This window comes from Melanaphis sacchari, unplaced genomic scaffold (genome assembly GCF_002803265.2).
Source record: "Melanaphis sacchari strain LSU unplaced genomic scaffold, SCAv2.0 Contig36_pilon_pilon, whole genome shotgun sequence".
In the NCBI taxonomy this organism is placed as follows: Eukaryota; Metazoa; Arthropoda; class Insecta; order Hemiptera; family Aphididae; genus Melanaphis; species Melanaphis sacchari.
Window position 1 is genome coordinate 115,442 of NW_020271232.1, and position 135,211 is coordinate 250,652.

The following is a 135,211-nucleotide window of genomic DNA, read 5'->3' on the forward strand; positions in this document are numbered from 1 at the left end:
AACGATGGTAATCAGTCACATTTATGTAGCACATTTCATAAAAAAAATATATAAATATTACATACACATTATGTGAGCTTAAGCATAATAATAATATTATTATAACTGTTATTTAATTTTAGAGTTATTGACATCAATGCGCAGGGTTTAATGAAAAAACAAATTAACTTTGCAGCACACTTCGTATATACATAATATTATATTTATGGATAATATTTACAGCAAAATGTTATATTCATTAAATGTTTTCCGATAGATACATGCTTTGGCTACTATTTATACTTCAAGTCACACGCATGTCTATCATTCCAAATGAACTAGATGTATAAAATTATATTTAGGATAATCTCCGAAGAGTATTCTCCTTAGCTCATATTATATTTTGCTTTACCATCGAACGAATTGTATTCATAGGCTATAAGTTATAATAATAATAATAATAATAATAATAATAATAATAATAATAATAATAAAAATAATAGTAATAGTAATATACGTAAAGTAATAAAAAAATACTGCACATTTATCAAAAAATAAATAACACAAGATGCGCATAAAACGCACAAATATTATTTGTGTACATGGTAAAAACACGTAAATATTAAAACTACATAATATGTATTATATAATAATAATAATAATAATAATAATAATAGTAATATTAATATGATGCATACAAAATTCGAATGGAAGACCGAAACATATTATAGTTATTATAAATTCTTCACTTGTTACACGATCAAAATATTCTCAAATCACAGATATTCTTAGCGTTTATATAAAAACAACAAAACATAAAAAAGAAAAACTTAGAAATGTAAAAATACAATCAAAGACCAATGTTTCCATCGGCGAGTATATCTACATAATATTACATCATAATAATGATGAAACTAATATTATAATGTACACACATAATGACGCGGAATAATAATAAAATAAACGAAGACATATATTATACGTCTGAAGAATAAAATAATTGATTTATGTAATCATAAAAAATAAATGAATATTAGTTTTAATTTTTGCTCCCTAATTCCAACGACGGTCGCAAAGTTAGGCAACCTTCGACCCAAAAGTTTGGCCTGTCCAACATCCTTTGCCATAAGGCGGTTTCTTTTTCGTTGGAATCCATCCATTCGACGGGTTTACCATCACACATACCTGAAAACATTTTTTTTTTAATTTGCATAAAAAAAACAATTGGTCAGTATTTTCGTATTTATAAGTATAGCATAAGAGCTATTTCTTTATAGATTTATTAACCAAACCTAAATTCGTTTTACGTTTCACCAATATTTCATATTGCACATTTAGGGGTTAGTGCATACAATATTACTATATAATATAAAGAAATAATAATTTGGAACATTTTAAAGTATTTGAGGACACCAAGAAAACGTATAGATTAGAATACATGATTGGTATTATCACGTTATTACAAGTTATAATTAAAAATTGTTTTGCGTGAACTAGCATCACTCATATCAAAATATGGAATGATTAAATTGTTATTTCATAAATTTTATAACAAAATATGGAATGCTACAAATAAATTCATGGTTACCATGATTATAAATTCGCACAAGGAGTGATAAGGTCATACGAATTGAAAAAATGGTACATTATTTGTTGCACGAGATACATATATGATATTATAAAATATAATTGAGATATGTATGAATGCATTGAACTGATTTTTTATAAATATAAATAAATATGGTATTATTTTAATTTCTGCATAGAAACCTTCATATAGCAGAACTAACAAATAAAAATGTTATAGGTAACTTTATGAGAATTTACATTCACACAAAAAAAAACAACCGATCACATAATTTCTAAGTTAATTAACGCGTAAATATACAAATTAATTGAGCATTTTGAAGAAAATAATACGAGTTGATAATGAAATTATTTCATATTTCCTTAGCTATATCACTAATATTATTTTTTTTAAATACTTTATCTGAATTTTAACACTAAATGTTCTTAAATAAATAAAAACATATTTTACTATTAATTTATCATTTTGTTGTTATTTTTTCTTAAAGCAAGTTGAAGAAAATATATAGGGATATAATACATTTTCTTGGAACCTCTACATTAAATAAATATAATACAAACTAAATCTTAAAAATCATTTTACTCTACGATACTGTCTTTAAACTTTCAAATCTAATAAAAAAAAGCATTTGATCCTTTATGAATGTGAACACTACAAAGTGGCATGTTTAGCTCGCCTATATAGGGTTTTTAGAACTCCGTAGTACGTGACGTCTTCTTCAATCGATAATTATTATTGTCCATTACGTTTTCAACGTGTCATCGTCGTTGACACGCCTACACTGGTCGAACAGGTGAATATTACTGTTATCATTATTATGGCGTATACGTTCTATTATATTGTGAATTGTGATATTGTGGCTAGAAAACACCGATGATAATAACAATAATTATTGCCATCATAACGGAGTAAGAGAGAGAGAGAGAGAGAGAGAAAGAGATTATACGTCTTAAAACCCGTTCTACGCTTCTACGTGATTACAACAGTCAACTCTCAAGATATCATTAACATTACAGAATAAAAGTTCGTTGTTAAAATTGGTTGTCGGGTTGGATTGATGATTGTTATGGCATATCTTTCCTACCAATGATGGTTTGTCATAAACTAGCAACATATTCCGATGTGGTTTTTATCAACTATATTTATTAATATAATAATATTATCATCGTGACTATTTTAAATTGTATGAAATTTTTTCTAAAAAAATTAGTGATTTGTTAATTAAAAAATCAATTACCAGAGCCCAATGATAGACGGACACCTCCCAAAAATTCATTGCTGCCTAGCCGGTCGTGGTCCCAAACCGTCAGTTCCAGACTCCGCTCAGCTAATTCGTCTGGAGAAACATCTCGGTACGTTAAGGTTTGGTTCCAGCTTGGGTTGCACGTCTTTCGGACCACATTCGTCTTTTGCTTAGAACTGCGACCCTTATCGGGTAATAAATAACTGGAAAAGAGAGTAAATTAGTACAAATGATAAAGACTAAAACTATATACATGAAGGGTGCATATTTTACTATTGTAATTTAATAATAACACTAATCGTATCATTTCGACGGTGGCATTTAAAAAATTATAATATCAATCATAATTATCACCTTTTACAAAATGGATCGGATGAGCCGTTAGACTTAATCGCTTGAAGGTTCTTTGCATCTTTTACTAGCAGAAGAAATGTGCCCTTGGCGCGTTTTTTTGAATTCGGATCGGGTGGTATACACTTCAGGCCGACGATAATTTCACCTTTGTTACTGACACACATATCATCTAAAGGTTCTATCTGTAACATATAAAATCGCAGTTATAAGATACCGGTCTTTATTGGTTATATACATGGTATATTATACCATGGTTATATATTTTAATAAAATAATGCTCACTCGTTCCTGAAGTGGGTAGAGCTTAGGCGACGGATCATCAAATATTTTGTTCTCTAGAGGAAGTTGGACTTCGCCTAAGAAGTTATTGCGTCCAAACATGTCTGAGTGCCAAACGCTTAACCATAATGTTCTGCTGTTGAGCTCTTCCAAGGATAGACTGTATTTGAGTACCTCATCAAAAATCGGGTTCATCGTGTGTTTTTTCACTCGAGTCTTTCTTTTTCCAGCTTTGGACTTATCGGGTAATAGGTACACTTTTACATAACTAACAAGAAAAAAACGATACATACAACGGTTATTGATTGTATTTTCGAGGTTAAACTATTTTTTTAAATAAATTTAATGAAAACTAACTTAGAATTTAAGAAAAATATTTCATTAACTGTAAGTAATAATGAGCTTGAATTTTTAGCATAAAATAAAAGTCAATAATTAGGAAAAAATCTAAATTTATCATATGAGCATAATTATATAATGTTCAATAACGACTTATTTTGATAGTATTCGTTAAAAGAATCAAATAAATATTAAAATTAAAGCTATTGTAACCAAATATTTACTTAAAAGTAAAATTATAATTATTATAATTATTTTTAATATTTCAAGCAATTTCAAGGTAAATTTCATGGTAAAAATGTCACTAGTTTACAAGGCGTAAGAAATTTTTCTGTGAAGAAAAATGTTGTATTTTAACCACCCTTTATATAAAAATAAAATTTAAACAATAAAAACGCTGTCTATAGTATCTCATGAATTACAGAAGAAACGTTATGATATGATCATCGTACTTACGGGTCAGATCTGTTTCTTTTAGGATCAGCAGCTGCTAAGTCGCGACAATATTTGATGTTAATCTCGAACTGTGCAGCTTTATAATTGTATTGAAGACCAAACTCCACCTCACCTCTGATAGGTACCGAGCCGTACCTGCCCTCTCCGGCACCAGAGTACACGGATGCCATAGAATCGCTTCTAGCCTAGGAATAAATAAAAACGATTGTTTAAATAATAATGGACTTTGGACATTCAATTATATGATAAATAACATTGATGTCTAAATTTGTTTTCGAAACTGCAGCACTATACATGTGACCAAGTCTTTGAATACATACGAAATGAAATTGATTTACTTTCGGAAGATTTGAATAAAGTACTAAATTCACAATTGCCTAAACTAAATATCTCCTTTGAAAGTAAGATTAGGATGTTATCATAAAATCGTTCGTGGACCGATGAAGACGTACAAGAACCAATTCTATAGGCCAGATAAATTTGTCGTGACAGTGTGACAGTGACAGACAATAATTTGAAGTAATAATTACTTCAGTTTACACACACACACATACATTTGGTGACGTGAATTATTATATACTAGACGTTACTTTAGATTCATTGATCGTTGTATATGACATTTTTTTTGTTATATTTTAGGACGTACAAAATGCGTTTACTGTACGAATGCTTTACTATCTTCATCCCAGTTAAAAATAAATCAGGAAATTTGTTTAGTAATACTTGGAAGTACTCAAACCCACAATAATACTATAAAGGTACCCGTTTTTAAAGTATAATCGCGTAATGACTATATTATAAATGCCCTGGAATCAGCTGACTCGTTAATACGCGCCACTTTCATTAACGGGGTTTAAACGGGCGAGAGTTAATAAAATTATAATATATATATATATATAAATATACATACATATATACATAAATACAGCCTAAATGTTTATTATTATTATTTATTAGACGGTATCTCCGAGTTTACCGAGAGAATTAAAGAACCACGATAAAGAAAAATGGGACAGAGGTGGTGGCGGTAGTTATAGTAAAATAAACGGTGGCGCAGCTACGCGATTAAATTAAATATACGACCGCAGATTTCGGGTTCTGGCCACAACACACGAGGCGTTGTATTATTTTTCAAATACATTAAACGTCTAGTATAACAATCTCGCGAAAGCGAGGAAAATAATAATTTAATAATTTGAAACATTTTGCGGTGAAAACTACTAGCGGTGATATACGGGATGAGTTTCTTAGCTGTAGCAATAAACTCACAATCATATAATAATGAAATGTATAAAAGTTTAAGTTTAGAGTGTATACCTGTATATATATACATAGTATGTATGTAAACAAAAAATGAATCCGTATACCGTTTATCAAACGGCGAAATAGGAGATGGAAAACCTTGAAAGTTGTGTTGATTTCGTTTCACGAGGAGAAAAATAATAAAAGCCTTCGAATAAACTCAAGTTGCGTTGAACGCATAAATTAACATAAAAAAAAAAATTAATAGTCTTGCTGAAAAATTCTGTGTAAAATAAAACAAACGATGAAAACACGTAATCGTATATATTTCGAGGGAAAATCAAAAGTGAAGATAGAATACCATGGTGTTCTATCGTATCAACTGATAATTTGTATTGTTTAAAATTCACGTGTTGTTTGGTAAAAGTATAGTGAAAGAAATAAAAACAGCAAGGGCGTGTGAAGCGCGCGTATACCCACTGAAAACGTATAATTTTACTCAGTATAGGCAAGAATGCAGTTTGTTGGTTTGGATTAAATTTACAAATAAGATAATTATAACTGTGACCCAATGTAAATGCTTTGTTTTTAATATAATAGTTTTAAGTTTGCGTTTGATAATATTTATAATTAAGCAAATTATTATATAGTAAAATTAAAAAATAACACAAGTGTAGTTATAATGTTTATACATTTATAATTAATAAATACTTAATGGATAAGTTGACTTTGATATAATTACTAATTGTGTGTCTTTTTCCCTACAGTTTTCTTGAAAACTGATTGTTCTTTTATTTAATCTGTGTTAAATTTCTAATCTCTCCAAAAATCTTTATAGTTGGATATTTAAAAATAAAACATATCATATGAAACAAATTAATGGATCTCAATTTCCTAGATCCGTGATTTAGAATTTAAAGTATTGCTATTACGATGTTCTATTTGTTAACGTATATAGATTATAAAGGCTAATTCGCATTAAAAATAACTCGCTGCGAATAACTCACACCAACCGCAAAAGTTTATGGACTTTTCTAATGAGAAAAAATTTTAACACCGAGAGCTCCGTCCAAATAGCGCGGATTAACGTAAAACGCATTCATAATGATAAATACGATCTAAAGAATTTTCGAATGCGAAAAATCTTATTTTATTCTACATTATAAGTACAAGCTTTAGTAAGTATAGTTGACGCAACCACGAACCACTCACACAAATAGCCCAAAACGATGATTGATTCCCACCTTCTTATTTAATTTACACACATGTATTAAATCAATAAAGCCATAGCAATAAATTAACGAATCTTGCTAGGGAAAAATCCTAAGTTCTTTTTTACCACGGTTAATAATTTGGTATAATCATCCAATCAATTCATTCATAATACAATATATAACATTGAAGAAATACTTTTAAAAAGTATTAAGAATAGTAATATATTTAAATATTTGTGTAATGTATTTTAAATACTTTTAAGTTTAAAAATAGTAATAATAATAATAATAAGTACTGTTGTACAATTTTTTTACCAAGTCTCTTACGTGCCTATACGGTTTACAATGATTGTGAACATTTTTAGTCTAAAGGATAATTTATTCATTATAATGGAAATAATGAACAATGAACATATAATTATATATAGTTATATATATATATATATATATATATATATATATATATATATATATATATATATATACATATATATGAGCATATAATACTATATGTTAAATAATTTTTCATTGCATTTTATAAGCATTTAAAGATATTTTGTTTATCTTAAGGGGGTTACAAAGGTATATTTTTAAAGAGTTCATTTTAAATAATATAAATAGGGCATGATTAATTGGTAATACTTGTATTAGATAACAAAATATTTATATATCATCAAACACTTTAAATGATAATAATTTTAAAAAGGATTTTATACTCGAAAAAGTATTTAAATACTTTACAATTCTAATAACTGTATATAAGTATAATATAATAAACACTTTAATGGTGATACGATGCACTAGAGTTGTAAAAAATACATACAGTAAGTAGTAATAATATACGATTTTAATGTGTACATAATACATATACAGTTCATAATTTAATTTCAGTGCTCTTAAACCTTTATTTAAAAAAAAAAAAAAAAAAAACTTACTACTCCCAGCGAAGAGCTACTTCTGTGCGACAACTTTTCCATCTCGTCTTCAGGTTTTGAACAAAACGCTGAATTAGTTAAAAGTTCCGAACCACTGATACCACTACATGCTATTGTCGTCCTGCAGTCGTTGTCGTTACCCGTAGCACCTGCATATAGAAATGAAAACAATGTTAATACTATTCTTATAGCTCCGTCTTCTTTGAGATATTATTGCGCAGAAGTATTTTGTTCACCCTGAAAGCCGCTAAACGTTTAATACTTTTAAGTTATAACCGCCATTTAAAGCCATTTTACGAGTAATAGTCACACTACTTTGTTTAATGATTATTCATTGTTGGTACTGATATTACTGCGGGTTTCAATCATAATTTTTAAAAATGTTTATCATATACCTATCTTATGCTACATACAAACATTACAAACACATTACATTAACAACACAAGTTAAGAAAATAAATTTCTGTTTCTATAATAAAAAATACTATATAATTTATGTATAGACCTTAGTATGAAAAATACAATTGATTTATTTCAATAACCTACATAATAGTATTGATTCATAATACATCACCACAATAATTGTATACGTTCAATATTATAAAACAGTGTCGGTTTTCGTTCATTTTATTATGGTTGACGGTCATGTTGAGAAATAGTTTACAATGAGAAACGTAATACATTTTATATCACAATAATTATATTTAATGTTTACATAGATATCCTGTGCCATTAAAACGTTGCTTTTTTATAATATGATTAAAATTGAAAAGCTACTAATGGAATAAATTTAATATGATAATTGCTAAAAATTCTTCGGTATGATAGCTGTAATTTGATTATAAAACTGTTCTAACCATATATTAATACGGAGTTAAAAAGTTTAAGGAAAGTATTTGAGATGACATAATATTATTATCGCGTACAAAATTGAAATCTATATTGCTAGCACTCTACCGGAGAAATACACGATTCGTAAAGTAAGCATCGTAATGGTATACTAACATTGCAGGATGGGGTTTTTTCGATCACAAAATAGGCAATATATTTTTCGAGAATTATTAAAATATTTCAACTTTTAATCACATATTGTTTTACATTTTTTAATAAATCTAATAGTTTAGTAAGATTACTTAAATACAAATTCAAACCTAATAAGCTTGCCTGATTTACGACAAGATAAATAATCACCCTATATAATAGTATAATACGCACGTCATTAAATATACTTCATTATACACCTATTATACATGTACGATGTACGATTCTGTTTTATTGCGAAACATACATTACCGTTACGAATAATACGAGTATATGCACACCAATATAATCATTAATATCATGTTGTTAGTGGTTACAATAATCAACGGGTTGGAACTCGGAGCGTTTCACCTCTTTTAATTAGCATTATGTGATGTCTATTAACTAATTAACTAATGCATCAATAAACATTGAACAGCATAACACACATAGCGTATGTATGTGTGTGTGTATTGTATACGTCATATTCATTCATCGTTTTTCTAATTTTGTTCAGCAGGTGAACTTATATAACGAACAACGACTGAATAATTGTAATGCCGAACTCCAATTTGGTAATTTCCACACGCACGTCACAAGTAGTTTTAGTTATTTATTTTTTATTTTCCAGGTGTTCTATTATTGTTTGCATGATTGATTCTTTTTAAGAACCCCTAAAAATAGTAGAAATTTATTTTTTACGTATTTTCAATTTTTCCAATATTTATTTTACAAGTAGATAAGTTTTAAATTAACAAAAGAAACTTAAAAAATTTAATTCGAACAAAATATGTATTATATTCGTTACAGGTATAGTATACCTGGTATACCTATTAAGTAAAGGTAATCGATGTACGGTTTTCTTCGATATTGTAGGCTCATTATTATATTATATCGTATTACATTAAACAAATCAGGTAATTAAATAATATTAAAATATAAAATAAGAACGATTATGACCATCTTATAAATATGTCAAGTTATGCGTATGTGTATAACATGAAGAAGCGCGAAAATAATTACGGTACCTAGCAGCAAATTATCACGTCTTCTCGTACAAAGCATCTTTTGAGTGTAAGGAAATACAGAGAAATCAAGGGCGATTGTAAACTCTCCTGGGTCTACTCCAGTACTACCTGACGGAAACGTGTAAACTCTCCCGGATTTATTCCTGTACTACCTAACGGAAACATGTAAACTCTCCCGGGTCTAGTAAAAATCATAAAATAAATTTAATATACATTTAAGTTGCGTTTAAAAATAGTCAATCATATATAATAATAACAATATAAATTAATGTCTTTAACTGCTATAAATATGATATTATAGTCAAAATACAATAAAAAATAAAATTTCAAAAAATCCAATATACATTTAAGTTTCTTTTAAAAATAGTCAATAATAATAATAATAATAATATAAGTTACAAATACAAAATATACGTAAAAATGTTAAAATCATTGTTTTTGATAATAAGAACATACAGATAATTCGTAGTGTAGCAATAACATTTCAAACAATTCGGGAGAGCTTACATACTTCCTACAGGTAACTATAAAGTTGACCCGGGAGAGTTTACACATTTACTACAGGTAAACATAATATTAACCCGGGAGAGTTTACAATAAAATCGGGAGAGTTTATCACCGCCCGAAATCAAATAGCTGATAAAAGTTTTCAAACGTTACATTATTTTACATGAAATGAGCATCGTATACTTTTAATGTTTATAATGCATATACAATTATAAACCGTGGCAACAGATAACAATAGGTACACAAAAATAGTTGAAGTCAAGCGAATTTTATTATTCCAAGTAAAATTTTAGTTGGTAGCTACATTATTGGACGACGATCAAAAGTGTACAATTCCCAGAAATAGTTTAAATAAAAAATAAATAATGACTTTCGCAGCAAATTATGTTTGTCATTATATGATACAAATTATATATATAAGTTAATGTTTCCATTCGGTAAAACTGAAAAAAGTATCTGAAGTAGGACACTGTGCCGTTCGACGAAATAACAAGAATTATTAAATAAATACCGATATTTTACTAGAATTATGATTAATAATACAATTATTGTAGGTTTAAGTACATATAATATACCTGATAATATTATATTCATTCTCTGCAACGAAACAACAGTACACATCCGTGCAAAGAAAAGGCGGCAGGTACGTAGGTATTACCATTGAGTATATATAGTATCTACATATATACTATATATTATACTCAATGGTATTACGTATGTTAATAAGTAATAACTGCTATAGTTCTAATTATTTAAATAATCGTCTAATATTCTTGATTTAAAAATGTTTGAGAACAAACATGTATAAATCGGACGATATTATATCATAACGTACAATATTTCACTACCGCGTCGACCTTCGATTTGATATTGAACACTACCATGGTCCGTACATATCGAACAATACAGATTTGAACTTGGTTTTTTGTAAGTATAATCCGTAAGAAAAAAAATCCGTAGCAAATCGAGTTTTCATTATATTTTATTGAATAAGTAGTTTTAACAACGAGAAGCCAATAACGCCATACGTATATATTATGACTATGGGTTTTATTCTGAGGTATTCTGAGGACGGATTAGGTACCTATTGAATGACGTCTAGCGAAATTTCTGTTACGCCGCACGATTTACTCGCACTACACTCGCGTTGACGTATTCGTTCTTCGTATATCATATTTGTGCAAATTCTTCAAGAAAACACGTTTAAAAATACTGAAAAAACGTGGCAGATTACTGTTTCTAACGGTTTTTACTGCTGATAAATCAAATATCGTTATATTATTATTTCATATATGATATACAATATACATATTATAGACGATAGTAATGTAAACCAAAATATAATTTACTTAGCAATTTTTTCTTTGTAAATATTGACTTTTGTGCCGTGATAAATAAATTGTTTATTGGTGACATTTTCGCAATCGAAGAAAACAGAAGTATCAATTTATTTTAACATCGTTTTTTTTTTAAACGCTCGAAACGCGCGTTCGGGCAAATTTCTCGATACCCATCATCCATATACATACATACACATCATATTATTCACTGTGCGCGTAATGACCATCGCCGTATATCAGACGACACGATTTTTTTTCATTGTCCCCATTGACTATAATATCCGCTCAGCAGCTGCTTTTTGCAGTGCGCATGGTCGTTTGTCGAATAAGTGCGAGAAAGTATAATTCCAGTATTTATAGTAAGTACGTACCTGAGAGTAAACTATAAAACGACAAGATCACATCATTAGTTAATTCATTTTATATCTATCACCACAATTATTTTGACGTATAGTGTATTTTTATATTATAATTTATAATATGTTTTGTTGTTTTAGATATTCGAGTTTATTAACAAAGTAAAATACAATCATAATTATTTGTGATGTTTTTTCGAAGATTTTTATTCGATATTTTAATAATAAAATAAGTATTTTGAAGTTGTTATTTTATATTAAATTAAACTAATTAAAGACCACGAATAACGTTTTATTTAAATTTGATAATAAATAAATTAACTTAAATACATTTTAAACAACAAAATTGTATTGAACATTCAAAACGTAAATTGAATATATTAGGTGTGTGTAGAACCGTAAGAACGGAGACAACGAATTACGAATGCATCATGTGAAACTCACCGCATCACTTATAAGATTTTAGTGATAAACACGTCTAACCAAAATTCAGAGTTAGATTTATTTAGTGTTTGGTGGTAAGGTATTATATCTGGAAACATAATAATAACAATAATATACATATGGGGTATTAAAGTAAATACAAAAAAGAGTAAATGAAAAAACGAATATGTCAATTGCGCTATAAATATCGCAAGTAGAAAAAAAATATTAAGAAATTCAAAAAGGTTATCATCAATTGAGCCAGAAATTTCAGATTTATTACAAATAAAAATCACAATTTATTTTATATAATATTTTCGAAATTTATTCTAATGTTTGATTTTATTTGAGTCTTAATAAGATGGAATTCTCAACAAGTTATTTTATAGTTTTTGATAATGACTTTTATAACGTTATAACTGATTACTGTAAACAGATTACGATTTATAACAATTTAGAAATTTTACACTTAAAAATTTCTATTTTTTTATTTATAATTAAAATAAAGTATCTAAAAATATTTTAACAAATATTTACGCTATAACAGCGATTCTTAACTTTTTGTAGATCACAGACCCCTGATCAAAGATTTTTTTAGAAATGACGGATGCTATGTCAATTTTTTTTCGAATACCTTTCTTTTACTATACTTCACGTATTGACGTATGTTATGTGTTAAGACTGCTGCGGACCCCCGACATGAGTATCACGGACTCCTCTAGGGAGCCGTGAACTACAGATTGAGAACCGCTGTGTTATATTTTCTTGGCACAATAGATGTATTTCTGATAAATCCACTGGCATAAAATATATATTTATTACAAGTAGTTTAGAAAAATCGACGCAATTGAAGAACACCAGAAAAAACTAAACAGTAAAAACAAATAATTAATGTCGAGATAACAACAGGGAAGTGATAATATCATAAAATAAAATAAAACATATTCAATTAACAAAGCGATATTTTGTTTATTGAATAAGAATATTATATATGTTTTTAACGTTTTCGTGAGATTTAATTACAAACAAGTATAATTTAAAAGTGAATCATGTTTACCAAAAATGTTATTATAATTTACTAAAGAACTATATCATTCAATCAAATTTTACAAAATTGATAGTTACCAATGAAGAATAATTAATTACATTTTTGTAAACTCTTGATAGCTGAATCTCGGATTTATTTAAACTTTAAAACACTAGATATCAGTGGCATCAGGTAATATAATTTGAAATCTTTAATTACTAAATAAGTTATCATAATATGTTATTGTATGAGGTAACATATGCATTGGTATTATTGGTATTATACATTATAATTTGATATATCAAAATATTTTTAAAACTAAACAGATCGTCAGGTAGCTGGATGTAGGTACGAGATATATGCATGTACTGCAATAAGAATAATATTAAAAAGCAACCATAGGACACTTTAAAAATTCTCGAGGGGTCGGGTTGTTTTTTTAAAAGTTCACAATAATTCATTATTTAATAACTATGTTCATTATAGTATTTAACAGTGCACACAAATATATACAGGCGTTAAAAAAGTTTGTAAACAACCATTAATCTAATTGGAAGTGATAAACGATAAAATTATATTATAATTAATGAGGTTATTAAATATTTTACATAATAAATTCCTATATAATAGTGTTATCTATTATTGCTCTATGTATGTATTAAAAGTAATTAAGAGTTTTTAAACTTTTTGAACACCTGATATATGGTTTGGAATCAATGAAAAACCGCGTTTGTTATTAATTATTATATTGTCATAGTATATAGATAATCTATAGTCTATATTATATAGAAATATAACTTATATATATAAATAGATTGGCCACGAAGTATTTTTGTCATTTCCGGAAATAACGACTTAGCCTACTTTGGAAAAATTTCAATGAAAGTTCACCAAATTTTAATGAAAACCTACTTAATAATTTTTATGAACCATCATTAATAAAACAAAATTAAAACTATTGTTTGGAAAATTAAGTAAGTATACATTGAAACATTTTTTTATAATACATTATTTTTATAATAATAAGAACATAAAAGAGATATAACAATGAATATTTTTATTTAACAATTCTTAATTATTTTTATTTTTGAAATTGATACTTTGCTTTTTAATTAGCGAATTATTTTATAATATCTTTAAATGATAATGAAACAAGAGGACTTGTCCTAATTGTTAAAATTGCTTAATTTCGAACAAGATGGTTCACGATAACAGAAACAACATGGGAATTGTTGAATTAAATTTAAACATTAATTCATTCATTCATAAATAGTACGTATACCTAACACGGTTGACATCCAGTATCTTGGTTTAGCGGTCTACATAGTCTACTTTAATATTTTATTATTATCAAAAACTGTTTTTTTATACAATGCATAAAAGACTTGAGGATTATTTAAAAAGAATTATCAGTCTATAAATTATAATGAATCAAAATAAATATATACATTATTATACAGTTATTTTTTGCAAATATAAAATAAGGAATTTTCTGCCCTCTGCATTTTGCTGCCCTAGGGTAGCTGGCTACTCTGCCTGTTGAGAAATTTTACTTTTTATTATTATAAAAAAAATAATTTTGTTTTGTTTAGTTAGCTCAGTGTTTTATTAATATGCATTCTCGTATGTGATTGCATTAATAATATCATAGTTGAAATAGTATTGCTTTTTTATAGATCTATGAATACTTGCATGTATGTTAGGTTTGTTTAAATTATTCGAGTGTTTGAATTTTTAATGCCATCTATAAATTTATACTAAATTAATAAAAACGAATAATATAATTTATAATATATTTTTAAATCACCTTACACAAATATTATTGTCCATTCAATTTTTAGTGAAGTACGCATACATCGCACAGAATAATTTGTATATTTTTCATAAATCGTTTTACTACGATTTGGAAACTCTTTCATTTTGAGGTGAAAAATGTCCGTCTTTCACTCGGGATATACCAGTATACCAAGTACCAACGTGTATATTATGTATATAAAGTGAAACAATATCACGAATATCCGTGACGTATAGCCATGTAGAATATAGATACTATTGTAGGTATACACATAGTCGTGGCGGAAATATGTGTGCAAAGTAAAAGTTGTTATTTGTGACGTTAAGACGCGGGATATTTTCTAAACGATGATAATCACAATAATACGCATTTTGTACAGGGTGTCTTGTTGAGATTGTTCCACTTCGATAATTTTTACCAAAATTAATATTAATGAAATCGGATTACCATATTATAGTCTATAGGAAACTAGTAACTACCAATATCTTAATAATTTCTACGACGTTTATAACATATATTATAATAGCACATACATGGAAAATATTTTTGACTTATTAAAATAAAATAATTAAAATATTTGTTGTATTTGCGTCTCATTGCGGGAACATCAAACACGAGTAAATGTAGGCAAGCGAATATAATATAATTATGAGGACTACTATCATGCTAACACGGTGCACATAAATTGCATATATACGTTATATAGAGTATTTCTAGTACTGTATAGTTTATGTGTATTATTCCTATACGAGTTATCGACCATAAACTTATGTCTATCATATAATATCCAATAAAAAATTCTATAGGTATGTAGTATGTACGTTGTATGGTTTACCACGTTTTACGTTCAAATAATTCAGTCTTAGCTATTTTCAAAATAAAGAGTACGACGGGTCTCCGTACAAATACAACTGATTTCTTCTGACTAAAGTTAAATTGATAATAAAAAATAAATTCAATCAAGTTTATATGTTCCGAAGGAATATACATATAACGATCAACAAGGAAAACCTTTACAACCAATTTTGTTCGACAAGTCTGCGGCATATCTTTCGACACAGCTAAGTAAAAATTCATTATTGCAAAGTTAATTCATATAATTATATACCGCACATTCAATAGGAAGTTTTAATCGCAGTTGTCTAATTCTACGTAGTACTTTAATTTACTATTTTTAAATAATATTATACAGTTAATGAGGCTAGAAATAAAATTATGCTTTTCTATTAAGTTGAATTGAATATGAATTGAAGTAATAATTTATAGAAAAGGTCAAAATTGATTTTTTTTTATATAATTGTTAAATAATATATTTTGCTAAGGTTAAAAATTCTAGAATTAAAAGGTTCTTCATTCAATACTCATCACTCATCTTGTCAATACTTTCAATAGATACTCCTCGTAGTTTATAATATTTATAAAATAACAGATTATTTTATTCAATAAGTGAAAAGTTATACATATATTATTTTTCTACTATCAACATCGAAATGTTTATAAAATAGTGACGATGTAACGCTTTGTGGAGAAACGGAATATGTAATTAAGTCAATGAATATAATTATTGATAAATAGGCTAGTTAAAGCAGTTTTACGCGTAGTAAAAAAAGTGAGATTATTAAACAATGTAGATGATGTATGAACTTTCTGAAATAATTAGTGATCTTCATTGCTGCTAAGTACATATAACATGAATATTAATTACCGGCTGTGTTATTTCTATGGGAGATTTTTAATATTATATCTAAATTCTAAATAGTATTTATCATTCAACACGTGTAATTGTTATTATTATATACAGTGTGTTTTTTACGAATATGATCTAAAGAAAAAATGTGTTACGATATACTTGTAACAGTCGTAACATACCACGAATAAATAGCATAATATATTACGTATATTGCGTTACACATGTGCGATCGTATGCATCGCGAATTTAACATATTTTTTGTTTTAAATGCAAATACAGTGATCAGCTGTGTAACGATATATAATACCTACGTTCGACCAATGAACATTATACAATAGACGGTCGTTTTTGAAATGTTATCGCCGAAACGATGAAGCATATTATATTATAAGACAATACAAATACCGATTGCAAGATCAAAAGAAAGTGAAATCATGCGCTAGTGTGCAGATTTTTATAAAATAACGTTGTCTTCGACAGAAGAAATTCTGGGAGGGACGAGAGATTGTCGGTGTAGGTATATTTTAAGGTTGTCTATAAAATAAATTTGTACTCCGCGTCCACATCATAATATGTACGGTTTCAAACCTATCATATTATTTAATTAACTTGTCATTTTAACACGTTCGATTTAATGTGCAATAACTTATAAAATTTAGTATTAAAAATATTTTTTGAGAAGAACAAAATTTATTCTGGAAAAACTGTTATTTTTCATTTAAAAAATAGTTCTTTCTAAGTAAACGGTTTCAGTTCCTGTACGTCAATACTGCGTATTAAAGATAGAATATTGACCAAAATCCGCTTTACAACGAGATCGTTTTTTTAATTTATCGTCATCAATTTTAAGATTAATAGATAGGTATAAGATAAATAGTACCGTAATTACACGTCTGTAGTCTAGAAGAAATATTCTTAACAATCCAATAGGAGGAAAAAGGTCTCAGCATGTACAGTAGGTAAGTATGATACTATAAAATTCGAATGCATAATATATTATTGTATTATGTGTAGTTATATTTAATACGTATCGTTGGCAGATGATTTATTCATTCCCGAGGACACTGATTGAGCAAACATCTTATAGTTTAATCGTGGTATTCAAAAAAGACCTTGGTGACGACGACCCTATTCGGTCGGTGGGGAATTTTCAATGTCGCACGGTGGTCATCAAGGCATTATCTATATCTACCAACCCACCACTAGTATTATCAAACTATACTGGACACCCGTTAAAGACACACACACACACATACACACACGATTAGTCGATGATGTGGGTTACAAGGTCGTCGGCCTCCACACGCGGTACTCGGTGAAACTGAAAACGTTCTGCTGTATATTATATGCGGGTATATTGCGGCTTTCACTGCACCGTGCATAAATATAATAAAATATTTAACTTGTGGTCGCCAAGATTTGCAGCCGCCTAAGAACACGGCGGCGGTGGATTTAAACGACGATTCGATAAGTCGGATTGTGCACATCCGTTTCGTTAATGTTATATCGTCCGTATAGACATAATATGGCCGTTTGATTTTTACCACGTTACACTCACACGATTTCCAGTTCATCTACACCGCAACTTTAAGTACACGTAACCGATCAAGAGAAAATTATCGATATAATTCGAGACTCTTTTTTTAAGTTAAAGACTATTACATGACGGATTTGGCGAAATTTATTGAAATGTGTCTTCTGTGACACGAATGAATATTATGTAGATTGTATAAAAATTTCAGAAATTATAAATCGTTTTCCTGGTTTGTGTTTTCAACATCCCAACATAACGGATACATTCTAGTGATAGACAATATGGAGAAATTTATATTTTTAACTTTAATCAGCGTAAAAACAATAAGCCATTTAAAAACGGTTGTGTATGTGAAGCGCTTTTAACTACGTGTGCTACATTGTCAAATTCTAATAAATACACGTATTTTGTTTGGCTGAAGAAATGGCACAGACAATGATTACTAATTTTCATATATCTTGGTGATTTTATAGATAATATTTATCTTTTAAAAATGAATCAAGTTATTATAATTTCCAAGTTATGAAACTTACGGAATAAAGCAAAGAGATCGAAATCAGTTATAAAATAGCAAATTATTTGTACACCGATTGTTAAGCTTTTGATAAAAAAAAAAAATGTTATAATATAAACCGTTTATCTGCTTATAGATTTAAACGTGTACTATGTTGTATATTTTGTATTCACGAGGACTATGAAAGCTATAAAAATTTCAATCTCACAGATGTATGACAGTTTGAATGTGGTGATAGTGAATTATTATAAATGTATTAAACACAAGTATAGCTACTAATTATTTTCTATTAAACTGTGTTTTTTACAACAAATATTGTTATGAATACATGACAAAAAATCATTGAATATTTAAGCGATTATATTTAAAATAGTTTTTAAATAATATCTACATAAAATATGAACTACTTATAATCATTGATAATTATTTTCGAAGAATATCATAATATATAAACAATATACTCAAAGTATTTAACATACATATATTATAATGAATAAATTAAAAATGTTATTTGCATTTATTTGTTATTAATACTTTTTCTTTATTGTTAATCAAAGAAATCTCCATTCATACATATAAAATTTTACGACTCCAACCGGAAAAAGAATAGTAATTATAAATACATAAAAACAACAAGTACTTGTATGAAAATAAAATAATATAGTTAATGTCTTTTTTATGAAATACAGTCATCTACGTTATTATGTGTGTATATTTATTATTTACCTTTGTAATATAATGATACATTTATGAATAATTCAAAAGCATTGTTTTCTTAATACTTTTTTTTTTTAAATTAAGCTATTTAATTAATAACTCTGCAATTAAAAATATTATCTTGTGCGGTTTTACTAAAAGACAAAGAATTAATAAACATTTAGTGACTAGGTAATTTACCTGTATAATTTTTTTTAATTTAAGATTTTAGGTAAAAGGATAAAAATCAGTTAAGGTAAACAACAAAGTATAAGTTATTGGAAAATTATATTATAGTTTCATACGCTTAAGTAAATGCAATTTCCTATTTAGAGTTTTTGATAATGATATAGTTAACCGTATTAATCTGAAGCTGTTAAACCACTTATAAGTTATAACTGGGGTTTGGAAGTTGTAGGGACTAAAAAAGGCAAAATATGCACAAAAAAATTATAAAATATGCATTAAAAATTATGTTAAATATATAAATTAATAAAGTAATAATATACATAAAAACTATTTATAATTAAAAAGAAATTTATAACTGGTTTTTAATAAAATTAAAAATAGTTTTTCAATAATTTTGAAATTACGATAAATACTTTTATTGAAAATGTTGAGTTTTATATTCAGTATTAATTAAAATATACAGGTTAAAAAAGAAAAAAATCAATTTTTTTTTTAGAAAAATATGAAATATGCATAATATGCGTATAAAATCAATGAAATATGCACTTTTTTTAGCTAAAATTGACAAAATATGCAAAATATGCATTTTTAATTTTCAATGTTTTAACTCTCTATTGTACTGTTTAGATTTCTAGTTTGGTCTGCTATAAATTGAGAGCATACAGAACAAAATGCAATTTCTACAACTTTCGAGCTCTAATTATAACCATATAATACGAACTTAAGTACAATAACTGATCATTGAAATTACGCACTATGGTGTTTCAAACATGAAATGCATAATCGAGTATATTATTATAAAAAAATTTTAAAGTCGAAAATGATGCGTAACTGTAAATGTTTGCTGTATAAAGGCAAAATATACCCGAATAAGTGTATAACTAACAATGTTCCACAATGAAGCAAAATAGTTATTACCCAATTTACGAACAAGAAAAAACATTTTATTATCTAAGGTAAATGGCAATTTTTAATATTAAATATGTAAATTAATACATATTTAATTAATGTACAGACGGTAAAAGTAAAAAAAATATATAATAAAAATGAAAACTCTATAATAATATCAAATAAAGATCATTCTACATTTCTATGTGTATTTGTCAACACTCAATTGATTTTCTTAAATAGCACATACACAAAATATAATATTAGTTTTAACTTTAGAAAAAACCGATTTTACTAAAATAACATAAGAAATATGAAAATGAGAATACATAAAGAAATCCTTCCAGTCGGTTGTCCATTACCTTTTACTTAATTTGTGTGACTTTCGATTGTACTTATATAGTTATATATGTAAATATTCGGTAAATATCCAGCGAAATTAGAAGTGCCAGAGGAAGAAGGCGCGTGCATTTACCGTTATCGAGTACTATCAGTGTCCATTAGCGGTCAATTGTGTATATAATACGTAATATAACAGGTATAATGATGATGCATTATGCATGTAGATCATTTTCTGGCAATGATTTTTGGACCAACTGCAGTTCTGTTTAGAGTGTATATACATTCAATACCTAGATAGTTCTAAATTTGACAATATAAATAGCGTGCGCGTGATGTCTGTCTATCTGCAGCAGTATAATACTATAATATACTATTATATACGTTCATTGTATACACGGTAACGTAACCGTGTAATTATAATTACTCTAGTTCCGGAGTGCATATATCGCCGTTCTGTGTGACGTCTACCTAATATATAGTGCTCGCGTGGTACATAGTTATTCGGATATCGATATTGTCGTCGACAACTTACATATATATATATATAGCTATAGAGGTGTAAAAAAAAGAGTATAAGTTCAGCACTAATGGAAATGTGGTTATAAATTGCAATTCGCATGGCGTTCACAACTATCTGACAGAATGAAAACCGACGTCTTATATGAATTCAAAATAATCCGAGTTTTACTTGTTTATTGTTTAAAGCCTAAAAGTTTCAAAAACAGTTTTCCTTCTTTATTACTTGAGGTACCGTATATTTATCAACGTAAGAAATAGTTATGTGACCATTGATCATGCGAGAACCGATATTATTTGCACTATTAGACTTTAACAGGGTACCTATGTCCTATACAATCTGCCAAATTCTCAAAACGTTCGAATGAGGACTGTTTTTTATTCACCACGCACCACCCATAATCTCTATATTAATTCAAACTTCATATTCATATGCTATTAGCGATTTGTAAATACATAAAAGACAGGCCCGAAACTCGACGATCTAAATAACGAGTTGTAACACTTCAAATCGGCCAAGTTTCTTATCTCTCGTTGGACCAATGACTTTACTTGGCGGTTATTCGCTTTTTGTTTACATATTACATATGCTACATGTAATAAATGTATCATAGGGTATTTTTGTCCAACGCACTCGCCTACATGTCTCATGATCATGTGTTTTTATACGATAGTATGTTTTACATAATTGTTATCAGGCAGTCAACCTTACACAACGATGCTATAGTTATACACTTATGTATATCATTATCTGGACATAGAAAAAAATAAATCGCTCAAATACCAGCAGCCAAACGTTTACGCGCGCATACGTCTTCTCTTACGGTTTTAATACTGTGTAGAATTTAATATATTATTACGAACGCGGCGACGGTAGTACATTTAACGTGAATGACGAAAATATAATATTAAAATAATATCCAGCTCGAATGAACAAATTTCACTGTATATAATATGTTTACGGATAGAACGTGAATCACTACATACATCCTGGTAATATCCTTTCTAATCGCATGTATTTTCATTGTACCTATACCAGCAGTAGTTGTGTTATAATATAATTACAATCTTTTAATCCCGGATTAATATTAACACAATATACGAAATCAGTGAAAGGGAAACGTGTATTTTAATATTGTATATTCTGGATAAATTTAGGTCATTGGTTGCCCGTTTGATAATAATTTTTCTTATATATTACTATTTTACGTATAAAGTAATTATGTATGAAACAATTCCGAATTGTATACCTACACAGTTAATATAATTTATAATATAATAATTGTTGTTTTAAAACGACAATATTGTTTATGTACTATTATGATTGCAAGAACCAATTATTTTAAATTATGATAGTTGATATTATAATACTATTTTCGATGCATATACGCAAAAATGTAATTTAGTTGCATCTAATGGGTCGCATCATTCATACAACCATGAGCTGGACAGACTTTGTTGTAATAATATGTAGTCGCCATTTGAATGGGCAATCAAACTATAAATACGTATTTTATTGAAGGATTACGGGGAACAAAAATATTGGACAATTTCAAAACATTTCCCGTCGAATGATTCTCATGTTGTGTTAGATGGCGTTAAAATATGAAGGTATATTACGCACACTAGAATAACTAGTCGTATGGTAATACGAATGTATACATGTGGGACGATTTGTTCATGGTTATTATTAAGTTATCATTTTCACGGACGGATACATTTTTGAGTTTTTTCTTAATTTTTTTTTTTTAAGCAAGATTAATAGGTAGCACCCAGTAAATTAATTGGTAGTAAACATTCAACCACATTGTAATATAATATATTAATCACAAAGAATTCGTTGGATATCAATTAATGCGAGGGGTAAATGGGAAGAAATAAGTTATTATCGTCATACAACTTGTATACACGCATACATACTCGTATCTTACTCGTGTCTCACTAGCTGTTTAGTATCACAGATAACGATTATCTAATTTGTCGTCGGAAAGGTAAGATGATATTATTATATTGTTTGTCGTAGTTATTATAAATTTATAATTGCATCAAATTATCATCGGCCACATGATTGCTGGATAATTTTCTCATACAACAAATAATAGTAATAAAAAAAATAAAATAATTTTACGATATTATTGACGTATAATTAATTGTGTGTACGAATTTTATAAATTGTGCGAATTTTTTTGGTATAAAAAGATATCCGTGAAAATATCATATTTGCTACGATATAGATACTTCAAGAGTTTGATTCAAACTGTAGGTATACTCTGGAAAAATACAGTATATCAGTTATTAATACAGAACAACTGAGTAAATAGTTTAGTTACCTATCATCTGTACACCTCTATAATGGATTTGCTTAAACTATTTATGCAATAAAAAGAGTATTGGCAGATACTATAGAAATCGCAAACATATTCACTTAAAATTTAATTAACAATATCTTACTAACACGATAGCGGGTTCGTCATTTCCGTCATAATACATGCATGGTTTGAAAAAATATACGATTAACAAGACCTTGAAGAACGCACACATGTTAGATAGTTTCGCTAAAATTGTTATATTCTTGATTGAAATACGCACAAATGTATGCGGTCGATGATATAATATTTGAAGTTAATATATGTACGTGACGAGTATATAATAATTAAACAATCGTTTAAGTTGTTGTAGACAAGAAACAACACACTATCGATAATAATAAGAAGATTAATTAATGAATATAATATACACTTTAACGTAGTACCAAATTATTATATCAATGTTTCTGTCAACACAACATTCAAGAGACTATCATCAAGCGTAAAAAATAAATTATATACAATTTTATCTGCTGCAGTAGTTAACATGAACTGAAGACTAGAGATTATGTATGTCGTCGAATTATGTGCATACATCATATACTAAAATATGGTTAGGATTTGTTTCGTTTGCATAAAGCAACGCGAAATCGAAAGTCTAAAAAAACGCCTACATAGATATGTAAAACATATTTTCATAGAAATAGTATATAATTTATTATGTATACAGTTTAGTAGTGTAATCCTCTTACAATTTACAGCGATTCTTTTATTTTTTTCTTTCATTAACAGAAAACTATTCGTAAACAAAACTTCTTATAATTATAATTGTACGACGTACGTTGTTTGTTTTTTTTTCAAGTCACTGACTATGCGTATTGTATTTTAACGTCACAGTTATAAGTTGCCGAGACATAATCAAGTGATAAATTATGAAAGTGACATGGTGTCTTAAACTATTCAGTCTCATGTAGTTCAATATTGTTCACATTGAAAATCAATAGAGATAGTTAATCATATAATAGCCTACTGGGTTTTACACTCTGCTATAACACCCATTAATTACATTATTTTCCATTTGAACTATAATGCTATAATATAATACTATGCATTTTAAATTTATTTATTGCTTACAAGTGATTTTTGTTGAGATTTATTCATTCAAAATTGAAATATTTAAGTTAAATTTTTATACTTTTTTCTTCAGCACTTGTTAATATATTTGAGTGTTATGCAGTAAATGTATGCAAAAAAAAATCGCGTGAAATCCCACTAAATACTGTGATCAAGGGCGCTAAAACAGTGCTTAAGGGTGTTATAGTGTGAAAACGATTTGTCTTTGTGTTGTCGAATGACTAAGTAAATATTAAGGCGTCGTAAATGTATATAGATATTAGATATACATAACAAATAACATATATATTATTTGTAATGAATAGTAAAGTAAAAACGGAACAAAGAGAAATTTTCGAATATATGTATAATACACAAAAGTTAGATATAAACAATAAATAGACAAGTCAAAGACAAGTTTTATATATATATATTATTTTAATTTAAAATTACTTGTCGTTGACCACAAATATCTATGTGTGAGGTACTACAATAAACACGTGACACTCAGGAAAACATTAATTCGTAACATTTTAATTACGAGCGTTAAGTTTTTAATTAATTAAACGATAGACGATGACTGCGAAATATGATTTGCGTGTTAATGTGTTATGATCGAATATTATTAGATGTGAATATTATTATGTTTTAATTGTATATGTTGCTGAATTAGAAAAGACAAAAATAAATAAACTCATACATTAATTGTTAATCAATTTACTTTCATCAAATGAAAGTGTTGACATTAAACTTGTTTGTTCAACAATATAATATGCAACAACGATTATACTCAATAAATGCCCACTCATAATATGTTTACCATTAAACAGATTTTGATTAGAGAAAAATAAGTGCAATCTCTTAAATATCAGGCTATGTTTGATTATATTGCGAAATTTCGTGTTCTTTAGTATTAACCCAATTCTGTGAAACGTAGGTACAATAATGCCTTGAATAATACATAATATATTACATATTAAAAAAAATTGCATGCAATTGAGATTAAATATATAATAAATATGAATATCTATAGGTAAAAATGCGAATAACTGTTTTGTTAGATTATATTTTTTACTATATTTCATATTGATACGGTACTTTATTATGTACATGCATTTATATAAGCTTCAATCAATTATTTTTATTATTATAGCTAATATTTTACAACGCTTAAGAGTTATTTGAATTTTGAAACATTATTTAATATTATTTATGGACCTTAATTATAGAATAATTTCATATAGGTACTTATAATTAATGTAATTGTGTGTTTATGCAATTAAAAAATAACAACATTTTTTTAAACCGATATATGTTTTACGAATTATTTTATCATTGAAAGAGTGTATAAAATGCGAACCAACAAAAAATAGTAATTAAACATAATACACACATAACTATAGAAATTAGAAAAATCAATTAAAAAGTCATGAGTATTAGTATATGTTAAGTATTACAGTAGATATTAATCACGGATAATATATATTTTTTTTAAAGTAGGTTTTTTTATAAAACACTCATTGATAGTTTTTAATATCACTCGTGTTCGCATATATTAACATAGACTTTTATATAAGACCCTTTGTATTTTTCATTATTTTTTTTTTGTTAGATTACTTATATGAGACATGTACATTATTAATGGATTTTCATTAAGTAATAGGTTAAAATGTATATGTACCTACGTATATAAGTCAAACGGGGTAGATATAATGCTATATATATTAATAAGGGAAGCTTAACGAAGAAATAATAATAAAAATGATGTCATAACAAAATAAACAACAAAAAAAGGGCATGCATATAATAGTATAAAAAGGCAGTACTTGCGCATGAGTGTATTTACACCTGGTGTGTACACACACTCACATGCAACTGTTGACTTATTGCTCGTACACAAAACGCTCACTAGCACCTGGCAATATCATCAGCGACTCAGCAACGTAATATGTTTACGGTGTCATTGGTGTTTGAAACATTTGATGGGTAAAAAACAAAACCATCAATAACATAAATCAACAAAGTTCTACTGCAGATAATACGATATAATATAGAGCGAATCTATATAAGTGTGAATACGCGGGTCCTATCAATATGGGTATATAAGTCGTAGTAATCCAATGGACAAGTTAAACGTGCTTTTACAATAAATTACCTGTGTCTTCTTACAAAGAGAATCGATACTGAACAAACAAGTTACTTTATAGGTATAAAAACAGATAATTTATTGTAACCTATTGTTAACAATATTATTTCGTATGGCGTAATAATATTCGACGAAAACATGATTAAAAATAGTGATGTCTCATAAATCGAAATCGGAGTAGCCACCATGAATAAAATGAACATTTAATGGAATACACGTAATGTATTTTTTATAAATAAATTCGTACTTGAAATACGTTATAAAAAAATTCCTAGTTGTATATTAAGTAGTAGAATTTTAAATAATACTAGAAACTAGGTACTTAGTATAAAGTATCGATATTTGTAGCTAATTTTCAGTTTCTTAGACATGATTTCGTAGATATTAATACTTCTCGTAAATAGTATACTTAACAATATTAAAATAATGCATTTTTGTGTAAAAAATCTATTGCAATGTTTTCAACACAGTTCTGAAAATAACGAACGTAGTAATTTTACTCTTCTAGAGATTTAAATAAAAAGCTATATAGTCGATAAGATTAGTGTTTTATATTTAATAGATTTTTATATAGGTTCATTAAATAATAAAATATAGATTATTTACGTTATTGTTCGATAGAAGAAAAGAATTGATTGTAATATATTTAATTTTATGAAAGGTGAACCAAAATATTTAACTGAGTTTTAAAATTCACATGTATGTAATGAATAATGATATTTTAACAATAATCGCAAGTTGCATCATCCTCTTCATTATTATTAAACTTTGCATACCATAAAAATGAATGCGTACCTAGGTAATAGATGTCTACTTGGTTTATAAAAATAAATAAACAGAATTAAAAATCAACGGTTTACGTGAGGTTTAATCACATATTGATAGTAGGCATATTGTGTAGAGGTTATATTTTAACCGTTATAATAATATCAATTTGTTAACATAAAATAGGTTTTATTTTCAAATAGTGTCTAGCATAGACCTAAATAGACAATTTACAATGTTGCCCGTTCATGACTAAATTAAAGCGTAAGGGAGCAGATGGATATTTTTAAATAAACGAAATGAATATGTATATATATATAAATAATTTCTATATTTCCATCAAGAATAATGGTATGCAGATAACAAGTAAACATTTGGTTTATGTCACTTAGAAATATACGCCCCACGCCAAGACTATCCCTTCACGTAGGATGATAATACGGTGTTCTACTATACTAAAGACCTTGATCCAGAGTAAATATAAATTAAGTTTTTAAAATGGTGCTTAGAGGAAGAAGTAGCAACAAAAATTAATGCGTTAAATACTAATAGAAAGTAGAAATAATGGTTGTCGTGTTGTAAGTCATAAATTTGAAAATTGTGTTGAAAAATAGTATACATGAAATAATCAAATTATATTTAAGAGAGATATATTTATTGTTTGACATTGATCATACATAATTGAGTCACTTAATTCACCATTCTACAATAAATGTATAGATAATCCTTTGTACTAATACTTTTTATTCAATTGACTTGCATTTTATTTATAATGCTTAATCTTTATAATTTATTTTTTAAGTTTAAAATTTTCCTATACTCAAAATAAATAATATTTAGCAGACTTGTGCTAGTTACATATTAATTAAATTAATATTTAAAAGTTGAAGTCAAATATAATTATAGTATTATTTAAATTAATAATTCATGGTTTGGTAAACTATGTATAGTAAATTATAATTATTATTTATCATGAGATTTTAGTAGTTGATATTATTTTTTCTATAGAATTTAAATTGTGATTAATATTATTTTGACATACGAATATAGAGTATTATATTATTATCACCTAAAAAGTAATTCTATGATGTAATACCTATCACGCATAACATATTAGTTATTTATTTTGCGTACAATTTACTTTTCAATAACGGACAAAGGGTCCTTTTGCACAAAACCTGGCGACTGTTGTCGTTATATCATTACGATTTTTCGTGAAAGCTAGACCGAGATGGCAAATGTAACATGCTATCGAGCATTTAGTACTGTAATTAATTGACCGTTGTACGCCATTACCAGAAGCCCGAATTCATCATCCATAATGCACATACCTGCACTTGCTTCGTTCGCAATATTGAATTAACGCAATAGTACTATAAATACCTACGACTATTGTGTACCTACTGAACTCTCGAGACGATTGTCTAAGCTTTACTTACCGGTCAGCGGCGATTGGAAATTATAGTTGGTTGATGATGACGAAGATGGGGATGGAGACGATGACACAGATTGCTGTTGTCCTGGATGCTGTGCGGTTCTCCTGCGGTTGTATTCCCTGCGTGGCGGCGAAGCCACATTTTTATATCCAGGTGGTCTGTACCTGGCTGACTTTACGTTGAACTGGTGTACACTGTGCGCTTTGTATATTCCAGTTAGCGGACTCGGAGATGGCGTGGGTGCAGCGGCAGCAGTAGTAGGCAGCCTGGGTAGTGAGTTTGTGTTCGAGGACGACGTGATGGCCTGCTGTTGAAGACTTCTGGGTAATGTGGTCGACTTAGGACCAGTGGCTACTACACCGTCGTCGCTATCTCCACCTGAATCACCACTATCGGGTACGCTGCTCCGTCTTCTTCCGTTCCTCCAGATTCGATCCTCGACGCTACCACCGATGCTACCACAGGATCGCACACGGTCCAACTGTTCTCGGCTACTGTTGGCACTCTTTATTAATAAGTCACCAGCGGACCGTCTTTTAGCCGCAAGTGTCATGCAACTCTCGCCACTTGATGTTAACCGGGTTCGTGAGTCCGACATCATAAGCGTTGACTCGAAACTGCCTCGCCAACTGAACCTTTCATTGTCACTGGCTTCTTGCCGAGCTTCTTCCAACAGCGGATCGTGTGACTTGGACCTAGGCAGTGGACTATTAAACTGTTCGTCATCGCCCTCATCCTCCTCCTCCGTGGTAGTGGAAATGATCGATGTTTTGTGGTGATGATGAGATCGTCTTTGATATCTGGACGCTCGTGGAGTACCAGGGTTTTCAGAAACCGCATGCATCAGCGCCACGAGCCTGCTCCCAATGTGTTGCATCACTTTAGTAACGAGTGGCGGTGAATTCCTGGACACCGACGAATCGGAACTGGGCACTTCAATCTTTCGCAACGAGGCCATGAGTTTCTGGTAGACGAACGCAGTGTCCCGGTTTTCATCTTGTAGTCTAGACCCAGTCTCCAAATCAGAACTTGTATAGTCCGATGAATCGTAAGAATCGCTCCACGTGTCCTCGCTGCTTAAATATTCAACGATTTCTTTTACTTGTTCGTCTCTAATTCCCGGCACAGTTTTCATCAGTCTGGTCAATTCGGACTCGAATTTTACCAATTGAGGCGGCTTGCTCTTTTCTCCTGGCACTTCTGGTTTTGGTTGATTTGCCAACATGGTCTTGAAAAACGCTCTCATTTTAGACATCATTAAATTTGTTTCTTCGTCCGAACTCCAATAATTAAAGCTATCGGTTCTAGTTAGACCATCTGTGGCATTTGATTTTTGATCGTTTTCCGTCATCGGAACTGTTACTTTTTCTTCTGGCGCATCAGCACTATCTGGATTTTTATCTAGCGTGTCGTCACCAATAATGATACTTTCTGAGTTTTCTTCAGTTTCCAATGCTTCTAATGGCGGAGCAGTTACAACCGATCTCTTCTTCTTCTTGCCTCTTTTAACAGTATCGAATTGACCATCACTTTTTTCAAACGATACAGATTCGTCGTTTGAATCTGAACTTGTGGAGGAATCTTCATAGTCCAATTGTATCTCTACTTGTTGTTCAGATTCTGTAAGATTATCTAGTGATGAATGTTGACGTCCAGTTCCTCTAGCTCTGACCAATCTCTTTCTCCGTTGTTCAGGACTGTGTTCTGGACTATCACTACCAACACTACCATCCGAGTCTGGTCGATCGAAGCCCATAAACTCGCTTAAGAAATATCGTTCCAGTCTAGATCCAGCCATTTCAGATACTACTGGTTGTGGTTCGATGCTGTCCAAAGACTCGAAGCCTTCACTTATGATAGAACTTGTTTCAGAAAACGCGTCAGTGTTTCTACTAGCATCTTGATCTTTATCGCAGAGACCGAAAAAAAAATATTTTTCTAGTTCTGTTTGATTATTCCGGTCAGATTCCACTTCGCTTTCTTCGCAGCTTTCCTCCACGATGGTGTGCAATGTAAAGTCTAATGCTGATCTTCTGAACTCAGGTTCTTCCTCAAATGACATCTCTTCGCCTTCGGAAGATTCAATTTTGAAATCGTCCCTATCCAAATCTTCCACCCAAGAATCATCATCGGCCAAACCTTCTTCCAGTGCTATGACAGCTGACAACGTGTCACCACCAGTTACAACCTTTACTTCACTATCATCAGCCGGTTCGGACGTGTCCAGAGTAAGTTTGAACCCTTCGTCTTGGATAACCGAAGGCATTATTTTCGTCGTATCACTGGTTACCACGTTCACGGTTGGCTTGTCATCCCGTGTAATCATTATTAGACTAGTAAACTTGCCACTCAAACCAGCAGCGGCTGAAGACTCATCGACGGATATCTGCTCCATGGACTCAGTACCGGAAAACTCATCAGAGGCGCTGCTGTTTCCAGCGGCAGACTTAACCGCCGCAGCGGCCACCGAATCCAAAATACTAGACAGTTTCACGTTGCACCCATCATCTTCATCGTCGTCGTCCGGACTGTCGTTGACGTCGTACGACATGGCGACGTTCTGCGCGTCCGAATCGTCCGAATCGTCGGATGGTGACGGAGACGAAGACGACGAATAATATCCGACCTCACCATCGCGGTCTTCATCGCCGCACGATGCTACTGGCGAAGACGACGATTTTGCATCGAGGGTCGACGCATGGGTCGCGTACATTGTGAGTACGGCCCCACCACCTTCGTCGATGGCGGCCGCGGGGGGTTCCGGCATTTTCGCGACGACACTACCGGCGCCCCTTTTGTCGATCACATTTTTCACCTCTGCATCATTTATGGCATCCCGTTCACGGAAATATTCTGTTAAAACATTTGCGAACGCGGTAGTGAGTGTGTATTGCGCACGCTCCGGCGGTATCACAATCGGCACTGGCACGAACACGGGGAACGGTAACACGACCGGAACGAACGTAGTCGTAGTTGCTGCGCGCGCGTCGGTCTCGCTCGGTTTACTGCCACCACTACTGCCGTCGCTACAGCCGGTTAACTGGTCGCCGTTACCGGTACCTACGCCACCTGCCGACTGTCGTTGCTGATGTTGTTGTGTTTGTTCCGACGGTCTTGTCTGGTCGTTATCGTCGTCCAGGCCGGCCATAAAATAATCCCAGTCACAATCGTCATCAGCCGATAGGCTCGATGACGTTTGTCGACCACAGCCACCATCGTCTGACGACCAGTCAGCCCCATTCAGAAAGACCAGCCGATAGTCATCTTTGGTTCGACTACCGCCGAGGATATCTTCGTGTAAGAAAGGGTCCCGGCGGAGAAAACGTCGACTTCGAGGTGGTGTTACTCCTGTAAAATAAAATTACCATATTTTATTACTCAGCGATAGTCTAAATCGAACATCCAAAAATACATTATTTTTAAACCATATTAGGATTAAATTTTTACTAGTCATTTTTTATAGTACAGATAATATATTTTTATCATACGCACAAATACATTTTATATGCATTATAAATAATATATAAATTCAAAATTACTCTGTGACATAGAAGAGTAATAATATTATACGATATAGAAATATTTATTTTGGTTTGTTATCAATAAATAGCATAAAATAAAATACATTAATAACCATAGTTAAGTAAGTTAGTTAATATGAATAAAATTAAATAAAATTAATGTTTTACTTGTTTCATATTATCTAATATCAGGTAAATAAATATAAAACTTCATGACGTATTCTACAAAGCTAAATTTTTAACATACAATTTTGAATTAATTTCACAAACGAATTTTACATAAGAAAATTATTGAAGCATAATACTATAATAAATTACACGTTATTATTATTCGTTACGTTGTTTAACTAATTACATCATCATTGTTCATATAATCATAACTCGTGTTGTAAAAAATGTTTTTTGTTTTTAAAACAAAAATAATAGTTTATTTTATAATTATTTCGAAAAGGATAATTACTTTTAAAAAATGATCGATGAATTTATGAGAAAGACTTGCATTTTAATTATATTTAAGTTAATTCTGTAAAAATAAACGTGATAAAATGACTTTTGGTTTTAAGTATAAAAACTCGTAAAACGTGAAATGATGAAAGAAATCATAGGGTGAAATTGTTACGTTTCGAATGCCTCGCGGCTGATGTTTAGCCAAAAAAGTAACATAAAATAGCTAATCGTTTAAGATTAAAAATGTATACGTTAGCCTTTACAAAATTAAAAAATATTCGATACAATTCCGATTAGAATTCAGATTCATAACGGAAAATTAATTTAAATACAAAATAATAAAATGTAAAGTGCATATTGGAATCTATGATACGTGGTTTATTGTTAAAGAAAGTTTACTATGCATTTTTTCGATTCATTGAATAATTAAAATTAAAATTTAAGAATTATTGTTTTTACAACTTAAACATAAATAAACACAAAATGTATAATTATATAATAATGGTTACTATAAAAATATTAAAACGGTACAAGTAGGTATACGAGTTGTAATTTAATCAAGAAACCATACATATATATAATTATAATCAGTTTTTAAGATCACATGAATTTGTATAAACATTAATTATCTAAAAGTGAAAAATTGTTTAAAAATGTATTTAATAGGTCATTATGGTGATTTTTAGTGTGACAGAACAAGGATAATAAATATTTTTGTCATATAGCTTTCAATAAAAAATTTACATATTTGTAAATAAGTAATATTTGCTAATCGATAAAATTCACGTCATCGTGTAAAAATAAATTGTAACACAATTATTTTTCTTTCAATATCTAGAATTAATATATCTAAAAAATGCGTGCAACTAATTAAATAAATAACTAATTTTAATTACTAAATTATGCTACTTGCATTTAATGGGTTATTAACAATTAATTTTCAGGTAACGTTGATATTGTGTATACGATACGAGGTTTAATTAACTCATTTCATCGAATAATATTTTTTTAATTATAAACCGTAAATATTATATAAATTTACATTTTTGTCAATTCGAATTCAACATTTATGTACATAATATGATAAGAAAATAAATGTTTGGTGAAAACGTCATACTATGTCGTCAAAACCGAGATTATAATTACATCCATATCTTAAAACTCAACACACTATCTACATTATGCATATTGTACTGCATCAAGGACCACACACATACGTTTTAGTTATAATTTTTAGTTGTTGTTTAGTGGAATTCTGATGAAACCGATTATTCACCGGAAATCTAAGAACAATAGACACCCTTCGGTACCATATTGTGTTCCTAATAACAGGTACCTACTAATAATGTATACCCGTTTTGAAAAACAGATGTTAAAAGCTAAATAAAAAATATATTGTTTTTTTACTTATTTAAATAATATTTGATTTTAACAGCATCTGCAGTTTTTTTTTTTTTGTAAACAATGTGTACAGAGTTGTACAGAATACAGATATCAAATTTCAAATAGGCTTTTAAATATGATATACCTGTAGTTTTATGCGACTTAATTTACATAAATGCATAATTTATTACTAGGTAATTATAATAAATAAAATAAAATCGACGGTGGTTATTACGTTAGACAAACTAATTTATTTATTGAATAACTATTACATCTATGTATTTAATGTTAATTATGTAAACCTACGCTTCAGCTCATAGTTAAAGAATCAAAAATAATAAAGGGAATAACTTAAAATTTTATTATGTTTAAGTGTCATTAAAAAAATATAGATGATCATAAATTCTAAGGAAACAATTTGTTATCATTCATAATTTAACCTATTGATTTACATCGAGTAAGATTAATTACCTTGAAATATCAATATAAAATAATAAACAAAACTTTTGAAATTAATTTTTATATTTATGTCTTTTATCAAGATCGTACTGTAACTCTTAAAATGAAAGTAACGAGTTATATGAAACCGATAAAAATAAAACGTTCATCATTCATCGACAATCGTAATGTTACAATAGCCTGTGAATAAACAATTTGGAAACTAATGTAATCCAAAAAAATTACTTCACATACACTAAAACGTAATATATTATTACTTAATGTTTATAATGATAAAAATGTTAAAAGAAAGTTTTTATAAAACCGCAATTAAAGAATATATACCTACTAAAGTAATTATAACAATTTACATAACTTCGAGTTGAGATATTATGGATAATTATATTGCATACCAAATATAAGTCAGAATATCTATTATTTTTTAAGCATACGCATGTACAAAGTAATTTGATGAATATAGAATTTTAGAACTTTATGTTTAGTCGGTAAGCGAATTTAAAGTTATTTTTTATCGCAACCACAAAGACTTTATTATTATTATTATTATTATTAGTCGATGATAATTTTAATAGTAAATTTAAGTATGTTTTTAACAATAATTTAAATCCTAGGTGAAATCATTCTGTAACTAATTACTCGTGTATATTAACTTTCTGATTTGAATGCTAAAAAAGTAATGATGAAAAGTAGTAAGAGAATGTTAATCTAGTTATTAATCACATACGTTAAGTAAAACTAAGAGTTATTTTAAAATACAAATAATATACTAAATAAGTTTCAAAATTTGAAACTGAAACCGAGAGAAAGATTATTATTTAAAAAAAAAAAAAATTCAATAAAATTGCTTGATGAGAAATTCTTTTGAAAATATTCCAAGATTCAATACGCGATGACCGATAGCAAAATATGGATCAATGTTTTATATAACATTATTTTGATAAATATAAATGTACCAGGCCATAAGAAAAAAAATGATTCTAAATTTAATGTAATATTATGCGTAGGTACGTACGTTCAACATTCATCTTAATATTATAATAAATGTACGAATACAACACAATACAAAATTATATATTTTCATGTGACATCACAGTGTCCACCGTTGATGTTAAATAATAATAAGTCCTCAGTATACACACAACAGATACAAGATACATTGCACGGAAGACTTGGCAACCCTGGGTGTGACAAATGAATGCATAACAATGGCAATAGGCCGGTAAGCACAATGAACGGATTGCCGAAAGAAGTGACTGCAAGGTTAACCACCTCATATTAACGATGGTCGAGAGCACCGTGTGGGAGAGGAATAGAAAACCTATAACGAACAGAAACATTATATATCATTTTTTCGTTATGTACGTGGTTATGCTACCTCGCGAACACACATGCGTATTTGAATACATATTGGATACACTCCAGGCGTAGTCCTCACATTTGACAAACTGAAGTTAAAATTAGTAGGTAATCATGTAATAGTTCAATTGTCTTTCCATTTAGTTTAAATTTTATCCCATAAACATATATTGTTGAATATTTGTATACATAATATTAAATAAATTGATATTGAATCATTTTTTAATATAAAATACATGTCAGTTATTGTTGATTTATCAAAAAATAATCTTTTCAAAGTTATTTAAAATAATTAATATTTATACAGTGTTATTTGATTTATGAAGTTTATTTAGCAAAATATTGTGTTTTAATTTAAAAGTTAATAGGCTTATTATTATATTATAATTATAATAAATAATTACAAGCATGCATTCATTGTAAAAATTATTTTTTAAATAAACAACATATTTTAATATATTATTAGCAAAAAGTTTATATTATTATTATTAAAATTATGCCAATAATAAACTTCTAAAAATAGTTATAAGTAATATGCTAATATTACATAAGCACCATGCAACAATTAAATAAACTCATAGATATTTAACTATATTATTTATATGATGAGGGCAATTTTTTCAATTTCATTTGATAATAATATTTTTCTGTATCATATGATAATTCAATTGTACGTTGTGCTAGGCGAATGATGATAACTTTAACATATTTTTTTTGATATTTCATAGAAGAAATTTAGTTTCAGTAAAGTTAGATTTTATTTTACATACTAATTATTAGGGTTAGGATTAATATGGAATAAAAATTGTAAGATATGTATTTGGTTTATTAAAAATATGCAAATAATAATATATGTATCAAAAATTATGAAATATGCACAAAAAAAAAAAAATCATATATTTTAAAATTAATAAAATAATATTCTTAAATATTCACTTTATTATTACACAAAATAATTACGCGGTATTTTAAATTTTCATAACTGAGCTTTTGTTAAACCTTAATATGCTCTTAAATAGGTATTTTTTAACAGCGTCAATGCATAATGTCACACGATAAAATGACCTAGTAACAAAACATACCATAAAACATGCATTTTTCGAGTTTTTATAGTCGAAATATGCAATGATATTAGTTTTATTTAAAATATGCAATAATATGCATTTTGTCCAAAATATGCAAAATAAAAACACCACTGTTTATCTCATCATGAGATGATTCGTGGACATTACTGATAAAAGTAATAATCAGAAGTTGCAAAAAAAAAAAACATGCTGTTGCACATAAATTCTAGCCTTACTAATAATAATTTATCGTTTTATTATGTTAAAGTTATGAATATTTTCTCCGATAATAACTTGGGTTTTACTTGCAAAATTAGTTATTTTTTAATTATTTTTGTTAACATTTTTAAGTAGCATATTAAATTGATTGAGAATACTCTTAAAATAATATTCGTACTGCTTTGGATTTTTATTTTTTAACACAGTTAAAATTAAGACTTTAAATCATTAAATTACATTAATAAGAATAAAATAATTATTTCAAAAACTATTTTTGTTTATTTTGGTTATTTTTATATTAAGTTGCCTATTAGTAACGCCTGAATGTGATATGTAGTTTTTAAGTTAAAAAATATTTATAGAAACCCTTTATCTAATAGAAGCATTGAATAAATATTTTAAATTTTAAAAGTTTTTATCATAAATACTGGTTAGTCCAATACTATTGATAAAGAAGAAAAATCTAGTATTACTGTGTAGGTACCTACTCTGAATCGTATGGGCAAGGAACAATTGTCTTTGAGGGGCTTAATATAGGCAACTATTGTTAATAATTGAATATATATAAAATTATTAACTTGTGGTCCTTATAATAACATCTCAGATCCTTTGTGATTTCAAGTGCTTATTTACACTTTTGTACATCAATGAAAATAACTAATTTAACATTTTGATGTGCTTTGTTTCAAGCAGCATTTTAAAATAAGCAGCAAATAAAATAGATCGATCGTAAATGCCTAACGATCAAATGAATGGTAAGAGTTGCTTCTTACCGGGTGGAATATGTTTGAGATCTTCTTGTACCCTGGTGAGAGCGGTGGCCACTTGCTTACGGCGGAAGTCTTCGGATTCGTCACCACCGGGATGGTCGACGTCGCCTGAAGTCTTCAGCGTGGAAGCACCGGCATTGACTGTTCCCGTCGACTCAGAGACAGTTTGCATGTCTATGATTTGACCACAAGTATCCACCAGATGGACGGTGTTGACTTTCACTGCAGGCTGCCGCTGCGCCGGACGATCGTCGGGATTCGTTGACCCGGCGGCGACTTTTGCGGGCCGTCCGACGCGTGTGGCCGTTCCAATGCCGCCACCGCCGCTACAGCTGCGCTGCGGCCACGGTACGCTACCCCGCGGCATACTGCTGTAAGCTCGCAGTTCGGGCGACCCTCTGACGGCCGACCACGGAGACGAGTCTGTCGACAGAAACACACATAAGACATAACGCGTTACGCACACGAGAAGAGAACTAGGAGACTAAACGAAAAATAAACGTATCGAAAAAGTGGCAATACACACGTAGGCAGGCACTCGCGCGCTGGCGGGACGGTCACCTGTAGGAGGAGACAGCGTTGATCCATTAGGATCAACGGACTTTGGTGGGCAGACTCGTTCACCAGAGTATATATATATATATATATATATATATGAATATATTTATTATTATGTATGGACGATGTAACATTATAATATATTATATGTATATATTATATTTGTGGAGAGAAGCGAAAAGAGTGTAGAAAAAAGAACGATGAGAACGAAGGAGGAGAAAAGAGGTGACGAATTTATACAATTGTTTCCAAGTTGTATATATTATGCGCCCGAGTTTCGTAACGAATGAAATATTAATATATATATATATATATATATATATATACTATATTCGTACGACAATATATGCACCACGCGCATACGTGGTGAACAATAATGAAGCAGTGTGATTTATTGCTGTCATCAACATACCTTTAAATGTCAGAGATCTGCCGAGTTTAGTTTCATTTTTTGGATATTTCATGTTTTCTGGTGTCCAAAAATCAACGATCCATTCTTTCGTTGGTTCCAATGATCTGAAATGACATTATTTTTTATTACCACACATCGATCTATATTTGGTATGATTGTACATAACACAATTATTAAGTATTATGTTATGGAAAACCAACTATGACAAAGAAAATGTTATCAATTAAATATATTTAACATTAAACCGCTTAGGTTATCATAAAAGAATCGACCGTGACTGTTTCATTTCATTGGACAATTAAATTTTGTTCTTGAGCATAATCACTTTAAAGTTTAAGTATTATTGTTGTTAGGAAGTGGAAGAAAACATTTACTTTTAATTTTTTCACACCTGTGTTGCTTGATTTTTGATTTCAGTTGAAACATTGGAAATTAAATTTTTTCCTATCAGCAGATAGTCAAGTGCTTTTATTCTGCTAAACGTGTGAAAAAGTTATGGTTGAAATCTAATTAATAAAAATATATATGAACATTGAAAATATTTCAATAGGTACATTTTGTCTAATTTATCAAAAATACTGACTGGTAAGCAGGGAATTTTCGTGTTGTTATGTGAAACATTTTAACGAAGCTTGACACCAAGAACAATTTATTATAATTTCCAAATTACTGTAAAAGCTAAAGAAGCGATGGTGCGGAGACGGTAAAAAGTCTGATATCCATATTAATGTATAGCAAATAACCCGTGATGTGATCAAATATATCTCATTTTGTAGTTTGTAGGAACTCACCTATAATACCTAATTTTTCTTAACGTGTATAGAAATCAATACGTATGTAATATTTAACGTAGAGTCTTAGAGACTCGTATGAGAACTTACTATTTCTCGATTTATCACCATGTTTTGAAATTAGAGTAGTACATTTTTAGGTGAAACAAGTGGTTCAGCAGTTTTATATCGGTATATTTATTGTTTTTATCGAAAATTGAACACATAAATAGTTAGTAGAAATATTCAAAAAGAAACTTTATTATTGTCACGACAATAATGAAATAACCTATATATTTTATTTTTTATTGTAAAATGTTTTGAGTGATGTATGAAACATTAGACAACGTATGTACATTTTATAAATATTATTGTACCTATATCTAAGTATTATTATTATTATTTTTTTTTTTTGTTAATATTTAGAATATTTAACATTAATGTTATTATACATCACGTATTGAAAAAATACAAATTTAAAAATAATATCCATATTTTACAAACACATAATTTATTACATATTACACATAGATAATCTCAAGTTAAAATAAATTACTATTACAATAATAATTTAAGCTCGTTGTTGGATAGCAGCTTTCAATTAATTCGAAAAATATGTTAATATTTTGGAAATAATTGAAAATTGTTTTTTAGAATTCACAAATCAATATATTTTTTTATTGAAAATTTAGCATATTTTACGTTATAATTAAAATGGCAATCAAATACTATCAAATGTGCACGGAAAAAAATAAAATTCATAGAAATAAACAACAACCACTAAAAATATATGTACTGCGATTCAATGTTTTTGAATATAGCGAAAAAAATTTTTAATCATGTAAGTATAAAAAAAATAAAGTTTAAAAGTATATTATGTAATAAGGTTGGGGAGTGACTATATCAGATGCGGGTGACGTGTGGCACAATTATTAATCTTAAACCCTGCTGCAAATGTTTCCTCCACCTAATACTAAAATTACTTCTTTCTCGCATGAGCCACATATACCTATGTCGTCATATCTCTACCGCCTCCACTAATGATGTTATGATAATCCAAAAATCATAATGAATTATTATCATTGTTTAACTTCACCAAGCTGTTTCATAAGGATAGCACGGAAGTAGTCCGCCTCCTACCATTTAGTATCTGATACACGTATTAGAAAAAATGTATTATTGATTATTTCATGTATACAAATCTGATTTTGACATTAACTGCCACTGGGCAGGAAAAATCATTTACTATACACGAGGTGGAATAAGATTATTTTATAATACTTTAACCGACAATGGAAATTAAACTTTCAGTATAGGCAAGACAAAAAAAATTATTATCTAATTTTATTTTTGTTAAAAAGTTTTTAATCCTTATTTTAATTTTTTTTTTTTTTTTTTTTTTAATATTTTAGACAATTTAAAAAAATAATAATATTCACTTATTTATACTATTTTCATAATGTTAGTTATTGGTACAGACTACAGACAGAGTACATTAACTAGATGTCGTAAACATATTTACTTTCGTTTACCTTGGCACATGACAAAATTATACACCTATTATTATAAACTTGTGGGCAATGATAAATTATTTAATTCAAACCTGAATATGGCTTGATTTACAATATGATTTTAAAAATACAAACAAAACAAATTCATTATAATATGTAACTAAGTTAAGTATAATCAAAATATTTATTATAAATTAATAGGTAATTTCATCAAGTTTATTGTTGTCATCATATATTTATATTTTTTTTCAAAAAATATTTATTACCTAGTACTTAAAAGTTTTAAATTCCTTGTAATCTTATTTAAAATAAAATATATTACTATTTAAATATATTAAATTTAAAAAAATTGTATATGTAATATACAAATGTACAATTTAATATTTATTTAAATTTTGAAGTAATAAAATATAAAAAACATATACTAAAACATTAAGTAAAAATAATTACGAAAAAAGTATATATTAAAAATAATTTATAAACACTAACCAAAAAACTAGTATACGTTTTTATTTGTTCTACATTTAACAAACTTTAATTCTTTTCAAATGTTAAACTAATTTAAACTGATTAGTGATTTAACTATGGACTTATTTTTATTTAAGATGACCTTTGAAGATTTTCTCGTGAAGATGCAATCAAGGTTTAATAATTAACAATTGCTTGATTTAACAAAATTAGCTTCATCAATACAAATCGTTGTTGTCAAAAGGTAGTTAGATAATAATTTTTATAATTTTATTATAAATTTACATTATTCAATAATATTTTTTTATAATGAAACTTTTAACAAATCGTTATCATGCATAAAGCAACCAAGTAAAAATAAAAAATAAAATTTTCATAAGAATTCAGTTTTAAAAATTTTAAAAATTATCACTTGACTACTTTCTGTATGATGACAACGAATATAATATAATATAATATAAATATATATATACCTATTAAAAATATATGTGATTTAAAATAGAAAAAATCAATAACACTATTTTTATCTGATCTAATAATATCAAGACCTCTTAGTGAGAATTAAAAAAATTAACATTTAAATTACTATATAATAGTTAATGAAAATTCAAAAATATTTTGATTATATGATTTCTTTATAGGTACCTATATTCGGCATTTGTAACTTACCAGTTGTATTACAAACAAAGTTTGGTATTTTTTTTTTTGTTTTTCGAGTACTTATATCATTACGTTATATTTATCGTTATGTAATACAAACGAGTAACATAAAATAGCCAAGATAGATAGTAAATTGTTCAAATATAAAAAATCAAAGTTAATTTATCCGTATACGAAAATAAACAATAATTCATTCTACGTACTCAATTTTTTCTTTATGACACCGAATACATAACCATTCGGGAGCATGTGTGGCAGTTGAATATTCCCTGCAAGACATACATATCCGTTCACGGCAAGCACGGCAATTGGCTCCTCTGTTAATTATTCGGCCCAATTCGGCACGACATCGGGCACAACAGTGCCCAGACCATAGACTGGACTCACATCGCAATACTTCTAACTCGCCGCTAGCCATACTATCGTATTGCCTAGAAAAAACAAATATTAGTGCAATCAATATTGCTTGTTTTAAACATTCAACATCACAAAAGTATTTTCTACAAGATTTAATTTATATTTGTAATTTTAGGGAAAATAACGGTGTTTCATTAAAATTTAAAAAAATAAGGGTTAATTGTGCTTTACACCATTTTTAAATTGTAAAAACTAAATGAAATTAAGCCTGGAAACATTATATATATATATATATATATATATATATATATATAGCTTTATAATAATTAAATTAAACGTACAAATGAATAATGCAAAGAATAATGTTATTTCCCATTGCTTAAGTATAAATATAATTTACACACGACGAAAATACAGTTCCATTATTTCAAACTCAACTAGTTGTTCTGTAAGAGGAAAATGTATTTCTTATGAATGATGACTTTAACTACCCATTCGTAATTGAAATTCCCTAATTATTTTCCTCTTAAGTTTGTTGTAAAAACAATATCTGTTTTTCTCGTTACTGTCACGTCCATGAAGACCGTTCCTAGTTTTCTGTCAATACTAATGCAACTTGTACAATTTAATCTTCAAATTTATAAAAAAACACTTAAGAACGTTAATACAAAGAGTTATCAAGAGCAAACCTATAGAAACTCCAGATTAAAATACAATGAAGATTACGTAATATACGTTATACTTATATGTGATATTGTTAAATGCAAAATAAAATATGCGCAAATTACTTTTACCCACCATTATCGGTTTGCTATGCGTAATTATATCTGCGTTACGTATAATGGCGGCTCAATCGTCAATTAATCGAGGTATAACAAGTGAAAATTCAACTTCACGCCAAAGAAATCTATCGCCATCTTAATTTTCATCCAAGCTAGAGGATAAAAAACAAAAAAAATATTTGTAAGTCCAAATCGGTACTCAGTTTTTGCTATACATAAGATGACTAAAATTTTAAAATGAAAGCACATTTTTAAATAAAATTCATACTCATATTCATATAATTTCTCCTAAACCACCACCAATTTATATCAAAGGCGTGAGTAATTTTCCCAGTTTTACCTCAAACTTGATTTCAATTATTAATTCCTACAGAATTTATCTAAAAAAAACCACTTCCTCATCCTTAATTATTTACACTCATTATTTTAATTATTATATACAGACTACTTATTAAATATCTAATGGAAAACAGTTACAATTTTCATTATTACCAGAAATATGTTAAACATTCATTACGGGCGGCGATTCGTAATCTCCACCCTTTTATTTTAATTGAAAATATTATTTCAGCTCTCTCTTGGAGTTGAGATATCAGGTCACCTACGTTTATAATATTAAGCGTTTTTCCAATAAATCACCTTTGCCTCTCTTTTTCACACCAAAGTAATTACCTACCAGAAAATCTACGATTTATTAAATGTGAGAAAGAACACAGATCTAACGTAAATATGCAATAGGTATGTCACCAAACTTTCCTACCACGTGTGCACTATGCCATGATAGTCATCCAGCCAAATAAAAGCTGCAACAATTGAACTCTACGAGAACGTCTCCCAAAACCAAAGATAACTTTTCTAAATCTATTTTAAATTTCAATTCTGATAAACCATCATATTATATTATGACAATGTGTTCAAGCTACTTTCTCTAACCAAAGCCGTTCTCATTTTACTTCAAATATTGAAACATTATTTAATTCTTTTATTTCCAAGTTAACAGCTATCATAAAGCACCTCCTGTGTTTTCTAACGACTTTATTAAATAAAGATCAGTTATAATTATCTATATCGTTGTACATTTTTTCTATAATATTGTTACGGTTTCATTTTAATTTGCAAGTTAACTAAACATTACATTCATAATTTTCTATTCTTATCTTAATTATCTTTATTTTATATAAAATTAATAAAAATATTAACTTATAAAACTTTATACAATTATAAATATCTAAACTGTGTTTATATACTTTAATTATTGTGAGTTCTATAATTTTATTGTTATATTATTTAATAATTGAGCTATCATAGTTTTATAGCTAAAAAAATTTATTTCTGGCAGCCTACTATCATCATTAGAATATTAGATACATCACCAATGTAATAAAAATGTACTTTGTACACTGCCTACCGATTCTGTTTCAATCTAATTTCAAAACGTATGTATGTTGTCTTTAAGCCGTTAATACAACGCGAACTCAATATTTTTTTACAAATTACTATTAGGTACTTTTTATTATGCGCTATACACGGTTTATAGTCGCTAAACGAAACGCATCTCAGAATAGTATTTCTACGAATATTTTTTTATTGATCTTTATATATAAAATTCGGCAGCAAAGGCCATTAGTTAAACTCTTAAATACTAATTACAATTTTTATAATTTTTTTTGTGAAGTTTACATTATGTTATATTATCTTAGCAGTTACAATTACAATTATATTTTGTTTATAAGGTTGGTTAGTTTTAGGAAGGTTATAATTTTTATATTTTGATCGGGGTTTGGTCCGAGGATTTCATCGAGTATTTCCGTCAAGTTGAGATTTATACGCTCCTGTTGATAAATATGACATTCTGTTATGATATGTTTGACTGTGATCTGTATATTGCAAGTTTCACAGATGGGGGGGGGTCATTGTTTGACATAAGGAACCTGTGAGTTATTCTGGTGTGTCCGATTCTTAAGCAATTTTTAGTTGTTTCGTATTTTCGATTTAATTTAGTGGTTTGACTTTTCTATAGGATTTGCCATTTTTTTATTTTAAATTGGTTTTTGTGAATTTTTGAAGTCGTTGTAAGGAAGGAGGTCTAGTGCGTTTATTTCTGTGTCAGAGGCAACAACTTTGGCGTATTTATCCGTGGTTTCATTGCCTGAATATTTTATTGTTATAAATTTATGAATCGACTTTGGGTAATCTACTGCAACGTTACTACCAATTTTATGTTTGTTAACAGATGCAACAAAATATAGTATAATAAATAATTTTATCCTTGAATTCAGGGATTTTACTTCACAGTTATGAAATTAATCGTAGGTACTACACATATTTGGGCACAGCAATAACAGTATAAATTATTATTATGAACCAACATTTCTAGACCTATGGTACTGTGAGCTTAATTTGATAAACATTTCAATGATAAATAATAAATGACATACTGATTGAAATTGTAAATTCAAATTAAGCAACTAGGTTGAATGTGTCATAAAATTGGCTTTCTAATTTATTTATACAAAATAATGGTCTACGATGTTGAGATATTTTTATATTTAACAATTTCCATCTTTCATGACTCATCATAACTATCCTATATTATTTTCTAGACCATCAATTATAATTACGCCAACAAATTATAGTTACAACTCGTTTTTTTGGTATTATATTTTTCAGAAAAAATCTAGTCCAAATGTACAATTGCACAATGTGCACATAAGATAAAATAATGCCGAGAGGTACCGATTTCTCTTGTCTCTCCCACTTCAAACAAAAGTTAAATTTTTTGGCGGTAATCTCCACGGAATTTATAAGTAGTGATACTAATTTTTACGTTATTGTAATTAATTAAACGAGATATTGTAAAATAAATAATAGTATTATCATATCTGTAAATAAAAAAGATAACATAATGTTAGTATTGTACTCGTATATACTATAAAATAAAAAATATAGACATTATGTTTACACGACTATGATTTTATACGAGTATTTGAGGGATATTTTTAATTGAAATGTATTGCGAAAGTGAATACTTTTATTTGTATAATTGCTTTAATATCATGTTTCACATGCATCAAATGAAAATTAAATTATATGTAGTTATTTAAAATAATCATACAGTGTTTATTTATTATTTATAAACATCACTTGTACTTGTCAACTCTTACAAAACATTAAAACATTAAATAACATACATAAAGTTAAGAGAATTCTTTACTATTAAGATAGCTTTAAATAATAATTCATTTTTATATACTACAATAATATTTAAGAATTAAGAACTGAAACATGATTTAATAAAATATATCAGAACATTTGATTCAAAAATCAAAAAAGTTATTCTGATAACAAATAATTTAGAAGTTAGTTTATAATTATTAAAAGTAAATTATTATCAAAAATATAATATATACAACAATAGTTTGTGACTATTAAACAATTTTGGCCAAAAAATTTCACGATTTTATTAAGATGAGTAGGTACGCTTGTTTATTCTTTATAATACAACAATCATAAATTGATAATATATATTTTATTTATTTACTACAGAATTTATCCCAATACAAATATACATAATAGACTCGTATATATTATCAATTATCATAATTAGCAAAAACATATTTGTAATCAATAGTTTAATACTAGAATTATATTAAGTAATAGTCTTTCAAAACAGAGAGTATGTAAAAGTACAAGTTTTTTTCTCGCCTATTGTAACTTTTATCAAATGAGGTCATATGAAATGTAGGTGTGAATATAAGTGAATCGATGTTAATAATTACGAATAAATTAACGAATGTCGAACGAAACATTGAAATATTAAGACAGTAGAGATGTATATAATGCATTAGTTATCAGAGATAAAAATTAACAAAACGTGTATAATATTCAATGTGTTACACTACAAAATAAATGATAGACCCAATACCTACTTTAGATTTAACAAAAATGTATGTTTATAATTATTAGGTTAATTATTGTGTAAAATAATATTTTAATTATTGTTACAGAATCATAATTTGGAAATACTGAGTTTGTATTAGTTCTTTTCATAATATAATGTACTAATCGTAAGATTATTAACTATATATAGGTACAACGGATATAAAATTAATAATTATTAAAACATGATAAATAACCTAGATTATTGGTAAAAACGTTAAATCTTGCAGTGGCAAGACATATTTTGAAAAAAAAACAACGTATTTCAGTTAATGTCAATGTTAAGTCCGCAAATGAAACGTATAAATATCAATACCATTGAATAATTGGTTATAGGTAATAAATAACAATAATTATAATCCATATTATAACAAGGTCCAGCATAACATTATTGTTATTATTATTATTATTATCTTAACTAGTGGTTGGTGTACCTACTCTCGATCGGTCTCATCACGAATGCAAGTACGTACGCATACATCAGCGAAAATATAAACAATGGATGGCGGTGGCGGCAATAGAGGAACCGGTACGGCTCATACCAGTAAACACACACACGCGCGTGCGCTCACGTACTACTTGCGTATTATATAGTCGGAGACGAAGCTACGTCGACGACGAGGAACTGAAGAAGACGAAGAGCACTAACAACAAGGGCAACGACCAATAACACACACACACACGCGCGCGCACGTACACACACATACACACACACACACGTACACGTGCGCACGCATACGACATATACATATAACTATATATATATAAGACGCTGCGAGTCTTTCAACTCACGTATATATATATGCACACATATCCGCAGTCCGTACTATTGCTACTACAACCGTCTGCACTCTGCAGTAGGTATTGATGATAATACACTATATAATATTTTATACGTATATTATATCATAAACATTGATAATACAATATTATCACGTCATATGCAATGGAATAACAGAGGCGTTTCCGTTATACTAATGATGATATAAGATTTAAGAAGTAGAGGTATCTGGTATTGTTTCTTCCGATTCAAATAGTAAGTACATCAGTCATCATTGACGTTCATACACAGAATAATAGCCATGGTGATCTGAGCATAGTAATATTTTATACTACGTATACAAAATATATACAGTCTTTTATAAATAATAGTAAAACCTTGAATGACTTATACAAACTATCATTATGACTAATAGTAATAGCACTGAACTAATTTTGCATTTCACGCGAAGTTAGCGTCAATAGTTCATACATAGATTTTCAAAATCAATTATAGCCACAAAAAACTTTCTAAAATAATTATTAGAATTACTGTAACACACGAATCATTTTAAATGGATATTAAAAACCGTATATTATATAAATATAAGTTAAAATAGTATTGAATTTATTGTTTTGTTTTATTTATTTATTTATATTTTGTGGGAGAGTACGAACTATTATTTAAGTAAATAAAATATCATTTTAACGACACTAGGTTAAATTAACCTAACTTGAAAACTTATGTTTTTATTAAGTAGCTTATAAATATACAAAACTATGAGGTATTACCATAGATCATAATATTATAGGTACTATGGATGCCGGATGGAGCCATTAGAAGCACATATTATAAGCAACTCGTCTTTCGTTGAGACGTGCTATTTGCGCATGCGTGTGTAACTTGTCGCTGAATATAATTTATTTCTATTTTATTCTAATGATTTGTTGAAAATAAAAATTATCAAACAAATTTTATGTTCTAATAGACTATTAATAAAGTTAGTGAAGATACGTCTATACTTAATTTTATTTTGAAACAATGACAATCCAAATATTAAATCAATGTGTGTTCGATAATCATCGTATTAATGAATAAAAATAATGTCTATATATGTGATATTTTGCGAAGTTAAAACTTTTAAAACTAGGGTAAAAATGTTAGAAGAACTCAATAAAACTAGTATTATTAATTAATATCAGGAGATAGCAATGTTGTTTGTTTTGGGATATTAATAAAATAAGCAATATTAATACAAGTATTTAGTGTTTTTTTGAGTAGAGTTAGTACATTATTTATAATATAAGACATAAGTCATAATATTATATAGTTAATATATATTTTTTTCCTTTTCTCTTATTTTTTAAAGTTTCATTAGATTAATAATTCAAATTGATATTTGATATGTATTAATGTATTATAACTATATTAAAAATTAGACATTATCCGCTTAAATTACAAACAAATAAAATAAATAACTATACTATATTTTTGATTTGAATATTAATAAGGTATTTTTATTAATAAATTAAATATGCAATAACGACAAATATACTTGCGCAAGCGCAGATAACGCATCTCAATGTGAGATTCGTAGCTAATTATGCTTCAAATAGTTTAAATAGCCGAGATAGGCTATGGAACCATCCATAATACTTGATTTAAAGGTATTAAATTATCAAGTTCATCTCTATATACTACAATAGCAAAACAGAATGTGCTGTCCAAATATAAATAGTAAAGGTATAGAAAAGTTTTAACAAATAATAAAATTTTACTTTTAATTTCTACTTCATTTTTGAAAATAAACTATTTATTTACTAATAATGATATATTATTGAATTATAATTATAAGCCCATGCTGTCTTTAAAGTGATAAATAATTTTAGTTTTTATTTAATAAAATATAACCGTAATTCTAGAGTATTCATAAAATTACATTTTAATGATTTTATAAGAAAAAATTAAATTTTTAACTATTGGTATTTTTCATAATTCGAACCAGATTACTTGGACAAACCTTTATTAAAAATCAGATAATTCATATCAAAATTCAATATCAGGAGTATTACGAATTATGTGAATACGCCATTTTGAAGATAGCACAAAATATTAATTCTAAAACACCCAGGGAGTATGTAAATAGCACAAAACCTGTTTTCCAATGTTCAAGTCCAAGTGCAATTTATGTAATAACAAGGGGTCATTTTAACCCAGTCAAGTGTTAATCCAGATGGCAATTAGAATTCACATAACAAAGAACTGTAAAAGAGATAGGCAAGTTGATTACTTTTGAAATGCTTAAACAATTGAAATGAGTATTTATTTAAAATCAAAATGATTGCATATCTTGATATTTTTTTTAAATATTAAACAATAATTAATTTTACGGTGTTGTTTACTGGTATAAAATAAAATATATAACCTAGATATATTCTATTCTTATGCTAGAAATATCAAACTTTACCATCATTGAACATCTACATGAAATATTTATGTATATATTATAATTTATTTTTATTTTGAGTATTTACATAAAATATTAAAGATAAACACTATGTATTTTTTTTTTTTTTTTTGGATCTCACAAATTGGTCGATATTTATAGAGCAATCAATAAATATATTTTTACTCCTTTTTCAAATTGAATTAAATAATTTACTTTGACTTATACTTATTTTTAATACATATATTAATAACTATTAAACTTTTTTTTAAACAATAGTAAAAACAAATTACAAAAATAAGTATATATGATCAAAGTGAAAACTGTAAAAATTTAGTATGAAAGTAAACTGCATAATATGGGCATGTAGATAAACATACAATTCAAATTTTTTTAAAAAAAAAAAGCATAACTAATATTTATAATTAGATTGATCGTTAAAATTTAAATAAAAGAACATAATATATTAACTATTTTCATCGTCAAAAATTAACGTACTTAAATAGTCATTTATTTTGTCTAAAACGTCCTCGAGAACGTGATTAAAAACCTCAAAAGTTGTACGCATACTTTAACCATCCGTTTTAAAGATTTAGAAAACAATTTGTTATTTACTTATGTTACTTTACTACAAGCTTTTGTTTAAAATGAAAAAAATATATTATATTATTGTAATAAACTCCCATAAGCAACCAAGTTGAAAGTTGAAACTAATGGTTGGCAGTTATTACAGAATAAAGACATAAATTGTAACTAATAACTATAATAAGTTGATATAATAGTAAATATCAAGTTGATAATAATTTCTCTAATAATTTAATATTTTCAACAATCAAAATGTAAAAATTATAAATTATCTTTTTTAATCGAAATACTCGATCATTTAATGTTTTCAAAAACTGTGAAAATAATCAAATTACATTAAAATTTAGGTACCTATATCTTATATAATAATTATTGTTATCATCAAATATTTATTGATTCCAATAACGGTATAATTTATTTTAGTCATCCACTCAGTACTCAAACTTCGTATTAGTAATATTAATTATAATAAATTATCACTTATCATACTATTTTTTTTTTTAAAGATATTCACAATCTGTTATTCTAATTTACAAAACATAAATAGTAATAAAAATATAATTTAAATTGTTTTGATTTTTGTCTTAATTGACCTTTTTTATCAGTCACCATTTCACTCACGGACCAAGTGAAATATAGAATTTAGGGTTGATTTAAATTTACCGTTTTAGATTAAATTAAATAACAACAATAAAGGAAAATTTAATTCTACTAAATTCTGCAGGTTTATTGTCTAATGTCATTTGTCAAGAATAGCGACGGAATGTAATATAAGAAAGACTGGTTTTAACGTCACTATATGACCAAGTATAACATTGATGAATGACAATAGTTGAGTAGGCAGCTATTGTATACATTATATTTTACTTAACAGTAAAAACAATAATTTTAATCAGTATCACTCACTTAACGTGGCGATATAATATTGTACAATAGTTTCTATATATTATAATAAGTTATAAAGTGTAATACACGCGGGCCTTCTTTATTTCAGCAGAAAAAAAACCATTTCGTTTCTGCTAAAATTAAAATTTTACCTGGTTTTAAACTTATTAAAAATCGATCTCATAAATTTTTTTATTTTAATAATATGTATGTATTGATGATTGTTATTTGTAGATATTTGATACGATTTATAAACATTTATCTATTATTTAAAACTCATAAAGTCATAATAATGTTCACATATCTCATTTACTGAATGTTCTTCTAAGAATAATTTTAAACCAATCGATATAAAACAAAGCAAAAGTTTCGTTTTCAAATTTTTCATTTTATAGAGGAAATATTGCAGCTAATGTAAATACATAAACATTCCCAACTTCGTTTCATCGTTTGAGAAAGTTTAGTTTATCCTTCAGATAAACATAATAATGACCCGGGGGCTGGGAGAATAAGCATTGTGAGAGTTTACTAATTTTAAGAACCGGGAAAATTTACCACCACCCTTTAAAAATTGAGCGGAAACAAATCTTTTTTCTTGTTAGGTTTCAGTAAGAGACAAATAAACAATGCATACTCGTGAACGCGCCATAATGATATTAGTGATATTACTATAATAAAACTCCTAATTATTAATCTTAACGTATAATATTACAAGTAAGTACCTAGGTACTTATAATACAAAATGCGCGCATGAACCTAAAATCGCAAATCGCTTTTAAATTACGACCTTCGTAAAAATAAAACAAAAAATACTGCATGACTATGTTATGAGTACATTTAAGAAAAAAACGAAATTCAATTTTATACCACTGTAAACATACTAACGGCAAATAATATGGTAATATATTTTGTACATTTTTTTATTATTATTCCATTCGAATTTTTGATCCAAAGGAATTCATTACCAGACCAGTTCTGAAATCGATACAATCAGTGTTATGGTGGAATAAAGTGAATAAACAACACACACACACACACACACACACCACTCTATTGTTTATAGGTATACTGTGTAGGGCATAATTATTACCGATAAACGGAAGGTGCGCGAATTACCTGCACGCCGCGACTCACCTTGGCCGTTCATGACGCAAACCAATAATACGGCGAAGGTGGCTGTGCGCAGCGTTTAAATACATTTGTATTGTAGAATTTATCCAAGCACAGTATGCAAAATGCAGTTGTATCATTATTTATTTAAACAAAAGTCTCGAATAAAACACGCAAATTCGTGTACTGATACTTTCATGATCCGCCCCATTTCCTTCGATAAATGATTAACAAATCTTGTCGTTATATCGTTATCGACATAAATGTTATAATTAATTATTTTTGATGCATTTATCGTAATATAAATCAACGACAATGAAAATCAAGTTAGCTATAAGAATAAATATTTAAAATAATAATATACGTGAAATTGTGAGAATCTCTTGCATTATACCTAGTGCTGATAATACAAATTTTCGAGTTCATTCTTCATTCCATAGATAATATCATATACATGAATAGAATGTAAACCCAACATTTTGGTTCTAATTCTAAATTACAACTGGGATAATTTTTTCCTACCCATGACACAAATAATAATTTTCTTCCATTATTGTTTAAATTAGCATTTTTTGTATAATATAACTAACGTTAAAAGTTAAAACCATGGTAATTAATTAATTATAAGTGTATCTGTACATTGCATATTAAAAACCTCAGTTCATAAAATTATAACGGTGAATAATGATTATTTTGTAATGACAACATTTCTTATCAAGATTTGCGTAATTATTATTTAATTTTAGTAAGCCGTCATTCCAAAGACATCGCTTCTTATGCGAATACTATAGTCGTATTTCGTATACCATATCACACCGTTTTATCATAAAAATTAAGATATTTATGTTCATTCTGTAGGATTATAATTTGCCTTTATCACAGCTCATGTAGCATTATCATCTTAAATCGTGGCGGATGTTATACATATATCTGCTGTGCATATCTTAACATTAACTAAGGTAGTTAAATGGTTCATACTTTAGGAAACATATACGCCATAGACCATAGTGTAATAGACATAGTGCAGAATGTGCCCTCTTACAATAGCAGTAGCGACGACGAATGAATAAAAATAAATAATAACTTACGGGGATGAAATTAAAATTGAAGAAAAATGAAAGATAACTAAAAACAACAACAAATGTTTAACGTGACTGCGATGAATGAATGAATGCGATCGGCGGCTGTCCGCGTCAAGTTGTATTCCAGTCATGCATGCACGAGGAGGAATATGGTCAGCGTTACTTACATGTTACACAATAATAAAAGTTTATATTATGCTTCATAGACTATAGTCAACATTTACCGGGATACTTAATGCTACTACTACTTCACAATACGCTATATATAATAGGAGAAACAATACAATATTAAGCAGATATAAAATTCGCGAATAGACGAGATATCGCGTGCCTTATTTGACATACGTCATGTTATATCACTATTATGTATGATAAATAATAATAATTAATAATGATTGTAATAAATGTCAAGCACATAATAAAAACGTAATTAAGCATCGTGAAACAAACGAATACATCGATGTCGGAGCTTCGGTGATATCATTCACAGCGCAATTGCGTAGTCATAGACCGAAACGAGGTACATACACAGAGGGATATTGTTCATCCCCCATTTAGAATTAAACAATATGAAAAAAATACTTAAGAATGTAATAAATATAACATACGTAATATACATTTTTTCAATACAGCCACGATCATCATTAGAGGTTTCTGTATACATCACTGTACTGGTACACAGTTCATTTCGATATATTTTATTATATTTTACAAAAAGGTTTTAGCTAGTCGTTTCATATTGAAAACAATTATTGTCTACTGACATCGTATATCTTTAGGCAGAGCACGACTAATATACTGAGTGCGAGGAGATGACGAGCGAGACTGACCACTAGCTGACTTCAGGTTTTCTAGCAGTGTTTCTCAACCTGGGGGTCACCAACTTATTAATTAGGATCGCTAACTTATGATTTAAAATTCTAATACAAAAATTTAAAAGCTCAAATAATAAAATAAAGTAATGAAAAAAATAAAATCAATAAATATAAAACACTATATTGTGTATAGTACTATTTAATAATTAATAATAATCTATGCCAGTATATAAAAAAATATATGTAAGGGATCGCTAAAAAATCAAAATTTAAAAGGGCGTCGCTACAGTAAAAAAGTTGAGAAACGCTGTTCTAGCATACGACGTGTTATAAGATAATGACCGATGCGTGATTGACGAGTGTGCGACACGAACAGAACTACGATTGTGGAGAAGACTCGACAACGATCAAGCATGATCATAAGAGAATGTTCACACTCACGGCACGTCGGCACACCATACCCAAATCAGTAACCCTCGTATTCTTTTTACATTATGTACTATATAATATTATCTGTCTTTCTATACTATCAATAAACAATATAAATTTATATGTATTAGAATGGAGTATTTTACTTAAATAGAGTAACTCTGACCTTTAGCATTAATATTACACACCAAGATCGAGTCCCTGAAATATCGTTAATATAAATATAACTTTTCCATAAGAAACAAGTCAAACGGTAGTGACCGGTGAAAAGGGGACATTAAAATTTTAATAAATAATACATTTTAAACGGAGCATGTATGTATTAATTTTATAATAATTATAGGTTTTTTTTCTTGTCTAATGACAACTTTAAGAGCAATAAAAACAACGTTTAAATATCAAGGTGATTTCAGGATGGAAATTGGATTTAGTTAGTACTTTGGTGAATATTAGTTTTAAATATTAAACAAAAATGCTATCAAAAGATTTTTGCTTAATTCTAACGTAAATCATTTCGAAAAAAATTATAATGTGTGCTTATAGAGTGACAAATTGTCGGTATTTAATAACTATGTTATTGTTTTAGAAGAAGAACAAAAAAAAAACTGTGAACAATAAACTCTGTTGATTATATTAAATTCCAAGTAACAATATATAGATGATGACTACAGTTTTCGTTACAAATGTTTGTTTTGTCGTTTTTTATGTATAAGAATACAATTCTTATTCTTTCATTGTATTAATATCATATTATACTTCGTTTGTTCTACAATATTAGCATTAGCAGAAACGAAGTAATCATTTAAAAATATATTATTATAAAAACTAATACTCATTTTGTCTTAGAATATTTAAATATTTCTGTTACGTGATAGACTAGTGTTATTTAATACCAACATTGGGTGAAATTGTTCTTTTAAATATGAATATGATAATGATTTTCTTACGAATATTGATTGTAATACATATTTTGAATACTCTCTGTAGACGTAATAGTAATAAATTTGAAATAATATTTAATTTATAACGCATTTGAATGGCAGTAAATAACATTGAAGTAACTATTCGAAATAATTGATTTTCATTTATATCTATAAGCGAATAATTAGAATTAACATTTGTAATAATATTATTTTGTTCTTAAATAAAATATTTTAGAACATAGTTACACGTCCAACATTCATATGTATTCCGAGGTATACCAATAGCCTTTATACATGTCATCCACCATAACATATATATATAAGTTAATAATATGGCAGGTCATTATTTGTTTTCTATTTTTGATCCATGGCAAATTTATAACCAAAAACCTTATGTTGTTAACATTAATATATAAGTTAATTTACCTACGTATTATAAAATATTAAGTTAAGAGTATCAACTGTGTTCGTAAGCTCACTGTGGTGGAAAACTGATGACGATGTTTAGAAACATAAATTTATGTCTAGACAGGAAGTTTAATTGATAACTATCATTACATATAATTTATTGAAATATACCTATAGCTTAGCAAGTAATAATTTCTTGGGGAATGCATTATTTACTCATATTATAATGATGTTCATAAGTATAATATTGTATATTCATGCATTAATATACATATTTTATAATATTATGTAATCATGGCTATAACCCTGCTTTTTATTTAAGAATATTATAACCAGACAATAATAGTGTTTGATGAAACAAAAAAAAAAAAAAACTATTTGAAAAACATTCATAGTTAATAGTTAAAGAAATATTCAATTATTAGTGCACTGTCTCTGTATATTTTAATCTATGATGATTAAAATATATCATTTATATATATGTATTATATCATTTTTGGCATTTAAAAATGTATTTTTATGAATAAACATCAAATAAAATAATACTATCTGTATGATAAGGTCGATTTTTGGATTGTGGATAAACGTGAATTTAAATTTGGTGAAATAAATTCAGAAAAATATTCTTTAGCATTGCAGTTATTATCATAAATAATATTGCTTACACTGAATTGCACGAGTGCGGAGTCTTGTATATTAAGCCGATAAAACCGTAACAAGATAACCAATGTCAATCCGCTTAAACCTAATAAATCTACTATATCGTATACGTTATATACGGTTCAAATAATAAATAGGTTATCGTAAATATAAATTTTAGAAGCAAAAATCCGTTATTTTCCCATCTCCCATGTATATTTATGTTCATAATCATACATAATATAAATGCATAGTATGTTTATTTAGTTTAAAATTATTTATATATTTGTATGCATATAAATATAAATATAACTTCACTTATAAATAAATAAAATACCAAGTAACACCCTATTTTTTTGTTCATAATTTATGTACAAAAATATTTTCACAGTTAATATTATTCCTATAAATAAATCCAAATCAATATACATACATCATGAACTACATACTATATTTATCATTCATTCAGTCATACTAGTTTTATGAACTTAGTCGAAATGATATTCTCGAATTGTTTTTAACGTCTTTTAATCCCTGATTATAGTTTTAATGGATTTTTGATTATTTTTCATTCAACTATTGTTACTAAAAATCTGACATGGACACTACTTTCACAAGGTTTAATTATCCAAATGAAAAAACACACCCATAATCTGATTAAACATTTTGAATTGGATATATTAAATTCGAAAAAAAAATCGTGGAAAAAACAATTTTATAACGACTATTATTAAATAATACCTACTCACTGAGTTCACTAAATGATTTTCGTAACATTCGTGAGCACTAAATTTGTTATTAATTTCAAACACAATCCTCTACCAACAACCGTTTTAAGACCTTAATAAATTATACTGTTAACAGCAGTTCTCTTCGTATTAAGGCATATATACCATAAAAATTAAAATAAATAAATAGTTTTTACAATGTTTATCCAACGGATTAATTGTTTTTAATGTTGAAATATGTTGGTATTAATATAATTCAAAATTCAAAAAATGTATAATAAATCAATTTAATTTAATGTCATATATTAGGTATGTATATATTGGTACATAAAAATGCATAGATTAATCACTGCAGTGGCACAAATGCCCTACAGGACGCTGCTCAGCATCAAATATCAATATATAAGTGATTCAAAATAAAATATACCTGTCTATAATGACGTATCAGGAATCACTATTTGATTGATATTGATTTTAGGTTATGCTTTTTTGTCCACGTTATATTTCAAAATCAAACATGTGAAGACGTGATATATGGATAAAGAACCGAATAGTTTACACTACACAATCTACATAACTATAGTAATACACGACAACTCAATGATTGCTACATAATTTATAGATATACATAAATACATAATAAACCTACAAACTACTGCACGAGTTTATATTAACTAGCAGTTCCTACAGGCTGATTGGTTTTGGCAATCGATTGTTTGGTTTCAATATTTATGTTTGTGACCCCTCTCGTCAAGATAATACATTTTAAATTTCACTTGACTCACCGCAAAAAGAAACGTAAAAACAGGTAGGGTACTTAGTACTTACACATAACACCTACAAATTGTAGGCTCCAGGGGCTAAATGCATTCAAAGAATTCAGGTCGATGAATTATAATCTGTGGCCATCGTGAAGCACTTGGGATTCCATCATTGGCAAAAGAAAACTATAAAGACGTCCAGTTGCGTCCAAGAAATTATTTCAAAATTAAATAATTATTTATTAGTTAACTTAAAGCTTGTACCTCTAAACAATATTTGCTTAGAAATTGAAGAAATATACCAAATAATTAGACTCATCACTCATCAGATACTTGTGTACGTCATATTATATTTAATACAAAATACATATGATTTCCGAATAGTCATTTCTTTAGTAAAATATCACACACTAGAAAAAATAATGAAAAATAAAATCCACATATAAAAGACATTGAAAGTGTTCAAGAAATCGTTTAGTACCTATTTTTTCTTATGATATCTGTTCCTTACTTGATCTAAACGCTATCCCTGTTGATATCCGTCTCAAAAATGTTAACCACTGATTAAAACTCCACTTTACGTGAGTCGAAATAACTTAATCAACGACTCAACACTTGTGTGGGTGGAATTCGTCTTTATGTAGCATACGTAGGAAATATAAATTACTAAGAATAGGTACACCGCGGCTGCAGTGTGTATAATGTATATTGTATTTAATATTCATACGTAATATTACCAACTTAATGTCATAAGTGATATTTCTTAACGTAATTGGAACACGTTATATATTTACATGATGCCGCAAAACGTTTTAAAATAAATAAATCCTACAACCGTTGAGAACTAGTGTAATATTATCGTCTAATATTTTAATATGGCATTGAATAAAATATTTTAAACACCGTTTTAATTAACTATAAATTAAAATATATATATAGTATATTATATTATTTTATCATAATAAATGGTATGTAATAATTTACTTACGAAATTAATTTCCCCCAAACACAATTGCAATAATCCGAGTAGGTCAAGAGTAGGCAGCAGCGGTTGCCACCAAAAATAAATAAAATAGATTTTCATTTTTATAATTTTGAGAAAATATTTATAGTCTATATTTTAAAAAACTAACAATGTTTGCCATTTTTATTCCAACAGGATTCGATAGTACAGTATCCAAAACAGACCCTCGGGTCACGTTGAATTGGATAAATGACCTATTACCTACTCGTGACTTGTACCGTCCGAACGATTACGATTTGCTTACAGAAAGAACGTTCTGTGTCCGACGGTAATATACGAATTTTTATTTTAGCTATAATAAGGACTTCAAATATCAAACATAATAAGTAACAGTATAAGTAGGTAAGTACTGTTAAAAAGTTGTTTATGCATACAGATAGTAGGAGACAGGAGTTATATTAGTGTGTATTAGAATTTGTTTTTAATTTTACAAATTGTAATTTTCATGTATATTTTATTATTTTTAATTATAAATATATATTAAATTATAATGTTTTATAATAAAAGAGAAAATATTTAGTTAAATTTCTGAAAATGAAATATTCCACATTCTATTTTGTATTATACCTACGCGTTTTATCATACTCTTACATTATCAAAAAATATAAATTAATTTAGTATGCCTATATAAATATTATAATATAATTGTGTAACTTTTTTCATAACAAAATATACATAGTATATTAAATACTTGTCTTTATTTTCAAAATATTTAAGTAGTTCGTTAATGCTTAATAATTTAGTATACATGCAATACATATATATTTTCATCAGATATATCAATGATTCGAAATTCGTTATGAAATTAAACGTTTAATTATATTTTTAATCATTTACAAAGTTTGTTACCTATCGCTAATATTTTAAACTCTGAGACATTTCAAACATTCAGTGACAGATTGTTCAAGAAAAAAAAGAATATTAATAATACCTTTGTGTTTGGATATTTGTGATTGATGATAATATTTCAATACCGTAATCAGTAGTATATAGTCTTTGATTTCAAATCTCATTGTTGTTATCTTTGTTATACTAAAATAACTTTTCTAAGCATAAAAACATTCATATATTACTATCTGAACCAACGTGTAAAAGCTTAAACATTTAAAGCGTTCATTTAATACTCTGAATAAATTCAAAATTGCAGTAAATGAATTTTAACATAATACGAGTAATGAGTACATTATATTTACGTTCATATAATAATTATATATACATCACCGGGTATTAAGTTGCAATGTTTCAAGGTTAACAAAATATATAATGTGTTTAAATAGTAAGTACAATCTATAGCAAAATGATACATATTATTATAAATTATAAAAATACAGTCAGTAGGCACGGTTTAATTCGCGTATCGTTAAAATTCTCAAAATTCAATCATTCTTGGAGAAAATTTAACTATTACTACATAGCTAACAGATTTTGGTCATGTATACATGTAGGAAAACAAGGTTTATGCAATTTCCAATCGTTATTTGTACACTGTTTCAATGAGAAAATGCCAGCCGAGGACAAAAGTGATTACGATAAACGTTAACATTGTTACTTGATGAAAAATAAATATTAATAAATACTAAATAATATATTTGTTACGTCGGTATACATCAAAAAGTAACCTAAACATACATCAATATTAATACGCGCACAATAGAATCTTTAAAGTTCTTATGCCGGAAAAAAACGTATCAACACAATAAAGTTAATCCCAATTTAAATCTAATTATTTTCATACATCGCATATTACATAACATCAAGTTTAAATTCGTTGGGTGCGACAAAATAGTTTCAACATTAGTACACCGTTTTTCTCTTACCTTTATCGGGCGAATTTTTCCAATCTCACTCCAGTTCTTCGATTCAAATTCAGTCGTTGGCTGACTGCTGCTCCCATGGAAAAGAAGAATCTTCAGTGGCCGAATTCCGGAGCGCTTTGAGTGCCGTGTTCAGGAGAACCTTTTTTTAGTTTCTTTTGTACGCGATTATTGAAATCAAAAAACCAATAAAACGATAATAAAAATAAACAAATTTAACGATAGCCACGCATTGCCGAATCGTTGTAGTAGAGTCGACTGCTTACGTTAAGATAGAATAATACGCGTTAAAGGATCGTCACATCGAACAACGAAAACTAAAAACCAGACCGACGAACCGATTGTGAGACGTTCGTCAACCTGCCGCCACCGACGACGCACGCTTACACCAATCACCACCAGTCCGCCACGGGAACCACAACTGACCGGCCCAACAACCACTACCACCACCGGGCACCGACCACCATCACTAGTCGCCACCACCACCAACACCGCGGTATTCACCTTGGCCATAACCGCTGTTATTGTCGTCGTCGAATCCCCACTATCGTAACCAGTGTTTCTAATATTTTACGTAAGTACGCGCGCGCGCACTCGGTAAGTGTTTGTGTGTGAGTACGTGTACGGTGTACTGTGTGGTGTGTAAAGTGTTTGAATCGTGTGCGACTGCACACGCCGAGCGCGTAGTGCGTACCCACGTGAGTGTTGTCGATTATTTTACTGCATGACGTGCATCGTTATCGTCGTCTTCTGAAAATTTGAAATAATAATTAATAGAAAATAAAAAGATTTTTTTATCAGGTTTATTACTCAATTTTTGCGTCCTCAAGAAAACAATAAAATTATTGGACACTGGATATTACCAGCAGTATTATTACAGGTGCAATGTGTTATGTGGGTACCTATAGCGGCTGACGTTACGTCAATTCGTTCGTTTTTGTTTTGCGCGTATAGATAGCGTGCGCGCAGTATTCTTCTCTCTCTCACGTATTCGCTTTTTCTCACTTGACCGTTTACAACAAATATAATATACTGGAAACCGGTCCACTCGGATACCTGGTACCTGGTAGGAGCGTAACTGTGCGTCAACATTGCTTAGATTATATTATACCGTGTCGATGCCTGTGTGTGTGAGTAATAATAATAATAATAATGAAAAAAATCTTTACCCACACTACCGCCAATCGAACCGACCCCACATGGCCACATTGCCATCCGTATGACAGAGCACCACCACACGTTTAATTGAAATGCCGTTTATAAAAATTATTCGAATACACGCGTTAAGATTCTGCAATGGCGACAGGCCAAAGACGCGTGTTTTGCAACCATGTTATCGTACTTACCGGGCATTTCTTTTATTTTTGTTCTCAACACCCCTGCGCACACACCTTGATACTGTTCTGGATCATTACGACCACGATTAACATTACTACCGCATAACTACTTTTATGCGTATCCCAATGTAGGCACTTTAAAAATACGATTTATCACCGCGTGTTCTCTTCTCGTGGGATGCTGTACCTATGTACACAATATTGTGTTTAACTAATATAATCCTGCTCGTGTTCGATACCTACCTATTTGATGACTGACATCAATTTTCTACAAAAAAGGAATCTTAGAGGCAGATATAATATTAAGACCGCGCGAGATTGAAAAACGAAAGTCATGACGTGAAAATTACGATTTAGCGTTATCCTGGCCACAATGGGATCATCTAACGACGTACGCACTATTGGTAAACGAAATCGTAGCGAGGGAAGTGTGATGACTAAGTGCGAAAAGGGTGCATTGCAAATCATTGTTTACTAAAAACGCTATTATTAAATGACGTCATAATATTATGTTGCCGAATCCGAATGATGTGTGCGAAAAATATATTACGTCAAAACAAAACCATTAAAACCAGCGCGCAGGTGGTGACCGGTGGGTTGCATCGATCATAAGATCTTTTGTCATAAACGTATACGATATCACGATATACCTATTCAAAACTATTACATTATTCCAATTGTCATTACTCATTACAGTTTTCTATTGTATGCAATGTTATGAACATTTTAATACATTTAAATATAGTAATACTATTTAAAAACTGTACTTATTATGACCATTATTATTTTTAATTTTATTCTTATTAAAACATGAGAATAAAATATTATTATTATTATTATTATAAATTATTCGATAAACATGTTTATATATTTTTTTTTCTTACATAACTGAGTACCTTTTATACTTATTTAATATTAATCAATACTGTAAACAATAACATTTCGATTTAAAATAGAAATTTTTTATTTTTTTTGCACTATTATGTTTGTTTTTTTTTTTTTTTTTGATGAAATTCGGCTTAAACAAAAACATTATCGTGTATTGTCGGCAGATTTTATAGCGTTATTGTTATTATTATTATTATAAATCGATTGATTTTAAGATTTATCAGCGTTAGACGGACATTTGTCATTTAGCCATATAATAATAATAATAATATTTGCTGTCATTCAAATTACACATCGGGTAAAAAATAATAATCTATTGCATTTAATATGGCATTATTATTATACATAGCGATACGATGTGTGGCGGCAATATAGGCTTGACAAGTCGTGTGATAGTCATGTCAATATTTATGGTACACAGCGTCGATGGCGGCGAGCGCGGGAGATTGATACGGCGAAAGAGGGTGGATAAAAATTGGTCATATAGGTACGGGCGCATCGCGTCTCGCGAGAGCTCTTTAGTAGTAACTCGTGCCGGGCATAGTATGTACTGCGTTGTTCCGTAAGCGCACGAGCCGGTCGTTTCGTGTTTGCGTTCGTATTATAATATTATAATTTATAAACAATACTGAAATATTAAATCGTCATGTGTGGTAATAATAATTAATAAAAGTCTAATTTACAGTATTGTTAATTGTTATAATATATTTTTTGCCTTCGTGTTTATGCGTATACAGCGAATATTCGATACAGTTATTTTTTCATTCGTCTGAAAATCGCCAACTCGTACAACAAATACAGCTGTAAGTATTTACCGGTTATTATATCAATGTCATAGTTAATATTCATAATTATTTAATTATTTTTTCGTCAGACGTTCTTCGATTACTAAGGCTAGGTATATACTTAATAGTACCTAAATCTATCAATGAACGAGATTAAATTATTCTTGTTTTTAAATTAACCGATTTTTATTAATTCGAGGAAAAATTAAAAAGAAAAAAAAAAGATAATTATATTATCATTGTTATTTGTATATTGAATCAAATCAATAATGTAATCTTTCAAAATTATATACGTTTCAATATTTTTCTCTAATCAGTACCTGTCGGCTGTCACTCTATCGTCTTAGATAAAACTCATTATGTTCTTACATATTTCTTACATATTCGAAAAATTAAACAAAGAACGACCAAATAATGAAAAATTAACTAAGTTTTATTGAATTGTAATCGATTCACGGATATACTTATTAAAAATTATTATTTAGTTCCATAGACAGATGATATTGAATAAAAATCGCATCGATATTGCTGTTAATCAACTCTAAATGCCGTTTTTCTCGTGTCCAAAACGTCCGTGGACTTTGTGATATGGGTATACATAAGGAAGAGAAACGAGGCCACGCTATATTTTCTGAATCATAAAACAAAATATATAAAACACTAAACTCATGATAAGAGTCGATGTTTGATTATATTATGCTTAATGCGCACGTGTAGAAAATAGTTTGTTAATAATATTAATTTAATAATTACATTTGTTACATTAAAAAGTAAATATTATTACAAATCAACTGTACACACAAATAGGTGATATTTTATACTATATTTCATTATACAGGATAACATGCAGATAACGATCGTCGTCAAGCAGTGTTGAGCGCTAGCCAGGAGGGACAACACTCGGGAGTCGCTATGGGGGCGGCCAGAGGGTTCCTCTTGTTTATCCGCGTCTTGGCGGGATTATGGCTTACAGCCGATTGTTCCAAGTTCACCGCCGATGAACTGCTTTGCTCGAGTTACCCGAAAAAAATATCTAATGATGTCGATTTAGACCCCTGCAAGGCCGGTAAGTAACGATGTTAAAAAAAAAAAATAAATAAATAAATAAAAGAAAAGAAATAGTTTATATTAACTTGTGTATATATGTATACGTCCCAAAGGGTCCGTGTAGATTTAGTGTATACTGTTTGGGGTGCTGCTTGACACGTTTTTCTTATAAACGCGTCTGAGGGGCAGCATTCTTTAGTCGTTTGCAGTTTTATAGTAGCTATACTATGTATAGAAGTGTAGGGAGGGGTTTTCTTGGTATCTTAAGAAAGCTCAGATTAATTCCGTTTTGATGAATTTTAGGGTAAAGTAAAAAGAAAAATAGTTGTCGAATAACATTCTTCTTTCATCTGGATAATTGACATAGTAGGTACTCGTATTTGCCGCTGGACTTTGGTCGTTAAAATACGTAATGTCGATGAACTCTATATTATAGTATGGCTTGTGTATACGATATTCCATTCAATAATATTTCGTTTGTTATAGTGATATTATTATTAATTTTATTTTTGAGTAGAAAAAAAAGTGGTGTCTTACATCCAGCGCATAAAAATGATATATTGTCATAATACAATCATAGTTTGTAAATTAAAATTAAAAATTTCAGATAGTAATATAAAGAGTTTCTTGAAGAAAAAAAAATACTAGTATTAAAATCTCGTATATGTTTGGACCATACTCACAAATCATAACTTATTATACTTTTTATATCATTATAATATTATATACCGGCTTGTTTTGTACATAAACGTTTTAATATGTATACAATATACACATGAAATATTTTCTTATTTTTTACTAAAATACCATAATACTTTATTGATACAAAATTAATTAAAATACTTTGTAGTTGAGCACATACCCATTTCTTTCTAATACCTACAAATAAATAAATAACTTTTATTTATGATCGAAAATAATAATAAATAAGCCTTTGGAGTTCATATTTTTTTCAAATACTAATTATTAACAGTTTTATTAATCCATAATCTTCAGTCATTAGAATTTGTTTTTTTTTTTACTGCATGTTTTATGTACAATTTTTTTTTAAATTCTTTAGATATTTTAAACTTTTTAAGGTACTTATTTTCATTTAAATTAAAATATTCTCAGTGTTGAATACTACATACGATGCTAACATAACAATATCATCATGGTATTTATTTGAATAATGTGTAGTATTGGTAGAGATATACATATTATTTGAATTGAAGCAAGATTTTATTTTATTTTATACATATATTTTTTTCAATTTACATTATCTGTTGTACTTCAATACAAATTATTTATACTGGAGTGTATTTATGTACTAATACTTTAATATTAACACTACACTGCACTACTGCAGACTTATAATACATCTGTACTTATTACTTTATTTGAAATACAAAAAAATTAATTATAATTTTGACAAGACGACCTTCGTTATCTAATATAAAATCCTTTGACATTAATTTTTTTTTCTTATCACTTATTTACTAAAGATGAATTAAATTTTCTACTTTTTAATAGGTACATTGAATAAACATTAATTTAAACTTTATGAAAAGTCATAGTATGTATGACATGTATGTATAGAAAATATATTTTAAAATTTAGTTCTTAATTAAGATTTGATAATATGACATTCACATAAAATATAAATTAGTTTAAATTGCTTTAATCCTAAACTAATTTAACTTGAACCTTGTAATGTGATTTGCTTGTATATAATAATAATACTAATTTATTACAGAAATATAATATGTACAAATTAAAGAGGTATAATAACTACTTCAATATTTATTCTGCAATTTAGCTAATTTTGTAAACATTCAGTGAACATCCCTAAATTAAAAATACTATTGTAAAGATAATATCATGCAAACTCTTAAATTAAATAAGTATAAGTACCAAATACCAACTTATTTTATCATATGATAAACTAAAAGATTATATAATTTTATACGTTTTTTACACATTTATTCATTATTAAGGAAAAATTAATAATATTACCAATTTTTTATGTGCCTCGAAAATGTAAAATCTATTATTCTAATTTTTTACTTTATAAAAGAATTAAAAATACCTGGCAATTTATTTATTTTTTATTTTTTGCTCAGGTAACAATTAATTATGATATATTAGAACATATATATATAGAACACTCTAACATAATATATAATATAAATAATAAAACGTAGAAAAACAATTAACTAAATTAATGATAAAATAGGTATAAATTAGTTTCATTAATAACTATATTTTATATAGTATATAATTAGCATTTAGCAAAATAAACAGTAATTAAAAAGAGTTTTACATTTGTACCAACACGTCGAGGTCATTTTATAGTTAAGGTAAACATTATATTAAATAGATAGTATTAATTACTACATTAAGAAGTTATGACATGTTCTTTGTAAAATATAGTGAAGATTGTTTTTAGTCTAGCCTTTCCTTGGGATTTGTAATATAAAAATTATATTAGTATAATATTGTACCTAATTCCTTTATTTATTCCTATTTATCATTAAATGATAGTTCTATAATATATCTCCACATTTGATGTCTATTGTGAGCAGTTACTGTAGTCTATGTACATTGTACACATAGAATATTTTTCAAACTGCTATAAAATTTCTAAATATGTATACGATAATATATAAATACGGATTACATTTAACTGTGTAAACAACATTATATACATTAAATTTGAATTACAATTGAATTGTTGAATATTGTATTCATGTAAACTTAAAAATAAGGACACGTCGTATTATAAATTATTAAAGAGTTAATTAATAACTAGTAGTTGGATTTTTATCTTAAATATTTGTTTCTAGTATATACAGTAAAATAAGATAAAGAAACGATTCGTGAAATACAAAATTTATAAAAAAAATTTTATTTTGCATAAAAAAGCATATTTTAGAGGTTAGAAATTATTTAAGAAAAAAAACAATATTTATAATTTTATAAATATTTTCCTAAGAAAATAATTAATAATTTTATTACTCATTATTTGTATGTACCATTTATGTGCCAATTAATTTTTATTGTAAACTAAATTAATTAAATAAGTTTAAACTGTTTAATTTTAATAATAATTTTTTTTTACTCATTGAATAATTAATAAATATTTTAAATTTTTAAGAACATAAATCATCATATACCTGATATTTTAAAAGAATAGATATATTTCCTATTTTTAATGTTTAAAAAAATCACGTTTAAAGGATTTTAAGACTATATAAATTCGACTTCTACTAATAACTATATTTTTAAAAATCTTAAATTGTAATATTTACATAACCTCTAAAAACTTGCTTAAAAATTAAAATATAATAAAACTCCATAGTAAAATATAGTTAATGTTTTTACTTTTAAGTTTGATCATTGGACAATTCACTCTGTTATTAAAGGTTAATACACAAAATTGAAACTGTTGAACAAAAATTTGTTATATTATACATTTATACGTTTATAAGACGTAGATAACACGCAGTTGTGGCGTCCTCTTAATATTAATTAATTTACAACACATATAACTGTTTAATGAAACGTCTAGCTAATTTTAGATATATTTTATTAAAATAGAATTGTAATTAATATCGTTTTTCATTATCAAATTTGTACTATTGCATTATTGTAAAGATATGATAATTATTACACTAATGAATAATAAATATTCATTAAAACAATAAAAAAATATTTTATATCTAATAAATTTATAATAATATTTTCTTACAACATTAACTTGGTGAATCAAATTTTTTTTTTATATACAGAACTCAACAAATATTCATGTATAAAATATTTAGTAAAAATATTTTGTGTAAACATTTTTTGATAATTCAAAATTTATACTTAAGCATTTTGAACATTAAATATTCAATTCGTTTTTATTGATTTGTAAATATTTACAATACTGTATTATATTTAAATATAATATAATTAATATTTATCAATATAAAAATACCTGTTAAATTAATTAGATTTTGTTAAAACACATATTTTGAGATAATAGCGTATTTTATCAATAATCAGCAAGTGATTTTATTTAATTTTAATTTTATAATAAATGCAAAATGTACTAAAAAAATCAGACATGCATATGGTAACTGGTTTTTATAGTACATAGCATACTTGTTTTAAGCATAAGTTTTAAGCAGGTACCATAGAATGAGGTGTGTTGTAACATGAGGGTTGAAAAAAAAAGCAATGTTAAGAATAATATAATTTTCCATTGATTTATAAATGTTTTATGATAAGCAAAAAATTATTCCTCCACAATCCTGTTGTGATGAAGGTATTTGCAGTATGATAAAATATGCCGATTACAAGTGACCAGAAAATAAATATTCCTAATTAACATGTGTGTTTAACATTAACAGTTTTTTTTTAATATTAATTTTTTTATTGGTACAACACACTTATCTGTTTATTAAAACTAAGTGGCTGTCGATATTTATATCTAATTCTATCCAGTTAAGGAGTAGTCGGTTAGCTATTTCCACTATACGAACCGGTCTTAAGAACTGGGTTGTTGAATTGATAAAATAAAGTTTTCAAAGTTACATTTTACAGATCCTAGAAACTTATGACCTGCGCTCTTAACTAACACAATAGAAACAATATTATAGCAACGTATTACAAGGTTTATTTATAAGACTAAATATCAATATAATTATACAGTACACTATCATCTGAGTAACCCTGTTCTTGAGAGTATTATTTTGAAGATCACAGATGTAGTGGAGTACGAGTTGAAACGATTGAATAAATTATGATTTATCTATAAGGTAGGTTATTATACCTATAGTAAATCAAATTAAAAATATTACTTAAAAATATATAGACTGCTGTTGTCTCTATTTCACGAACCAAACTCAACTGATTAGCTATATCTAAATGATTTATATATACTCGTACTCTACGTTCCTTGTGTTCTTCTGACCTAAGCAAAATTGCAGAGTGTAGCATAAATGACGCGTCAGTAACATAGTAACATATATATCGTTACATTGGTTAATAATTAAAAATGTCGAAAAATCGGAGTGAGTTTCAACTTCTGCTTTTAACAATTAAATTTCTTAAAAAATGATATTTTAACACGTTCAATTTCGTAGTCGACACATGTCGACAAATTAGTTTTTGATTTTAATGTCTTATAATTTTTGCCAGTAGTGTTTGATTTTATTGATGTTTTCTTCTGGTTATTTGTGATTATATTATTAATTTAATGGTGTATTTGGTTTAATTTTTTGTCAAAAATATATCTTTTTTTTACGGTATACTTACTGTGTTAGTGTGTTATACTTAGATGTGTTTATAAATAAAAGTTCGGCTACATATCTTTTTGATAATATCGGTAAAATTTGAGTAATCAATAAACATAGTTTGGTAATTTAACTCACCTGTAAGTGCCACTTGTATACATGTGCGATATTACTTATTAGTTATTACTAATTACTAATTATAATATATACGTACAAACTATTATTAAATTTTCGAATTGTACACTCCGGCTTGTTATATGCTTAATACGGTAGTCACGTTGAAATATAGCTCACAGATAAATTGGCTTAGATTTAAATTTAAATGTTTTACACCTACGCGAATATGACATACTGATTCACAGTTGACAATCCGTGACAAGCTATTGACGTATATAAATTTAAAAAAAATGTATATACAAATGCTATATTACGATTATGGTTATTATTACTCATTAGTTATTATCATTATTAGAATAAATAAATAATTCGAACATCATCATTTATGCCAATTATTTCTACCAATTAATAGTACCTACCTATATAGTTTGACATGTATCCTATTCCGTTGAAGCCTACGGCGGTAAACTTAACTTTTTTGAGGGTTGAACTTCTTCGAATTTAATGCAAATGAAAGCAAATGAAACAGACTTATTATAATTCCGCCCACCGCTTTGAGGCATCTTCCTTTGAGGATGACTTTGGTGAACGTTCATAGCGAGGGGATATATAATGCGATTTCAGTCATATTAATAGGTTTCGTTAACGAAAGTTAAGATATTTCAATCAAAATATTACACTCACTAACCGGATGAGTGAGAAAATTAGGCTTGTCTCGTGCAAATTTTCTCAAATTAACGACAAATTATATTATTTTCTCGACCCAAATATCATAGTACATTAATAGCACACGTATGCTACTGTAGAGGAATTGCTGTACCGTGTAATTACAACATACTGTAAACCACATGTATTTTTGATTTTTTTTTTTTTTGATCATACGCATTTTAAAGAGTTTTACTACGTGTAGTATAACCATAGCATATGTATATAAAATATATATATTGTTTAAATTGAGGTTATTATATTATATAGGTACTTTAATAAGTGGTTACACAGTGTATGTACTATATTGAAGATAAATATCGTTATAATTATTTCTTTTTTTTAAACTTTGTTTAACACTATAACTCATTATAAAATACGTTATTCAAAATACAGATTTGAAAGCGAAAGCCCTATTTTATCGTTATACCTACACTTATGATATTTAGACTTATGCATTTAGCGGGTGTTAATAATAATGTATTTTTAGTCAGAGCATTTGTCAGATTTGATTTGGTTTTATTTTTATAATTCCAGAACTGAGCAATATTTTAGCTATTACTTTTTACAGTAATTTATGTTGTCTTTAAAGTATTTCAAAAAAAAAAAAAAAAAAATGATCATCAAACATTCCACCCAAAACAATGTATTTAATATTTAATATAAGTTATACATTGTATAATTAGACTAAAGTTAATGATATAATGGTTAGTATGTAGTATACCTTTATATTGTATTGTATGATTACAAGAATAATCGAAAGTGCTCGTTTAATACATTCAATATAATATTAAAAACTCGTTAAGAATTGATCAAAAAATAAAATTTGAACTAATTTTTTGTTGGTTTGATTTTCTTGAAATTTAGAATAATATGTAAATAACAGAGGCTGAAACGTGTTTCTAAACTTGTTTAAAACGCGCACACTAAAATCTTCTAATCCGTATTATACTTAACGCTCACCGTACGGTTAGATTGTGTAATGTACAGACTATAAAGTAAATAATATGCAGGGTCAATTGAGTCAACACTGAACACATTGTTAGTTGTTACGCAAATCAGAGTATTTTTTTCTTTACTGATGTACCTATCGACCTACTACTACCTACATAGAATATATATAAGTTCAATAATATATAAACGATTTCTATTCAAGAATTCTATATAATACTCGTGTAGTGGTTAAGGGACGCGTTTATCTCATAAATTAACGGTATTATCTATTTTTAATCCAGGCATTAGGTAAAAGAGCACGTTCCGTTTGCAAGGTACCTACTGAAAGTCAGTAAAATAGTTTTGCGTTCGTTATAGACTACAGTGTGCAGTAATATAAATACATATATCATTCAGATTCTTGGGATAAATAAGTTATAAATCATTTCGGCTGGCTGTAGGTATAATATGAACAAACGTATATTGCATATTATAATGTATTTATATTATGTAGAAACAATATACCAATGGCAACAAAATAAAAAATATAACTATAAGGTAAAAATAATTTTCATACTGCAGAGAACGCAACAGCGCATTTATGTATATATACATATATAACTGATATTTTGTGTTATATAGAGACATATAACGATTAAGTTCCTCGAGGCGTTATATCGTTATATTAATTTTAATGGCATTTAAAATAAGCGAATACTAAACTATTAAGATTAGACTAAGAAACTATTTTATTAACATTGGGTTGGGCTTATATATACGTTAAAAATATTTTACCAGAATTTCTAGTCCGTATTATCGAAGTATTAAACAAATTCCAGATCGTAATCTGGAATTTGCTTTAAACTCTTAGTATACGCTATTACGTTGGATTATCTTAAAAATCTGAAGACACAAAATTAATGTTTTTTTAAGTGGCCATTGTTATAAAATCTTACTATTTATAATATTTCAAAATCTATGAATTATATTATGTTCGAAAAAGTGAATTACGATTACGTTTTAAATAATTATAAAATAAATATTTTATAAACTTCCAAATAATTAGTTTCAAAATCAACTAATCTAAAATTGACTGTATTTTAAAATTATAAAAATATAAATGTATAATAAGTTTAATTAATGTAGATAATCATAATGGTATATTTTTTTAACCGTTTTTGGATTCTGAGCGGAGCAATGAATGTATTCATTTTACATCGATGTATGTATTATTTTTTTGTACGTCATCAATTTTGGGGCAAGCAGAAGAAATGCTTTGATTTTAAATTTTGAAGATGGTTTCTGATAAAAAGTTGAACATTGTTGGTACTTTAGTTAATTATATATTACAGTACTTTTTTAATAATCGAGAAAAACGAAAAAATTAAGAAAAAAAAGAATTGTTTATGCAAAATGAGTTTTTGACCAAATTGTTTTATTTTTATTTTGTGATAATTCAAAAAGAAGAAACTTAAATTGTTCATCATGTGTTCTTATTACCATTTTCTATACATAATATAATTTTCAATAGACAATATGTATTGACTCTCTTTGAGCTATGTACAAATTAAATATTTTTTCTATAAGTGTCAGTAAAAAAAATTTCCACTAATCAAAAATCTTAAAAATCTAATATAAGATTCCCAATGAGTTGTTTTTATATGCATACAAAAATAATAAGTTCGATTTTAATATGCATTTAAAGAAAAAATTTCGACAAAATTCGTCAAGATCGCAAAAAATTGCAAACTATTGTAGTTGGAAATTCAAAATTTTTTTTTCTTTTAATATTAAATATTTGAAAACCCAATACAACATTTCTCATTAGTAGTTAACACTGGAACCAAAAATTTAAAAAAAATCTAAATACAAAATTCAATTTTGTAGAACTTTGGTCGAAAATCTTTAACTATACAATGATGAATAACAATGTTAATTATTTTGTTATTATACACTAATATTATTTGTGGAGATTTAAAAATTTTATGTTAATTATAAATTTTATTATAGGTACGCAATAAAATTTTTAAAATATTACTTATTCATACAATTAACATATATTAGACTGTTTACGGTAAAATTATCAATACCAATTGATTCAAAAGTAAATAACAATAATGTGATATACTAATATGGTAAAAATATATGATATTATTATAATCATTAAATATTATTGGCATAATAAATACAATATTTTCGGAAAAAAGTTAAATCTACCATAATACTAAGTGTAAAATAAATGAGCTTTATAAAAATTATAGCATGAAATATACTTAGTGATAAAGGCTGACAGTTCGTCTCCCCTCAGAATCGTTTTTTATGTATGATTTATCATTGAATTTAAATTTAACACATCCATTATAGTGACTATTTCGACACAGTATTGCAAAGCCGCGCGATAACGACTGCCCCTCTTCTTTTTTATTTGTTTTCCAACGTATCGCTAATGTTAATTTTATTACGAAATTAAAATAATTAATTAAAACTACTAATACTATAATATATGGAGGGATATTATGATACTTAAATAAATTTATGTACAGCTATAGTACAACACATTCTGAATATCCAATGAGTTCGTATTGAATTGTTTTCAATTAAATGCCAATTACCTATATAATCTCCGTAGAATAACAAAATATTCGTATACTTATTTTAGAATCGTAAAAATAATATTTCATTGTGCTCCTTTGCTGTTTTTTTAACGGTACTTTTTATTTTTAGATTACATTATTTCGCTAATTGTTTTTATTTTATAATTAACTATTTAGTATTTAAAATTCAGATCAAAAATAAAGTAACTTAGGTATCTAAGTTGTAATTTATAGATAGCCGGAATAAAATAATATATTAAAACTATCTAAAAACTATTTTTATTTTCATTTAATCATATCATTAATAAATAATTAATTTTTTTAGGTAATTTTATGGGTGATATAGCCGTACCTGATGTAGAATACACCAATAAAAAAGAAAAAGACAGACAATTATATGCAGAAAAAATTGAAAAATATAAGAAAGAAATCAACGAAGGGCTGCAAATCGAAGAAGAGGGTATAGTACAAGGGATGAGTAAGTCAATTGATGTAACGCAGATCAAGATTAGACACAAGCACAACAATAGGACAAGGAAGAATCACTTGAACAGGAGAAAAAACGACGATCATTGGGATAAAACAACAGTTGATAATTCTTTAAGCAGGTATCTATCTCAATAAGGGAATCATGCAATATTTTATACATTATGAATCATAATTTTATAAAAAAAAAATAATAAAACATCAGATAGTATGCCAAAATAATCATTAAAAAATAAAATGACAAAGTTAAAAAAAAATATAAAAAAGGAATCTGTTATTGATTCTTATAAAATATATAGTTTGTATATTCCATACTTTTTTCGCATAAAAAATTCACTAATTCAGTGCTCACCTGTAAAGTTATAGGAATTTAATATTGGTAAACCTATTTTAAATCCGTATTTGCTAAAACTATATTATATAAAAAAATTGAAGAAAGTTCAGATCTATTTACTCAAACTTTATTAAAATGTTAAAAATAAATCTACTCACTCCTTACATTTTCCTATCGTTTTCTTCTCACAAAAACTAGTAGAAATTTAATTTCTCAAATATCATTTATATCTATTACAATATAAATCGATGCCATATAAATATTTTGAGCGTTATTTCAACTAAAAAAAACCTATATTGAAGTTGCATATTTGTAAAATATTTTTAAATGCTTAAATAATTAAAGAGTTCGTTAGAAAAAGATTATTGTATGTAAAGTTGAAATATTTTGTATTTTCAAATGCAGGTAAAGTTTTAAAATTATTTATCAATGGTTTATTAAGTTTTTAATTTTTAATAAATTTATGATGTACTTTTATATAATTATGTAATTCTATTGAAATAGTAAAATTGTCCCTATTTAGTTATTTCCGCATATGTATTTATTTTAAATAATGTATTCACTACTAAAATGTGGGAAAATTCTGGATAAATGTATAACACTGATTTTTTTCATACATAATTTGTTCTCACTTTTATTAACGTACATAATGCAGTGTGAAAAATAATGAGCTCGTTCTATTATATCAATATAATAAATACGTTTATCGTGTTAAACTATAGAAACGGAGAATAAAAATTGAGTTAAATTTTTAAGTGCTAATTCGCTCTTTTAGAATATTTTTAGTTTTGTATAGTTACTAGTTAATATACAATTTGAAAATAATTGTATTAGTTTATGATATCTTCAAGAATTGATTATATAATCGTATATCAATTTGAAATTATGAATATTACGTATAAATAATTGAATACTTATCAGTGTTACTAAGAATCTAAAAACAAAAGACATACGACGTCATACATATGTGTTGTTGTTATATGAGCGATTCCTAATTATTATATCGAAAAAAAATTGTAATTCTTCATAATTTGTATTCTCTTTGTATGAACGTTAATTTGTGTCTTTAGATAATGTTTTTTAAGAAGCGTTTTATTTTATTATCTTTATCTATAATAAATTATACATTTTATAAAATATCAAATAATTTTTGAAATTTCTTGTGAATCGCGGTCCACGGGTTTCTATCATGAATTGTAATCAATATTCGACAGGAGTTGATTAAAAAAATTATAATATACTGGATTAGTGTGTACGTGAGAAATTTTCACCGACACATTTTTAACAGGGCCACAAAAAAAAAACCTTTCTCATTGGTTGCAGAGTAAAAAATTCGTGCGGTTGATTTCGAAAAATGAAATCACTATCGTTACCCAACTATCCAAACCGTGGAACACACTCGATAGCTGATAGGACAACATTATTACATATTATAGTTAATGTATTATATATAAGACGTACACAGTTGTGCAAAGACTGCAAGACGTTCATATTGCGGGTTTCAATTTTCGGTTGTCAGGTCCTCATGTCGACCAGTACGTACATTGTTTACTAGGTATACATATAATATAATAATTGGTTTGGATAAATGTCGCCATCATTGTTGCTTTGATATAATGTCATAACACAAAACGTTTTTTTTTCTTTATTAACTTTGTATTATAATTTTATACAAATTATATTTAGTTCAATTATATGTTAGACCATACCGTGTTACGTATCATGTACCTAACGTACTATTTGTATTTTTTTGATTGCACGAGAAAACGGCACATAATATAATTTATGTAATTATAATAACCAAGCTTCGGGATAAGTATCTCTAAAAATAAACACTTTTATGTATGCACTTAAAAATGTAATCAACTGGATTAAACACGTATAAATGAATAACATAATTTTTAAAACAAATGCATTTTTAGTTTGATTTTAATTTTAACTATTTTAATTATTTTTTAAGTATTTCACGTGAGTAATAAAGAAAACATCAGCATATATATTATAGTCGATTTAAAGTGAAATAATTGTTATTATTTAGATATGAATTTGATAATAGAATAGATTTTATTTTTTTTTTGTAAAAATTGGCTGTAACATAATATTCTAAAAAAAATATTTTACAAAAAACTATTTAAAAATATTAATTGAAAGTTATTATGTATACCTTAAAAAAGTAAAATGTTGTACTTAAATATTCTATACTTAAAAAATGTATTTTTGTATTCGTGTACTACTCTGCTATGTTAAACTACATACAATATAAACATGAAATTGTTATAAATATGCCTACGTTTGATGACGGATTGTGAGGTTCATGTTACATAGTTTACAAGTCACAACTTGTGAAAAAAAAATAAAAATCACAAAATTCATCTCGTTTTTGAGAGATAACTGAAAATAAAAAGTTATCATACGTGTAGTAAACTGTTGTTTTGTGTACGTGATATATACTTGGCGCTGGAATAACGACGATAACGAATAAAATAATGTATTATGTATCACGTTTTATAGTTTAAAAAAAGTGTAGGGGAAGGTTGCACTCCCTTTTGTAAAAACAAGATATTTTGTTTATTTATTTATTGATACGGGTTGAACCCAATTCAAAATATGTTAAGATTAATTGCAGCCTGCAGGTAATTATAATTCAAGTGAATGAAAATAAAAATAGCGATAATAGTAATAAATCAAAATCAATATATTTGTTATCAAATAAAGAAGATGGGTCCTAATTGATCAATTCCATCATTCTCTACAAATGATTAATTTTTTATTGACATGTATGAAAGAGGAATAAGAAAAAATTGGACTGGTGAAATTTTTGAGGGGGGACAAAAATATTGATATTGTCCAATAATACTGGAACACCTATACCCGAATTAAAAATGTTTGACGATAATACTATATTACTATCAACTCTTTTAATAGCTAAAGATTCTAATATAATGACATAAAAAATAGAAAGACATTCAATTTTTAAAATAAATGCATAGAACATGAACAATTTTAGTTGGAAACGTCCAAGCTAACATTTTGTAGTAATAGTGATAAGAACACAAATAATTCAATTGTACCAAACTATAGAACAATACGACGATTTAATAGAGGAAGATAACTTAAAATCAACTCAAATATACGCTTGACAAAACCTAAAAATTTTAAAGCTTTACAAGACATATTTTGAATGTGTCATCGGATACACAATTTATTATCAAAAATAAAACCTAACTCAACTATTTTATTCTTAGACGATATTTTATTAACCTCGTAAGTTAAGTAATAGGATTATATTATAATATTCCGAATTCTTGAATAAGTCAAAAGATGGCATTTTGAGATATTTAAAGAAATATCAATTTATCTTTCTATTTTGTGTCAGTTGATATTATAATAATAGTAATATTTCGAGTGTTCGCATACCGACATAGATTTACTCACTAGCGAAAATTTGACGTGCGGGCTTGATGTTTACCATTATTATTTATGTGCACCCGCACAGCGTGTCAGTTCCAATGCGATTTGATTAATTATAGCTGAATAGGAACGTTTGACGATGCCACGTGTATGAGTTCGTGTGTTTGTGTGAATGAATTGCCCACAAAATGTTCTTAATCCTATATTCAGGATAGTAAATACTATAATTTCGAGTATTATAATACAATGTATTATGTGTAGGCGTATGAGGTTGCAATAATATTTTTTATCAATGTCATTTACTAAGAAATAAAATACTTTAACAATTATTATAACAAATATGACTATATTTTTAAAATAATACCAATATCATTAACAATATGATTTTTTTACACGAACCTAGCAATATTAAAAAAAAATTTATAAGAAGGATTAAGAAATTAATTTTAAAAAAATACCTCGTATTTCAAGTTTTTAGAAAATAGTTAAATTAATTAATTATTCTGTACATAATATAATATAATATAGTATATAGGTATTTATAATCTATATGAATATTAATCGTATTAAACAAATCGAATGGTTTTTCGATTGGTTAAAAACTTGATGTTCCTGTATTTAGAGTATTCTTGTATTCAACATAAATATTTACTCCAACCTAAAACGAGTGGCAATTTTTTTTAATTATAAAATTTTCTCCTTATTAACCTCTTAAAATTAAATTTAAAACCATTAGGTTTGCTTTATATTTTGTGAAAATAAATACTTATATATTTGTAACGTTTTTAAGTATGAGTTTATAGTTTTAAAAATCTATCTTTGATAGATAATGATTAAAATTAAATTAAAAAATTAATTTTATTTATAGTTAACTATAGGGATATTAGTGATATTACTATAAAAATTTATCATACATTATATATTGTTTTTTTTTTTTTACGAGAACTATTCATTTCGAAATTTTAACATCAATAATTTTTTTCTAGCAACTATTTTATACGATTTATCGTTTTTTCTCCAACTTAGTTAACTAGTCGTATTATTGTTAATATTAGGTGAAATAGTAAAAAAAAGTATAAGTATCTGTACGCGATTCTTTACTCATAATATTGTGTACATATTACATAAACGCGGTTTTTAATAAATTACGAATTTAACTTCCAAATGTAAGGTTGAAACGAGTAAATTAGAATACTCGCACGCCGGAAAACGATAATATAATTATAGTATTTCAATAATTCAATCTGATAGCATTGAAATAATTTGTTTGGTTACAGGAACATTGTCCATTCGAGGAGACGTAGAGCGGCCACTGCAAGAAAAGAAAGAGTATGGGATTTCGGCGTAATACCTTACGAGATCGACAGTAGCTTTGGCGGTCCGCACAAAGCGCTGTTCAAACAAGCCATGCGACATTGGGAAAATTTCACGTGCATTAAATTCGTTGAACGCAATCCTGACGAGCACCCTAATTACATTGTGTTCACCGAAAGACCTTGTGGGTAAGACGTTTCGTGGACATTAGTAAAATATATTCTACATCTCTCAAGAAACGTATCATGTTTTTGTGTATTATTATAGTATGGTAAATTTTGAAGTCAAAAATAAACATTATCGTATTATTATAGTATCTAAAATATTCAAATTTCTGTACTGAGCCCCGCCAAAATCTTACAGATAGAAAACAAATTAAATTGAGAGCTTAGTCCCCAGAAATATCTGTATTATATTTTATTAAGGATTTTATTATTTGTGGCATTCACGACTATGATAAATATAACTATCAAATACATGACCCTATCTCCACACATAAACTCTCTAATCATTAGTATGATGAACGTACTTCATACTTAATAAACTTATTTACTAATTATATTTGTATAGTATACAAAAATATACAATTAATTATTATATATTACAATCTATACAGTAACAATATATAATAGATTAATAATGTCATAATATTAATTTTTTAAAGATATCACAGGTCCACGAATTCTTAAATTGCAATAAAATATTAAAAATATGTGAGCAGTGTGAATTATACTATGAAAGTTATTTGATGCACAATCAGAGTTTATTTCATAAACTGATTCAATAATATATATACATTTTTAAATCGATTAAATAATACAATATTAAGTTAATGATAAATACTAAAATTGCTATTCATTTATTATTAAAACGTTTATCTTATTATTATAAACAATAAATTACTGCTCTACCTATAAATATAATCGGTACAATCATATTTTTTCGTTTATCACCGACGACGCCGCCAAACTACTCTCGTAATACTTCCGCGAAAATCATATTTGATTATTGTCTAGTTACCAGAGTTTGAAAAAGGTCTGGTGTTAAGTATTTAATCAGTGTTTTGTTTTAAAAGAATAAATTAGAATATTTATATTCGGTGCATGCTACTTTCGTATTTGTAATCAGTAAGTCTGAATAAAATAGGTCTTAAGTAATAATTTATGTTCTAACATGCCTATTTAAAAATTTAGTTTGTACCCTAACTCTCAACATACAGTTATCGGTAACTATTAATATAATAATTTAACAGTATGATAATAACTGTTAGATTTCATATTTTTAAAATTCTACAATAAACACATGCAAATTATCAAAATAATTATAATATAATTGTCATTATAACATAATATATTTGAAAATGTACTGTAAAATTCGTTATACATAACTTACATAATAGTAACCTACTATATATATTTTGTTAAATATATAGAACAAATATATGTTAAGTGTCAGCATTTTAAATGTGTTTCTTTTAACTAAAACTAAAATTTAATAATAATTTCTACAACAAGTAATCATACATATAATCAAATAAAAAAAAAAAAAGAGTTCTTACAAAACCATAAAAATAGGTAAATAATTCGCTCAACTTTTTTTAAAGATACTTTAAGTTAAAAATGGATATTTAAATAAAAAAAATAATGAATTTGGTTATTTTATTGTGTTTAATTTAGTATTGACTTACAACTTATAAGTTTATAATATACGTATTGTAATTACTAATAGTTAATATTTAATAATATGATATATGAAATAATATTATAATAATGAATAATGATATATAATGTTTGCGATTTGTATTTAAAAAAAATCAGTTCGATCTACCATATAACTAATAGCAAAATAAATTATTTATAAAGCAATTTAAATTCTTAGAAATATAGGCTGATAGACAGTCTTCACTAAGAATCGTTTTTCGTATTAAATTATTTATCAGTGGATTCAAATTCAATACATCTATTACAGTAACCTACTTAATGACAAGATATACCTACCAATAACTATACAGCAGAGAGACTTCCTCGGTTTTTTTTTCAGAACTATGTTTTTTTGCACATTGCGTGAAATCGACAAATTATCACGTTTCATATTCTAGTTGAAATATTCGTAGAGAATTGAAACTATTCACTATTACATGTACTATTATTAACTATTTACAATGAAATCTTTAAAATATTTGGATTTATTTAAAAATATTTAGGTATGCTTTGAATTCATTTACGCTATTCTAATGTATAATATGTACAATATGTGCATAGGTAGGTATTTACTTAGAAATTAATATCAGAAAATAATATTTTAATTATTACTATAATATAATATTATTTTATGCGATTGGTTTTTGGTAAAAATTATTTCAATCTCCACTATTACTAATAGCAACATATATGTAGGTATAGTAAAATATCCAAAAAATAGTATACTGACAAACCTATTGAATGATGATTTGATGTACACAGCACACTTGCCAATTTTAATCATCTAGACAACTTATTATATTCTGCTTTTTATTGTTTTAATTGGTCTATTGTTATTTCGGAAGTCCCTCTCGTTATCGACATCAAAATTAGTTATTGATTACATTTATATTAAGTGTAAGACGTGAAATTACTACTTAATATACAAGGTACTTCAATTTTCTAAAATTCATAAATATCTTTCCGTAGCTAGATTTTTGAAAGCATGCATTATTTTCTTTGACGTATTTATTACTAGTTTTATACCATGGTCAATCTATTTAAGTTTAAAACAAGTTATGGTACATTTCTATATTAAAATATTTATAAGGTTTAACTACTTTTTTTTCAAAATTTAGCTGTTATATATATTTTCCTTAACATTCATTATTCAGTCATTAGTCATTAATTATTATTATCATGTAGGTGTACTTATTTATTAAATTTAATAGAAATAAAATAGAATGCATAGACTTTTTATATTTGATTGATTAAGATTTAATTATGTACTGTGGTAAAACGTAAGTTTTATTGAAGTCAGGGATGGGCAACTGACAGTCTGCATAATTTTTTATCTGGCTTGTGATACATTTTTACTTTATAATATTTTAACGTTTCTCTGTGTTTTATTTTAATACATATTTTCTTTATAAAACATAGATATTAATTCTTATCTAGCATTGAACTGTAGCTAAATTATTAAATGTCTAAATATGTATTGTTTAGAGGTATAGCTAACAAAGCTAATAGGTACTTACTTATTTTATCAGTTTAGTCGTTTCTGTAGTAGTTGTGTCACGCTAGGTTTTACTTAGTTTTATTATTTTCTTGTTTTGTAATGTTTCAAAAAATATATCCGATAAAAAGCGTAAAATCGCCAATATAAATAGAACTTATAATAGCTAGCTTATGGGAGAATGAGTATTTATTAGCATTAAGTTGATTTTGTTGAATTATCAACTGCAACTAAAAATTCTCAAATCTCATATTAAAACATGTTGTAAATATAAAAATAAATATTAAAGAATTATATATTTTAAATTTTAATGACTTTTTTTTACTTTCTATGTTCTCTGGTCCACCAGATTTTAAAGTTAAAAAAATTGGCTATCTAATAACTTTGAGTCACTTGTCCTTAATCTAAGTTATAGAAAAAATAATTAGCTAACAAAACTTGCTCAATTTTAATATTAATAATTATGATAAATAATATAACATTTGTTTTTTAAAAAACTCATTCAAATTATTAAGTAAACAATACTAAATGTTTTAACATTTGGGTTTACAAGTTAAGTACATAATATTTGGTATATACCATTTAAGCGTAATAAATATATTTATTAATTATTTAGAAACTCAACAGTAAACTTGATTAATATATCAGTATGCAACAGTAACGTACTAGTATATCGTATCATTGCTAAAGTCAGATTTTTGGGGGTCCATAGTATCTCGGCTCACCACAAAATGAGACTTTCCACACAAAGTAATATTTTTTTTTTACATTCAATTATGTAAATATAAAACACAATTCTAATATAAATTGTGATTTTCATAATTTAATAAATACCAAGTAAAATGAATGCATAAAAGTGAGAAATGAGAATACAAATAAGAATTTAAACTCGATAATTAGGAATTTATAAAATACTGGAAAAATTACTAAAGAAAGTCGGTAATTTAGTTTGGTTTTAACAAAGCTAGTTATAAATAAACACATATAACTTGTAGTTTGTACAATTTTTTATCAGTGAAATTTATTAAAAACAAATTGCGAACTTTTATGACACTAAGTCGACTATCAGGTCTTGCACTGAAAGTGACATACTATTAGATCATTAGATTTTTCTCAAGTGATTAAAAAATCAACAGCAACAAAATTTCAAAGATATTAAAATAATCTAACTATAGTTTAATACAGTTAACTATTTTTATTCAATTATATTATTTTTTTTGTATTTGTTATTTTATTATAATTTTTTTTACCATATTTTTGACTAGAATATTTTTTTTACAGTAAATTTTAATCTATTATTACGTATAATTTGAAAATAATAAAGCCGTTACTAAAGGTCTAAATATGGGATTAGTGTCTACACATTCCTAAATCCGGCACTGATCATTGTTAATATTAACTGATAGGAATTTTAGAAATTAAGTATATATTTATTGCATTTATTTTTATGTGGAAATAAAATTATTCCGTCTCGAATAGATAATTTACATGGTCTATGGTAATGATAAATACAATAATAATATTCACAGAAATACAGGAATGGCCATTATAATATAGCAATATATTATAGTATTATACGCATAATCGTGTCGTGTAGGAATCATGGCGGAGTTTCTTCTATGTCTTATATGAACATTTCAAATAACTTAAATATTTAAATAATTTCTGCTGGTGGTTATAGATCGATGATTTATGTACATATTCATTTTCCTCCCATTTTTCAGATGTTGTTCTTTCGTGGGCAAACGTGGCAATGGCCCGCAGGCGATATCTATAGGCAAAAACTGCGACAAGTTCGGCATCGTTGTACACGAACTTGGACATGTGGTCGGTTTCTGGCACGAACATACCAGGCCGGATCGTGACAATCACGTGCAGATCGTGAGAGATCACATCATAGTCGGTAAGGCGATGTGAAAATATTTCAAAATACAATAGTTTAATATTTATTTTTTCAAACATAATATTATACAGATATAGATACTAATAAAATAGGACCTGTTTGTGAATGACAAATAAGTCCTATTTTATTTGTATCTACATCATCGATTTTATACTATATTATACAAGCATTTTATTCAATAATTCATTGAGTTAGAAATGATAATGAATTTCTTTAGGTATCCTAGTAAATTATAGGTATTACTTCTTACTTATCCTTTCCACTTTGTGTTATTATACAAATGATTTGAAAAAAAAAAGTCGTTTGGTATTCTTTGAATATCCTGTTCAATCAAAATAAATATTTTAACTCTCATTTAATATTTTATTTTGAAAATAACTGCTTCCAAACGACTCAACGTGTTTGATAAAAATATAAGATATTTATTATTTTATAGTGAAAAGAAAATTGCAAATTTGTATAGTCAAAAATCTCTATTTTAATACCTAATCAGAAAAATATTATGCGAAGATTGATTTTCTTGTAGTAAACATTTATTATTGTTTTGAGAAAACATTAAAGTAATAAATTATTTCTTTGAAGTAAATATTTTCCACTTTCTCAGGAATCAATAAATTTATACTATTATATATGTATAAAGTCTTATAAGTTCCATGCTCAAATTGAAAATGTTCTAATATTATTTTTGAAAATTTCAATCTTTGAACTTCTTTTTTTAGAAAAATTAATTTATTTTATAAACAAACACATAATATAGAAACAGTTACAGTTTCAGATACTTAAAAAAATATAAAATAATCAGTTTTGTTATTTGATATATTACTTAGTAATAGCGTAATACGTACTATAGCACCACGCAGTACTCTTAGTGTGAGTGAAACATTTATTTGTTTTATCATATATTTATAACTGGAAACGAACTGAAATTTACGCGTGTTTAATATAGCCACAGAAGTCGAATAGTATATGGATATTAATGTTTTATACTCACTTATACATAACTATATACGTACAGTAATAATAATTATGAATGCGAAATTTATATCCCAGAGCTGATAAATCATCCGCCGCTGCTATTTGTGGTCTGTTGATAAATTAGATCTTTACTGAGTTATATATGTTTATTCATTCATTAATCGTCGATATCGTTAACTAAAACATTGATGACGGTCAAACGTGATTTACATAAGTATAAGTGATACCGTGTTTTTGACTTTTAGATAACCGAGACTCTCATCGTAATCTGTAATTCAAAATCATGCTATTTTTATCTACATATAGAGTCTGTATCGATGTACTTCGTATCGAAATTTATCAGATCTTATTTTTCAAGTGTTCAAAAACGTCAAGTGTTTTTTTAAATTTAATGATTTTTTAAGGTCCATATTTTTTTTTAATTAAACAGACCAATATTAATTATCTTTTGGTTGTTTTAGTTTATATTTTATAAAGTATAAAATAACGTAGATATATAATACGCTATACCCATACTTTAAAAATTAATACAAAACATTTATTATAAGTTATAACAATATTTTATATTAATAACGCCTGCAAATTCTAACTTTTTTCACTGGCTATTTTTGAATTTAAAGCGATGCTCAAAATCCTAAATCGTTTACTTTGTGAAAATTTGAGCTAATAGTATTTTCTTATCAGTCTTAGTTGTTATTAATTATCGTGATTAAATACTAATAAAATAAATAGTTTTTGTTATTTTATTATAGGGATTTATATGTGAATCAATTAAACGGGATTAATTAATTAATTTTTATTTTGATAAAAAAATGTAGGTAGTTGATTACATTCATATTTCAAACTCCTCATTTATATGTTTTTTAGGACAAGAATATAATTTCAATAAATTAACTGAAGAAGAGGTAAATTCGTTGGGTCTTCCATACGATTATGATTCCATCATGCACTACGCTAAGAACACGTTTTCAAAGGTAAATTATGAATTTTTTTTATTGTACCTATTTATTATATTAATTATTGTTAAATTTATAATCAAAAAACATTTTATTTAAATTACATATTTAGTATGGCCATATTATAATTTACTCAAATACCTATATTTTTTTCTTAAATTCTTCAAGTAATTAGTAATCTAAAGATTCTTCTGAATTGAAGGGATTGAAAGCGGTATTTTTTTTTTGTCATAGAGTATACAAGTGTATTACAGAAATTTAGTGTTACATTTCTGAAGTAACTAGTAAAGTGATAAGAGTTCTGAAAATAGGATTTGAATATGTTGTAAAATTTAACTGAAATAGAAATTTTAAATTTAAATTTTTTCTTCAAAATTATGACACATTTTTATCTTATATTTTAGATTCTAAGCGAAGCGATATTGGTTTTGAATGATGGTTGTTTTCTTTATTATTTTTTTTTAGCTAAAGAAACTTTTTTTAAAGTTAAACTCTATTTATTTGTATAATTATTTATTAAATTTGTTAAATTTAAAAAATAATATGTTATTTATAGTCATTTTTAATGTCTGACTTTTTCAATTTTTATTTGACTTCCTATGTGTGGTTATTTAAAATTTTGATGAAATTTGTCAAAAATGTTAATTATATATTATATATTTAATATGGAGCATATAATGTAGTGTACTGTTTTAACTTGAAATTGTTTATCATCATATTCAATGATTTATTAATAAATTTAAATCTTACACATCCATTACAATGACCAATTTTATTCAATGAAGATTTACAATTCGATCCTTCTTATTATACGGTATAGGTAGTAGAGCGACTTCTCAAGTTTTTTTTAATATAACTTTTTTAGGGTTTAGGGGCTCAAAATTAATTATAAGTGAGAGTTAATCTCAAACATAATTTTGAATTGATGAAGAATTCAAATCTATTTTTAGAATTCTTATCGCTTAACTAGATTAATAAGTACATGTACAATATATATATTATATTGAGAACAAAGTCAATATAAAAATTAATAACCCTACTTAAAATTTTATTAAATAAAATAAAAATGTATTTGATTTTAAAATATCTTTTAATTTATAGTTATTACTTACCACTTATTAGCTACCATCGTATAATCGTAGTAGATTAATGCTTTTAAAATAATGTTATACAAAGGATTAACACTTAATGAAATTTTTCAAAAATATAATATTAAATAAATTTACTTTTATTCAACGATATATATATAAAATATACTAAATTACTAAGCAATTATAAATTTAGCTTTATGATTAAAACAACGTTTTTTATAAAATATTAATTCCATGTTGGAATTTCGTGAATTTTAAAATATGTTCATAAGTTTAACATATATGAACAGATTTTTACTTCTATTATAATAATACAAATAATTAATTAAATTTATATGCAACCCAATGTGAAAATTATCGTTTTAGTTTTTCACCATCTAAAATGTGTATAATAAATTCAAATCTGAAACGAAAACATTGTACCTATTTGTGGAAACATGTTACTACATTATTTAATATGAATCGAAAATAATCTCATAATCAATAAATATTTATTTTGTCTATGACTCTTAAACAATGGCGTGTATTGCAGTTCTGTATGTGTAATTGAATTTTGTAATTTCAAAAGTTTTTTTAATTATAAAATTTAATTTACAGATAACTATTATACAAGTTATTATAAGCAATAAATTAAGGAACATCAAAATTTATCTTATATTTAACCTTTTTAATTATGTTTAAGAAAATTACTCGTACCTGTTATTATAATAATCATAACAATTTATAAATTATTCATCTATTTTTGCAATACTAACATTTCGAATGTATCAAATACGCGTTATTTATACAATTTTTTCTTATTGTTCAGAAGACAATGATATCGATTCTATCACATTTTTGGTTAAATTTTTTGTTCGAGTCTGTTATTATAAGTGTACCTAAAATGACTACTTAATTTACCAGAATAATATATGTTTAGAAACTTGGAACACCGTAGGTATCGACAGCAATAAGTCAATGATCTAGAATTTTAGACAAAATGCCCGTCACCGTCACCTATAAAACAATTCCCTCAACACGAAATGCGTAAACAAAAAATTCATTGCGAGTGTTGAGATCAACTAAAAGGCTAATTAAAATGGCGAGATAGTATTTATCCTATGTGTGAGAATGTATTATACACGAGGCGATGTCCTAAACTCCTAACCAACGAAAACCTTCAGACAAGATTTATTATCTAGGACATATTATATATTATATAGTGCATATTATATTGTATTTTGTATAGGTATTATTCACGAGTATAGTGATAATAGTAAGTAGGTACATTTAAGACGATTTTATTGTATTATCTCCTGAATGTTGATTGATGTGTTCTGCAATATTTGGTCTGTCGTCTCTATTTTTTTAACAATATATATTATATTTACTATATTATGACGTAGGTATGTATAATTATTATATAAAATATACGATATAACAATATCGTAATAATATCGTACCGCGACTTTGCTTGTATTGTGCATATGCCACGAAATATATAACGCAATCATATTATTATTATTATATTATCATAACTAACCGTTACGTGGTTATAATAATAGATCATCGCCGGAGGAGTACATTATAATAATATACATTGTATCCATAAAACATGCCGAATACGCGCGTTTTGCAGCTTTTTCATTGTGTTCATAATATTAATGTATAATAATGTGCAAACTATCCAGCCATCGCGATGGCGTTTTAATTGGTCATACTTAAAATCGTGTCAATTATGGACGTCGCATGTGTATAATATACCTCTACATGTTATATTTTGCATAAATACAGGTATAGGACATCCTGCTGTTACATATACCTATTAATAGTTTATACATGTTAAATAATAGCTACTATATGCGCGATACATTGAACAAAATGATTACCGATAATATTATGATATTAATCTTTTTTGTATGTTATATAATTTTATTTATATATTATTGTAATGAATATATTATAATTGTCAACGCTAGGTTTCATGCAATGATTCAATTAATTCCTATATTAATATTGATGTTATGATAAAATATTTGTACATTTTCTTTAAAAACTCTGAAATACGTGTTGCTGTTTGATTTTTTAGAATAATCGGAAATTCCTGTTACTTGTTCATCAAAACAACACTGTTTCAAACTATACATACTGTACCGATATCGATATAAAGTAATGTAGATTTTTAACTATCGGAGATAATATTTTTCTGATTATTTTTTTTTTATTATTATCTATTACAAAGTATTTAATTTATAACATTATAACATCAGATGCATTTAATTTTAACATTAATATGTTAAATAAAATATAATAAATTGTTGTCATCTTACCAATTTTCATACTTCCTTTACATGACACAAGTATTTTGACGTTTCGATTACTACTACCACTAAACATTTATATTATACTTAAAACTATTATTTTTGATTTAACAAGGTATATTATTGTATGCTGTTTATACGAAAGAGAAATGTAAAAATATGAGCCCACATAATGTTATAATAATATTATTTAAAAAGTTTAACAGTAATTCAAATATCATTATGAAAAATAATTATACAGGAATGTGGCAGCACAGAAAGTTTTAAATATACCACAAATCGTAGTCGGAGTATTTCCCCGAGGTATTGTTTGATATCATTTGATTATGGATCTACATCGGAAATCCAAGTATAACTAATAAATAACGATGGCTTAGAAGTATTGGTACATAATACAGAGTGATTTACTAAGCACGCGAGCCCTCATATTTTTCTTTCGTATTGAATTTATTCAAATTCTGATTTATGGAACCTTATAAATACCTACTTAAGAGCAGTATTTTCTATAAATTATATTTTTTTTTTACCATTTTATGATTTAAAGAATGTCCTGTTGTGATATTAACTTCTATTTATCAAATGAAAACCAATTTTTTTTTCTGTAAATTGTAAATCATATGACTTGAAAAAATGTTGTGATAATTATCCAAAAGAATAATTTTTGAATAATTTAAATATGTGTTTTAACTTTTAATGATTTAAATATTTTTTTAATTAATATTAATTCATCAACATTTTATAATTCGTATGAATTGTCAATGTATATTAAATACTAGAAGTCCTGATTCAATATTACATTTATTTTATATTTTTGTAAAACCATTTTTAAGAATATCGTCCATGATATGCATGTATATTATTATTTATTAACAGATTACTCGTTCAAATTTTAATTTGAGTACATCTGTGTTTTCAAAAAAAAAAAAATAAATGCCAAATAATTTATAATAAAAATATTAGTTCTCATTAAAAAAAAAGAAAGTTTTTATCTCTACAAATCTAAATAATTGAATATATATGGTTCTTAAGTATACTTAGACATTATTAAAATCGCAATTTCCATAAATTCATTTTTAAATAAATAATAGGGGTTCATGCCTAGTGAATCACTCTGTATGTATACTCGCTGCTGTAGTAGTACATAAGAAATACTATATTTTACTCTGGTTAGTCGTGCCTGCTAAACTATTTGTGCAGTGATTATATGATTAAACCATCGCCGATTTTTGTTCGTCGACGGACTTATTCCCTCACAGCAACACCTTTTAGAATAAATTTGTGGCCGACAGACCGTTATAATACAAGAAATTTTAATTAACCGTATTAATGTATTATAATTATCTTATTCGTAATCGCACATTCGCGCGGGTGATTTTAAGTTACGTAATATACGCGTGTAACGATTAAATTAAGATACGTTCGAATTCGCTGTTCAAATTAAACGGAAAGTGTACAACACTATATACTCACTACTCAGTGAATGCTTATTACTTATTAGTCATTAATAATATTGTACAACTACAATACCACATATTCATATTATTATGGGTTAAGATACTAAAATCTGTATTACGTTGTGTTTAGCCAAACTGTAGACAGTTATTTTCTATTGTTTTCTGTATGTTATTTCTATTATTATTATTATTATTATTATTATAATAAATATTGTCAAACGTGAAATATTACAATATTGCCGTTTTTTCGCAGTCATCACGTCCAATAAAAAAATGTATTTTTTTTATTAAATTACATTGATACTTACATACCTATATCAATTTTTTTCTTCTTATTGTTTGAATTTTTATTTATGATTTCAAAGTATTGAATTTAGTACATCAAATATATAAAATAACACGCACTATATTGTTAAACATTTCAAGTTTTGAAGACAGAACGTTTACACGCTGATAACATTTTATTTAGCTTTCATGTAGTGTTTTAACAACACGTATATTTTATCGATATTTGCAAAACATCAATAAAATTTATTCCAATAGACGCAAATTTATATTATATTGTATTTCATAGTAAAATAAATAGTTATAATAATATAATACGTCGTGGAATATAATTAATAGATAAATAGTAAATTATTTTGTGGATTTAAACTATAAACTGTGAAACCTACCCTAATGAGCTCCTTCAAATAGTGAACGTTTTTCGGAAATAATCTAAACATGTTGTACAAATTAAATCTCCTCAATAGCGGACATCTTCAAATATCAAATAGCGAACACAATATTAGCGACTGAAAATGTTCGGGTAGGTTAGATTAGGTTAATTTATTTAGGCTGTACTGTATTATTATTGAATTTTAATTATTCATGTGTATTTTTTTTCACATTTTATCATTATAAAAAATGCTTTGATCGTCGCATCAATAACACTAAATAAATTATATTCCTAAAGATAAAACATTCTATACTGTTACGTTACTACATCCATATTATTGCACTTGGTTAAAATAATATTAATTATCGTTGAAATACATTTCAAAGTTTAATCGCTATACATAGCACATTTATTTAAACGATTATTTCTAATTACATAATATATACTTCACGTTAATTAAACACGGTTGTTTAATATTCGAATTATACACCCTGGCGCATTGATCACTAAAACGGAATTCTACTTTTCGGGAAAACCGATCCCAAAACAAAATGTCCAGAATATTTGTCCGTGAGTGAAACAAAAGTTCATTAAAATTATTTCGGATATATCAAACATCTAAAATTATATTACATTTCTAAATTATAAGATAACATACATTCCAAGTATATTAATATTAGTTTCTACGATGGCTTTAAATATTCAACAATGTATAAACCAAATAATACCAACCGAAATTGTTATTAATCACGTAAATTGCAATAATATGTGTACGAGACAATCACAATAATTTAATGCGCTGTTGTACTCGGAATGGTCTCCGTGTATATAATAATGACCCAAAATGACTTAATAATAATGTAATGCGTGGAAGCTTAAAACATTCGAAAATCGACGGAAACCATAAATCATTTCGGAATCTGGCTTAACAATCGTCTACTCAAACAATCAACTATTACCACAATACATGTTAACCACCGCGTATACAGTGTACACATACACGCACAAGTAGAGTGTGTCAAAAAGTTTTGTCGTTTTCTCATAAATGCGACTAACGTTTACAATCATCGGCTTTAGCGGTATAAACTGTAAAATATGCTGTCATAACGATAAAATATAAGGCACTACAAGATTTGAAATCGAATTAAATAACGAACAGTTAGCCTAAAACCGCTCTAGTTGTCTAACCGTCAACTGTGATGTAACGTATCTTAACTTGGAATCCCTCACATATATAGGTATAATATTATATTTGATATAACTGTGACATGGAGTAAACCGTCGTCTATTGGTTTCTTGCGATATACCAATGCGCTTTTAATATACTTGGCAAAACTGTAATGTACTCAAAAATCTTTAAGAATTAACTTACACCATATAAAATATATTTGTTTATTTTGTTCATTATTGATACAATAATATTTTATCTATTGAAATTTAATGCGATATCGTAAATCAAAACCTCAGTCAAAATGCCGATTTCGTATTAAAAGAAAAATATCTAACTCAATAAATTATTGTTAGCACATGTCACCGCGATAAATGATTGAGTTCTATGCTTTCGGCACATCAACGTCAAAGGGGTTTTGAATAGGCAATTTTAACAAGTTTAGGAAAAAATTATAACTTATATAATTTCAAAACGATTGCCAAATAGTACCGTGTAAATTACATCAATATGAGCTGTTTTATTATTTTAAATAAATAACCTCTTAAAATGTATTTTGTGAATACCAATATGAGGTACCTAATACTCGTATATTTTATAAAATTTACTATTGACAATATTATGACGACTCAAGCAAACACTATCTGCGATAATTTTTTTTTTTTCGTTGAAATCCAAACTCAATTATTTTATATTACAGTTGTATTAAAGCGGAAAACTGTGTATAAATCATGTATTCATTTTAAAATTATTATTATGGCATTCATGCCACCATACATTTTTAAATACTGAATATTGTGCGACAGTCATATACTTGTATTTCAGTACTTTTTTTCACTCGCAGTAGATCAAAATATCACTAACACCATTGATTATATTTTTCATTTAATCAATGTGGCTAGGACGTGAACGTTTATTATAATATTATGCTTATCCAAATCGTTAGGAACCGAACGACTACACGTCATATTATCACCACCGTTATTAATGGTGCTGTGCGATATTATTCTGTTATAACACATGTGTATGCGACGTAACTAGAGGTTCATCGCGGGTGCTAAATCTATTGCATATAATAAATTTTTATATTGTTTCAGTATCCGTACATCTGTCACTTTTTATGGGCGTCCGCATGTGCGTTTCGAAAAGGGACCGATACGGAAGGTATAAATCGCGCAAAGAGGGACAGTGAGTCCGGTTTTTCGAAACAAAAAACAAAATAAAACAAATAATAATACTATTTTAATAAAAAAAAAAAAAAAAAAAAAAAACATTAACTGGCGGAGAGAAAGGGTATACTGCTAAGTGTAAAATCAGCGTTTTTGCATTTAATGTCTATGCACGAGTTCGGAACGATATTCACCGTCGTCGCATCTACATGTTATAAAATAATACATCCGTTTAATGGTGGTCGATTGCGAAAAATAAAAAATTAATTTACAAGCACGTGAAAATTACAATCGACACAATCTCACAGTTGTAAATAAATATGTGACAGTAAATATCCGTAAATATAAACAATATGCGTCGTCGTGTGTTTGTCCTCGCATATTATACTTCAGTTATATAATTAATATTATAAATCGTTATGTTCACCATTACTCGACCAATATTTTGGTCTTAGTCGTAGTTTAAAGTTTGTAAGCGTTTTAGAACAGTTCAAACAAATCAACTATAAATTTTAATTAAAATTAAAGTCTTTGACAGAGAGGATGGTGGTTAAATGTTGTATGAGAGGTCACTGTGACGTTAGTAAATATCCATAAAAGCGATCGAAAAGAACCTTACACGTACTATTGTTGACTTGGGTTTTGGGTCTTACTTGCTATCTCAGTTTCATCTTGATAGTGTCATGCTATATTTTCCAATTATACCATTTCAGATGATTTTAATTTTACACTTGACTTACTTTTTAAAAAGATATATTATGTTGAATTATACATGAGTAAACTTGTTGATTTTTTTTCTTAGTTTTCAAAAAAAAAAATTTTTGATGGACATACTAAAAATTGATATTTTTTTTGTTAAGATATTAGATATTATTAATAAATTTAAAAATATCCAAACAAATTGAATACCACCCAACCTAATATATGTCTATGGGGAAAATTATATTCATTGAAATTGACACTATGAAAATGATCTATTTTATGATTATTGAAAATAGTACTTAATATCCATTATACAAATATTGTATATAATAATCTTTTTTTTGTATACATTTATAATTATTATACTGTTAATTTTGTATGTATTAAAGAAAAACATTTATTTTCAAATGAACTTTTTAGTTGGTATACCTTTATGATTGAAAAGCATCTACGCACAAACTTTAATATCGTACTACGGTTTTGTCTACGTTAATTTAATAAAATCGTTTAAGCGTAATGTGACTTTATACCAATTTAATTTTGCAACAAAAGCACAAACAGTAGGTATATGTATTATCATGAATTTTTTATTACACATCAGATTATGTGTATTTAACATTTTAGAATAGTGTAGATTCAGACGTCTTATCAAATTCGATTACAATATAACCTATTATATACATTTTATCCACTGATAGATACAAATCAAATCTTTTATTTATTTATATTCATTCGCCAAATCGTACTTATAATATATACGTATAGAAACAGTCGACGGGAAAATAGTTAAGCGCCGTTCCTCGTAGTTTTAGAGTGAATTCTTTCTTGTATTCATTAAATATTAGTGACTTAAAAGCATCGTACGAATTCATAATGCTGTAGTCATAGTCGCAGGGAGGGATTTTTTTTTTTTTACCAATATAATCTCATTGTACTTAAAAATCTTTTTCGTATTTTAACTTTTAAACCATTATATTTGTTGTGTGCGCGTTATAGTTAAGCGGTGAAATGTTCGATTGAGAAGCTTATTGTTGGAAAGCATAATATATTATATTTTATACAGTATAAAATAAATGTTTGACGATAATAACGCATCTTTCGGTCGGCCAAGAGCCATCCTACATAAAATATGTATGATTACTGTACATTGTGTTCTTAACTTATTTGCAGGGATCGTATTTAGAGACAATACATCCAATCGATGCGGTAAGAAATTTGAAGAAACGGCCAGAGATCGGACAACGTGTCCGTCTCAGTGAAGGAGATATAGCCCAGACGAAGCTTTTGTATAAATGTTACAGTGAGTAAAACAATATATGATTTGATCAATATATCGCTAACTTCCTACTTGAAACATAATATGTAGTATAGGCAACTGATTTTACATCTATGACTCGTTTAAAATGTGGATACATACAAGCACATAATTCAAAAACCGTTATTTCACGATTGGTTATAACTGATAACATTATGAAAATACTTTTTGCACATCATTTAATTTTGCCGGTTGAATTGATTTTAATGAATTTTAAAAAGACTAATAACATCCAATCGAGATAGTAAATAATATTATACAAATATTAATATTTTATTCAAACCATATAGTTTTACGTCATAATATAATATTTATTGTGTACTGATTAAAAAAAAAAAAAAAAAAAAAAAACTATTACATTTTTAACGTTTATTTGAAATATGCACAATAAATTAGATTTAAAAATAAATCACTACTCAGCAATTAAACTTTTCAACTTTTCTATTTTTTTCGTTCCTTTTTTATCAATAATAATTATTTAGCATTAAATATCCCTATACTGGCAGTTAATGTCATTTAGGAGAAAATTCAGCAATAATAATGTCTAAATATACACTTTTAATATGAGAATTTCCATAATCATAATATCATTAGATGTTATTTGTAGTAAGTAATTTTATATGATATTCTGGTAGTTTTAGAGATTGTATTGATGTGAAGCTCTAATTGTGTATAATGTGTACAGTAAGTATAGGTTGCATACATCTTTAAAGATCCAAGCCATTATTATTATTATTTATTACAATAACTAAAATTGGATGAATTAGAATATGCTCAGATCTTACAAAAAATACTATGTAATTAGTGATACTTTCATATCTGTACCAACCGCTTGTCGATGTACTTAAAAAATGAGTATAATAAGTTCTAAGAAGTAATATAAAGTTCAATTTTCTAGCTTTTATAAAGAATAGTTTTGCTGCAACGTCAAGTATTTTTATAATAAGTTTATTATTCAATCAAGAATTTAAAGAAACATTATATATTGTAATATAAATTACTGTTTTCAATATTTAATAATGTTACGCTTGCTGACTATTGTCAATTAAATATTAATTAATGTTTAAAATGTAATCAAAAATATTTGATGTTACTGCTCTTAGAGTTTTAAATTAACGTACGTCTCAGTTATAGGTGCACTATTTTTGAAGAAAGACATAAAGGGTATTTTTAATTATAATGATAGACGTTTTTCAGGAAGGATAACAATTCTTTAAAACGGCTTTACGAGGTATAAATTCTTTACACATATTACTTGTTATTGTTTTTAAGGGTGTGGAAAGACCTTGCAGGAAAACAGCGGCATTTTTGGTTATTCACCCGAACCTGGACAGGAGTATGGAGACAGATGCGAATGGCGTATCACGGCCACGCATGGCGAACGTATAGTGTTGAACATCACTGAGCTTGACGTATTGAAATCAGACCAATGTAGTACTGATTATTTAGAAATCCGTGATGGATACTGGCACAAATCTCCACTGCTTGGTAAATATTAATTATTATAAGTACCTATTATGGTTAATGATTATCTATCAATTTATATTATGTGAATTATGTTAAATTATATTATGTTATGAAAATAATATTACAGCGAGCTTTCATAAAATGATAAACGTGATGTAACCTTTACTATATCTTATTCATCATGTGTGGTAATAAAAATAATGAGTGTATGAATGTATAATTATTGTGACATATTATTTTAAAAGTTTCATTGTTTCCAGTGAAAACGGTAGTTTTTTTCCACTCCAATTACAAAAGTTCTCGCAAAAAACAGTACTTAAAACACTAAAAGAAAAAAGGAAATTGAGTTTTTTTTTCAAATTCATAGAATCAGGTGTAGAAATAAAAAAAAATATATATATATAAGTGCTCTACTATGATAATATATAGTGGCTACTACAACAGTAGGTACCATTTTGGAACTTTATATTTGTTTATTAGGATAATTATTAATCTTAGTTATTTTTATTCACGATACATATATTTTATAAACTAAAAGCATTCTATGCTGAGTAAATAAAACCGTACAGTAAATATTTCTTCTTTGATAAAATGTTTCTTTAAAAAAAAATTTTTAATTACCGCTATAATTCAAAGTACTTTACCTGGACGATAATTAAATATAAGTTTTAATTTTCAATGTTAAATACACGTATAATATTTTAGAGCCAAAAAATCATTTTTTAAATATAACTACACATTATTTTTAGAATAGATATATATATTTTTTTTTAAATTGTGATTTTATTTTTATTCACTGAAATAAAATATAAATTTCGCAATTTCAATTACTTAGATCAGAAAATAAAATAATTATAATAAACTATGTTTTTCTAATAATTTTTACTAATTTGAAATGTTTTAATTAAACAATTAAATGTTCTAATAATAATTATAAACGTTTTTTAGTTATCATTTTTCAATTTAATTTTTAGGTTTACACACTCAGACTTTGTTAAAATTGTATAAGTACTCACTACTTAAATTTATGTTTTTATATAATTATGCGTTTAATAAACATATAGGTAAATATACTATATTCAACCTATTACAACTAATAATCTTTTAGTTTTTCATTTATTTATTTTTCTACATTAAATATATTTCATTGAAAAATAATCATAGGACACAATAACAACAATACTGAAACAATATTTGATATTTTTTAAATTGTTTTGAGAAGTTTTTTTAAAATTTAAAATTGGTAATATTAATAATAAAAAGTGCTCATAATATAACATTTTTGACCTCGTCTATAAAATAAACATTATTATACTAAATTATACCTCATTCTTATTAATAAACGATAAATTTTTTCGGATATTAAATCAAACTCTTAAGATTTATAAATTGTTTTTTAATTTTAAGCAACTAATCCAGGAAAAATGAAATTGCTATGCGAGTGTATAATAAATAAATACCCGCAACGCTAAAATTTTAATGTTTTTTATATGGAAAATACATTTCATATTAACAAAAAGGTAAATATATTGGTTAAGAAAATAGTTATAAATTTACTATAACTTACTACTATTTAGTTTTAACTGTGTATAATAATTATTAAAAAATAATTGTTGATCGTCTGTTAATATAGGCAGGTTTTGCGGGAGTGTTCGTATCCAAGACCTCATAGTGACTGGCAACAGCAGAATGCTCATCAGTTTTATGATGTCTGACAAAGGTACAAAATACAAAGGATTCACGGCGAATTATGAAGGTTAGTGATTACAATGTTTTATTGGTTATCAATATTATCATCATTTTCAGATTCGACTAAAATTATCGTGATTAATCTTATCATCATAAAAAATATTTATGCTCTAGGTATAAACATAAGTATAATATATATTATATACACATTTATAGTTACAATGACCAACGTTTTTACTGAAAAAATCTTATAAAATGCTATAAATAACCAGCTAGTTCTTTTTTAGTTTTCAGTCGAAATGGAAGTTTTATTAACACTCTGGAATAATAAAACATATATTTCCACGTAGACTCCTCGAAAGTTACCTTTCAACTAAAACAACGAAGCTGGTCTAACTTGTCTTTTATACTGCAAGATCATTAACTGTAAATCGGTATACACTAACGATGAGTGATGCTTTCTTAATATTCCGTGATCATTTGTGTTATTGATTTTACATGTCTATAAAGTCATCTATTGTGATATTATTATAATCATCTTATGTGTAAAGCTTGTAATTGTATTGTTCAAAAATAAAGCTATTCATAACTATATTATGGATTATATGAATATGTTATGTCAAAAAAATGTCATAATAATAAAAAATTGCTTTTATATATGTCCATAATGGATCATGTATGGTGCAGGTTGATATTAAAAACCTTTTCTTTTTCATTTTCAGCCATTTGTGGAGGAGAAGTCATGGTGACTGATGAACAAGGACACTTAGAATCCCCTAATTTTCCAGATGATTATTTACCGAATAAAGAGTGTGTTTGGAAACTTACAGCACCAGAGGGATATCAAGTTGGATTGAAATTTAACGTATTCGAGGTATATTTTTATATTTTAATTCCCATAAAAATAATTTATTTTTATTCCAGAGAAGTGTCCTTATTGTCCAAGAAAAATTAAAAAAAATATTTATTTCAAAAACTTTTCGATGAAATTAGTATAATGTAGTACATATTATATAAAAATATTTATTATTATTGTAGCTGAGTAAAAACTTGTTGTACAATAAATAATTTAATATTATCAAATGTATGAAAACTAGCAAATTATAGAAAAAAAAAAATAGTCATTAAATATGTATAAAGTAAAAAAAATCAAATTTCAGTATTTAATATTTTTTGAAGCCAAAAATATATTTTGTTTAAAATAATTATAATATGATAAAAAAAAAAAATCAACATTAACAGAAACTTAATTCACTAAGAAAAGACTTCTATTATAATATTATTATTACACTAAACATGAAGCAAATTATTTTTCCATAAGTTGTGATACCTGGTACATTTAAACTGATTTTTGAAAGTAATTGAGGAGATTCAATATGGCTTTTTAAAAGATCATATGTAAACACAACACTGACATCTTTCCTCCTTAACTCAGATAATAAAATAATGATTTCTACTTAGGAAACTTTTAGGTTATACTACTTCTGGAAATTGGCAATTTTAGTTTAAAATAAATCATTTTATCGTATATTTTTAATATAATTTAGATTATTAAATTAAATTCAAGGTTGAATCTAACGCGAGAAAGTATAATTCAAAATTTTAATATTTTTAAAACATTAAAACACAATTTTATATGATAAGATATTTTAACATGTAAAAGTTATAATAATATTATTAATATTAAACATATTGCATTTTTATAGTAAGGAATTTTAATGTTCCATAATTAAAAAGTATGTATAAATTAATTAGACATTTTTTTTTTTTATTACGTAATAAAATTGTCCCTTGATTTTTTTATGGAATCCATGTGTTTCATATCAATCTTCTTTTATTATATAACACACTTGTCGGTAAATTTAAAATAAAATTATGTGATCTATTCAAAATATTTATACACCTGCAGTATAACATAGCATATGTGTGTGTACGTATATTCGTATTTCCAGTGTATTGTTATCATGTTTTATTCCATCGTTCCGTGAATTTATTGTTCGGCTAGTAAATTAGTAAATCGTTGAATATTTTTTCTCCGATAAACTAACGAATATACTTAACGGGTTCACATAAAACATCGATTTTTTATTCGCAATCAATAGGTATCAACTATAGTTTCGTATTATAATATAATTTAGATTTCGTATACATAAATAAACTGATGTGTGGGCGTGAACTTATTCGCTGATTGAATGAATGTTTATGCCATATTATGATGCATTATTAACAGGCATCTCTTGTTCGCGCATGGTTGGAGTCATAATAGCATATTATGATATTAATTTGACGGGATCAATCATATTATTACTATTATTATATATATAAACATGTGAATGTGTATATAATTTTGTTTTAATCCAACGCAGATCGAAAACCACGACAATTGCTTCTATGATTACGTGGAGATTAGAAATGGGCACTCGGCCGACAGCCCTTTGATAAACAAGTATTGTGGTTACAAGCTACCCTTGGACGTTCACTCTAGCACAAATAAGCTGTACGTCAAATTTCTATCGGACAGCTCCGTGCAGAAGGCCGGATTTTCCGCCACATTTATGAAAGGTATACAGTAAATATAATATATTCATGTTCGTCAGTAGGAATTTATTCCTTTTTTTTTTTTTTTGTTCAAACGGTTTGTTAATACCTATAATTGAGTTAAAAAAATAAAATTTAAATGTGTCTCTGCTGCACTTTGTATACATATGCGTATTGTACTCGTATACATTACGATACCTACACTATATACTTAAAAATTACGATCTCGCATCCAAATAGAAGTACCATCTACTATTTTGAATAGATTAATGCTAAATTAAAAAATAAACTAGGATTTGGGTGGGATGGCCCAAATGGATGTACGTCAATTTATCGTGGTCGCAATTAATCACACGTAAATTTATGGCAAAATTTCATCAAATATTTATTTATTTAAATAATCAAAAAACCATTAATCACAATAAATATAATATGTAGTTTACATAATATACAGTATTTACAAAATTTACAATTGCAATTGAAAATTATGAGCAACACATTAGAATACTGAACAGTGTGAATTGTATAAAATTGGTAAAATAATAATGAAGAACTAGATAATGTGCCATCACAAAACCAATTGTCGCATTTTGCTATAAACATATAAGACTCGATAAACATGTTGTTTAAAAAATTTAAATTCGTTTAGTATTAATACCACTATCATATTGCAAAAAAAATTTTCCATCTGTGGTTTTTGTCATTTTGTCAGATGATAAAATTTAAGTCGGTTGGGCCATTGTGCAACTGTAACGTTTGCTTACTTATGTATACGTTGAATAGTAGGTACGTTTTAATCTATTTATAATAGGTAACTTCCCAGGCGATTCAATAAGGATTTGATTATGTAAGTGCTAAACTTATTACCAATTACTGGCTATATCTGATAGATTATTAAGTGTTTTTTTACCTCAACGTCTGATAAACTCGGAACATGATTATGGTCAGTATTTTTTATTATTTTTCCTTCACATAGGTGAAGTCATCCGGAACATTTCTTTTTAAAATATTGATTAAATTTCCACGTGGATTTTGTATAATTTTCCTTTTCTTTTGAAAAAATATAGCCATCGTAGCAAAGCATGTCTTTCTCTTCTCAATTTTTAGTATTTGAAAATCTATAATAAAATAATTTTATTAAAAAACAAACAATAATAAATGAGCTTACTCGATAAATACAACGACGGTTATCAATTAAAATAACGATTTGACGATTGTCATAAGACTGAAACTAATATTGACAGAGTTCAGAAATTATAAAATACGATAATGCGCAATAAATTGTCGCGCGATTAACTTATAACGCGATTAATTGACGTTGCGATAAAATGACCACGGTGAATTGACGCACGATGCATTTAGCCGCGATGAATTGACGTGATGCCAGCCCAAGTACGGTCCCACGAGTGCTTGCGTTTTATAAAAAAATATAGTTATAGCTGTAAATCATTACATCCGTTAAAACGATTTTGATCATTAGTTATTTTTTTTTATATATATATATATATATCTACTGGAAAAAAAGTTACTACCAATAAATTAGAAAAATCATCACACTAAAAACATTTGCGCTTGATCTCTTATATATATATTAAATCAACATAATATATCTTTACATTTGTCTATCTATCTATGTGTCTAGATATAAAATGAATAGTACCTTAAACCCTTTAAGATCTTTTTCTGTTCAAAAATTCGTTTTCTGAAGAGAAACGTATACCAACATTGAAAAACCAATAACAAAAAACGGAAATTGAGTTTCGGCAGATAATATTTTATATTTGTAAGCCGAATAGGATAGTATACTTGTCTATTTTGTTAAAACCTTTATGGTTAACCAAAAGTCACAATTTCTCAATACTTACTTTCTTGATTTTTCCTTTCTTATTCTAACTCTAATTCCTGTAATGCACAGGTAGTATTAATTATATTCATAATATCTAATATTATAAAATTATTTATCTAAAAATAACTGTATTATTTACCATATTTCAATATTTATATTTTATCGTTCAAAACTTATTGGTAGCCTATTTAAAATATTAAAAATTTTCCCACGTAATAATATTGTTTTTAATTTAACGTCAATGTTTATATTTTAGTTTCTGTCAACTCTATCAAACATTGCATTAAACATTTTTATTTCACAAACATTAATCTTATTGAAAACACATTCATTTTTGATTTTGATTTTATTCTTATTTTTTCTTACACTTAATTTAAATTTAAAACATTATAATTAAGTGATTAACACATTTTGAACTACAATTTAATAAAGTACTATATATTATTTAATGTTATTTTAGTAAATTCTATATCCTTTATTTAGTTATTATTTCAGACAAAATATAAAATAATTGTCAAAATATAATTTTCATTGCTATAGTGTTATTAATATTAACTTGACTTTAATCAATAATAAAATGTAATTATTTAGCTTTCAGCGATTATGTATTAATTTAATCATTATAAATACTAATAGTCATATTCTATAATGCATGGTATAATTTATAAGTATGTATACAAAATGGATCAAGTATATTATATAATTTTAATGCTTCACTTAAGTATTACGTCAAGACTTAAAGAGAAAAATGTAATTAGCTATTAATTTTAAATTAGTCGCCTTGTATGGTTAAGCTTAAAAGTGTTATCTTTATTCATTTATGTATCATTAACGTGATAAACGATAACATATATTTATCGTTCGTCATTAGTAGAGAGAAATAAAAAAACTCTACAACCATAACATTATTATTTTCTTTGTGAAACACTTTATTATAATAAATGTTTAACAAATATTTCGAAATGATAATATTAAAAAAAAACAACGTGTTTTGATTTCATTCGTAAATTAAAATATATTTCATTATAGCAAAACACAAAAACAATAAAAACACAATCACATAATGTTTTACTAAAATAAACATTACGTAATATATATATATTATTATATTTCTCGTGGGAATAATAGTAATTTGACTGATTCGTCGACACTCATACGTTGTTTTTTTGTACGCGCAAACACATATCTATATTTTGCATACACATATATGGTACTGCAGTGACGTAACGTTTCGTATGTGTAAATGTTTTTTTAGAAATTATTAAAGTTTTTTCAATCATCAGTTTCGAGGATATATTAGCTTACGAGTTACGATAGGCTTAACATCATAGGATTAATGTTATATTAAAATATAAGTAATATTTTTTTTCAAGTGAGAGATTATAAATTTGACATTTGAAAAAAAAAACCAATAGCTTTATACATATTGTCTGGAATCTGGAATTCATTTCAGACCTCCGTGAAATTCCAATAATTTTATGCTTAATTGCAATTTTACTATTGTATATTAAGCATGATGTAATTTTAGTAATTTCTTTTCTGATCCTATTTAGAGCGAATTTTTGTAACATTGTGACATCCAGTATTTCATAAATCAATATAATATCGATCTATAGATATATTTATATTTTATTTTTATGTACATTAAAAACGTTTATTGATTCTCTATTGTTGTCAGTCTATTGTCTTTCGATTTTCGAAATTTTATGACAGCCTTTTCAATCACTGTTAAACTGCTTAACTAATTTAATAACGATTTTATATTCGCTTATACTGTCCTATTTGTTGCAGAATACGATGAATGCACTTCAGTGGATCACGGATGCGAGCAGTTTTGCATCAACACACTAGGTGGATACGATTGCGCCTGCAAAGTAGGCTTTGAGCTACATTCAGACAACAAACATTGCGAAGGTAAGAATTTTAATTTATTATTATTACAAACGAAGAATGATATTTTATACTACATTATTTTGTATTCCTAAATAATATTTTATTCTCAATATTTACCTGTGAGCCGTTCGATTGAATACCATGAAAAACAAAATTTCAATAACGAACGTTACGTCTATAATATTATACATGTATTACCAGTCGAAGTGTAGGTAAGCTATCCGGATTTATTTTTTCAATACCATTTTATTTTTACGATTATTTTCCCACGTTCTGATCATTTAAAAAAACAGTGTTTATCCACTTTGTGCGTGTCTGTGAGTGGGTGAGTGGAAAGAAATCGTGCATACAATTTTGGAATAGATTCGATATTCCCTTGACGATTTGCGACAGACATCATTTGTGACTATTACATTGTGAATGCTACAGAATCTAAATTTATAATTCACCTTCTATTCCATGATAAACAATTTTACCAGTTCGTTTTAGCATCAACTTTGACAATTATGCAGATTTTGGGTTCATCGTTATCTCAACTTTTCTTTGTAAACTTTTTTTTTGTCGTAACTTAATTGTTATTTCTGCTACTATTTTCACCCAAGTCCTAAATTATCTTTAAGCTTTAATTTGAGATCTTTTTAATATTATATATAGAATGTATGTAACATATATTATATGCAAAATATAGTATCAGAACAATTTTTAGCTTATTAGTATTTCGAAGAAAATTAGTTAATTATTTTGTTAAATATTAAAACGGGCGAAAAAAGTCTAAATCAGTGTAAAACATTATGGCAGTCATAATTAATTTTTACGAGGTTGATTTTAAAGTTTAAATAAAATTCGCTTTCTAATTTAATTCGTTCGGTTACCCTCGTCTTCATAATTTAAGTTAATTAAGTTTTAAAAACATATAACAAAAATTAAAAAAGATTTGTTTTTCTAAATAACACGTAATTTTTACATTATTGTTCCAAAATAATATTGTTAATCAAGTATACTAATATTTATACTAATTAATATTTAATCAACGATAATATCATATTTTTATTTTGTTACACCATCAGTACTAGTAATGTTTGTCCATTCAATTTTTTTTTAAATTATGATAAAAATAAATTAGAAATTATATAGAAATACGATGGGGAGAGGGGGTTATCGACAAGGGGCTTAAATGAAAACTTCATATCATATAATACATAAATAATAAATATAATTAATCATTATCCATTATGAAATAGTCATCAAGAGAGCGGCGTTCTGATTATGCAATATGACAGCATATGAGCGTAGAATGACGTTCGGACATTCGATTTTGATCGGGCAGTAACGATATTGTGGTTTACGGCATTGTATCAATGCGTGTCACATTTACACGAATTTATATTATAAAGGCAGTAATATAATTATTAATTAGTAATATATATATATATATACCAGCTATCGTTCCGGTAATATTTGTTGTCACTATTTTCGGAATCTTCATGGTTTTTACGTATATTTAAATTTAGAAAAATGACTTGATCATCTAAACTGAGATGATTCATCGAAAACTTCAAAATGTGATCGCGAGTAGAAAATTGCAAAAATTAAATTAGGAGTAGAACATTGTGTTTTTAGTCACTGAAAATTAATTAAAATTTAAGTATAATATGATCTATTATATATTCGATATTTAAATCAATTAAACTCTACATAAAAAATATATTATGAACTATTTTCGATTGGTTTTTCAAAAAAAAAAATATATATATTTTAACTTAATCTGGAAGTAACATATAAAATACTCGTGTTATAGTACATTTAATGTAAAAATTCTTAACCAAAAAATTTATTATTGAACTGAAACGCTTCAGACGAGTAAAATATAATACAATATTAAGTCATACACAATATAATTAATAAATAACTTAAAATTATTTCAATTTTTACAATATTTGTGTGATGAAAATTTTAAATAAAAATAAAAATGATTATTCATAGCATAAAACTATATAAACTTCACATACACACACACACACACGCATATGTTTTAAAAACTTTATCATAGTGCGATATTATTAAAAAAACAGATTTAAACTTTTATTGAAAAATAAAATCACAACTTGCTGCATGTCAAACATATTTAGTATAATCCTGCAAATAATAGAACTTCTACGTCTTACAATAATGTAAAAATAAAAAAAAAATAGAAGAGGTAAATGTATATTGCAGAGCATATAACAAGTCACCTATATCTTTTTGAATATAATGTACGGTTTATATTGGTTTTGTTTATTTTTTATGTATATTAATGTTTATGTGTTAATATTAAACACGGTTTAATCACTAATTCAAATTAAAAGTGTAATAAAACAACCTTAAACAATATCCTGTTATAAATTTTAATTTTGTATTTTATTAAAATGTTTTTATTTTTCCCAAGTTCATTTGAGACATTAAGTTAAAGCTAATAAAATAAATGAACATAAAATGGTTTATTTATTTCAGTAATTGTTAGTATGAAATTAATTTACTTAAACTTGAGTAAGATTAACGGCAGTAACTTTAAATTGATGATTTTTTTTTTTTTTTTTTTTTTCATAAAATATACTGCACTAACACGCAATAATTGCGTTAAGCCATCCCCCAAGAATGATTTAGATTAATATATTACGTTGGAAAACTTTATACATCAATTATATATTTTATTATATCTGTATTAATTGTTCTTAATAAAAATATCTGTTAGTTAAAAAAAAAAAGTATTTACATTCACAAATTTTGAATAAAGTTATTCGATTATTATTAGATTATGGTAAAAACCACTGATCCTTACAGATATTTGTATGTATAATACAAATATATTATAGATTATGATAATTACCATAATATTTTAAAATGACTAATTTTCAAAAAGTTTTTTTCTATAGAAATATTAGATATTAGTAATTTGAATATTAAAATTATTTTTGTTTATCAAGCTTTTGCAGCATTTCACGTTTCAACCCATATAATTTTACCCTAAAGTTACTTAAGATTTCATAAATTTTAATAAATGCAAATGCGTAATCTTTCACTCTTATGTTTTATAATAATCGTACTCTTATCAAAATATTTTTCAGAAATTAAAAATACATTGTTGGTTTAACATGTAAATTCATTTTTTTTTTTTTTTTTTTTTGAGATTATTTAAGTTTTATGTTTTATATGAATATAAATTGAAAACTATATAAAATATTAAATTTTTTATTCGAAAATAGGCACCAGGACATATTTTTTGAAAATGTATAGACAAATTATGTACCATCCGTGTTCAACCAATATAAAATACTATTATATAAAACTGCTTGAACTCTATCAAAAGATAGAAAGAAAAAGTTATAATACAAATGAGAAAAAAACAATACCCCGTGGAGCATTTTAACGGATCTATCGTTAAAATGAATTTTGGTAATTCGGATGACGTTATCACAGAAACAGGTCAAACATGCATTATGTGAGTGGATAGTCGCGAACAGCTATGCAGTTTTCCAACGAATTACGAAGTTGTTTTAATAAACATATCATACTACCACTACACCTCTGTGTAGATTTTGAATTATTGATAAAACGTTATTGATACCTCACAAAATTGAGCAATTTTATAGTATTCTCAAGTCATAAATCCTTAAGAGTTATTAGCTCACACCATTGCGAACTCAAATAAAAACGCAATAGCCAATAACACAATTGAATATTAACTACGTACTTCCATAAATTATTCAAATAATATTTTCTTTTCCAGCAATGTTTTCAACATTAATATTCAACTTTTTTTTTCCTTTATTGTTATATACACAATCTGTACCTCAAGGGTACAATAAAAGTATTGGCTAAAATAAATATTATAATACATGAAAATGTTGATAAAAGCAGTCACCCAGTGATGACACTTTTATATGACACAGATATTTTTTTACTGTTGAAGTAGACGAAACTTGAGTACCAAAGAGAGTGACAATGCCCTAGCTAACAGTGAAAGTTACGTGATTTGATTTAGTTTGATTTACCTTAATCCTCCAATTATTATACCATGGATCCATAAAGGAAAGATGATTTTGAAGATTACGCGATGCTACAATAGGGTTTTCATTTGTAGATATGATAAGTTTATCATCTGCATAGTCTGCCTCTATGGTGTTGGACGAGGTTGGTTGATCTGATGTATATATGTTGTACAGTATTGGGGAAAGTACGCCTCCCTGTGGGACACCAGCTCTGACGTTTGCTATATTGGAATATGCGGATTTAAAATGGACTTAAAAATAACGATCAGTTAGATATGACTTAAGAAGAATCGTTTTTTTTTAATCTTTATATGTGTATATTTCGATTAGATTGGAACATTATATTTTCTGCGTTCACACAGTATTTGCAGGTATATCTATGGATATAATATAAAAATGTTAAGCTAGATATAACAATATATTACCACTGTCCACTGAATAAAAATAACCTTAGCTAACAATACATTTTAAATACACATTATACCTATATGTACTTTTGCGAAATTTTCAATTTTATTATTTTTATAAACGTGTTTTCCATTGAGAGTAATTTTTAAAATGGGTAAAATATCTCCATTTTTATACGCATATAAATTATATACTTCACGCAGTTATTCTTTATTAAAAATTATTTTTTATTATATTTATTTTTATAACAAAATAAAATGCATTGATGACTTAAGTTTTTTCAGCTGATTCGTTCATTGAATTTATATTTCAAATGTAACATATAGAATAATATTATATACACATAGCAATTACGTATATTATAATATCATCTTCATTATTAATTTGTATTTATTAACTAGTAGAATAAATAAATTAATAATTAGTAAATTGTGTATATAGCAGATAATTGTACATTTATATTTTGTGTGATCTGCCGGTGTTATTAATACATAAATATACATATATATATCATGATTATAACTATTTAGTGTTATTATGCAATGCCGATAATAATTATTTATGTTATTATCATTTGTCGCCGCGCAAGTTATTAAAATTAATTTATTGAAAGTGTTGTATAATATTTTTATTGTTGTTCTCGTGAAATAAATTGTTTTATTTTTATTGGTGTTATTAACCTATGCCTCTCATGTCATTAAAACAATAACCTTGTAATTAAATAATGTTATAACAATAATAATTATTATAATAGAAAAAAAAATGTTATTAATTATTGTCAATATTATTTTAATTTATTTAAATGTACTAAAATGTTAGATCATTAATAAATTAAAGAAATATATTCTGTATATCTGTATAATTATTAGGTATAGTAGAATATTTCAATATAATTTATCATAAATAATAATGCAATGTACATTCGTGATGGCCGTAGTTATAATAAACCAACCTTGAATTTAGAAATCTAAATACTAAACCGCGATGTTATACTATTATATTATACATGTTGTATGAACAGAAAAATTATAACGAACATAATTAATAATGAAAGTACTATGTGTTTTGTTCTCATATTATACATGCGCTATTTTCAGACGCTTGCGGTGGTATAATCGAAGCGACCAATGGCACGATTACAAGTCCTTCGTTTCCAGATCTGTATCCCGGAAATAAAAGTTGCATATGGGAAATAATAGCGCCAGTTCAATTCAAAATCACACTGAACTTTACTCACTTCGACTTGGAAGGGAATAATGTGAGTCAAACTCCATCAAAGTTTATAACGGTTATACGTGTACCACGTAGACTACGTACTTATGTGTTTTTTTTCCATTTTTCAGTTACACCAGGTAAGCGGTAGAGCATAAGAAATAATATTTTATTCAACGGACGGCTGATAAAAATACCACTTTTCTAGTATTGTTTTATATTGTACACTTAACCACATATACCAATATGTATATAGTATATATACAGATGAGTACATAGGATCATCGTTATTCGTTTGGAACGATTGCGTTATATTGTTCCGTAATATTATTAATGAGACGTTTACCTTGTTTTTCCTTCTTCATAGGCTGAATGCGAATACGATCGAGTAGAAGTGTACAGCAAAATTGGTTCGGATAAACTCAGGAAACACGGGGTGTACTGCGGTCAAGAAGCACCATCCATGATAACTTCAGAGGCAAATGCACTGCGCGTGGAATTTGAGTCGGATAGCTCTGTGCACAAGACCGGATTCGCTGCAGTTTTCTTTACTGGTAAGGTGTTGTGCTTATACAAGTATAATTTACTAAGCCAGTAAAATATGTTGAAACGGAAAGTATAAAGCAAGTCTCTCAAAATAAGTATAAGTGTGGGGCACAATAAAGGTCACTAGTTCGGTTTAATGGACACGACAATGTTACACATTAGTATAAAAAAAAAATCTGCTCATATTATACAGTAAAACCTGTCTAATATGGGCCCTTGTTAAGATGGAATCCTGTTCTGTGCGGAAATTTATTTTGGAATTGAAATTTATCATTATTTTGAAATATCTAATAAATACATATTATATGATTTTTAATAAAAATTAAAATTTGTTGTAGCCTATGACATTTATTAATTTTCAATATTTTAATTTTTATTATTGGCCGGGAAATGTTATAACCTTAAATCTTAATCATGCAAAATATTTAACTCCATAGTACGGAATTTTCCTTTTTATTCAGTTACATAAAAACTTACTTAAAACGGAAATTTTCATTGATCCCGTGCAATTCCGCACAAGACAGGTTTTACTGTATACGTTTAAAAATATCGAAATTTCAAACATCTATTTTGCGCATCATAGAAAAATGTAATATGTTTTATATAATACATTGATATATTCTTAAATATTATTCACTTTTACTACTTAAAAGTTAAAACAATGGTTTGTTTTCATATTATATTAATTTAACGACACGTATATTTATGAAAGTCTACTGACTTTTCACATATTACATGCGTAACTGTTTAGTACTTATAATACCGTACGTTTTTATAAACTAACTCCTTTCTTTTTTTGTATTTAATATAAATTAACTATTCAAATTTGATTGTATACACTATACATATAGAACATTTCGTATACGACAAAAATAAAATAAATTCCATGTCGTGATTGTTTAAAAATTGCCCAAGTACAAAATAATATATATCGTATTGAACCGCGTGGACTGTTCTATTCTGTTTTATTCTCAGATATGGACGAGTGTGCCGTCAACAACGGCGGATGCCAACATGAATGCAAAAACACTCCCGGATCATATGAGTGCACGTGCAACAACGGATTCACATTACACGAGAACAAGCACGATTGCAAGGAGGGTGGTTGTAAACATGAGATTTCGGCTCCACGTGACGTCATCACCAGTCCCAACTACCCAGACTCGTATCCAGGTCGAAAGGATTGCGTCTGGCATTTTACCACCACTCCGGGTCACAGGATCAAAGTGGTAACATGATAACTGAAATATAATAATAATAACACCTATGCATATTGTTTCTATATTGTATAACGATTTTTAGGAAATGTGTTTTCCATTATAGGTTAGCTTTTATTATTGACTAACTTACATCTATTTTTCGGTCGACAAAAATCGTTGAATTAAGTTACCACTAGCTACTGAAGATACAACTTTGTTTTATACATTTTAATTATTACTATTCGTTATTCGTTCGTCTGTACTCGGAACACAAAATGTTATAGATTTTCTTTCGAGTAATCATTAGTCGTTCGAAATAGAACGGCATTTATTTCAATACATACATTTTTACATTTACATTTTTCCACGACATTGAATTTGTAATAAACATATATTCTATTATAAAATTAGTACGAATTAACTTTTCGCAAAGAACAATTTCTTTAAACAATTTAAACAAATCTTCCCAATACATAATATAACAGAGAATATAATTGTGTTTGAATAGTATAGATACACTGCAGCTGAAGTGTACGAAGAATAAACAAATTATAGGAACTTGATGATTCACAATATTTTTCATATTTAATGATACACTTATTATTGTAGTTATGTGTATAAGGTCGTCAGTAAACGTGTGCGGATTTTACAGTGTGTATATTTCTGAATCCCGCTGAAAACTGATCATTATTATCGTAATATAGATAAAACGGTCATTATATTATATTTTATTCAATCGTACCGCGTCTTGGTGTATATTTACATTAATAATTATATCATAATTCATAAGTTAGCGTAAAATGGAATAGCATATACTGCTTACTTATACAAGGCGCAGTGTCATCTCGATTTCCGTAATCTTTTGGTGTTGACTAAATACATATAAACATATTATTATGTCTATATTTGTGATGATCATGATGATGACGATGTATGTTATATTTATATTGTAGCTGTTTGACACATTTGAAATGGAACCGCATCAAGAGTGTGCTTATGATCATATTACGTTCTACGACGGGCCCACACCGGATTCGCAGATTCTCGGACGGTTTTGCGGTTCCAAGATCCCGCACCCCATAGTATCCTCGTCCAATCAACTGTACTTGGCCTTCAAAAGCGATGCGTCGGTACAACGCAAAGGATTTTTAGCCACGCACAGCACAGGTAAGACGTTTACGTGAGCAAAATATGCCCAAGGTTATAGATTATATATCTAATATATATATATGTTATAATAAATAATCGCTCACCGTTTTCGCAGTTTGCGGCGGCAGACTAATAGCCACGAACAGCGTGAAACATTTTTACTCGCATTCCAATTATGGCGATCTGAACTACGACAGCGATGCTATGTGCGAATGGACCATCGAAGCCCAAGCCAACATGAATGTGCACTTGACGTTTTTGACTTTCGAGCTGGAAGACGAAAAAGATTGTATGTACGACTACGTAGAAGTGTGGAGCAGCTTGGACACAAGTGGACCATTTTTCGGAAAATTCTGTGGACCAACCGTTAGTATGATACTAAAAACAACGTTTGGCTATAAAACAATAAAATATAATTATTATATCATTCACGATGGTGGTTAATGGAATTAAATTTATAAAATATAAACCACGGTCGTTGTTTGTCCGTTAACATACTTTGTGAGAAAAAAACTGTAATTAATTGTATTTGCATCATTAAGGATGTTAATTTTGACTCCTCCTACCCACCTTACAAACCCAACCAATCTTAACCAACGCTTTGGAATTTTCAGAACCCAACGGATGTGATATCTACGAACGACGCTCTGTTGCTTCGGTTTAAGACAGACAGCACAATCGTGAGCAAAGGATTCTCCGCATCGTACATAGCTGTAGAATCGATGAACCCCAGCGCCGAATATTCATCGTTAACCGACGAAGACGACGTTGATTTGGCTTTTCACAAGAATAAAAAAAACAAGAAGAAGAAAAACAAACCATCATCGTTGAACCAGACGAATGGCGGTGGAGACGATGACGATAGAGATAGCGGTGGAGACGAAGACGACGATGACAAGGACGACGATGACGAAGACATGCTTGCCGTCAAAGGTCCATGATGACGATATAATATACGATATTATATGTAAAAACATAGTAACCCGGCGACGATGGACGGTTGAGATAACACAAAAAAAAAAAAAATCTAAAAAGAAACAAACCATTAGTTTATTATAATTATTCGATGTAGTGATGTCTAGAATATTACCTCCACGAGACCCCTATTTATAATAATTATCATTATCGTAAGTGTAACGGGTGCCCGTTGTATATCATTATTCTTTGGATCGTAAAACCTGCACTGCAGTCGAAGCCGCTTACCATTATGTGCCAAATAGAAAACGATCGACTCGCCGTGTCATACATAATAATATAACAATATATAATAAAATAACATGCATCAATGTCATATACGGTTTTAGCAAGTCGTTGATCTCATATGTATTATATTATGTTAGATATATGTGATAAACGTGCGCCTCAAACTCCGAAATTAATGTCCAGTCTTAGACACACCCGTCGAAATCGACATCAGCTTGATAATATTATTGAGTTTTTTTATAAAATAACACCATTGTTGTATTGTACAATAATTGCGTTACGCGAACCGATCGATCTCGATGTCGTTTGAATTATTATGATTATTTTATTATTATTATATTTTACTCGTTTTATTTTTGTATATTCGATAATTCGATCATTTTTTTTTTTTTACAGTACCAGTATTTTATATTTTGTAATTATATGTTCTTCCAAAGACGTTTATGATGTACCATGTCAAATGTCGATGTTATAGTGTTACCACGTTCAGACGAGATTTCAAAATGTTGACATTGTACCAGCTGTATACGAAACAAAACGAAACGCCGTCGTTAAATTCTAATAAATATTACGATGACGATAAGCCCCACACGATCACCGATAAATTAAATACATATAGAAAACATATCGAGATCGCCGGTATAGCGACGCGGATAGTCATATAGGACCCACCCTGCAAGTCGTATGCTATTATATACAATTTTTGTTTAAACGTAACATTTAAAAACCCCGCGTGTGTTGTTTTAATGTGACATAAAAATAATATAATATCATTGTACCAACATTATTATTATTATTATTATCATTATTCAATTAAAATATTGATAATCGTTTATATAACCAATAACAAAATAAACAATATTTCTCGTGTGTTTTGAACGTCGCGTTGTATTTTTGGATCCTGTGTAAGTGTAATGAACGTATAACAATAATTATTGTTATCATTTGATTCCTACTAATGTCAAAAATAATTTTTAATTCTTAAATTTGTATTCATGAAAATGTCGTCAAATGTCGTCAATATATGGTACACAGTTAACGCATTGGATTTGTTATCGATAAAGGTTAACACCTGCAGTTGTCCGTAAGGGAAAGAAAAACATACGTGTTTATGTACAATTGTCAATCGTTCAAAACATAGAGCGATGGGTAATGTATACCGATCTATACTATTGACAGATTTTCATTGTTACTGCGATTTATAAACAATACTTCATTAAATACATAATGTAATTTATTATTATTATTATTATATGGCTTTTGTGTTAAAAAATAAAAATAAAGGTAGCTTCGTATTCGGATATTTGGATATCGAAAGACAACGGATGCAATAGTACACTTTGAACTTGTCAGCAGAAGTAAATATTGAAAAACTCCCACGCCACAGAGTTCAAACAAAAATATTATAAATGTAGTATTTCCGTCACACGCCTAAACGGTTATGCCGTACGTTTTTGTATGGTTTCAAATTTTTAATGACTTGTCCGTGTAAGTCGAAGAGTAAGACACAAAAGAACTAAAAATAATGAAGACGATTTCAGCCTTTAAAAATGTGTGCGTTAAAAAAAAAAAACCATAGAAAATATTAACGATAAACACTAAACAATTGGTGAAATATTTTCAAATATGCTTTATAAATTTATATTATTTTAAACAACTGTAAACATTAATTAGAACAAATAAAATAAATAAATATATCAAAATCAGGAGTGTTGGATCTTTCAATATTTAAGTATATCAACAAAATGTTTAAATATAAAAAACGGTTTAAACAAATAAAATATACCTAACAAAATTCGTGGTGTTGCCAATAAATGAATGCTAAATTTTTATACGACTTTAAGAAGTAATTTTGAAAGTAATTTAATTTGTCAGATAATTATCAGATAGTTTATCAACACAGTAACGAACTAGAGAAGATAAAATTCTACACTGTTGACGGTAATTTTTTTTCGCCAGTATAGCAGTATTTAAAAATTACAATTTCTAAAATAAAAACATAAAATAATTTGATTATTTACTAAGATTGTAAAAAATATGCACATAATATGCACTTATGAAAAATATGCCCAACCCTCCAAATATGCCATTATATGCTAAATTTAATCGCCAAATTTAGTCTTAATCGCTCACATTTCAGATCTTCAAACCCTCGTATAAGTGTATACACTCGTTATGAACATGCCGGTCTCTAGTTATAATATAAAAACATTTACTTTTATGAAAATCCATTTGATTTTTATTGGTATATTTACTATACAAGATAATGTTTTAAAATTCAATATCATTATTTAACAATATCTTATAATTCATATTATACCATTGACTAAATAGGAATCAATAAATAAATACTAGTAAAGAAAAATAACCATCAATATCAGATTTGAACCAGTTAGTATTCTTGTTGAAACCTTCGGTTTTAATTTTAAACCGCTCATTTTACCATCACTCTTTTTTGGATTTTCGTATTTAAATCAATTGAAATTTTAAGCATCTTTATCATAAACCGTTTATATTATTATATTATATTATATTATATTATATTATATGCTGTATTTGCGTCATCAATCGATAATTGTATTCAACATCTAGTTCAAATAAAGCACTTTTGAAAATGAAAATGTAAACACAGGCCAGCATATGAAATTGTGAACGCGACATTTTAAAATTTGTTGCGAGATTGTTGTAGTACACTTTTTTTTTTTTTATTATTTTTAAACATAAGACTTTCCTAGCCTAAGGCTATCTAAATCTAGGGATATTGGAAGTTTACATAATTTTTAACATTATAACTTGATAATTAAAATATTTTTAAGTACTAAGGATAATTACAGTTGGTAATAAAAGTACATAGTAAGGTGATTACAATAATATTCTAATATTTACATATATACAATAGTATAACTATAAGTAGCTGAAGTCGTAGAGAGATCTGGAAGAAGCGCATGTGAAGAGTGAAGATTTGAATGTTGGGAGGTGGCTTAGTGTATTACACACGTCATGTAAGTAATAAGTAATGACGTGTACTACATTTATGCGTAATTACTTATATTGTGTTTCATCTTTACTGCACTTCTGATCAGCCCATCTCCCAGAACACTACTGTAGCTGATTACGCGGATGACAAAGCCATCATATCAATTGATAAAAACCCTATTACGGCCTCGGCAAATCTTCAAACTCATCTCAACCTAATGTCTGAATGATACACCGATTGGCGCATTAAACCTAATCCCATTAAGTCAGTACACATAACATTCACTTTATGCCACTCCATTTGTCCAAATGTCTATTTAAATAACATACTCATTCCCACAGCTGACTCAGTTAGATATCTTGGACTTAACTTGGATAAGCGCCTCACTTGGAATAGCCATATCCGTATAAAACGACTTGCCTTAAACGCCCGTCTTCGCAGACTACGAACGCTACTCACAAATAACAAACACTCCAGCTTAAAAATTGAAGTTCTTATGTATAAAACATTACTAAAACCTCTATGGACATATGATCTCCAACTATGGGGTACAGCAAAAGCGTCCAATACAAACAAAATTCAGCAATTTCAGAATATTGCTCTTCGAAAAATAACTAATGCTCCACCCTTTGTTTCGAATTACACTATACATAATGACCTGTCAATAAACTGTGTCAGAAGAAGCTATACGTTTCTACAAAATCTTTCATGCCCGGCTGCAAACACACCATAACCCACTCATTAAAAACCTATCCATCCAAACATTACCTGGCAACCCCAGGCGTTGATTAAAAAGGAGATGGTGCCGTGATCTGCTAGGGAACTAATATCAAATATAAAATTATTAAAAAAAAAAAAAAAATCAGTATATAAAAATATAGCTAGTTTTCATACAACCTCCAGTTAAGTGCCATTAGTGGGTGGCTTCTTACTCATGTACTCATGTATTATATTTTAACCCTTATCAAATATGCTAATTGTGCAAAATTGTACAGATTGTATATATATCGTGTAAAATAAAAAAAAAAAAAAAAAAATCTTTACTGCTTTCAGCGTAAAAATATGTTCGAGCTCAGCACTAATATTAATAATTATATTAGAATAGATCGTACAGATAGATTTTAATACGACGCGTTATCACAGCAGTTTCGTATTGATTATTGGCTGAACATCAACGATAGCCTAAGAAATGCGAAAAAATTCGATAAAAGATATAGGTAGAGATAATTTATTTGTAATTAGTATATTTTACACATTTAACACACGTTATACTCGTAAACAGTTCGTCAAGCGATTTTACATCATATTTATGCGCTCAGGTATAAATATATGTTATTTATTCTTTATCTGCGGACTGAATAAAATTTGTTTACAGACCGCATGCGGCCCGTGGGCCGCCATTTGATGACCCTTATATTAGACCTTCTAACTCTCCCCTTGTCCGCCCACCAAAGAAAAAAAAACAGGGAGGAATTTTTATGTGTCCTAGAGCACCAAAATTCTAAATGTAGACCTGTATCTACTAAAACAATAGTAAATAGTTTCTTTTTAATATCGACAATGTGCAAACGCTACTTACGTATAAATATTAATTTGGATTGTTATCACTTATTACGGTAAAGCGCAAGTATGGCAAGTATGCTATTCTGAAACGTGCACAGTTTCACCAAGAAATATGACCAATACAAACATTACAAACACGGACCGTTAAAAAAATTTAATACATTATTCGCAATTTAGGCGCCTGCCTATATCGCGTGTCGGTCGTTGGACTCGCACAAAAATAGGTAATGATATGTCATATTTTGGTAAATTACCTTAAACACGAATCAGAGGTCGTCAACTCGGCGTAGGTTTTTTTCGTATCCACGTCGATCGTCGTGATTTCCGATCGTCGTTAAATCGATTGATGGGCGCAAAATCAGCGTCATAAACCATTTCCGTACCGCCCGCTGTTAAGCTGTTTGCATTGTAATATTAAATTTATCGTGCGCGTGACGACTGACAAGTCTGGCGACTTTTATTGCGTTACATCGTAATAATTAAAACATGTTTAGTTTAATATAATAATATCATAAAAACATGGCGTTTTACCATGACCGTTCGAAAACCAATAATAATAGTTTTGACGGTCCGCGGGCCAAACCGTCGTTCAAATGCAACGGGAAAGCCGCGCACTCGCGCGCAACTGTACGAAATAAAAATAAAAAACGAACAGACGCGCATCCGCATGTTTAACTTAATATTTTTTTTATTTAATTATTAATTTAACGAGTGGGTCGGACACTGCGGCGCGCGGTGCGATATTAGTGTCCGCCGATTGGTATACGGTAATTACCTATCATCGTTTCGTTATCAAACGCTTAATAATTTTATTATTAGTGTTTACTCAATTTATACGTATTTTATTATTATATTTATATACGTACACTCGTGTACGATAAATGGTAGGTATTCGAGAAATCGCGATTTGTTTCGGAGTTTTCGATGTTGAATAATCACGACGATAATAATATTATAATGTCATAACAACGTACGATAACTAATAAAATTACTATTAAGCCGCCGCGCCAACAACGTATTTTACTTGGTATATTTTTTTCTACGAAATTTACATTGCTCTCGAGTTTGAAAACCGTTTGGATATGTTTTTCGCGGTGAAATCGAAAGCACAGTACAGTAGCTGACAATTACTGAAAATTCGGTAAATCTAGTGCAATGTATAATGTTCAATAAAATACCTCGGCACAAAGCAGATTTTACTAATAACATAGCACAGTAAATTAATTTTTCGTAATAAAATAAACTATTACTTTCTGACTTCTGTTGTGAACACAACAACATAATAATAAAATTGTCAATTTTGTGGCGATACGCAGAAAATATCGGTTTATCCATTATTAATAAATTTATAGTCTTATCGCTTTTTCTGTCACTATCAAAAACCAGTCTAGGAATATGTTATTTGCCGTCAGTAGTAATAAATAATGATATAATATTAGTTCATACAACGCCACCTATCGGCAGCTGTTATAAATAAAATTTTAGTCGCCGAAAATCCTTATGGCTTATACCATTGCCTACCTATCTAAATTAGATAGATAGACGAATAATGTCTATTGTCTATTCTATAATCATAAATCAATGATAGTAGGAAGAAAAATGTGAAATCGTTGTTAGGGTCTTTGTTATTGAACAATTATTTCAATAATTCGTTTTACGTTTAATAAAATTTATTTACAACATGATTTAGCGTTAGCGTTAGCCATTCAATTTTGGCTTTTAAAACTAAAACTCTATGATGACGGATTGCTTCTATCCAATTTTTTGATAATTATAGTTTTAAGAGATATCGCTTTAATATAATTTGTCATTTTAATCCTCTAATCGAAAATACTTTTACACTCACAAATTAGACCACATAATATTATAAAGGTATGTACTGTATCGTGTTTGTCTCGGTTATACAGATGAACGCCCCCCTCCCCACCACCAACGACTGACCGTAGTATATCCGGCTTACGCAAAATATTCAATAAATTTCTGACTTTCTGCAGAACGTGAAAAATAAATATTACAATATTTTTATTTTTTTTTCATAATACAATCTATTATATCATAGTTTTTGTGCGGACCCTCTACTATATGTTTATTATTTTTCAAAAATATTAAAAATATTTAACGTAATATTATAGCAGAAAACATTTTCGGTTAGAAACGCGACAACCGTATGAGCTGCAGTTTGTGGGACCACCATGTATATTATCATGTTTACATATCACACACGCTTGGAAACTTGCTTGGAAAGTTTCGCGTATGTATCCGAGTGTAGGTACACCTATGCGCGTTACGATGATGGATCGGAAACCGGATGTACACGATAGCAGCGTCACCACAGAACGGATATTATATCATTATAAATGTATATCGACTGCATTAGGTACAATTTTGGGTGTGTTAGTAAAATTCTTCTTTTTGTTTGTTTCGTGAAAGTCATAAAACGTATAAGAATAATCTACAAATTCTAACGAAAAATAATAATAAAAATAAATAATACTAAATTCCATTTGCGCATCTGACGGAAACGGACCCATTCTTTTTCACTATTTCAGACCACCACGGAACCGCTGACGAGCATTTAACAACATTAATATATTATTATTATGATACCTAACTACCTATCGAAATACGAAGATTAATGGTTTTCGGTATTTAATAACAACATTATAATAATATAATACGACGGCCGATGTTCGATATAATATTAATAATATAGTGTATATTATTTAGTAATTATCACTATCATATTATGTACAATATTATACTTACTGTACACACCAGTCTGATTGACATACCCACCAACGAAATCATTTTATACGTGTGTATATCGTATATATAATAGATATTTATAAATTACACCATATACGATATTCACATATTGCCCGCGGTAAAAGTCGCGAAATTTAATTCCGGGGTATATATAATAATGATACACGCACGTATTATAATAATATATAGATGTGTGGCGTGTGCTGTAAAACACATAACTACCGATGAAATCATAATTACTGTTATTAATAGTATTATTTTAATAATATTATCATTACACACATTGAGAGTAATCGGTGTTGGTATAATTAAATCCAAGTTTAAAAGGATTGTTTAAGTAGACACACACACACACATTTACATAAACATACGCACATAATAAACATATAGACACGTAGCCAAGTTTTTTAATTGCGGTTAGGGTTTTTTAATTTAATATTTAAATACAACTTAGAGATGGGGGCTGTCTCTACATCCATCAGAAAGTCATACAGCTACATTAATAAATTATAAATATTTTTGAACGTTATATTAATACCAATTATGCGTTTGACTTTTAAATATTTTTTAGAACAAAATATATAAAAAACATGATCCATCCTAACCTAACGAGAAGCATTTTAATTTTTAAGCATAAAATATATTTCTGATTTATATATTTATATCACTGAAAGGGAAGGATTATACTTAAAACATCTCTCTACTGGCTGTGCGCCTGCGCACATAAGCACCTTCACGCGCATAAGAACACACTCATACAGAAGGTTGTATATATGTATTATAATTATTATGCATAATGCAATTTTACATTTATGAGTAGATTAGAGATGTTTTTCGGAAACTTAAATATAAATTTAAGCACTCCATAATAATACCTATTTTTCTTTCGGTAAAAAATGTTTTTCATAGCTACAAAAAATAAACAGTTCATTAATTAATTTAGACTTATAAATTATAATTTTAAAACACCAATGCTGGTCTAATGTTTAACAAATTGATAGAATTATTCTAAATAATTTATTTAAAAGCAATAAAAGCATCTGACATTGTTAAAAGCTGTATCACATGTAAAGCAATTTACTTTTAATCTAAAATGTATTTTGATATTGAATGAAAACACTCCACTTTAAAAAATCTTGGCTACGCACCAGACTTATGACCTTTATTTTAAATGTACATCAGATATTATTATACAGAGGTTACATTACATGGATTCTGTAGCATCCTATTAGTGTATATTCCGATCTCCGTAATATAATATATAGTACCTACAGTGTAACGTATTATGACTTGATTAAAATTGATTTCTCGTTATAATAAATACGTGCAAAATATAAAGATATTATATTTGGTTTTTGTGTCAATACAATACCAATAATATTATGAATATGAATAGTTATTGAAATTCATGCGACACCATACAAAAACACATTTTTATCATATAATATGTATATTGTAACGTAATATTGGAGAAAAAATAATACTTTCTCGTGTCATTTAATATTTTATGATTTGTGTGTGTGTATATGTGTATACTATATATATATAATATGAATAATAATACTCGTATTAAACTCGACGACAAGGAAACTAATTAAAAATAAATTTTATGTAAATTAAATGCTCATATTTTTAAAAATCAACTGTACTGGCTTTGTTAATATATTCATATAAAACTTGCACTCCATATTATTATTATTATCATTAATATAATAAAGTTATCGCAACTCTTTCCGCGTAAACCAGATGTAGGTATACCTCTCTAGATATATATGTTTGTGTTTAATCATAATATTAAAAAAAAAGTTTAATTATTTTCACGTTAAAATAGAATTTTTTAAAAACTAAATACGTTATAAAAATTAGTTGGCATTTTAAATTAATTCTTTATTAGAACTTAGAAGTCACTTAACCGAGGTGCATTTGATAATTTTTACGTTTTATGGTAAAATCTTTTGCATATTGGTTTTTTCAAAACAATTTAACTAATGAGAATCGTTAAAACCAATAAAAAAAAAAAAAAAAAAATGATCATAAATCAAAATTTCATGTTTCAGTAGTATAAAATTTAATTAAACTAAAATATATATCATTGATTGGATTAAAGATGGTATTTCAAATAATATTTTTGTTAAAAAATAAAAAAACGAATTAAATGTTTTGAATAATATTTAGAAGTACCTAAGTACTTATTAGCTTATTATTCATCTAAAAATAATCATTATATCTAATAATGTTGTTTTTCTTGTTAATTTTTTTTTTTTTGTTTTCTTATATCTTTAATTGTAAAAGTGCCTTCACTGAAGGTATCTTTAATCTGTCCTTCACGTCATAATTATAAAATTCATCAATTTCACTTATGATTCAAAATTTATGTAACAGATTGTGGAAATAAAAATTAAGTAAAAAAAAAAAAAAATATCTAATAATGCAAAAATTTATAGTTTTGTCTTGTACGTAAACTAAAATAATGTGATACAATTTGTAAATATTCTAAGTCTTGTATTACTCCATTAGTATATATCATCGCAATAGATGTTAACATATTTAATGTGAGACGGCACGAGGCAATGTGAGTACTGAGCAGCTAAACAAAAAAAATTGGCGGAGTTTACATTAGACCTTTTATTACCTTTTTATCTTAACCTGTATTCTAGTGGAGTTTACAATCACCCAACATTTTTATTATGTTTATCAGTATACAGTATAATACGTATACGTATACCTACCAACATAATGTTTTTGGTTGTGATGAATAAATATTGTATGATTTTTCTTAGCGGAATAAAATGCTATAGAGTATAAGACCACATTTCTTCAAAGCGGGACATTTTTGGATCCTTTGGGAATAGCGAGATACAAAGTTCGAAAGCGGGATATATAATGGTTACGTTATTAATACACGTAAACCGTATTAAACCTTCGGTAAATTGCCGCAGATATAATAGCTTATATTTATATGGAAGCGGTTATTTTTATTTCTCTGGATATCAAGTTAGGTTCAGTCACTGCCGTTGAATATTTTTCGAAAATACATTTGGTTCGGTAAAAGCAGTTTGAAATTTTTGCAACTTTCAAAATATGCTCCAAACAGCTACTGCAGTGGGTCATTGCACCGAGGTGAGCGACCTGAAACGCGGGTGCGCGGCACCACAACACCCTGCAGGCTACTGGCTATGGTATTATTATTGTTTGATCTTGTTCGGCAAACTTTTTTGTTGTTTATTTGTGATTTTGCAGCGTCAGAGTGTATCGATAAAATAAAACTACAGCACGTCAATATATTTTCACTTAAACCCGAATAATACGATGACAAGTGAAACGGTTGATACGCTGGGTACGATCGCTACATGAAACGTCCAGTGCAGCAAATGAAAAAAAAAATGTTGATCACGTTATAGCGTATAAACATATTATATTAATGCTATACAGACTGTCGCTGCGAAGTCGTGTCCGGTTAAAACAACTGTGTCTACTTTCATTAAAATATAATAATATGATATTCTAATAAGATACTCTATTCGTAGACGTTATTGCTATCGTTGAGGTTTTACATTGACGTTAGCGTCGTTTAAAAATTCGTTCGTCTGCTTAAAAAATGTACTGTTTAAATCATATCGATGTCCGATTAACGTTTGCCGAACAATAGGCATCGGTATCATTATCGCTGTGCTTTATCAAACACCGCAGGACGAATGACATTGTCGCGGATAACAATATTATTGATATCAATATACCTACCGTCTAAACTGGCGTTGTGACTAGTAAAAGTAAACATAACAATAAATTAATAAGACCCATTGACTAGCGTATGTCGTTGGCCGCCCCGAGTCGACAGTCACAGAATTAGAATAACACGAAAATAAATTAAGAAAGCTGCAGTGCACATTGTAAATGTCATTGCGCGCGCGCGCCGCGTATTGTAAATCGCGTGGTGTAGTACCATACCGCGGTGCGTGTGTCATTTACGACCACGGTACCTCTTCTATGGCCCCCTCGCGCACGGAATAGTTTTTGAGCCCCGGTCTCGATGTAAACAATAACGGTAAGATGGACATGAGATTGCAAAATGCTATTTCAATATTTTTCGTCGAAATCACGAATAGTTAGTTATAAATACACGTTTTTGTTTTCTCCGAATCGAGTGCCTGGCAGTCGGCAACAAGTGTAACGTCGATATTCTCATCGACGCAGCGACGCAAATAATACGCGCATACATACAATATTATAAAATTAAAAATTTATAATGAACGTTGTAATATTGTTTACCCCCGAATACCTGTTCCGCCTTGTTCACGCGTACGTTTTGATGTCCGTGCGTGTCCGCGTACGTAATAGGTGGTCGTTTTGTCGGTTATTTGATTTATTTTACCGTTTACGCCGGGCAGAGGTGTATTATAATATGACACGATGGTCGGCAGTAGGTAGTTATTTATTTTAAATTCCTGTTCTTAGCGCGAACCGCACTAGGTACTTGTAATGCGCGGTTACGAAACGCCATCGCCGCGTACACAGAATAATATTCTGTAACATAATAATATTATATTAGCGCGTCTCCAACTCGTCTTGTCCGGACACGCTCGCGTTTCGGTTCCGAATTAGGTCGAAACCCGAACATGACATCTAATGTGACGATAAACATGCATGGATATTGAATGTGCAATACGGCGGTTGAACGGTTGGGTCGATCCGGTCGGGCCGCCGTCTCGTGCGTCACAATAACTACGATGAGTTTGACCGGAACGACAGAACAACGTCTAATTGTTGTTGGGTGAACGCCTTTCACGTTGTCGGTCGTCGGACAACCGTCAAAGTCGCGTATTGGTACTACCACGAGTCGTTACCGCGGTTAAACTGGTTAGAGATACAGTATTTCATCACAACCCGAGTCAACGATATGGTAATATTGGGTTGAGTCTTGAGTGTTATATTTTAGGTATAGCTGGTGTTACTTTTATCCGTTAGCCAATACAAGTATCGACGAGCGTCGAAGTTAAGAACAATAATATTATTATTCGACATGGATTTCGATACTTCGTCTTCAAATCGAATAATAAAAATAATTTTTTTTTTTTTTTAAATAAATAAAAAATATATTACGTGTAGTGAGTCGGTTAACATAGCGAGATAAAAATATAAATAAAATTCTCCGAACTACATATAATAGAATTTATAATCATGTATTAATGTAATAATTATAAATATGTAATTATTACAGCCAGTGGCGTATTTACAAACTTATTTATTTTTTTTTTTTTTGGGAGAAGGGTGTCATAATAGTGACAGGGGTGGATCCAGAAATTTTCCACGAGAGAGGCGCATAGACAGTAAAAAAAAAAGTCATCAGATAAAAATAATTTTAGTCACACCAACCCACGATTTTTTCTGAGATCGTCCATGTATTATACATGCTTTATATCATATTTCTGGGGGGGTTGGAAACCCTCAAACACCCTCTCCCCCATAAACACCCCACCAATTACAGTATATGTGTATCCATCCGTTGTGCATCAATATCTATTATTGAAGATGCACCATGGAGGAAAATAATTTATCCGAAAAATTATTTGTGTAATCATGTATTTATGTAAATTATCATATAGAAAAATTGCTATAATATAATAAATACTAAACAGTATTATGAATCGTACACGGTAAGCATTAAGCTGAATTAAAAATGATTTTTGTGTAATGTATTATTATATCGTACCGTTAGTTGGTAAAGGTACGTAGTTTTTTTTCCAAAAATCGTCGAGGAATTCAATGGACAGGTTTGATGCATCGAAATACACGATAAAACATAATATTATTATGACATGTTAACCATCACGTACACCAGAATTATATATCTTACCTATAAATAGACCGTATAGTATATCTTATCCAGTCGTCGAGACAGAGGGAACGATCGTTAGCCTAAATAGTAAATACCATGATTTCTTAACGCCTGCCAATGGGTAACACGTCGAAGTTAAGTATTAGTTATGAATTATGATAATGTTTACTATCATTATAATATAATATAATAAGATAATGTTCGTGTATTTACGTGTTAGAACAAAACCGCATTAACAGTAGCTCGTCCGTGGACTTGTGAGTTATCGTTATGTCGTTGTGATGAACGATTAAGCGTCACGTACGCGCACTCACAGCATTAGTCATAAAATAAAAAAAACAATCGACAAAATTAGATCAATATTTTTCTATTTTTAATTGCGATTTATTCGTATTTTCTCGTTAACGAGTTTGCCGATAATTATTCAAGTACGTTTTACGTTTATCTTACTTACCACCCGTGTGGTATTCGCATTGTCCCATACAATTTCTCGAATTAATCAGCTATTGATGATGTTCATAGGTACAAATTGGAAAAATGTTTTTTTTTTTTTGGGGGGGGGGGGGCTCAAATCCCAAGACATTTTATTTGAAAATTATAATATTTAAGTACATAGTTTTAAGGATTCCTGTATTTATTTATAATTCTGGACCAATCATAGTATCATACATACGTATTTTAACATTATCCATTTATTTAAATGAACAGTGATATATTTTGATGTAATTGTATATGTCTCTTCGTTTTTTCAAAAATATTTATTATGTCTTCATTATCGATACAATTAATATCACTTCTATAATCAAAATACTGAACATTTTCTTTTTAAAATTTTAATATAAATTAAATTAAATTAATTGAGTATACTAATATAAGTAATATACTATAAAAAAAAATCAACATTATATATAATAGACATCCTATACGATGTTCGTAGTGTTTGTACTAGTACTAGACTGTGTCGGTAATCAGCATGAACATGATAAATGATACAAAATAGGGACATAATTCACGAACGAACCAGTCTATTCGTTGGAAGCTATTTAGAAAATGGTTTTAGTTTCCCCCAATTTTTGGCCTACGCACTTTGGACATCGCCATGTAGACAAGATTTCATGGACGTCGCCGTCACAATATCGTTTGATCATTCGTAATTTTCCAATAATAACTGTACAATTATTTTATTACTTAGATATTGTTATTTATTAATCATTACAAAGTGCTACTGTCTATTAATAATATTGTTTAACGTAATATTATTTTGTTTTGTAAAAACGATTTTTTCATTATTATTGGTGTAGATAAAAATAAAATACCCGTGAAAACGACTTTTATCAATATAATAATATACATTATACATTATATGATTATATTTATTTTTTGAGGGAGCTTTGAGTGATTTTTTTTTTTTTTTGGGGGGGGGATGAGCACAGTCTTACAAGTCTCTCTCCCCCCATTTTGTACCACTGGTTATGGTTCATTTCTGGATCAAACGCACGCATACCGTAATACTGTGTAATACGCCAAGCAACGGTCCCGAGATTTTTCCAAAGCTCATTTTCTGGACGGAGAAATCGTAGCGTCTTACGGCATCGAAATAAAAAATCATTGGAAAACCAACGACGTGCCGACAATAATAACATCGAATACGGTTACGAAGACAATCGATCGCGCGACTACCGGACAAACCAATAGGTGTTTTTTATTAATATACTATACGTATATCCGCACCATGGCCGGTCGTCGCCCGTAACGTCTTTGCGTAACACGACGACATCCGAATACCCGATGTAATCATGGTTATCGTTAGGTATGTACCTATACCGAGACGACCGTACCTATATATTATTATATTGTTATTTGGCACACGACCTTCTCCTTCTTCTCCGATCACGCGCGACACCCCGGCGCGGCCGCCAATGACGTATTGTGCCAAACGTTCGGCCGCAGAATTCTAAGCGGTGACCAGTGACCACAGCGGTCGATTTTTTTTTCGGCTCTGTTGATTTCGCGACCCGGAATCGTGGTGCGCGCAGTGCCCGAATTTGGGAGGGAACGCATGGGAACTCAGCTCCTAAACTAGCTTTTAATATTAATTAGCGTTATCCCCATCATATACTATATTTTCCTAAATTAACGCACGGGTGTACGCAATCGGGCAATATGAAATGTAAATGAAAACGAAATTTTTTTTTTTTCGTATATTGTACATATACGTTTTTTAATTGAACTACCTACCTATAATAGTTTTTTTTTCTATTTAATGCAAATAGGAAAAAAATTAAAAGTTTGAAGTGATTAAAATTGTAAACATAATATTAACACTTGTCAAAAATAATATACATTAGGACTTATTTAATTTAAAATATGATGGTGATATTAAAGGGGGTGTGGGGGGAGCGAAGCCCCTCCCCCCATGGGTTAGTGTTAAATAAATGTTCAGTTGGATCGCTGTTTTTTTTTAATTTCTAATTGAGTTCCCATTCTTTTAATTTACCAATTCAAGCACTGGGTGCACGACATCGTCTCTGTTTACATAATAATAATAATTCCAATACACTATGCGTGTATACGGTTATATTATAATTTATAACCAGTTGGATAGTGACGATGATACAGCATCGCGTATTAATCGCCATATTATGGCTGTGCATATTATTTCCGGTCACACTGATGGAAGCAGGCGAGTCGACAAGACCACGAACCAAACCAGCTCGTCCACTCGCAGTCCTTTTTTTCTCTCCAACATTGGCGTATTGAAAAAAAAAACTCATTGGAATGGATAAAAAAAAATTTGCTCGAATCGAAGTCAAAATAATTCCGTATCGCGTATAAAATGGCTACATGCCGACAACACGACTTTATCGCTATGTCGTCGCAAGACCTCCCTATTTATAACGACTTCGGAACAGGACGCCGTGGCACGCGGCAGTCCCTTTACGGCGACTAATCACATCCTTATCCGCGAATGCTTAACGCGCGAGGAGACGACCGAACTAAGGATTTCCTACCGCCACACTGTGCGTATTGTGTGTGTGTGTGTGTGTGTGTGAAGGCCTTATAAACGAGGAACCGAGGAACATAGTCGAGTGTTTACTTGAATTCATATTACATGAAAATTGAAGGACAGACCTCATCATTGGAATGGAAAATAATAAAATAAATATTTTATGTAATAACAATTAGTTATAAAATTTCAGTTAAAATTGAAATTAATTTTAATCTAAAAACAGCGTTAGATACGTGATACGTATGATATCGTATCATGTGCGGCGAACAAAATATAAAGAAATCAATCTTCGAGTCTTTACGTTTTTAAATTTTCCCCATTCGCTTAACAGGTTTTCGATTTCACTCGCTGATTTTTGATCGTTTTCAGAGTTTTTACGGAAAACCCTAAAACGTTTAGTGTATGCGACGTGAATAATTGTAACGATGGTTTTTCTAATTTTCAATGTAAACAGTAGTATTATGAACGCATTTAGAAATCACACGTACAAATACACAATATCAGTCAATAATACAACCATATAACCTTCAGTGTACAGTAGTACACCTGCGGTATTCAGATATATTTGAGTACATATCTACGTCATAGTACATAAGTATATGTTTAAATGTATATTAGCTTGTTTACTTAATCCCAATATTATGATCTATAGACACTGTCGAGCGATTTCGTTTTTATTCTTTTCGTTTCAATTATTATTTATTTTTTCATCTTTGAAACCTTGATCATATTGTAAGATTATTAATTATTTATTGATACAGAGGCACAATTGGTTTAGGTCGTTATTAACGCACTAATATATGTTCCGGTAAAAATAAATAGGTGCTAACTTTTAACGTAATGTATATAATAAAGCAGTAAACATACATCGCTACACACACTACCTGTATACACGTATTTATAATATATCATTATGTAACTGACAACGTATCTATCATGATTTATACATATATAATTTTATATAATAAAACATCATGTAGGTACCTACATTTAATAGCTACGACATTCTTTTTTTATGGCATTTACATTAGCCCTCTTTCCTGTTCTCAATTAATTATAATTAGTTAATTTATTACAAAATATACAAATTATTTCCTTTTTTTTTCTAAAAAAAAAAAAATTAGAGTAAATAGTACAGGTAAGAGTGTAGATAATTATGAGTAAAACATTTAAGTTAACAACAGAAATAATGATAAATACAATAAAATAATCATAAAAAAAAAAAAAATATTTAAAAAAAAATCATCATCAAAGGTAGGGAGTTCCCTCATTGATTAGTGATATATGTCTCAGAGGTTCATTTTTTAAATAGTTTGTATCGAATCTAGGAATATAAAAAATATTTTGGAAACGATATATATGCAAATGGACCTTAAAATGTATCATAATTTATAGATTGCAAAAACAGAGAATCAATTTTAATTCAAAATCTTTTTGC

The 135,211-nt window shown here is 27.8% G+C and overlaps 2 protein-coding genes across 5 annotated transcripts; one reads left to right on the forward strand and one right to left on the reverse strand.

Annotated features, from left to right (window-relative positions):
• Positions 1–952: 952 nt before the first annotated feature.
• LOC112596897 lies at positions 953–62,790 on the reverse strand. Of its 2 annotated transcripts, XM_025342726.1 has the most exons (12): positions 62,349–62,790; positions 44,014–44,149; positions 43,062–43,289; positions 39,450–39,553; positions 38,483–38,902; positions 29,264–32,608; positions 7,630–7,778; positions 4,239–4,423; positions 3,447–3,711; positions 3,165–3,346; positions 2,805–3,013; positions 953–1,164 (listed from the first exon to the last, which is right to left on the reverse strand). In XM_025342726.1, exons 3-12 carry the CDS (start codon positions 43,274–43,276, stop codon positions 1,019–1,021), a joined length of 5,220 nt encoding a protein of 1,739 aa, XP_025198511.1. In that variant the 5' UTR covers positions 43,277–43,289; positions 44,014–44,149; positions 62,349–62,790; the 3' UTR covers positions 953–1,018. The 2 variants fall into 2 exon arrangements, with proteins under 2 accessions (XP_025198511.1, XP_025198510.1); XM_025342725.1 differs by lacking the exon at positions 44,014–44,149.
• Positions 62,791–64,832: 2,042 nt separating this feature from the next.
• Positions 64,833–118,405, forward strand: LOC112596898 (tolloid-like protein 1). 3 transcript variants are annotated; one of them, XM_025342728.1, is made up of 20 exons: positions 64,833–65,223; positions 65,308–65,373; positions 66,194–66,421; positions 76,338–76,620; positions 81,521–81,745; positions 86,477–86,655; positions 88,498–88,604; positions 98,299–98,428; positions 99,716–99,931; positions 101,544–101,666; positions 102,322–102,473; positions 103,966–104,161; positions 107,775–107,897; positions 113,410–113,570; positions 113,656–113,664; positions 113,892–114,078; positions 115,046–115,299; positions 116,223–116,436; positions 116,534–116,784; positions 117,033–117,359. In XM_025342728.1, the coding sequence occupies exons 3-20, from the start codon at positions 66,268–66,270 to the stop codon at positions 117,357–117,359; spliced, it is 3,291 nt and encodes a 1,096-aa protein (XP_025198513.1). In that variant the 5' UTR covers positions 64,833–65,223; positions 65,308–65,373; positions 66,194–66,267. The 3 variants fall into 3 exon arrangements, with proteins under 3 accessions (XP_025198513.1, XP_025198512.1, XP_025198514.1); XM_025342727.1 differs by having other exon boundaries at positions 64,833–65,373; XM_025342729.1 differs by lacking the exons at positions 64,833–65,223; positions 65,308–65,373 and having other exon boundaries at positions 66,268–66,421; positions 117,033–118,405.
• Positions 118,406–135,211: the final 16,806 nt, after the last annotated feature.

Bases quoted from the DNA above. Each gene is read 5' to 3' on its own strand.
- LOC112596898 (XM_025342727.1), top strand. From the start codon at position 66,268: ATGGGGGCGGCCAGAGGGTTCCTCTTGTTTATCCGCGTCTTGGCGGGA. The intron at 86,656-88,497 runs GTAAGGCGATGT...TATGTTTTTTAG, and splicing joins GAGAGATCACATCATAGTCG to GACAAGAATATAATTTCAAT. The intron at 115,300-116,222 runs GTAACATGATAA...TTTATATTGTAG, and splicing joins CGGGTCACAGGATCAAAGTG to CTGTTTGACACATTTGAAAT.
- LOC112596897 (XM_025342725.1), bottom strand. From the start codon at position 43,276: ATGGCTAGCGGCGAGTTAGAAGTATTGCGATGTGAGTCCAGTCTATGG. The intron at 3,712-4,238 runs GTAAGTACGATG...TTTTCTTGTTAG, and splicing joins AAAAGAAACAGATCTGACCC to TTATGTAAAAGTGTACCTAT. The intron at 1,165-2,804 runs GTAATTGATTTT...AAATGTTTTCAG, and splicing joins CCGTCTATCATTGGGCTCTG to GTATGTGTGATGGTAAACCC.